Source organism: Mandrillus leucophaeus, unplaced genomic scaffold (assembly GCF_000951045.1).
Source record: "Mandrillus leucophaeus isolate KB7577 unplaced genomic scaffold, Mleu.le_1.0 Scaffold934, whole genome shotgun sequence".
NCBI lineage: Eukaryota > Metazoa > Chordata > Mammalia > Primates > Cercopithecidae > Mandrillus > Mandrillus leucophaeus.
The window spans coordinates 314,211-429,929 of NW_012110186.1; the positions used below are offsets into that span (position 1 = coordinate 314,211).

Here is a 115,719-nt window from a genome sequence, read left to right on the forward strand (position 1 = left end):
ATTATAAATCATGCTACTATAAAGACACATGCACACGTATGTTTATTGTGGCACTATTCACAATAGCAAAGACTTGGAACCAACCCAAATGTCCATCAGTGACAGACTGGATTAAGAACATGTGGCACATATACACCATGGAATACTATGCAGCCGTAAAAAAGGGATGAGATCATATCTTTTGTAGTAACATGGATGAATTGGAAACCATTATTCTGAGCAAACTATCATACGGACAGATAAACAAACACCACATGTTCTCACTCATAGGTGGGAATTGAACAATGAGAACACTTGGACACAGGGCGAGGAACATCACACACTGTCATGGGGTGGAGGTATGGGGGAGGGATAGCATTAGGAGAAATACCTAATGTAAATGATGTGTTAATAAGTGCAGCAAACGAATACGGCACATGTGTACATATGTAACAAACCTGCGCGTTGTGCACATGTACCCTAGAGCTTAAAGTATAATAACAAAGATATATATATTTTTTAAAAGATGATATATTGAGGGATTATAAAATATTAAGAAGGGTAAGTAGCTTTAGAGAAGGTACTACTTCAGTTCTATAAAATCTCTTCCCAGCCAATCCCATACTTGGCTAATATAACCATAACTACACAAACTTTAAAATAATAACAAATTATACCTTGAAACTTGCACCACCCCAATATCTATTAAAGAATAAAAGTGGAGAAACAGAGGCGGTAAGAAAATTATGAAGGAGTATGCCTGTTTATGGTTGAGGATATTTTTCTGGTTTCCTCTTTGAAACACATCTATCACAAAGAAATCTAGAATAGACACAGCGCATCTAGAGGAAAAAAAAGACTGTGAAAAAATATATAAAAAGACAATTTGTTATGACAATGAAACTTATGGATAATGTTTCAACCAAAACCTTAAGGTTATAAAATGTAAGTAATAGTTTAGGAGTGTTACTCACCAAAGTTTTTCTGTGATTTAAGTCCCCGGCATAAACATGTTTGTTGAAAGCTTTTATACTAGGATTATATGTGTTGTATTTAAGTAAAATACACAGAGAAAATGATTTATAATTCATGAAAAGAATTCATAACTGCAATTAAAATTGCCCCTAAAAGAAACTGTATTTTTAGAAGTTAAATTTTAGCTAGATACATTTGGGATTAAACTGAAAGACTATAGCCTGTGAAGTAATACAGAGGCAAGCAATAAGATGAGAAAAATGAATAAATAAAGTTATTCATAGATTATTTATTATGAATCTATGATATTTATAAATGTTGGCCCCCACCCCTCTCCATCTATACAATGGCGCACCATGATCTAGAGTGGTTTGGAGGTGGCCACATTATTCCACTTTCCTCCAACTTCCAAAGGTGGTTGCATTACCTAAGCAAGATAAATCAATTTTCTTTCTAGAATGTTTAATTTTAGTGTCACTAGAGGAGAGAGATTCTCATATGTCTCTCATTTACCAAAGTAGGATATATGTAGGGAGACTTGCACTTTTTTACTCTACAATTGTGTGATGGCTAATTGTCCTGTGGAAAGGATGAAATAATGTGGTAACAAAACGAAAAAGGAGAAAGGGAGAAAGAAGAAGAAAAATATCAGAAGATAAATAATTTTAGCAGTATTGAATCTCTGGTTCCTGATTCTGAGATTCTTAAGGTTTCCCCGGTGTTTTCTTTGATTTGGAGAGCTGCCTCATCATTTCTACTTTATATGAGTAATTATTATTCATTCTTACTTTATTTGGCTTAAACCAGCCTAGTGTAAGTTGAATCTCCATTGCTTAAACTAAAGGAATTCTGGGAAAGGGAAAGCATTAGCTGAGTTGATTCTTTTGTGATGCAATAGCATGAAACTTTCTGCTTTACATTTAGGAATTAGAGTTTAATAGTAAGCTGTGTATGAAATCATACTATGGACCAAGTCAATTCCAAGTGCCTAAATTCTAACCTACTCATTTTATTTTACATATTCCTCTGAAATTTGAACATTGAGTGAAATATAAAATATTTGAAAAATAAAGGGATATGAGATGTAAGAAAAAATGTTTAAAGAAAGAGTAAAAGAAGACTAACTGTATCGACGTTGCAGAGTGTGATGGTTAGGATCAAGGACATACTTTTTGTGAAGATGATGAACTTAATTGTCTTAGTCTCCTACATAAACAGGTCAATTCTACTGCCCACGAGAGGCCCTATCAATCTATTTACATGGTCATAGGATTTAAACATTTTTCAGAATTAAGATATTTCATCCTCATTATAATTAGTTAAAACTACCTGCATTTTCCACTTGTTTCCTTCATCATATCTCCTTTTATGTAGGCTGGTGTCAGAATGGCCACAGGACCATCGACATTTTTGGAATTTGACTAAGGATAAGTTGTGTCCCACTTACACTTGTTTTGTATTTATTGGGTGTAGCGCTGTGACTTACAGCCACTGTTATGTACAGTTACATTATTGCTAGCTCTCTTGCTATGGGAATGCCTTCGCAGGATATTTCTGCCATCCACCTTATCAACACTCTCAGTATCATGACGTGGAACAGGAGAACCCAAGATTGTATTGCAACCTGAATGTGTCCTACAACACTGATCACCAGAGACATATGGGCGGGGGAGAGAAAATAGGGTTGAAATGCCTGGAGCCAAAAGGTGCTCTGTGGAAAACAAATGACAACAATCCTAAAATTTGATACAAAATAACAATAAGTTGTGAAGCTCAAAGTGAATTATAAAATTATTATTAAAAATCAATTCTATCAACCATTCTTAAGGAAAGATCTAGTTATCTTTTAATACTGGTATAGAACATATAAAATATTTTAAAAATTAAATATTTTGTTTCACTGGATTTTGTGGGTTTGTTTCATGGGTCAGGTTTTTGTTTTCTAATTTGTAATCTGTTAGAGATTATTTTCTCATTCCAGCTAATTATCTACTTTCATAACTAATTTTGATTTGTAATTGATATTCTGACCCTTAAAAGACTTGTCCAAATAATATAATCTTCAGGCCCCACAAAACCTTGTTTTTTTGCAGTCTGTATCCAAGCGGTGTCAGGACCTAAGATGGAGGTTGGCTTGTGGGGGTTCATGTGGACACTGAACAAAAGAAAAATGGTCATGCTTAACTGTGGATAAATCTTGTGAGTGAAAAAGAAACAAACAAACAAACAAACAAAAACTATTGTGAAAAGCAACTTTGAGGCCAACCAGGGCCACTTCGTCTAGTAACGGGCAATAGTATTATACGCCAAAATGAGTAATGCCAGCGAGAATGACAAATGCGGAGAGCTGACCAGAGATCCAGAGATGCCTCCCTTCCCCTTGTTTTCTATAATAGCAAAAGCTCCAGACGCTTTTGTGACCTAACTTAAAAGGAACAACTGCTTCCCAAAAAAGAATGCTGTGAGATTTCTCACTGTCTTTGGAGATAGGGTATCAGTAAAGTATTTGATTTAAAAAAATAAAGAATAGTTGGAAAAAAGAAGAAGAAGAAGAAGAAGACATTACTAAAATAGAAAAGAGATTACCAGGTTCTGTTACAAATGCTTTAACAACAACAACAAAAATGAACATAAAGCATCAATAAGAAATACATACACGTTAAAAGAGAATTAAAGAGGCAACCTTGGGAACTTTGAAGTAATGTTACATACGCTTCTCTCTTTTGTCCAACTGGTTATACAATATGAGCTCAATGCTAGTTGCCTTTTTTCCTATAGTACAAAACAGATTACAGGCAATTTCTGTAATTAGAGTTTAATCTCCCAATTTTTATTATTCTTTGACTCTTAAATATAATAAATAGAACTTATATGTAATGTATAAATATATATATGTATTTTAAGTTCAGATGCTCAGAATTTACAAATTTCACTGACACCAATTTTTTATCTTCTAGTATAATACAAACAACTCCTCTTTAAGTAAGCCAGATATTAGAAAATTGGGTTTATAATACAAGTATATAAAATACAGACACAAGCAGAATTTTTTCTACACATTTAACATAAAAAACATTACCACATAGAGTCATACACAGGTGATTTAATCACATCTCAAAAACATTATTTCAAGGTGACTCTTGTATTTTTTAGCTTCATCACAAATGAAATTCCATGTAACATATGAATTATACTTCATAATAATAATTACTTCTTTCTAAAGTGAAGTCAGTTTTATACTAGATAATTATTTTAAAACCTCAGCATGTGCTGTGGGTAGTTTATTCTGAAAATAATATATAATGGTTAAGAGAAGATCAAAGTCATGTGGTCAGTTATTTTATCTCTCTGTGCCTTGCTTTGGTGCTATGTAAAAGGGTGCTCTATAAATATTAGTATGGTAATGTATGTAACACTTGATGCATAATAATATCTCATCAAATGTTATTTTCTCTTACTTATTCTACTACTATATACTAGAGTAGTCCCTATTGGAATATGGTAGTTGGTAGAGAACAAGAAGAGATGGTTGAAATAGAAATAGAAGTGTTATTGCCAAACTTTGTTTCTAAGTTTTTTTATATACTGAAGTTTTTCATAGTAATTTACTAATTAAAAAAATGAGTTCCTCTACTGAAACTGTATTTGAGAGCCTCTCATTCTGGTCTGATGATGCTTCACCTGTGAGATTCTCAGCTCTCACTCAAATCATCTGTCATGACAGAGACAGATTCTCTTAACTTCCCACTCAAGCCACATTCTCATCATCAATTATAGTGCATCATAGGATTTAACCTTAAATGCCCTTTCTTAATCTTTCAACTGGCATATATAATATAACAAAGAAGTAACTCCCAAGAGGCACCCAAATATGTTCCAAGGACAATGGGTCAGTGTTAGAAGAGCGGGGAAATTTTGAATCCTGTATGGGTTTGGGTATTGCTCACTCAGATTGTCCCCTGGCTCTGTTGGCCTCGTGCCTGGCTCCCAGGGAAGTAGGGGGAAGATTGCAAAGACTGACTAAAAGCTGAAAGAGCTCTTTCATTAGAATCTCTAAAAGATTTTGGAAGCCCAAGGCAATAGGACTTTGTAACCTCTGTCCTACTGAGATTAGGGGAACAGGGGTGAGTAGAAGGGTGGGGTCTCTATTCAGGCTTTCTATTGAGCATGAAAATGTCACAGTGTCTGAGAAGTGGATCAGCTGACAACTGGAATCCAGAAAAATTGGAAATAGTATTTCACTGTGGTCAGTCTTGGAGATTTCTTTGCAGCAATGATGATTTGGGATAAAATGGAGAGTATAGTTGGCAGATCAGGATGGGAGACCCTACAATGGTTTTGATATCACTGGAAAGATCCAGACTGGGAGAAAAGGGGAATGACAGTAACTGAGAGGACAACTTCCCGAGCACAGTACTGTGCCGTCTTACTGTGAGCACAGTAAGACAATCCTGGACCAGTTTTGGCAAGGTACTATGTTATAAAAAATCTGAGATTCACTAAAGGCCCCAGCAACTTGAACTAGATAGGCACTGTGAGAAAAAGAATAAGATATCATGAATATTCAAAAGCAAAAGCTTTAGTAGATTTTGGCAGAGACTGGAGGGAGTTACAAGGATACTGGGTCTCTGGTAACTGTAAAGACCTCAGTTCAGTCATCTTCATAGTAGGGCTTCACAGTTTAAATTAGTGTCTACTTTCTGAAGAATTTCTTATTTCTATCACACCACTAAATAGTTTCTCTGATACAGTAGCTTATAGTTTGTTAAAAGCTCAGTCTTCTTATCAGACAACCTGAGGTTTGAGTCTTAGAACTTGGGCTAAGCACTTCACTTCTGTAAGCTTCTATTTCTTCTTTTCTACAGATAAAATAAAAATTTTACCTACCTCATAGGATCTTTGTAAAGATCAAATGAAGGAGAGGACATAGTCAGTACTCAATCAATGTCAGTTAAGAATAATTTTCTATCAGTGCTTTGTACCTATATCTATGTTTAACCTGTGTTTCACTGGATCCTTTCTAATCCATTTGTGTTGCGATCTTTCCATTTGTTACTTATTCATGAGTGCCATGATGATTATTTATGTATATATATGTATACTCATTTATGTGTGTGTATATATGTATATTCATTTTGTAACTTTAAGAGAGATTCTGATTGGTCTGAATAATCTTTTTTGAGACTCAGTCACTTGTTTCTGAATCTGTTGGGTCATTTTCCTAAATTCATGTAATTAGATATAGGAGTGATTAAGCAAATATATTTATATATTATCATAGCTTACCTTTATGGTCAGCAAGACATCCAAATGACATATATATACACTAGGTCCTTACTTTGTAAAAATTTAGCTCTGAGCATTAAATACAGAGTTTCATTCTCTAGACTCCCAGAACCATTTGGAAGACATTTATTTTATTTTTATTTTTTAGTTTTTTTCAATACAAGGTCTTATTCTATGTCACCCAGACTGGAGTGCAGTTGTGTGATCATAGCTCACTGCAGCCTTGAACTCCTGGGCTCAAGTGAATCCCCCGCCTCGGCCTACCAAAGTGCTGGGATTACAGGCGTGAGTTACTGTACCTGGCCTGGAAGAAATGTTTTTATGGACTACAGCTTCCATAGGTCAGGTGGACATACATATATAAAAGTAACCTTTAGTATTGTTATTTTTATCTTATAACCCGCAGGCATCTATGGCCTGGGAAAACATGGTTTTTACTTTTTAAGACTGAGGAAGAGAGAATTTTAAAGAAAGAAAGCCTATGTTTGGAAGATCAACATGGGAACGCAGAAAGACCTGGTTAAAACCTTTGCAGGAATGGGAACTTGTACCAAATGAGGCAGAAGACTTGTGGCTCTAGAGAAATCTTGTGATGAAATTGAAACTCGTGATAGATAAAGCTGCAGACTTGTGCTGCTACTTTGATGCATATAGAAAGTCTTTAAAACAGCTTTAGCATCCAAGAAATAAGAAAAGGAATGTATTTTGTTATTTGCTCCACCCTTCCTTCCCCTCAGGTAACCAGGGCCTTTCTACAACTTTCAGTTTGCCAGAATTAACCAGTGGAATTAACCATCCAGCCCTCCCGGTTACTCAAGCTCTCAACTTTCCCATCCATCCACTCTCCTCTGAAATATGACCACAGCAGACACATTAGTTAACTTTCAGTTTGGAAACGATCTATAGACTTATTCCATTATAATGAGAATGATAAGTAAGATTGTTCTAAACTGGTACTGAATTTAAAGAGAAGAAAATAAATTATTTGAAGGAATGAAACCTTAATGGTATTGTATTCTGAAATGGAGAGTGAGAAGGTTGAGAGATATTTATAGTGTTGCATGGACCTTACATATGGCACTTAAATCACAAGTAAGCCTTGCTCATTCTCCAATGTGTGAGAATGATTCTTAATTCTTTGTTTATTTAAGTACTGCACATTAAGCAGGAGTATTTCCCATTAGTTAGACCATGCATTATGGGTGGCGAAGCTATAGCCATACCACCCTAAAGAAAAAAATTCAAGAACAAAGTTTTCATGCACTCTAAACGTATTTGCCAGATAATTAGAAAATGGTCCACTGCATCAAAGACCTCCTATATAATACACAGTTAAGTGATTATCTTGGAGCTTACTTTGGAGTATTATTACCTTTGAGAAAGCATTGTTATTGGGCACTTTTTTCTAGCAGACATTAATGCGTATAATTAAAAACATACAATTTACAATTCAACCTCTCCGCAGGACATCTATGAAACCATTTATGGGTTGTTTTTTCTTGTCCTTCTAGGTGTTGCTGACTGTGGGTTCATAGTAATGAGAAAAAAGTTATTTTTAGGCTGGCATAAGTGTTTTGGTTGCTCTAAACTAAAAAGCCTTATTTAGAGTTTGTATACACTATTACGGTACATTGTGTTTTATACAAAGCTAATTGCTTTCCTAAGTTTTGCCATTATCCTTTTTTTTTCTTTTTCTAATAAGCCTTTTCCCACTAAAGAAATGAAAATGGAGTAGATTTATATTGCTGGTTGGAAAAAAACAAAATGTTCAAAGAAAAGCAATATATTGAAAACATTTTCCCACTGCTGCCACCCCAGTTTAAAGGGATTTTGCATCTCATCTATTTTGAAAATAAGAGATAAAATATAGGTGTTCTATATATGCTTATATAATCAATGAAATGACCCAAATGATCATTATCCGCTGCATATTTGCAGAGACAGTGGATGAGAGAAATTTTAGTGTAACTCTTCTGCTCATAAGTATTCCAATATCCAAAATAATTGTTAAGTATTCTTATTAAGCACTTACCTATGCCCTCATCTCTGTTGGTTGTTAAACAAAGCAACATTAATACCCCATGAACATTGTACTTAGCAGCTTACTATCTAAAATAGTAAAACGAGAGGCCATTGGTTCAATAGTTGCTTGAAGTCTTGCCATCAAGTTTCAAGCCCAATTTATCCTGACAAATGAATAATAAGTTGATGATAAAACCCAAACCACTGTCCCCAGGCCATTGAACATTTGATAGTATATGGAGATGTAGTTCTAAATAGCCAATTCAGGATATGATTGGACTAGCCATTCAGATCTGAATATTGGTGATTTATTTGAACATGAAGCTTTCTTATGTTTGGCCATAAGAGGATGAGAACTATCTCAGTCATAAGTCAGGAACATAAATTTCTACTAGACTGAGTTCAAGCACTTTCGGGTGAGTTGAGGAGCCAAGTGCAGGCAATCAAGTGTGTGCATATGGGAAGAGGAGAGCAAACAAGATAAAAGGAGGATTAGGAAATGTGTTCCTGCTGCCCGACATTGGCCCTTCATCAATCTCCTGAGTACTAATTCATTTTGAAAGATTATTCATTATGTGTTTTTGGAGTTTCCTCTTAGGTCTGTAACCTCAAAATGATGAACCAGATGTTAGAGTGACTGAGACTGGACCTGGAGAGAGGTAAAGTAGCCAGAGTGGGCCTTTGTAAACATATGCCCCCTCTCACCTCTTCCTCTCCATGGCTGCTACACAACCATGGGCAGGTAACTCTGTGCTGTCATATCCTCCTGTCCCAGGCTCTCACTGGGTACTTTGCCATGGTCTCTGTCTCAGTCTGTACCTCAAGTAGTCCCAGGAGACTCCGGGGTAATGACTAAGCCAGGTCAGTCCACCCACCCATGCTCCAAGACCAGCCATGCATTGCCTGCCAAAGTATCTTTATGCCTCCAGTGAGAAGAAAACAAGATTCTGTTTCCTGTCATCTCATCCCAGCCCTATCTGATATGCAGTAAAGTGCCTGGATTTAAATTATTAAAGAAAGGGAAGGGGGAGAGGCTCAAGGAAATTAGGAGAAAGTGTATTTGAAGACTGTTAAGGAAAGTAAGTCTCCACCTGCTTTACTATCTTTATAAAATATATTTTAAAGAACATAAGAGTATTCCACAAACATAATGATCAAGGACAAATGAGAGAACTAGCTGTGTGAGAGCTCTAGTACTTGAATCTTTTTACTCTTCAACCCACTCTTCTTTCCTAAGTTAATATGTACTATTTGTTCAATTAAAATATATATATTTATTCAAACACCTAAATATGAGCCCAGTACCAGAAAAGCCCATTTACTTGCTCTTTACATATAGTAGTCCCTCCTTATCCAAGGGAATATATTCCAAGACCCCACAGTAGATGCTCGAATTTAATAGCTAGTACAGAACACTGCATTTACTATGTGTTTGTCCTATGCATTCATATCTATGATAAAGATATCTATTTAATTTATAAATTAGGCACAATAAGAGATTAACAACAATAACTTTAATAAAATAGAACAATTATAAAAGTATACTGTAAAAAAAGGCAAAATAAAGGTTAGTGGAACTCAAGCATCAAGATACCATTAAGATCAGCCTGATCACTGAGTTGATGACTAAGTGACTAAGGGGCTAGGAGCATAGACACCTTGAATACATTGGACAGGAGGATGATTCACATCCTGAGCAGGACGGAGCAAGATGATATGAGATGTTATTATACTATTCAGGACAGTGTGCAATTTAAAACTTATGAATTGTTTATTTCTGAGATTTTCTATTTAATATTTTCAGACATTAGTTGGCTGAGGATAACTGGAACCATGGAAAGAGAAACTGCTGATAAGCGTGGAATAATGTATTTAGGGCACTGATCTTATTTCTTAAAATTATCAGTGCAAGAGAGTAGAAGGGAGTCTTGAGGGAAGAAGTTTTCACTTGATATTAGTGAAGGCAGAACTTTTGTCCCCATGATCTTTTCTCTCCTGGTTGTGTCACACTATATGGAAAAATGACTTTTGCAGATGTAATTACAGTTACTAATCTGCTGATGTTAAGATAGGAATATTTTCCAGTGTGGGCCCAATTTAATCACATAAGCCCTTAAAAGCAAATAACTTCCTTTGGCTGGAGACAAGAGATATAGCAGAACAGAAAGTCAGAGACTCAAAACATTTATGACTCACCTTTGCTGTCTTGGGATAGAAAGGACAGCATGACAAGGAACACAGGTGACTTTAAGGAGCTGAGAGATGCTGCTACAGCATAGCCAGCCAGGAAATGGGAACTGCAGCCTCCCAACCACTAGAAATTGTGTTGTACTTATAAGCGGATTCCTCCACCTCCTCCCTAACAGCCTCCAGATAAAAGACCAGGCAGGCTGACACTTTATCTTCGACCTGGTGAGATCTGAAACAAAGGCATCAGTGGAGCCCACTCAGGCTTGTGAGCTACAAGAACTGTGAAAAAGTAAATCTGTTATATTAAGCTTCAAAGTTTGCAGTAGTTTTTTATGTCACTGATAAGAAAGTAATAATACACACGTAATAAATCGTTTCTCCAGAAAACACACACATGTGCATGCACACACACACACACACAATGACTATGAATGCCACACCACTCTGCTGTTTATATTTTACAGTCAAGTGTTCACAATAAGAAAAATTAAGGTTTGGAGTGGTAGCTCACACCTGTAATTCCAGCACTTTGGGAGAAAAAGGCAGGTGAATTGATTGAGCTCAGGAGTTCAAGGACAGACTATGCAATGTAGTGAGACCTTGTCTCTACAAAGAATACAAGAATTTGCCAGGTGTGGTGGCATTCCCCTATAGTCCCAGCTACCCATGAATCTGAGGTGTGAGGATTACTTGAGCCCAGGAGGTGGAGGTTGCAGTGAGCCATGATTGCACCACTGCACTCCAGCCTGGGCAACAGAGTGAGACCCTGTCTCAGAAAAAAACAAAACAAAAAGAAGAAAAAGAAAGAGCAGAAAGAAAGAAAGAGAGAGAAAGAAAGGAAGGAAGGAAGGAAGGAAAGAAGGAAGGAAGGGAAAAAAAAGAGAAAGAAAAAGGAAAATCAGAGGACAGCCTTTAAAAACTCATCTCACTTTTAATCTAAGCAGAGAAAGTAGTGGCAGCAAATTTCTTTTTTCCCCATCATTAAATGGAGTAATAAAGTACACTTCTAAGCATTTTGTGAGAATTAAATGTAATTTTCTTAGCACATTTTCAATGCTCCATATGTGATAGTCTCTCTTCTCCTCCTTCCACTCCCCAACTGAGGCTGTCACTTGATTTTATTGTACCTGTATATTTACAGGACTATAAATCCAAAAAAAAATCTTTAATATAAACCAGGAACTGGAAAACTTGGCAGTGAATCAGTATCCTCTGAGATGCTTGTTAAATATAGACTCTTCCAACCCACACACCACACCTACTGACTGTGAATCTCCAGGGGTGGTCTTCCAGGTATGTGAGTTTCTAACATGTTCTCAAGGTGACTCACATGCAGGGCACACTGAAGAGTCATGCAGCTCGGATATGGCCAGACTTGATCAGAGTGGAGTTATCAATGCTGAGTTATGTGAATCTGCCAGATGGGTAATGTGGCCCCACATCATGGCTGAGGGCAGAATCGTTGCTCCTTCTGGAAACCAGGTAGGCTGCTCCATCTGCTCTTCGTAGATTCTGCCAGCGAGCTAAAGGAAGACAAAGGAACTTTGTTCTTTCTACCTCTTAGTTTAGAAGGTTAGATAGGAGGGCATTACTATAAAAGAAGAAGAAGAAAAGATAGTGCCATGGTGGGACTACTCGAAATCATACCCAGAGATGCTGAGTTGATAGCTGTCCTTGTAATTCAGCCGCGATTGAAGTTGGAAAAACTATCGGGTTTGTGGGAACCAGCCTCTGGTAGCAACTGTGACCGTTATTTTTCTCTTTTATGGTGTTTCCTTTTAAACTATGTTTGAGATCTTTGTTGTAGACGTATACCCTGTGGCACCAGCCTGGTGTGTGGAGACATCAGTGAGACACAGCACATAAAAGGATATAGTGTAAGTGTGACGAATCGTAATGACAAGGCTGAGTTGGAGGTAACTTGTGAATGATAAAGTGAATTGAAAACTCCCTTCCTGTGACAGTGCAAAGGGGAAATGGGGGGCAACCTGAGGATTTGGACTGTGTTCTTTTCCCTGGAAAGTGTGGCCACACACACTATGTGCCACCGCGTCCTGATCAAACGTCCAAGGTCTGCATTCACTCTGTCCAAAATAAATATCATCTGCCATCAAGTGCACACATTATTAGCAACAGGCTACATGAGTTAATCATTCATGAAGGTGGGGAATTTGGCATTGATCCAACTTTGAGCAATGTGTGAGTAAGATGAAAGAGCCTTGCCTAGGTATTCAGAAGAAAGACCAGTGCAAACACAGCCATGCAATCAACAAAGCAATGCAGTTATTAAAGCCCTCCCACGGTGAATAAATACAAAATCACCAATGACAGCTTTGGAAAAAATACTTTCCCCTGTAGTGACCTCTTTGTACCCCTCCTGCGTTTGACTTAAGAAACAAAATTTTAGTTTATAAAAATAAAAGAAAAAAATCAAGTCATATCCCAAACATCAAACAAAACTAATTCAAGTAACACACTGACTTTTACTTCTGGCTTGTGCTTGACATGAAGAAATGGTCATGGCTGCTTTTTGGCATCTTTTCAACTGGCCTTCCTTAACGGGACTTCCAGGATGATGTTAATTCAGAAAAGAGTTACAAAAATAAAGGTGGTTTGAAGAAAAAAAGTAAGACTGTGGTTCAAATACAATGGATTCTTCCACGATGTGCTTTGTTGTCACTGCCAGTTGTATCATCGTCTAGAGCATCGCTTATGAGCCAGGTACCAAGAACATGAACTAACTGACTGTATGACACAGTGAGTTCTTTTGTTTTACAGTTGGAAACATACTGCTGTATCCCTCTCCTTATCTTGTACAAATTTAACTTGATTGGTTCCTTTCTGCTACACAAATAAAAAGAGAAAAAGGTTCAGAATTGTCAAACTTGCTGATAAAATATTTCTGTATAATGAAAAAATAGCATATTGAGCTATATTAGATGTACAGTGGTCATTGAGCTACAGAGGGCACTACAGTGTTCCACAATGATTGGAGAACATGGTGAGCACAGCCCTGGATCCCGCAGTCACCACAGCCAAGGTAGGAATCCTCCAGACTCTGGCACTCAGAAGTTGTATTTCCCTGTTATCCCTGATGCCTAGATGCTCTCTGATGTGATGATGTTCTCAGCTGGGACTCTGATATTTTCTCAATAGCTGGTGGTGACTTTGGTTGTAGTCAAGTATGGCATCCAGAACTACTTCTGAATGCCTGTTCAGGGGAAACTTGTCAATTCAGCACCATGCTACCCACGTTTTATTTTTTTTAAGACCACAGCATTGTTTGAATTTTGAATGAAATATCTCATGGAATGTATTGATCCTTTCGATTACTCTTTCCATTTGTAATGTTGGCCCCTATACCGCCACTCATATCAGTCAAAATTATATATACACACACACACACACACATATGTATACATATATAATATATACATACATAGATGTATGTTTGTATATATGTGTGTACATATATATATATATATGGAGAGACAGATTGATTTTTAAGTAATTGGCTGATATGATTGTGGGGTGGCAAGTCAGGCAAGAGTTCATGTTGCAGTCTTGAGGCAGAATTTCCTTTTCTCTAGGAAACCTTGATTTTTGCTCTTAAGCTTCAACTAACTGGATGAGTCTACCCCATATTGTATAGGGTAATCTCCTTTTTAAGTTGATAGTAGATGTTAACTATACCTACACATTATCTTCACAGCAACACTAGCTTAGTGTTTGATTAAGTCACTGGGTGTTACAGCCTAACCAAGTTGACACATTAATCATCACAGTCTGCATCTATGGAGAAGAAAGCTCCACCACTTTGGTCGAATTCTTAAGAAATCTGCTTTATAATCTTATCCGGCAATATGGATAGAACTATAAACCACTTTCTATCTTTAGCTCTCTTCTTTAGAGAGCATTCCTGATTGAGCGTAATGACTTTTAACTTTGTTCTTTTTCATGACTCCTCCTTTGAGAATTGTTGAAAACTATGGGGACTTCTTTAGGGGAAGAAAAAATTCACATATATAAATGTAATATTTCAAGTGTTTCCTTTAGTAGACCTTGTACCTCAGTTTACAAACCTTTGCTCTAGATTAAGGACTAGAGAAACAAAACAATTTCTACTTTATTTTGAAGTTGATTTTCTTTTCCTCCTCACTATGTACATGGCTCAATCACATATCCTTGCAAGCTGAATTAAAGTTAATTGAAAAATAGATAAGGTCAGTTGAAGCAACAAGAAAAGCTTATACTGTATCATTGTAGATAATTTAAGACATGAGGAAGTCAATTACTTTAAAAGAAAATACTGACTCGAAAAGTTATTTTTACCCCCAAGGCTCGTAGGAAACTTTTCTTAATAATTGTAACCTCAACAAACGAGAATCTTACTTTAATATACTGTAGGGAGTATATAATTTTTAAAAGGTTCCCTTTAAAATCCAGAACAGTAAGTTATATCTGGATTATGGAATCACCAGAAACTTCAGTTGGTCACCATGCTTTGCTTAAGAGTGCAGACATATTGCTATCAGTTGGGTTATTGTGAATTGTTTGCATTATTTGAATTATTATTGTGGAGATAAAATCAGTCTTTGCATGATACCTTTATAAACTCAATTTCTAATGAATAAAAGATATAATCTTAAGTATGTATTAGAGAATCTTCCACCTAAATTCTAGAGCGGTTTTATGTCAATAATAATGGTTTTAATAATTGTAGTGCCATCAATGTAAGGTGCTTTAAGAAGAAAATATTGTTTTTAAAAGTTAACTTTGTGTAGACACTATATAAATACAATATTGTGTCTAATAGCTCTATTCTTCCATCAGAAACATAGGAAATTTAATTAATTGACAGGTGGTAGTCTGTATTTTTGAATTATTTATTTATTAAGAGCTGTGTGTCAGAAAATTTAAAAACATTATGTCGTAAGTTCTTGTAAAGTAGGTACTCCTATTCTCATTTTAAAAAGTTATACTGAGACTTGGCAAACTTAAGAACCTATTTCATGTCACTTCTATGATACAAAATCAAAGTAGAATTTGATTCCAGGTGTGTTTGACTTTTAGCCTCCTGCTTAAATCTCGCATTTGGTGGCAAGTTGTAGCAGATGATCCCTAGAGTCTATTTCAGTCCTATTACCCCGTGACTTTTGAAAGACTAGAACTGAGAAATGAATGGTTTCAAGTCTTTTTAGTTATTGTTATAAAGTCAAAAAACCATCTGGTAAATAAGCAAGTCGCTCTTTGGTTTTGAAAATTGAGTGCTGAAAATGCTAAGGTTAACAAGAGGGAAGCTAGAAATGGGTCTCAATACAGAGGCTGAGAAAACTAGTATACTCATGTAAAGATTTCTTGGCAAATAACCTATATAGGCATTTAGAGTAAAGACAAAAGATTCGAGTTACTTGAAAAGATAGAGGATCAGTGAAGATATTCAGGGAACAGGATGAAGTAATTATAGCTGGGAAATAGAGAAATGAGCTCAGGCTCTTTCTTGTTTTAGATATAAGAAAAGAAGGGAAGCAGAGAATAGCAACAATTTCTGTGGTTCACATGGCCAATCCATTACTCTTACCAACTTCGCTCCTAATTTCATTCACATTCTCATGATTTTTTCCAAACACTTGGCTGATTACAGTAAAAATGACATATATTTCATTGAACTCTGAGCACACTCTTATTAAATATAGTCCCTTAACAATAACTGTTTTAGTTTTTGTTGGAAAAATTATAGCTATACAAGTTAGCCAATTACTATATCTGATAATAGTCAAGATTGACCAGCAGGTAAAAGTGCTAAACTACAGCCGTATTAAATATTTTGCTTCATATTTATTTGTTATACAAATTATAACATGGTTCCCAAAGTTTTGTTTAGACTAAGAGATACTAATTGGAGCTGATTGTTAGAGACCTAAAAAATATTATAAACTTACCTGAACCTCCTGCTAATGCAATGTTTATTGGGCTTATACAATAAAACAAATTAATTTAGATGATAAAAATTTGGAATTTGAGGTAATCCACTCAGAGTCTGGGCTAAGTGGATTTCATATGTATTAGGAAGGAGTGTGCTTTCTGAGTCAACTAATAAAGTGAATATTATATTGGGGAACATTAAAATATTCAATGCAGAATGAAAGCTATTTTCAAGCATCTTCTAGAACAGTATTTCTGTACCAGAAGATGGGGGTAATTTTGCCCCCAGGGGACATTTGAAAATGCTGGAAACATTTTTTTGGTTTTCACAAGTATTATATTTTTGGGGGGTGCTACTGGCATCCACTAGGGAGAAGCCAGAGATGCTGCTAAACATCCTATAATATACAGGATAACCCCTCGACACCAAAGTATTATTCAACCCAAAAAGCCATTAGTGCTGAGGCTGGGAAACCTCTGAAAGCACCCATTTATCTTGTATCAGTATGTTTATTATAAACTATGCTTATCCAATCACTAAAGTAGGCCCCCTAAAACTTCTGCTAGGAGGTTCTTTGTAGGTCTAGATTAGTTATTGCCTTAGAAGTCATTAATGAATCCATCCATTATTCTTTTAGTATATTAAGACTCTAATGGAAGACGTGGGTGTTAGTTTATGGGAGCATACAGAAGTCATTCCCATATCATCAACTCTAACATGGCAACCAAAAATGCGTAAGAATGACTAAGTAAATTATTTTGAAATACGTGTATTGTCACATAATTCACAAATTTAAACTTGTCTTTTCCTGCTCAGACTACATGTAATCTAAATGAAAATTTGATTCCGTTTTTTTTTTTTGATTTACACAAATCTCTGTCTTGAATTTGAAATAGTTGCATGTATTTGAGAAAACAACTTTTAATAAAATTGAATAGTCTTATAGTTGGGTTTAAAATAATTATATGTTATGTAGCATATACTATTAGAAAATGAATGCACCTTAATGATAGAACCACAGTTATTATGATCATTTTTGCTATTTATTATTTAGTAACCTGATTACATTGTCTAAACTCATTGTACACATTTCCAAAATGTACTTTGTGTTAAGTTACAAAATTAAAATTGAGCAAAAAAAACAACATGTTTAGACAAAGGAGAAAAGAAGTCTGTAAGTAATTTTGTTAAGGCCTCCAAAAGCTGTTAGACCCTAGGACAGCTTTGCATTAATTAATATAGCTTTGCTTTAATGATATACATTTGTAATTATGCACTCTTAGGTATCTAAAAAATTTAATGTGTTTCAAATGAAAAAAATCCTGGCCTCACAACACCCTATATAAAATAATATTTACTTCTATTTATTATAAGTAAACATGAAAGCAAGCCAAGGTAAGCATTCTAAAATCTGGAAGGCAAATATAGCCTTTTACCTTTGCCTTTCAAAATTTTTTTCAAATGTCTCCTAGAAAGAAACAATTATTTTGTTACTATTAATGAAAGTCAAAAACAAACAAACAAAAAACAAAACAAAACAACAACAAAGAACCCACCGCCAAGGCAAATTTTCTCCTACAGGGCAGAGCCAGTGATCAGAAGGCAAAACAGCAGCACAACCTAGGTTATCTAATCACTTCTACCACATAATCAGTGGCATTTTAGTCCCTACTAAAAACCCCTTCCTCCCCACGTGTTTGAATATCTAGAATGGATTTTTATTTGTAAACTAAATTTAAGGTAATGAATGGAGATCACGAACTAGAACACCTAGTCGTTGATATGTCTACCTTTGGTCTACAAAGAAACTTAAGACAGAGTAGGAAGACATAAAAGTAAACAAAAAGATAAAAATAATCAAGTTAAGATCAGTACTTAACCCTTCACAGCCTTTCTTCTGCATGCTCTTGCTCAGTATAATAATAAAGCATAGGACTTTTTGACCTGATTCTGCTACTGGCTTTCTGAGTGAACTTAGAAAATCACTTAGCTACTTGCTACCAGTTTCCTGTGCGCAGTGATAGCATCTGTACCATATGTCTTGTTTCTTCAAAGTGGAACATCATTTATCAGCCAGAGAAAGATTAAGCAAACGGCACATTCAATGCTTGCCCAACATGCAGTACTGCATGTGGTTTTTCACAAACACCAAGCTGTGTTCTCTAGAGTTCTAATGAGTATAGCCATGTTCTGCCTTAGTCAAAATGACTGTATGGCATATTTGGTTCTTATCTGAGGAATGTCAGCCAGATTTTGGAGTAGGTGAAATTTGTTGAATTTTGTGCAGCATGCTTTAGAGGTAGATACATGTACAAAATGGATGTCTTACCTGAGAACCTTACAAATAAATGATAGCTTTTCAAGTGAATTCATTAGCTGAACTCCTGAAATTCTTTGAACTTTACTTGTCATTTATAATAACATTTATAAAACCATTATTTTCAGTTCTCCAAGTTTGTGACTTTTCTTTAGAGGTGCCTATCTTCTCACACACAAATGGCTACTAGCTTGCAATGCATCAGCAATATGAACTTAAGGAAAGTAAAAGGTTATCTCACTGGAAGTCGATATCTGCTCAGGAGGATAATTAGAAGGATAGGCAACAATAAAGTCTCACATTGCTCACCAAATTTGTATGAGTAGCATACTTAGCTTCATACCCACATTTGGGGATAATATATGACTTGAGAAGTCTCCTTTTATAACACTAGGGCTAAAACCAAGAAGGAAGTACCTTTAAAAAGAATAAACTTCAGTTTTCAATGTATTATCCTGTTTGTCTAAGTCTCTTCACAAAGTGCCTACCAATGTGGCCATATTTGTCTCCAAATTCTAAGGCTCTGGTTTCCATTTTCTCTGAATCCTAGCAAACACTCCTTCTCACTGAGAATCCCTACCAACTTGTGAGAGATATGTTGTATAATAAAGAGTTTGATCTTGGTCCTGGTTCCTACCACGGAGCTTCTAAAACTCTTGAAATTTTCCAAATGATAGAAACGTCTTTGGTATTCATGAACTTTCTTATTCATGATGACACTTGAGTTTAAGCTAATGAAGTGACTCATGTTGAGCCTTTAGGAAAATCAGATTCAGAGCAGGTCACCAGAAAAATCCATTATGCAATTCCAGAGGTGGGATTTTTTTGTTACCACAACCTCCTCAGAGGGGAGGGAGCCTGGATAGTAAGTTCAATCATGTGGCAATTTATTTAACCAGTCATGTCTCTGTAATAAAAACCCAAGACAAACCTTGGACATGGAAGCTCAGTGGTGCATTTTGATTGGATTTGTGAAGACATTCATATGCCAGGAGAGTGACGCACCTAGATTCTACAAAGAGAAGGCATGGAACCTCTGCATTCAGGCCCCTCCAAGATTTGCCCTATATGTCACTTCACTTGGCTATTCCTAAATTGTATCCTTTGCTGTGTTCTGTGAATCATTCTAGTGAATTGTAAAACTTGAGGGAGTCATGGGAACACCTAACTTGCACTGCCATCTGCAGTCTTGTGAAGGATGAGCCTATGGCTTATGGGGTCTGCGCTAACTCCAGATAGCTAGTGCCAGAATTGAATTGCAGTATACCAGTTGGGGTTACAACAGCATGAGTGCTCTTGGGATTGTCACATGAACATCAAGAATAGATGAATGACCTGGTACATCTCTTGTACTTCTTCAGCCTCTCCCCTCTCCCTACTGCTTCTGGTGCTAGGAACATTCCAAAGATACCTCTCTTCTTGGAGATGCTGAGCTGTGCTGCCTGTTTGGGTTTAAAGGAGGACATACTGCTCTCCCCTTTGCTACTCGGTCCCAAGAACAGAACAGGTTCTCTTTAACAATGTGGACTTTTCCGAATGCTTAAGACTGATGGAGGGGTAGTGCAACCCAGAGGATCTAAGAATATTCTCATCTTCTGGACTGTTACCTAATGGCAAGGCCAATGGAAATGCCCTCAAGCAAGCTTGCTCTTCCATTGATCAAGCTCCAATCCTATGAGGTTCCAGAAAGATAGGAAGATTTCCTGCAAATTGCAGTATGAAGTTTGCCTCTCAAGTACTTATTTCTTACATGCGTAGATCTTTTCTTAAAATGATTGGTAGTGGGACTCTTCACTCATTTCCTGCAGAGTGGTAAGGTGATATAGCCCCAGAAACATACAAAAAATTAGAATAGATATCTGGGTTCATCAGTCTAGATTTCCAAAGCAGAACATTCATTGTTCACTCAGGGCTGAACTGGGCCAACCTTAACCCAGATCTTTCTTTCCTATATCCTTCTTTCAGTTTCTGGTAAATTTCAGACCTTCAAGTTTCAAACAAGAATACAACAGAATAAGCAATATCCTATAGAATAAGCAATATCCTATAGGCTCAGATTAGTCTAAATTCAGAGCAAATAAACATTTTAAACTTACAAAGCCTGCAGAAGCTCTGCTAAACCTATATCCAATTCTCATTATCAAATAGAATGTTTACCTTCTTCAGATGAACATCTGTATTCGGTTCGGTGGTCACTTTAGGGTTTTTTCTCAAGGGCAATGTGCTGGTATTCTCTTCTTAGTTGTGTAAGTAAAAGTTTCACTCAAGTGCTTTTCTCAGAACAAAATAATTCTTTCCCAAAGAATTATTTTGAATTAAATTCTCATTCTGGGAAGTTTAAACTGCTTTCAGTATTGTTTAAATGATATTTGGTCTACTTGTTACATATATATTAATACATACATGGTTCAATAAACTGTAATCTAAGGAACATATTATAAGGAGCAACAACCTAATTACTGAATATGTCATCAAAATACATTGTGGTCATATGTATAAACATGATATATTTTACCCAATACAGCTGGATTATACCTAAATTTAAATGTCCCTTGCCCCTTAGATATTCTGCTTCCTATGCAGAAAAAATTGTTCCCACGCTCCAGGCTGGAAAAAGAAAAAAAAAAAAAAAAACCACCATCTGGATTTAAGGCCATTAATGCAGAAATAAGAGTTTGTTTTAAAATTGATCTTACCTCACAAAAAGAATAAACTTTAAAACTGCTCAATTTCCCTTTATTTATAGGTAAAAATGGACAACAATTTTACCTTTTAAACTCTCATATATTTTTATTAGTTGTTTATTTAACCAAGCACAGCAGCATTTCAATAACGTGCATCTAAAATTTTACTGTTCATTTGCTTGCAACTGCAGACCCTGGAGGTTCTACATACCTGGCCCTGATCTTTTTCCACTTCATTTCTGATAAATAATTCTCGTCTATCTTTTCTGCCATCTCATTTGAAGCAAGGCCAATATTTTCTTATCTACTTTCAGATGTTTATGTACATTTGATACGCATCTGCCTGTCCCTAGCATTAAAGTAATCGTATCTCTGCAGCATATTCTTTGCGTAACAATAATCTCACCAAACAACATTAATATACACATTCTGATGTACAGATATTATTAATAAAAAATAACTGGCTAGTTCCTTTGTTCTTATTTGGTTAGGAACCAGGATATCTCCCGTGCTAGGAATTCCATGTAACTTTAGTGACTATAATTTCAAAAAATTGTTTTATTCTTCAGTGAGAAAATTAGCAACGATGTTCTTTCCTATCTGGGAAGGAAGTAACAAGATAGTATTTAGGCTTTGAGGGAAGAAATTTTTACTTCCTTTCCACCCACTTCTAAGTTCTCTTGTTCTCACGGTCAGACGGTGAGCCTGATTCTCAGTTTGAGAGTGGCAACATGGCTGATAGCAAAAGAATGTTTCTGTGATTCAGCAGTGGCTTACACCAGGCTACGTCTGTGGCAGTGGTGGGGCCCTTGAGGGAAAGGAAGAATGACCGCTCATGGTGGGGCCAGTTCCACCTCAGGACACCTAAGTGGTCCCTGCCTTCAGGGTAAGGCTCTGCCTGGGTGAGTCTCAGGTGTACTGCACTTGGGCAGAGAGGGGAACATTTGCAACAAGCAGGGAGACCAAATATGTGATGCTACCATTGACAAGAGCCTGCTGTCCCTCCAGCCACACTGCCTGATCCTCCTCCCCCATAACAGTCCCCAACACAGGAGTCCACCAGGCTGATGGACCAGTCCTTATAGAAAATACTGACAGAGCCAAATGGAACGTGGGCACCTCTGCTCATTTTTAAAACAAGCTATTTTATGTCACTCACTATCTCTGGCAATAAGTCAGAAAAGAAAAAAAGTATTACAAAAGTACATGGAGTGTTTTTATTGTATTTGTGATTCAAACAAACTCATACAATTCTAAAAGTCCCTCAAGAAAAAAGAGTTCACCCCTTTAAGGGGTTCAACTAAGTTTAGAAAAGAATATGGTCTCATGATTTTTTCTGAAGAAAATATTCATCTCCTTTGAGTTCTATCAACTCTATCTGTGTATATATATACATAAATATGGATGTATATCTCTATCTATCTGTGTGTATATATAAATATGGATGGGTATATATAATATATAAAAAGTATATATACATATATCTATTATATATTTTTATATTTCTCCTCAACTTATCAAAGTTTAGAAACCTGCATCCTTTCGCATCTTTCACTTTGAATAAATACCTGCATACATGTTCCATACTAATGATTCTCCTTTCAATTGTCACACTATGGGATAATCGCTGGCTATTTTTTCTCTAAATTATCAGTGAAATTGCACTTTCTCCTTTCAGAGAACCTGTCAATAATTTCCTAAATGTATGTGGTAGTTGTGTTTCCGTATGATATGATTTGCTGTGAGACAGGAAAGAAGAGCTGCAGCCCATCCCTTTTAGTCTTCGCCAAAATGATGAAAAGAACCGCTTTCAGTTTTGCCTTGGGTCCTTGAATTTTTGCAACTTCTCTAATCATTTCTTATGAGGATTTTCATTACTTCAGTGAGTTTTGGGGCAAAATAACAATCCTGAAAGCTGTGCACAGTATCGGCCTCCCTTTGAAAATCCTAACTGCAAATGTCTCTGTCCAGCTAGTGAGCCCCAGGAAGTATGAGGATATGAGGCAGCTTATCAGAGAAATGAGTGGGAGAGCATTTCCTTCTAGTGGCTGTGACAGCAGTGGTAATTCTGGGCGAAAAGGCCATAATGATAACATCCACAAAATGGCACACTGTTCTCTGAAATGCAAAATGAACATTCCCAAAAATGAAAAGACAACCAGCTGCAAACACCACAAACAAAACATACGAATTCACAAAACCATGGAGTTTTTTTTTTACTTGTCTTTTTTTTTTTTTTCTCCAATGCTTGAAAGAACCGTGTCAGAAAGAAGAAACAGGCAGTTTAAATTATGTTTCTTTTCTTTCTCTTCCTTAACAATTCTGTGAGAGAGCTACAAGAGGAAAGGCAACTTCTATTGCACAAGCCCTGGTTTTGTAAGAGAGGAGAAGTTGATGAATTAGCAGATAAGATTCTAAAAAGCGAAAATCAAGAGGAATAATTGAGATCTAGCTAATCCAGAGGCCATGAACACAAGTACAGGGGTGCAGACATCCAGATGTTTTCCGTGAGTGAGGGGAAGGAAAGACCTACAATAGTTTGAAGAAAACAAGAGAACATATAGGAAGGTTATGAAAGGTATGTCTATCCAGGAAGGAGCTAAGGAAGACACAGGATAGTTCCTTGCAGTTGACTGATTCCAAATAAGCCACTCACACATGAAGCATCGTGTCCAGGTTTGCTTTCTACTTCTAGGTCAGCCATGACCAGCGGTGAACCATCAATCACTCCCACTCAGAAAATGAAGTGTGAGTGATTGATTGTTCAAGGCTGAATTAGCCCTGCCTGATTCACAGGAAATCTTAATGGAATCTGGGAGCCCTGAACTGGAAACTTGGGTTTTGGCCTGGAAACAGACCCTAAACCTTGGGGCTAAGTCCAGGTGTGCCCTAGTCAATCCAAATCCACAACTTTGGTAGGAAAGCATTTGGATACCGTTTCACATATTGTCTGTTTTATTTTATTTTGAACACTTTTAAGATTTTCTTTCTTAAAAATATGATATAAATAATATGGCCTTTTCTTGTTATTTCTGGAGCATATTCTATTAATATTTTCATTAAGAATGTATATACTTCTCTACCCCAATCTTAATAATAATTAGTCTCTATTTTAAGTGTCTATTTTTAGAAAATAGTTCTATTCACAGAAATATGATATAGAAAAATACACTTTTCAACAAATACACATTGAGCTGTGATGAAGTGTTCAGCACTTTGCTAGATGTTTATGCAGTCAATCCTAATTCAAACATGCTGAGGACTTCTTGCTCATTGCCAGACATAAAATTTCTTACCTATTCACAAATAATGAACACATTATTTCTCACCTTGAGAACATTAACATTGCATTGACAAGAATCAATAAAATAAAATAGATGGGTGTATTCCTTTAAGTAGTAGGAAACGGAAACTCATATCTCATTTTCATATAACATTATATAATAGCCAACAGACTATTGAGTATCAAACATTATTTATGTATGTAAGTCACGCAACCACACACACACATGACCTAAAAGAATGAACAATCCCAGGGTAATAATATTATACCATACAGCTGGTATAAACAAGAATATTGTTATTTCTGATATGTTGCTTAAAAACTATTCAGACTTGCTCTGCTGTGAGCAATCACCATCTGTATTTAAAAATGAAACTAGATCCTTTCTTGATTTTAATTATCTTATAATGCATAGGAGTACCTTTAATGTGCTGATATACCACAAGATAATAGACATTTCAACAGACTCCTTTTCCCCTCCTAGATGATTTCCACCTCTCTTTATTATTATTTTTAACTCTGAAGCACATTTATTTTTGCTGAAATAGTAAATAGTTTAAACACAAGTTTGGTTTTTCAGACTTGCTCTCTCCGTTAGGAAGAGGAAATGCTTGACATTTCTTAAACAGGACAATGGTGACAAGCTATATATGGCCTAAGCATGACAATCACTCCTCTCCTCTTGAACCTCTGACCCTTGAGGTTTACAGACCAGCTTGAGCTTGAATCTGAACTCTCTCAAGACCTGGTAAGAACATTTATTTTTAGTGGAGAGCCCCCTCATTCTTGGAATTCCTCCTTTCTCCAAGTCTAACAGAATCTCAGTTTAAGCCTCTGAGGAAATCGTAGGGAAATGTTTGAGAGCAGAATCTTAGTTGCTTGCGGGTTGTACTCTTTTTATTAGCAGTGGAGGTCCCTCCTTTGGTATTCATTCTATTTAGGTATAACATTACATCCATTTTAGCACACACTTTAAACAGAGAAATAATAAAGTAATAGATGTCAAGCAATTTATCTGATTCAGATTACAGTCTGCACAGACAGCAAGCCCAGTACAAACTCTACAGCACTTAGGGCTAGCCCAAATTTGCCATGCCTCTAACTAGGTTGTCCCAGGTTGCTCCTTGAGGAGTCAAATCTGGGACTGAAGAAGTATGAAATGTTTCCCTATCAAGCAGATAGGCTTTGACACAGCCAAAACACAATAATAAGTCTCCCTTATTATTATTATTACTATTATTATTTTTATTATTTTTGAGACGGAGTCTCGCTCTGTCACCCGGGTTGGAGTACAGTGGCGCGATCTCGGCTCACTGCAAGCTCCTCCTCCCGGGTTCACGTCATTCTCCTGCCTCAGCCTCCCGAGTAGCTGGGACTACAGGCGCCCGCCACCTCGCCCGACTAATTATTATTATTATTATTATTATTATTATTATTATTATTTGTATTTTTAGTAGAGACGGGTTTTCACCATGTTGCCAGGATGGTCTCGATTTCCTGACCTCGTGATCCGCCCGCCTCGGTCTCCCAAAGTGCTGGGATTGCAGGCATGAGCTACCGCGCCCAGCCTCCCTTACTTCTAAGTATATTCAGCATTCATTTTGGTGCTTCATGAGGACAGTGTATTTAATAAAAATAAGTTTGGGGACCAAATTACTAAGCATACATTGATGTGACAGGAAGCTCGTTTAGTAGAAATAATGTGCGTACGGAGTACCTGAGCATGTCTTCAGGTCTGATTTAGTTGGAAAGAAAAGAAAGCCCTGTATTCCAGGAGTTGGCAGCTGCATGGGGCGTGATTTAAGGTTCCCTGAGCATCAAATCACTTGCATCTCTGTCTGGCTTTTCCACCTGAAATGCTTGCCATTTGTTTAATTAAAAGTTTCTTTATATATATTACAATACAGAGCTCTGAAGGAAGACAACATACTCACTTTGTTCTTCCATTCACCTTGATAATTTGAATTCATACTAACTAGCCAAGAGACCTGAAAGCGGGGTGCCACAGTGAAGACTCAGATGTCAAGTGCACGTTGTTGGTGGAAGGGTAAGGAAGTTTCACGGCATGTGCTTCTGTCAGAAAACACAGCAGTCATCATACCCAGAAGAAAGGTATTGAAATGTAAATGAAAGCAATAGGCAGAACAACTTTTTCTAGAACCATAAAATATCATATTTTAAAAATTTACACGTTAGATATGAAACTTAGACCAATTTTTTTTTTTTTTGGCTAGGATCTAGTTATTCTCATTTTGTTTCTGTGATTATCACCTGTCCCAATTATCCCTATTTTGTTTCTCATTAAACCCCCAATTGCATGCTGAGACTACAGATGCTGGAATGATCTGTTTACCTATCACACTTCCGCTCAATGAGTCCACCATATTTCTGTCCTAAATCCTATCCTAAAGATGATATTTACCATACGTCTTTCAGTGATATTCTCCTGTTCCACGGGTTGCCTCTGAGATTCACAGTGTAGGAGGTGGTTGGGTGACATTTTTATAAAAAATTAATAGATAAGGCTGAGAAGGTTGTGCAATTGTAGGACAAGCTAGAAGATTTGGGAGCTGGAAAATTGTGATTTTAGAGACATCCCCCCACATTTATTTCTACTTTCACAGATTTTGTCTACCAAATAAGTATATTAATGTAAAGAACTGTGGAATGAGAGCAGAGATACAACTAGAAAGCTAGTACCTTTGAAACAATTTAATTGTAAAGACAAGGAAGCTCACCAAAATAATGTCTATGGTGTCCAGTGAAGTACTGATACAGCATTTGTGATGAAAGACTTTCTGTTTCCAGGCAAAATATGATTATAAAGCATCTCTTTTAATTTTTTTTTTCAATATTTGTGGAAGCTCAAGTCCAGATTTGAGAGTGACTTCATCTTGGGAACAGTTTCATCTGGGTTCGTCAGTGATTAAGGACCAGTTAGTTTAAAAGTAGGGTCAGAAGCCGTGAATCCTAGGGAATATGAGGTGCAAACTTAGTAGAAAAGATGTTCTCTCTGAGCTATGTTTAAAACCATACAGTGGAAGACTGTAGTGCCTGGATTATGAATAAATGTCAGAGAGAAATCCTACCACAAACACCCTCAACCATATTTTGCTATATCAAATGCCAAAGTTAATGTCCCAAGACAGTATGCTAAATGAATTCTATCTGAACACTAGTGGTGTGGGTTCCTGACCCAGTATGAGAGAGAGAGAGAGAGAGAGAGAGAGAGAGAGAGAGAGAGAAAGAAAAAGAAGAAGGAGGAGGAAGAGAAGGAGAAAGAGAGAGAGAGAAAGAAAAAGAAGGAGGAGGAAGAGAAGGAGAAAGAGAAAGAGCAAAATAAGGAGAAAAGAGGAAATAAAATAGAGGCAGTTAGTACCTTTTAATTAAGAGATCAGATTTTCTGTGTCCATGTGTCACCACTTAAGAGCATACGATGACCATTTAAAAGAGTACTCAATTGTGATGAGACAGATGCAACAGGGATATGTGGCATGCACAAGACAGCATGGTGTCATGAAAATGACAAAAATGGTGGCTGGTGTTGTGACTCATTCACATTGTAAAAGGAATAAAACCCTTGGTGTATTAGCACCCTAGAGGCCATTTCCCTTTTTCTTATTATTATGAAACAAGACCTTTATTTGTAGCTGGGCAGCAGCACCTCTTTGTGGTTACAGCACCATGGACTTAATGGCATGCTTACAGAATTCTACTTTCAATCAGTTCTATAAATACAGCCATGGGTTGGAGTATATGTAGCTTTTATAAACACATATGTGATCATCTTTATTGTCAATCTACATCTTATTTTCCCCTTTCTTTAGACTTTAGCTTGATGACAATGATGGATATGAATTCCAAAGTGTTAGTTTCCTAATTTTTTTTCTTAGCCTAAAATAAATATATCTTAAGTACTTTCCTCCTTAGGCAATGTGTTTCTCATTTGCTGTGACACTAAGTGTATAGGTATGGCTGACCGCTAACCTGACATGTGCCTGTCACCAGGGACTGCTGGTTCTTTCATCTTCTTAATGGACATTTCTCCACAGATGTCTGTGGCCTACCTGACTATAATCCTTTAAATTTTAATTCACTTTACATTTAGCCTGGTCATAAATACCATTTAGGTACCAATACTCTGCTTTATGGAATCCCTAAGGTAGTGCTTTTATTTTAATGAGGCCATTTGCAACTTAAGAGCAAAAAAAAAATTCCATCTTTGATTGAATATATTTGTCAGTTTTATTCCCGATTGGCATTTTCATGGGAAAACTTGGATAAAACTAAGGGATGGCTGCTTACCAAGTGGGATAAAAGTTTCAGTATGTTTCTACTTTCAAAATTAACTGAATAAATAGTCTTTGAAATTCATTTTGAAAACATTAAAGTAAATCATGGCTATAATCAAAAGTAAAATTCAGAATTAAGTTAGGTTACAAATGAAATTTCCACTAGCATTTTCTTTTCTACTTGAAAGGAAAAAATAAAGTGAGACCCCAGTTAACAAACTATCCAGGTAACTAATGGGCCAGCATAAAAATACGTGGAAGTGAGTGTAGTAGAATTTGTGCAAATCGTGGCTCATGATAAATTTTGTGATTTTATTGTCCCATTTTTACTTCAGTGCTAGTATTTTTACAAGTAGCACAGTATCCACGCCCCTCCCTCCCAAGATCCACAGCATTTGGGAGCAGGTAAATTGCCACTGATTTTTTAGTTGATTTCCAGTTTGGTATGAAAGACATTTTTTTCAAAAATCTCTAAGGATGATATGCATAGTTTTCTCTGATCACGATTCTGACTCTCTGCTCTAGTCCACATGCTATCCTGAGTGTTATTTACAGATGCCCTCTATATTCATAGAAACTAATTTCTATGCATATGACATCATAAATATTGTATTAGAATTTCGCTCTGCATAAGTTAATGATAATTGTGTAGTTTTATTTGGGGATGGGGACAACAGACAAATGTTTAATTTGAAAAACAACAATATTGAAATATTTTCTCAATATGGAAATAAAACCCTGACCATTTAAAATGCTGTAATAAGTACATTATTTTTTGGTTATGAGTTTAATAACCCTTTTCTCGTTTAGAAAAATAAAAGTGCAGCTCGCTGCCAGTGATTATTTAATTTTACATAAACACATTCTTTGAGGCTGAAGTAAATCTGACTGATTTTCAATGTGAAAATAAAATATAAAAACTGTTTTGGAGTTGTTTCTAAACAGAACATCAGAATTATATGAATCATCACAATTCTCTATTTCGCAAAATTCGGATTTGTCAAATAAATCCTTGCCTAACAACTGTTCGAGAATGATGTTAACATCATGCATAGGAATGTCAAGGTTTCTAGGCTTTGATATTTTCAATGATTAAGAATTAGTATATTTTGTAAATGGAAATACTACCACTAAAAACAGAATACTATAAATAGAATGATGTATTTTGTTTCCAAAGTCGATATGCTAGAGCGATGCAAAAATAATAATAAAAGTGACATATTTCATGGCAAAGTTATCTGAGGGTAAATGCTGCAGCCACAAGCACTGCCAGTGAGTGGCGAGTATTCTTGGTGCAAATGGGGAAAGGGTTTTAATTGTTAGATTTTGTTTTCCATCTATGGTTTACAATATTCCTTAGATAAAATCATGGCAGTTATTTTCTTAAATAAGATGAATGGTAGTTCGCCATTTAAAACAACAGAATAATGTTTTGTACAAAGGGTTTCACTTTCTTCTTTGATTTAATCATTTCATCCAATTTTAAAATGTCATAATTATTTGACAAATATAAAAACTAAGGTGAAGGAAGATTACATAAATTTTAAATATCACATAGTAAGATATGAAGCTGGATTTGAAATCCATATAAATCAGAATTCTAACATTTTAAATTTAGTCTTATATACTGCCTCTGCACTGTCTGCTAAGTATATTTTTTGTTTTGGTTTTTTAAAAAATATTTAAGATAAGCTAGTATCTTAATAGAACTAAGCCAAGACCAAGTGTGCAAGTTGACATTCTAACATATCCCTAGTAATCTTTTTTTCAAAGGCACTGTATCTTTCAGAGGAAACCTATACCAGATGAAGTTGAGAAACAAGAGTGAACATTTTAGCTATTGCCTATGTAATTTATTTCCAGATTTGAATATTTTCGTCCTTAAAAATCATTTGCATAAATGAAACTCAACAAAAAAAATGTGAATTGTTAGTCTAAATCATATTTTATTACCAAAGTGGGCTTTTATAAAAGAAAATGGCATCACTATTGTCTTCTAATATACGGTGACACAAATGTTTCGACATTATGAGAAGAATCTTTAGTATTTTACTGTTTTATCAAGTAAGTAAAGCACTCAAGAGATTTTGCGTGCATTGAGAAATAAGTCAATTTGTCATGGTCATCCAGGATGTCAATTACAAGCTATACATGGTAAATTTATGAGGAGATAAAGAAAGTTCTATAAAAATAAACATATCCATAAGTTATTTTTTAGATTTGGGAATACTGATACTCAAAAACCTATTTCCTATTCACTGTTACCTTCTTGCTTTTCCTTCCTTCTTCCTCTCCCTCGTTTCCTTTCCTCCATCCCTTCCTACCTCCCTCTCTCTCCCTCCCTTCCTCCCTCATCCCTTCCTTTACTTCCTTTCTTTTTTCCTTCTTACCTCCCTCCCTTCCTTCTTTCCTTCTTTCTTCCCTCCCTTCCCTCCTTCTTTCCCTCCCTTCCTTCCTTCTTTCCTCCCTTTCTTCCTCCCTTTCTTCCTTCTTTCTTCCCTTCCTTTTTTCCTCTTTTCCTTCCTTCCTTCCTTCTTTTCTTCCTTCCTTCCTTCTTTCCTACCTCCCTCCACTCTCTCCCTCCCTCCTATCTTCCTTCCTTCCTTTCTCCTTCCCTCCCTTCCCTTCTTCATTCCTTCCTTCCTTCCTCCATCCCCTCCTTCCCTTTCTTCTTTCATCCCTTCCTTCCTTCCTTCCTTCCTTTCTCCCTCTCTTTCCTTCTTTCTTCCTTCCCCCCCTTCCTTTCTGCCTCCCTCCATCCCCTTCCTTCCTGCTTTCCTGCCTTCCTGCCTTCCTTCCTTTCATCATTCCGTCCTCCCTCCCTCCCTTCCCTCCTCCCTTCCTTTCTTTCTCCCTTCCTCCCTTTCTTCCTTGTGCTAGCAGTTAGGATTTAATCTAACTACCTCTATTGTTAGAAAAACAAACAAACAAGAAAGGGTGGTGCCAAGACTCTTTGAAGGGCTTATATTTTTAATGAGTAAAAATACAAGCAAATATTTTTTAAAGATCCAAGAGTCCTTTTCTTCTTAGAGTCTGAATAAAATCTTAGATCATAATTTTGTAGAGTCAAAAGGCTTGGTTAATATATTGAAGACTCAGCATATTCCTAGATACCTTTAAAAATAAGTGTTCCTTTTTCGTAAATTAAAGGCAAAAGGTTTGATGTGTACTTATTTTCCACAAAATGTGTAGTAAGAAGAATATCAAATATTTACTGAGCGTATACTATTTGCCAAGCATTGTGCTAAATGCTTTTTTAAAATTGTCTCATTGATGCCTTGCAACTGTCATGATTGACAATATTATTTCTACATCATGCTTAATGTAGATGCCTATTATTAAGATATAGAGAAATTAAATTACAATAATTACCTGTGTTTCCATTAAATTGCAAAGCCAAGACTATATCTCATGTTTCTATGTCTTATTTCAATAGTCCAAACTCGTGTATAGTCATGACTCCATACAAATTTTCCTAAGTAAAAGGAAGTTCTGGGCTCTACTCTCACCATTGCCATACCTGCCTCTTGATATCTGTTAGTTACTCAGGAGAAACCAGGCATCAATTGATGTATTTCTTATTTCTTAATAGATATCTCAAAAACAACATTTCCAACATTTTATGGATTAAACGCTAAGCTATTGATACGTGTGTGGTTTCAAAAAAAAAAAAATCCTTTACTTCTCATTGTCTTTCCCATTCCAGTTGCTATGCAGAAACTCTTATGCTTGGCTCTTCCTTCTCTTTTACACTATGTATCCAATCCATCAAGAAATACTGTTAACAGTACCTTTGAAACCCATGCATAACCCAGCTACTTTTCATCAACTAGACCACAGCCTGAGATCTAACACACCATCTTCTCTCACTCAAATGACTACAATCACTGCCTAAATCATTCTTGTTGCTCCTTGTCCCCTTCAATCTATTCATACAGCAGCCAGAAAGATTGTTTTGAAACCTGACACACCATGCACTCCTCTTTTCAACATCTTCCCTTGCTTTCTGTATCACATAGGAAAAACTCTCATATCCTTACTCTGTTCTCGAGTCTCCACATCGCAGATGCCTGCTCACTTCTGCTCAATCCACTCTACCAACACTCTGGCCTATTGCTTGGTCTTTGATGACACCAGACAAGCTCCTGCCTCAGGGCCTTTGCACTTTCTGCTTCCCTTGTCTGGAAAGTTCTTCCTCTGGGACCCATATGACTGGCTCTGTTATTTTCTCTGTTGCGTTAGGTAAATGTTGCCATTTCAACGAGTCCTTCTTTACCCTCATCCTTGACTCTTTCTATCCTCTTTCCTTGATTTATTTCAGGAGTTGGCGAACTTTGACTAGCAGGCCAAATCTTGACTGCTGCCTATTTTTATAAATAAAGTTTTGTTGGAACACAGCCACTCTCATTTATTTACATTTAGTCTATGCTTGCTTCTGTGCTACAAAGACAGAGGTGAGTAGTTGTGACATGGACCGTGTAGCCCCCAAAGCCTAAAATATTTACTAGCTATTGCTATTGAAAATTTTGCCAACGTCTGCATTTTTTATCGCTATGTAGCATACGATGCATTTTATTTGTTTATTTCATTATTGTGTCTCTTTTTACTTGAATGTAAACTCCTCCAGTACAGGAGTTTTCAACATTGTTTATTGTGGTACTCCCAGCACCTAGAACAATGTACGGAGAGCATATAGGGTGTTCAATAAATATTTGTGAATGCAAGAAGACTTGCTGACTGACATATTTTGACCTATACACTCATCTCATGTCTCTTAAAGATGTCAATGTTCTCTATAGCAACTCTCTGAGACACCTTAATCTAGAAAAGAAAATTTCATCTTGCTAATGAGAATAATATTTACGGTGATGCAGTGATTGTCGGCTATCAGCTTTGGATTTAGTTTAGTTCATAAAGATAACTTTACTCCACAGGAATTTGGGTTTTAAAAATTATACTCATGAACACATTTGATGAGAAAATGTGTTGTGTGTAACACTGTACAACAGTGAGGATAGAAGGTATGGGATATGTTCTTGCTGTATTCATTATTGAAAAAATATTTTGAAAGAGCTCGTGAGGTCTTTAAAAATTCCTAGTTGAAACATGCACCTGAAGTGTTATGGTTTATTCAGAGGAGTTCAGAATGTAAAATCAGAAGTAGGGTTAGAGCACTAGCTGTATCATGTACCAGCTATACAAACCTGAGGTGGAGATTCCGAAAATATCCATCTTACAGGGTTATTTTGAGCATTAAATGAGATTAATAAAATTTAACCTATTGTACAATAGATATTCAGTAAATGTAAGCTTCTTCATCTGGAAACTCTGAGCTAAGTTTATTTAAAAAACAACAAATGTTATAACTTTATGGGCTACCACTATCCCAGGAAAAAATACCTGACGTGTATAAAATTGACTTTGTGCCTTTCTCACCATTGGTTCAGTGTTTGTTTTTTCCTGCATATTTCTCAACCTAGTTTCAAAGAAATTTGAGGTGAGCTGACTTAAATTGGCTCATATTTTCCACTGACTAGCTGTGTAGCCTTAAGCGAGCTATTTAATATCTTTGAGATTCAATTTCTCCTCATCCTCCTTACCTAAAATGAGGATGATAATAATACGTACCTAACAGTGCTCTTATGAGGATTAAGGGATTACGTATGTAAAGTACTTAGCAGGGCATCTAGCATATTTTAAGTTCTTAAATTCCAATTCATCAAGGTTCTCCTCTGTCTCTCCTTTTAAGCTTTGCTTCCTATGGTCAGTCAATCATGTAGGGTGTGGTTATGCTACATAATTTTCAGGTTTCCTCGAAAATTTATCAAAAAAATCTACTAAAGAATATTGCAGAATTTGTAATACTCTATGTCCAGGACATTTACATTTTTTTGGAGTTTTGAAATCACCTTCCTCCTCCTATACACACACACACACACACACACACGAAAACTTAAAGAAATTTGTCTTTGGTAATAAGCTCAAGACCCCCTTTCCCCCCAAAAAAAACAACAAAAACAAACAAGGGCAGAAAATCTTTTTTTAATCTTTCAAATGATGCCATGTAGATACTATGTAATTATCCTAGTTTTGACATAGTTGTCCCCTTTAAATATAGCTGTACTAACATCCTGTCTTGCCCCTAGTATCAATTCAGTCTATAGATTTTTTGGAGGGGAGGGGAGAAAAAATGTCTAGGTTTCTTTTGTTTTATTCTCTGAACTGGAAAAGTAGTTGTGTTACTGTAAAAATCTGACATGCAGCTCAAGAAGAAAAAGGTGTCTGTTCCCATAACTCTACTCTGAGCTCTTACAATCAGTGTGAGTCTGCCTTTTTTAGCATTGAAATTCACTATGTTGTGTTTTTTTTTTTTTGCTTTTTTTTTTTTCTATTTGTTTTCTTTGCTGCTGCTGTATACAGGCAGAGTGAGTAAAGCTCTTCCCACACTGCATCTGAAAGTTCTTTCCTGCCATACCTAGCCACTTAAACAAGCACCACTTCTCTTTTTATTGGTTTATCACTTGTTCATTATTTTACCTTTATCTACATTCTTCTGCATTTCATCGGTGTCTTTGATCAGGCTGTACTCTGACCTATTTCTGGCTTGAAAAGGTTTTATTCACAGACTTTTCCCACCTTTCCTAACCTTTCTCAGAGTCAGTTATTTTTCCAAAGGGTCAACAGCTATGGAATTCCCTATGCTAACTTCAAATAGTGACCTCTTTAAATAAACATTGCTAAAAGGAGTTGTTAAGCTGGGCTTAGTCAACCTTGTGAAGCAGTTGCAGTTTATCTTTCTCTTCCTTCTCTTCTATAAGAATATGACTATCCTATATTTCATTGTCCTAGGGCTTGGCTTTAGCTGGTTGACATCAATGCTTAAGAGTTGAGTTAATACGGGTCTTCATAGTCTTCATTCCCCACTCTCTCTCTCTCTCTCATTACTAGCATTTTCACTTACTTTATTTTAAGAATTGAAAAATATTTTTAAAAATATATCTTTGAAATTGAGATAAATCTTAGAGTTGATGAAATGCCACAGTTAAATTGGCAATATATTTTTTCTTTAACTGTACATATAATAGTGACAGGTTTTATAGTTGATGACATCTCTTAGATTCAGTGAAGTCAGAAATAAGTAAGTCCTAGAAAGCACAAGACATTGATTGGTGGGAGTCAATCCCTAACAGTGGAATTTCAGGCACAATTGAATCGTAATGGGAGTGTTAATTTTGGCCAGGGAGTAACAACCTTACTTTCTCCAGACTCTATTCTGCAGGTGATGGCTGACTCCAGCTATAAACCAGCTGGCCCTAACTCCAAAAGAAGCAACTCAGAATTTAACTGATGCAAGCAGCTTGCATTGCAGGGATGGAAAGGCTGACATTATTTCCATAGGAAAAGTTTCTGCTATTTAGGAATATGCTAAAATAGTTTAAAGGAATGTAAATGAAGAGGAAGAATGAGTATAGAGTGTGTTCCAGGGGGACTCGCTTTGCTTAGTTTAGCAACAGGTCAGCAGGATTTGTAAAATCTTTTAAATGAAAAGCTATACAGAGCTTTTACACTTATTCCTAGCATTAATTCTTTCTTCCTTATGACTATTGCATGAAGTTTCTCTTCATAAAGCAGAAGTGTGACACTTTGTCAATGTAAATGGGATAAAATAACATGCACAATCTGTTCAGTTTTTTGTCATTAAACTACTTGATTTAATCATCATATAGCCTGTGTCCTCTATTTCTTTTCTAGTTATTCATTCATGACTTGGAAATCTAGGAGAAATATTTCCACTTGTGCAAAAATGACACTGCTGTGTCTTGCATCTGACATGGGTTTAACTGACCATGTACCTTTAGAAATCGTTGGGCTCTAGGGACTACATGCTTGCAATAGGAAGAATTTGCCACTAGAGTGTAATCTTGCAAATTAGCAGCAGAACAGAAGCCCACTTCTCTTCCCAGTGAATTCTGTAGTCGGAAGATAAAAATAAAGTTATTTTTTTCTAAAATTATAACCATATATTTCTACTATAATATAAGTAATTTATATTATCCTATTAGTCAATTATTGTATTGCTATAAAGAAATAACTGAGACTGGGTAATTTATAAAGAAAAGAAGTTTATTTGGCTCACAGTCCTGCTGGCTATACAGGAAGCATAGGACCAGCATCTGCATCTGGTGAGGGCCTCAGGAAGCTTCTAATATGGCAGAAGGTGAAGGGGGTACAGTTATGTCACATGGTAAGAGTAGGAGCAAGGGAGAGAAGAGGAAGTTCCAGGCTCTTATAAATAACCAGATCTCGTGTGAACTCACAGAGTGAGAACACACTCATTACCATGAGGACAGCAGCAAATTATTCATGAGGGATCAACCATCATGACCAAACACGTCCCACCAGGCCCCACCTCCAACATTGACAATCACATTTCAACATGAGATTTGGAGGGGACAAATATCTAAACCATATCAATTATTAAAGTTTAATTACTTAAAATCATGAATCAAAATTAGAATATTGGTTAAACTATAGACTGTTACTTTCCAGACAACGATAAAATATTTATGAATCCTATCTTAGAGAGGAGGTCAACATTCTCTGAATTTTTAAATCTTCTCCAATTATTTCTGCCGAGGTTGATTGATGGACCACATTTGGATATGATTAGACTTGATGACGTTTATGGTTCCTCTGATTTTTTTTCAGATCTGAAAATATCTTTATTTTTTTAGAAAATAGATTCCAGGCAGGTTAAAAAGTAACAATAGAGGGTATCAATGCAGAATTGTAGTCATTCAAAGCATTCGAGAAATATGGGAGTATAAATATCTGGAAACCGTCTCTTAGTTTTGAAAACAAAAGGTGTAAGTCATTCCTAACTAATTTGAGCTTTATAGCATTTTTCCAGATATAAAGGGGAAAAGCAGTTAACATTTGAAAGTCCTGAAAGTTTTTTATTTGGTTCATTACATTAGACTGTTTACCTTTGATCAAATTCCTTCTTTTTTACTATTTTTTTTTTAAACGGAGTCTTGCTCTGTCATCCAGGCTGTAGTTCAGTGGTGCAATCTTGGCTTTCTGCAACCTCTGCCTCCTGGGTTCAAGAGATATTCGTGCCTCAGTCTCCCGAGTAGCTGGGACTACAGGCGTGTGCCACGACGCCCTGCTAATTTTTGTATTTTTAGTGGAGATGCGGTTTCGCCATGTTGACCAGGCTGGTCTCACACTCCTGACCTCAGGTGATCCACCTGATTCGGCCTCCCAAAGTGCTAGGGTTACAGGTGTGAGCCACCGTGCATGGCCTAATTTCTTCTTTTTAAAACACAGATAAAAATATTATACAAGTCCACTGTTAAAATAGACAACATGTTGCAAATTAATTCTGGTACGTATTCCAAAAAAGCTTAGAAAATAAAGGTGTTAAAGTTGCTTTGGAATATGTTTAATAGTCATCTCCTCTGCTGACAGCTTCTTTACATGTTGGATGCAACAGTATGGTATGTTCAAATTGCACTGTGTATGATCCTTTAGTGTCACACAATGGTGGATACAATTTCCAAGTCACAGATTCTTCGGAGCCATCAAGAATTTCCTTTCTCCCAAGCAATCCAGCCATCTGTGGCAGAGGGTGAGGGTGCCAAAATTTTCATTGATGACATTTGACAATTGCTTTGTTCTTGGAAACCTTATTGGTACATGTCCAACATCAAAATTTTTCATGTAATGTGAACATCCCATATCATCGTGAAATCTTTTCCTGTACTATCAAAGGTTTCCATTGCATACACTTCCTTTCCTCCATTCTTGTTGCCTCTCCTCCTTTCGCAATGGACGCTGTTTTCCTGGAATGTATTCTATATTTCCCAATTGAGTGTCCATTTAGATTATGGATTGGTTTCACTTGTTATGTCTTCCCATCTATTTCGACTTCATAGGACTCCATAACTTTTTGGATGGCCTCACCAACATCACACAGATGAACATCTATTCCAGCACACTTCATTCCAGTACTAGTAGCATCTTTTACAGATTTTAATAGTGTATCATAATTGGGATTAAAAGTGACAGTAAGACCACAGTCAATAGTCAATATTCCTACCACTTATACCGATTCCAAAATCTATTTTACAGATGTCATCCTACTGTATTAGTGTTGGGTCACCAGCAATGGGAGTATAATGGGCAGCACAATTATTGAGAGAACATCCAGCAGGAAATGCCAGGCCTGCATGTGATCCATTCTCTTTTATTAGATTGTGTGAACAGTTTTCCAACTTTTCACAGATTTCTATCATCCCAGGCTTGATCCAGCTCATTACATATTTTCTAACTTGTTGATGTGCTTGTGCAGCTTCTCAAAAGTCATTCCAAATATCTTCACTAGCCTAATATAACACTTTCTTTTCTTCACTCATAATTCTCCATCCATCTTGTGTGGGTGGGTATTCACGTTCTTGTCCTTTAGGAAATACACTATTAGGATACAGTCACTTATTGGAACTGAGGGAGGGTCTGTTTGAATTTTGGTTCTGTCTTGTTTTCTCCTTCTCCTTCTCCTTCTCCTTCTCCTTCTCCTTCTCCTCCTTCTTCTTCTTCTTTCTTTCTTTCTTTGTTTCTTTCTTTCTAGTTGCTCCATCTCCATTACCATCTCTATCTTCATCATCATCATCTCTTTCTTTCTCTTCCAACACTTGTCTTTCCAATTGTCTTGTTCCTTCATCCACTGAGGCTCTTAATACTTTATCCGTTTCCTGCTGCCCTGCCGCAACCCCTTTACTCTTTCTTTTCTTCCATCTGTTTTTCTTGGCTGCTTCCTCAGTTGTAGAGGCAGCTTCCTCCTCCCTGTCGTCTGGATCCAGGTTTCCATTCAGGTGACTCCCAGAGGAGGCAGGTGGCTCCCGAAGATTGCTGCCTCCTCCATGCCTGCCATGTTGCCTGAAAGGTTCCTCTGAATTTTAAGGGTAAATGTTTTCTAATCACTTGAATTTAATATTGTCTCTAAGTGTATCCTCTATATTCTAAGATTTGATGCAATGTACAAAGAACCTCTTGCTTGAATCAGAAACATTCCAGTACCTTTCACTTAACTTTGAAAATCAATGTTAGCCTATTACGCAAGTTTTAGTGACAGTATATCTTTCTATGAACAAACTAGAACTTAACACTTCTGTCTATGAATTCGAAGTTATGGTTGTTCATGCTAAAGAAAAGCAAGGTGCTAGAATAACAATTTAAAACTCCCTTTTAGTTAAATTCTCTCTGTTTACTTAATATTTTTCTCTAACAATAGACTCACGGAACTAAATCCCTAAGTTGCTGTTGAAATCTTTTTTTAAAAAAACACATAACACTTTGTATTAATCATAGTTACACAAACAGTATAGTATTTTCTACACATGCAGTCTAAACCTTAGGTTGATTGGACAAGACCTTTGAGAAACGCTTAGCTGAGTCACAATTATTTACAGGAACCTAAACCTAAGAAGAGTTGAACCCATTTTTTAAAAATTTGTGTTAGCATCACCAAATATTTCTTTCTGGGTGGTCCAGGATCACATTTTCTCCTCAGGTTCGTTAGCTGTTCGACATTGGCTAACACCAAACAGCATCTAGGGCCAAGTGGAAGAATTAAGTAATACATAAAAGAAATAAATGGTTTGCAAAATTAGCCATAACCACCATCTATGCCTTGTCTTAACATATATCTGTCTTCTCTGTGTACTTCTGATTTCACCCACGCTTTAGGCTATTTTAATCTCTTGCCTTCTCAGACTACCATGGTCTTCACATTTGTAGCTTGTCCCCTCTCTTTTAGATTCCATTTGATCTTGTTGTGTAGGAAACCTAAGTTAGTAATGTAAACCAGAAGATTCAGGTAAAATCTCACTAGCTAGTCAGCCACTGCATTTAAAAAGTTTATGCTTTCAGTTATGGCATTCTGTTGCTTTCACCTACAAATTCTGCAACAATTCCTAGAGATTTTCAAATTTATCCAAAAAATACCCAATGATTAGTCAACAGTGTGAATCATGAACAGCATTCTTTATTAAGACTAAAATAAGCCAGGTATGGTGGCTTATATCCATAATCCCAACACTTTGAAAGGCTGAGGTGGGCAGATTTCTTGAGGTCAGGAATTCGAGACAAGCCTGGGAAACATGGTGAAAATCCATCTCTACAAAAAATACAAAAATTAGCTGGGCATGATGGCATGTGCCTGTAGTCCCAGCTACTCAGGATGCTGAGGTGGGAGGATCACTTGAGCTCAGGAGTTGGAAATAGCAGTGAGCTGAGATTGTACCACTGCACTCCAGTCTGGGTGATAAGAACCAGAATCTGATTCAAAATTAAAAATTAAAAAAAAAACTAAATTTACAGAAATTACAGTCTAAGTGATATATACAGCACTGTAAAGATAAAAAGAATTCATCTGAATGTCACCTTATGGGACTTATAAACTAATTCAATATATTTTTAAAAGAGTTCGCATATTCATTTGTATTTGATCACTAATTTCACAATATACAAAGAAGACTATTGATTCATCAAGAATCTAAGGCCTTTGGGCACAATTTTTAATTCTTCTCAAAATATTTTCTCCTGAAGTCTTAATGACATCCAGTTTCTGCTCCAGGATATGGCAAGCTAGAAGGAGTATTGCTTCTACACTTATGGAAACAAAAAGGCTAGAAAAATTGTAAACCCACAACTTTTCTTGGACCCGTTCAAAAGTTGAGATTACAAAACAATCAATTAACCAGAAAACCGGGGAGAGACGGGTGAAGAGAGACAGGATATATGCATTTGCTTTGCTAAGGTGGATGTCACCTGGACACCACTAAGAGTTCAGAATAACTGATAAATTGGAGGCAGAGTGCCAACTGCAGACTGGTAGAGAGGGTGAAGCCTCCAAGGTCCACAGATATGGGAGAAGGAGACTCCCACACACCAGCAGCCTTTTTATCTATGAAGCCCAGTAGGTGTTAACAGGAAGGTATGGGAGTAAGGGGATCAGAGAAGTGAATCCAGAGACAACTTTTTTTATGTAGGACTGGTGGACAGAAAGAACAGGCATGATAAATGAGCTGGAGGTATGGGGGTGAGAGGATCAGAAAGGTGAGTCAAGAGACAGCTTCTTTTATTTAGGACTGGTGGACAGGAAAAGCAGGCATGAAAAATGAGCTGGAGGTAATGATCCTGTATGGAACCAAAACTTTAATCTACAGGAAAGACAACAAAACCCATTGGTCATAGGCCACTGATACAAGCCTATGGCACCTGACAAAGAGAACAAGAAAAACAAAAAGGAGCAGAAATATGTTCTTAGCAAGAACTATAGCTGGAAAAAGAGCAGTAACATTTTGAGGGCCAAATCACTGAGACCCAGGGATTTTTCCCAACTTAACTACCCACCACCAAGCTAAAAAGCACCAAGTAAGGTGATAATGGAATACTGCTGGTTAAGTTGCAAGTGACAGATACACTCTGTGGTACAGCATGAAAGGGAAGGCTAATGGGGAAGGTGGAGTAGAGATTGAGAAAAAAGATTTTGGAAAGCCAGCTGCCATTGCAAGCACACAGTATAACATAGCAAGGACAATTTCAACACTGAACAACTCCTGGCTAGTTAACACAATCCTATATATGAAAAAGATATGCTTATTTAAAAGCCTAAACCCTAAGTACTTGAGTCTATGCTCTCCTGTACAAAATACATGGTTTTCTACAAAAAAAATTATGAAGAATACGGAAAATCAACACACGCACACACACACACACCCCCCCCCCATAATGTAATCAACAGAACCACCAGATTCAGATATGGTGCAGATGTTGAAACCATCTGACTGAGAATTTCAAATTACTATGATTAATATATTATACACTCTAAAGGAAAAGATGGACACATTTAACGTTATATAGCCAGTTTTATCAAAAAGAGGGAAAGCAAAAGGAAGAAACAAAATGAAAATTGTAGAAATGCACAGTATAGTAATAAAACATGTATTTGATTGACTTATTAGTAGACTCGACAGAGTGAAAAAAATATTCAGTGAACTTGAACATAGGTCAATAGGAATTGCTTCAACTGAAACACAGAAAAAAAGTGGGAAAAATAAACACAAACAATAAACAGAGAAAAAAGCATCCATGAGCTGTCAGACGAAATCAAGTAATCTAACAATTGCCTAACTGGGATTCTAGAAGGAGAATCAGGAGAGAATGGAGCAGAGAAACGTTTGAAAAAAATAATGGAGCCGGGCGTGGTGGCTCACGCCTGTAATCCCAGCACTTTGGGAGGCTGAGGCAGGCGGATCACAAGGTCAGCAGATTGAGACCATCCTGGCTAACATGGTGACACCCCATTTCTACTACAAAATACAAAAACTTAGCTGGGCATGGTGGCGGGCTCCTGTAGTCCCAGCTATTCAGGAGGCTCAGTCAGCAGAATGGCGTGAACCCGGGAGGCGGAGCTTGCACTGAGCTGAGATCGCCACTGCACTCCAGCCTGGGCAACAGAGCGAGACTCCATCTCAAAAAAAAAAAAAAAAAAAAAAAAAGACCAAGAATTTCTGACATTAATAATAGACACCAAAGCAAAGATCCAGGAAACTCAAAGAACATCAAACAGAGTAAATGACTCCCCTTAAGAAATGAGATCTGGTGGGACAGGGTGGTGAACACACACATGTGTATCGTATTATATTAATGCTGCAAACAAAAGACAAAAAGAAAACCCTTAACACAACCTGAGGGGGAAAAAAGACAAATTACGGGGAAACAAATATATTATAGCTGATTTCTCATCAAACACTGAGAAAAAAAAATACTGTCTTTCCATAATTCTTTACCCAGTAAAAATATATTTTGAAAATGAAGTATAAATATGGGCTTTGTAAGACAAACAAAATCAGATAATTCGAGAAGATCTACACAGCAAGAAATGTTAAAAGAAATTCAACGGGCAGAAGGAATGCGCTATCAGATTGAAATGTGAATCTTCTAAGAAAATGAAGAGCACTGGTAAAGAATAAATGAAAATAAATAAATTTTAAAATTTGCTCTAAAAGATAACTTAATGGCTAAAGAAAAATACAAGCAACATATTGTCTTTATGGAGTGTCTAAAAGAAAATGTACGATCTCAATAGCTCAAAGAATGGGGGAAGAATTGGACATACACAGTTATGAGGTCCTTAAACTACTTGTCAAATAGTATATGATTTTATTTAAAATAAGATTCTGATTAATTGAAAGTATATATCAAAAGCACAGATCACTGGACTGTGAAAAAGTATAAATAATTTAATAATGGAGATAAAAATTGGTTATCATAAAATGTATTATTAACACAAGATAAATCAGAAAAAGAGGGAAAAAATAGCAAAAACAGATAGAACAAATAAAACACCATGTGGCAAAATGGTAGATCTTTATCTCCTAGGATTTTTATTGTATTTTCCTCTAGAGTCACTCTGAAAAGTCTTAATTCATATACATAAATAGAGTGATTTGTGAATAATCCTACTGGGAAGCAAGGGGCATTTATAATATAGGTATAGCTGTGTTTTCTCTGCAGGAAACTTACGGATTTTTTTATACAAAGCTTGTGTCTTTATCTTTACAAAAACAAATGCGTGAATACAATCATTAATTCATCAAGTATTCGTCGAGCATCTTTATTTATTTATTTATTTATTTATTTATTTTCTGAGATGGAGTCTCGCTCTGTTGCCCAGGCTGGAGTGCAGTGGTGCAATCTCGGCTCACTGCAACCTCTGCCTCCCAGGATCAAGTGATTCTCCTGCCTCAGCCTCCTGAGTAGCTGGGATTACAGGTGCCCACCACTATGCCAAACTACGTTTTGTATTTTTTTTTTTTTTTTTTTTTTTAGTAAAGATAGGGTTTCACCAGTTCGGCCAGGCTGGCCTCGAACTCCTGACCTCAGGTGATCCACCCTCCATGGCCTCCCAAAGTGCTGGGATTACAGGCCTGAGCCACCACGCCCAGCCGATCATCTTCTTTATGCTAAGGACTGTGAGTACAATGTTGAACAAAACAGGTACAGATCTAGTACTGTTCTTCCAGTACTGGCAAACTTACAAGTTCTTGATAGGTCAGTAGCTGTTCCCCAAATTGCCTTCAAAGATCTGTCATTTTAAACAGCTTCCTTGTGATATAATAAATACATTCCTCTTAGAATATTTTATTTTCATGCTTTTTGTACTTCTAGAATAAAATCTTTGAAATATATCTGTAGAGAAAAAATATAATGGACAATTTCTATTGTCTACTCAACATTCATTGTCTCCTTACACCTTCCTAAGAGACCTGGAGTATTCTTCAGGAACCCATTCCTCCTTCATACTACCTGTGTGATTCAGGGAAGACTGATTCTGTTTCTAACTCAGATACCACCCTTGATCAAGCTAAATTATTAATAATAATCTAATCCCCATTCCACACTCGATCAAGCCAGTGATCGATTCAGGAACTCAAATTTAATCCAGTCAGCACAGAGTATTCCAGCCTTTGGTTATTTTTATTCTGTGAGTTGACCCAAGACATGATACAGCTCAAACACACTGGAAGAGAGGCGTTTTATTCCACAAATAGAAGAGTGGCTTTTCCTCTCTCCTACTGCATGAAGACTAGGAAATGGACTGTCCTGAACGCTACTGAAAATCATGTTTTTCACAAAAAGAGAGGCCAGCTGGAGAACAAAGTTATACATATACAAGAGTTGACCTGGAAGAAGCACAGGGGAACTGAGTTGGAATCCTCATTTTAATTTTCTCTCTCAGGACTTCCAGTTATGTGAGAGTCACTTAACTCAATAAATATTTATTGAGCACCTACTTTGTGCCAGATATTATTCTACTAGGAATACAGTATGAACAGTAGAGCTGTGTTCACAGAGCTTGTGTTCATGTGAGCACAGAAAATCAGTAAGAAAATAAATAAACATAGAATAGGTCAGATGTTAAGAAATGCTATTATTTGTTATTTTTGATTGATACGCTATAACTTTTAGTGACTCCAAATAAACATATGAGGTCATTTCCTTTAGCCTCTTTTCTCAGGAATCCTGCCCCCAAATTGCCATCCATTTCACTTTAGCAGCCCTGGACTGCTAAATGTTATGGTGATCCTGATATTCAACACATATTTCTTTTCTCTTTAGGATTACCTTTTGTCTGTTGTCCCATATCTAAAACCACCTGCCTCATGCATTTTTGGTTGCAGGAAAAGTCCAGTACAAATCTCATGAGCGTGAGTGCAAAGAGACCTGAGTTTTCATAGTGAATAGGAGTTTAGAAAGATGAATAATTCACATATAAGGAATCATCCATCTGTAGATATCGAAAGATGAAATATATATACACATATGTATTTTTTAAGTTGGCATACAATATATAGTGATCAGATGAGGGTAATTAGCATATCAATAATCTCAAACATGTATCATTTCTTTGTGTTGGGGACATTCAATATCCTCCTTCAAGCTATTTGAGACTATCTAATACCTTGTTAACTGTAGCCATCCTACAATATTACAGAACACTAGAATTTATTCCTCCTAGCTGTAATTTTGTATCCTTTAACAAATATCTTCCTACTCCTCCTTTGCCTGACCCTTGATGTGAGATCAACGTTTATTTTTGCTTCCACATATGAGTGAGAACATGCAGTGTTTAACTTTCTTTTCCTGGTTCATTTCACTTAACATAATGTCCTCCAGTCCCGCAGTCCCATCCGTGTTGCTCCAAATGATAGGATTTTTTTTTTTTTTTTTTTTTTTTGAGAAGGGATCTCACTCTGTTGCTCAGGCTAGCCTCAAACCCTGGGACTCAAGCAGTCCTCCCACCTCAGCCTCCCAGGTAGCTGGGACTTAAAGTGGTATTTTTTTTGGAAAGCAAACTTCCTTTTTCTTTTCTTTTTTTTTTTTTTTTTTTTTTTTTTTTTGAGAAGGGATCTCACTCTGTTGCTCAGGCTGAGTGCAGTGGTGCAATCATAACTCATGGGAGCCTCAAACTCCCGGGCTCAAGTGATCCACTCACCTCAGCCTACTATGTAGCTGGAACCACCAATGTATCACCAAGTCTGGTTAATTTTTTAAATTTCTTGTAGAGATGGTGTCTCGCTTTGTTGCCCAGGCTGTTCTCAAACTCCTGGCCTCAAGTGTTTTGCCTGCTTTGGCCTCTCAAATTTCTGGGATTACAGGTGTGAGCCACCACACTCTGATTTGACCTTATCTTTTTATTTATTTATTTATTTATTTATTTATTTATTTATTTTATGACTGCATAGCATTTTACTGTATATGTGTACCACATTTTCTTTATCCATTCATCTGTTATGGGACACCTAGTTTGATTCCGTATCTTGGCTATTGTGAATAGTGCTGCAATACACATGGGAGTGCAGATGTCTCCCTGATATAATGATTTCCTTTTCTTTGGATAAATTCCTAGTGGTGGGATTGCTGGATCATATGGTAGTTCTGTTTGTGGTTTCTGAGGAACCTCCACACTATTCATAGTGGCTGTTTCAGTTTATATTCCCACCAACGGTGTATAAGCGTTCCCTTTTTTTCTATATCCTCACTAGCATTTGCTAGTTTTTGTCTTTTTGATAATAGCTACCCTAACTAGGGAGTTAAGTGTGATTTGAAAAGGAGGACAGATTGTTTCTGAGGGTTATAACTAAATACAGATGTGTCTAGAGGGGAAGGCAAAAGTTACATCATGAAGGGAGGGATAGCTAAATAAACATGTTCTTCCATATCTTCCCTTTCCTAACTTTTCCCTGATTATACTCACAGTTTCTATGGATTATTTTCCATTGCATATCCCCACTATAATATAAGGTTGCTGAGAATGAGACCATAACTGACTTGCTCATTGTTACATTTCCAGTTTCTGGATCATAGTAGGCACTCAAAAAAATGTGTCGAATAGGCTATGTCTGTGTATGGTTGTGTATATGTTAAATGTATTTATGTGTGTGTGTGTGTGTGTATATGTGTGTGTTTGTGTGTGTGTATATACATATATATATGTGGGGTTGTTTCATGCATTAAACAACGTAAAACATTACTGACAGTATGAAGATAAAACTTAGGAACTCTTATTAAGTGGTTTATTTATGAAAGCATATTTATTCTTTCAGGAAAATAATATATTACTAAGTGTATTTATTTATTTCATTAAAAGTTTCAAATTTTGGCCTCTACATTAAAACTATCTTGGGGCAAAAGTTCAAATGAATTGTAATTAAGTCAAATAAAAAGAAGCATAATTATCCAATATATGTTATATCAGTGGAACACCCATTTTAGAAAATAGCTAGTGTAACCCCCATGGTAAGTTAGCATCCTGGAGACCATCAAAAACTAACCTTGTGAAGAAATCATAGTTTGTGAAAACAAATAGCTATGGTGTGAGAAAGAAGCTTTCATTGAAAAGTAATTTTCATAACTTTTGCCTGCCATTGAAAAATTACTGTTACTTCCCTAGACAAAATATGTGGTTTTGCCATGTGTTTTCAAGCACAATATGAATGTGTGAGAGATGTTTCAAAACAGCCACCTGGAACAAACATAGTAAAATGACCAATCAGGAAACACAGAAGCTTCAATGGAAAAAATAATACATATTTTAATTCTCCCCAAGTTTGCATTTATAAATATTTGTCAGAGGTTTTATTCACCAAAATAAATAACCAAACTTCTAAGATATCCCAGCTCACTTGAATTTAAATATGTTGTGCACACAGTTAAATTTTTACCTAGCTTCTCCAAAGTAACACTTATAGGTTCCCTGCTGTTTTTTATGTAAAAGTATGTAGGATATTGAAATGCAGTCACCTCTCAATCAATTGCATGTGAAATACTCTTCTTGTGAATGCTACATAGCACATTTAAATTGCATAAAACTTTATCTTCCACAAATATTTATGGTGCTTTTTACAGGTTGTAAGCACTAAATACAAATTTATTGAGTAAAGGCCTCTCCCATGTCTTTTGTTAAAATAAACATTATTTTATATTTTGACACAAGAAAAGTCTTGGCAAGCATTTTTTTCCTGAGAATTTGAGGTAAATGTGTCAAAATCACATGGACAAAATAGCTTTCCATAATAAGTTAAACTGATGAGTTTCATTCCTTGTTCCTGTAAAGATATTTTCACACTGTGAGGGGACAGAAAGCAGGTTTCAGGATAAAATAATTTAGGAAGACATATTAGAGTTAGAGGTCAGTGCATGCAAGTAAAATGTAATAACTTTAGCTAAATTAAGTAGATATTTTAATGGGGATGTTTGTGAGGAATTACTTACTGGCACATACGGGAATTTTATAATGCAAAGATAAGAAATACATCAAGTCCCTTTAGAAAGACTAGAGCCCGGTATATAGTAATACATAAAAACACCATCAGAATGTAGGGAATGTTTTGTTGTGCTCTATGTCTTCTCTCTCTCTCTCTCTTATCTTTTTATCTTTCTTTTTCTGCAGATTGGTTGTCTCCACTTCTTACCATGTGTGTTAAAGTACACTATACTATGATCTCAAATTTTTTATCTCCTCTGCGCAAGAGATCCACCCCAACTGAAACTAGAATTTCTTGGTTTGATTTATAAATTCTGGCAAAAAGAATCTAATTGGCTCCTCTTAAGGCAATTTTCCACCTACATTTTGACTCCTAATGTAATTATTAATTTTGAAGTACTCTATTTACTTGCCTTATATTTAGTGATTCTATAAGACTCAGTTATGAATAACTATTTTATTTACAATTATGACATGGTTCACTACGTTGCTTGCATCATCTACAGCATATCACAAATGTCTATCATACAACAATGTTAACTTAAAATGTTTGAGAAACTGGTAATAAATTACGTCAACAGAGCCATGAAAGCATGAACCTTTGAGAAAGGAAGGCCTGAGTTATCCTATCAAGCAAACATCCCAAACATTGAATGAGGACAAAGATAACATTAAGTTGGTAAGTAGAAGGAGAAAGGATAAATATCAACTCTAGCATAGTGACTGAAAAAAAATCGTGCACATTTTCTTCCTTCTTCCTTCAATTAAATTGCTTCTATTTTTTATGTGTTAGTGAATGATAAAATTGCAATTTAATTTTTAGAATATATGACCAAATAAGATTGTGACTGAACTAGAAAAGAAATTGATATTGACCTGTGTAAAATATGACAAACAAGGGGACTTCATATCATCCATTTATGGAAGCGATGAGAACATTCCCATTTAGACAGTAGATAGTTTTAGCATATTAAGCAGAAGCAAAAACACTCTTATTATTTTGTGGTATGATAGTTAATTGTGCATAAAAGTGTGAAGTGGACACTTTGAAGCATATACCTTCTTATAAAAGGTATTGCCTTAAGAATGCGGAAGCAAAATCTCTTTCCATATTTTTGCTCTCATTTAGTGTGGCAGACACTTTAACTGTTTGTGTAGTTTTTTCTTCACTAAAACAAACAAACAAACAAAAACAAACAAACAAACAAAAAACATGGTGTCTAGAGTCAAGGGAGCAGTCAAGCAGATGCTGACTCTAACGAAACAAACCTAAGGCAAATGAAATATAAAGAATGATGGTTCCAAAGAATGGAAAGACCCTGGTCATTTGATGAAAAAGTTGAGCCACTAGGCCAATCCTGGGAGAGTGTATTTCTAGACTTCTTACGGGAGGTAATAAAGCACAAATTATTTCTGTTATTTTGGGTTAAGAATTTTGATTCTTGAGTCCAAACCTATTCTAAGTTATACAAATAATAATTCCCCACTCAAATTGGTTTCCACATTACACTTCTAATTGATAATTACCTTATTACTGCAACCTTCCCTGACAACCCAATGTATTTAGGAAGCCTTACCTGACACTCTCCATAGAAGCTTTATTTATTAACAGTCAAAAACTAGAAAAAAAATTTTTAAAAATCAAGTGTTTTGAATTACCCAAATTTCCCCTGCCAAAATCATTAACGCTCCTTAATTACAAAGGGAAAAGTAGTACTTTCACGGTGTCTAACGGGAGCAACCCCTTAATCAAGTGATCAAATCCTGGGACCAGTGGGCATCACATGCTCCCTGGGAAGAGCATGCTATCATTCCTGTGGAGGTCCTGCCACAAATCATGGTTTGAATGTAACAATATGAAACATCAAAGGAATGTAAATTCAATTACAAATAAACTTTCTGTTCTTCTCAAAAAGATCAAGGTCAAGATAGAGACTGAGGGAAAGAGTCTGAAGAGATGTGGCAACAAACTGCAACAAGTGATCCAGAGTAGACCTTGAGCTATGGAAAAAAACTAATGCAGCACATTTTTAGGATTATTGACGCAATTTGAATACAAATTGTGGATCAGATCATAGAACTGTATGATCCTGTGTGAAGGAATTAATACATTCAATGATGTTAATGTAAACAGGCACCACATCTCCAAGTTATTGTCAAATGTTTCTGAACAAACTTTTTTGAAATTGCATGAAAATAAAAGTTAAAATACCACACACACATACACACAGACATGCTTTAGCTCAAACACCATTTTTCTTCATCTTTCAGTCTAACATAGATGTTTTGTCTCCCACAATACCCTGTACATGCCACTACCTTAGCATCTTTCATGCTATATGATAATCATTGATTTGTCTCTTTTCCTATGGGAAGCAAAACTATTCAAGGGCAGAAACTGTCATATTTGATTTTGAATCTTAGGTTATGGCACACAGCTTGTTATAGTTGTGAACCTAATAAGTGCTTATTGAGTAAGCATAAATAGATATATACATTTGCAGAAATATACATTCCATGTGAAGAAGGAACATTATTATTAATAAAATAATTTGCAAATCTGCAATATTGTGCATTTGTTAAATCATCTGTCTAACTATAATTTAAGGTGAACCTTTGACTAATTTTAGAAGACCCAATGTTCTAAGCTAAAATACTTTTAATATTCAGATTGTTATAAATACAAATTTGCACACCAGTGATTCCTTAGACATATTTGAAAACAGAAAAAATGTTGTAAACAAAACAAAAAGATGGTGTACAAATCTTAGGACAGCCTACCACTCAAATATCATTGCTTCAATATCAGTGCATCATTTAGTAGGAAGAGAAAATAATTGCTTTACCTTTCTGCCTTTTTTAAAGTTTATATCTCGTCCCATCTTGGTCTTGTTTTCTCTTGTCCAGCTTTAGGCACATTATACGTAGTCGTCTTGTCCCATTAACTAATTTCTGCCAGGTTTGTCTTGTAGGAAAAGTATACTGTGCTCAAATCTTCGTGTTTTTTTTTTTTTTAATTGTTTACTTTAGGTTTTATAGCTTGGGTCTCTTACCACAAGAAGCAGTATGTGAGAAGAAAATTATGATTCCCCATTCCTAATTTTATCTTCCATATAGAGGAAGAATGTCTCTCTATGCTTTTCCTCCCTTTACCCCAGATGCAGGCACTTCAGTTGAGGATTAAAGTCAGCCTACTCTAATAGGTTCCAAGCCTATTCCTCTTGGAAACTTTTTTCTCTTCAAAGAGAAACACAGACTATCTCTACCTCCTGTGGCTGACTTTTCTCTACCAACTTTATTCTGCCTGGCCCCAGGTGAGTAATTCAACCTAAATTCAATGGTCAGTAGGTAGGTTCAAATAACTGACTCTAAATAAAGGCCTCCCATCTGGTCTCCTAGTAGATAAGGTGATACTTTGACTTCCTCTCCATTCCTTTATTTCTCTATTAGTTTTAAGAACTCTATTGCATGAGAGGGGTGATACTTATTGGATAAATCCTTAGACTCCAACACATGAGAATGTGACAGATGTTGTACATTTTTAGCTCTAATAAAGTTTGGTGACAGAATCATCCCGACTGATCTTCTATAACTTCTCTAAACAGTATATTGTGGGTTACTTGTTAAGAATGGGCTCCTTTATAGAAAAGGAAGCTAAAGAGAAGGATGTCAGTGTCAAGGCACATCCAAGTACTAGTGTGAAGCAAATCTACCTAGGTTCTACATAAAACTAACTTTATTATGGCATTGTCAGATATTATTCTTCTTGAGATCTATAGCTGAGAAATTCTTATTTTTATCAAGATGCAAATGAGATAAAAATCCCCGAGGAGAAGCTGTACTTCCAGGCCTTCTTCAGGATTCCTAGAACTATAATATCCCACAAATAGAGTTTTCCATGGTATATTCCCAGAAAGTTTAATATGGGTCACATGAAAGTAGTTGGAATACTGAGAAATACTGGGTTATACAGTATAAATCAGGCTTATCTCTTACAAAGTATTATTATATAACTGAATGCTGTAAATCTCTGAGGCATGAAGATGGTATGCACTGTTCCTGTTCACTTTGGAAGTTTCCTCCTAAGAGATTTGCCTCACTTGTAATTACCAGGAGTAAAGAGAGAGGCTGACTGCCTTGCTGTTTCCGGCAGGAGCACATGGCGTATATATAACTTTCACTGGAGGGACTTCAGAGCCAGGGTGCGGACCTTGGCTTTGCCTAGCCAGGAGTACTATTTTATCAGTTTTCCCAGGAATGGTCAGGCTCTAGAGGACTCATTAATGCTAAATAAACTTACAGGAAACAGATTTATAAACCAGAATGTCAATTTATTCACTTACACAGAAGAACACGCTGCACTATGTAACAGAATACTTGCATCAGCTGGCAAGTATATGCTCCTTCCCAGTAAAAAAAAAAAAAAAAAAAAAAAGTCTTCTTGGGAAATCAAAATAAGATCAGATGGTTTTTGGAGATCAGATGGTTTTTGTGGTGAGTCAAAAGGTGAAACAAAGGGAGTTGGAAGATATTAGGGAATATTATGTTCATGTAGTGGTAGATGAGGTGGCCTTCTGCATTTCAGGTTTATACCTGCTGAACAGTGAAAAGCAGTATCACCAAACTGGCAGACTACCCTTTGAGTTATTGCTAAATAAGCACGGACAGATTTTAGTATTTACTTAAAAAAGATACAATGTTTCTTATCGCTTAACATAAGATTCTGTTATTTCAATGTAATGGTTATTTCACACAATTAATTACTTTCTAGCTTATCTATCATTACTTACATTCTTGATTACAGTCTCCCTTATAAAATATTGGAAAGAAAATTTCATGGCTCTCTTACTGATTTTAGAAGACTTATTCATCTTATCAAGACATGTAAAGTCGCTTCTTAGAGAGGGTTGCTTCTACAAATGGCTAATCTCATCTGTGTTGTGTTGAATGAGATCAGCTTCAATATTCAATGTAATGAGTATTGAAGGGTTCTTTCTACTTAAGAAGCATGATATCAAATACACACTACATAACTAAAATAATCTCTTTATTCCTGCTGTTGAGATTTTACAGCAAAAATGTTTTGTTTCTTTTTAAAGGGAATACAGCTGAAGTATACTCAATTGCAAACTCAGACCTGTTTGAAAGATGGTCATATTCAATATAGAACATACTTATAAGGTGTCTTATATGTCCAGGCATTGTGGTTGGCATGGTGACTTAAAGGTGAATACAATTCAGAATGCAATTTCAAGGCTATATTTAAGGTATTAAATATGGATCAGAACTTATTCTAAGGTTGAACAAATGACCATATAGCCTATTATCCACTCATTTCAGAGTGTATGAGAAATAAATTGGTTTACTTTAAAAAAGTTTTCCTCATGACTGGTTGATTCTTCACTTCCTACCATTAATATCTTATCCTTTTATAGTACAATGTACTTTGTCTTGGGTGCAAATTTTCCTAAAACAATTTACCCTGCTATGGGCTATGTGAAAGTTGAAACAAAGATAATAGAAAGTGAGATCCTTGACTCCACAAGACACAGACTAGAGAAACATTGCACTAAAAGTCATGAAACACAGTATTTTCTGAACCTAGCTCTCTGCCGTGTCACCTTGGATGAGTCATTTATCCTGCGTGGATTTCAATTTCCTTATCTTAATAGGATGGTTATAAATTCAAATGACCATTGCTGGAGGGTAGATATCCAAGTGATTGAACTGGGCTGAAGTTAAAAGATTAAAAAGTTATGGGGGATTCTGGCTTATTAAAGAAACAAAGATAAATCTAGAGCCTGACAAATTTGTCAGTTATCGGGGGAAAATCCCACCCCAATATTTAACCATGGGTTCTTTTCTATTTCCCAAAGCATCTCAGCTGGTTTGAGAAATAAAGGGAAAGAGTACAAGAGAAAGAAATTTTAAAACTGGGTGTCTAGGGGAGACATCACACGTCGGCAGGTTCCGTGATGCTCCCCAAACCGTAAAAGCAGCAAGTTTTTATTAGCGATTTTCAAAATGGGAGAGAGTGCACGAATAGGGTGTGGGTCACAGAGATCACATGCTTCACAGGGTAATAGAATATCACAAAGCAAGTGGAGGCAGGGTGAGATCACAGGACCACAGGATGGGGCTAAATTAAAATTGCTAATGAAGTTTCGGGCACACATTGTCATTGACAACATCTTATCAGGAGACAGGGTTTGAGAGCAGACAAACCGTCTGACCAAAATTTATTAGGCGGGAATTTCTTCATCCTAATAAGCCTGGGAGCACTACAGGAGACCAGGGCTTATTTCATCCCTTCAGCTTCAACCATAAAAGGCGGCTGCCTCAAGGGGGGCAGTCTATAGACCTACCCTCAGGGCACATTCTCTTTCTCAGGGATGTTCCTTGCTGAGAAAAAGAATTCAGCAATATTTCTCCTATTTGCCTTTGAAAGAAGAGAACTATGGCTCTGTTCTGTCTGGCTCACCAGTAGTCAGACTCCAAGTCTTATCTCCCTTGTTCCCTGAAGATTGCTGTTATCCTGTTCTTTTTTCAAGGTGCCCAGATTTCATATTGTTCAAACACACATGCTCTACAAACAATTTGTGCAGTTAACACAATCATCACAGGATCCTGAGGAGGCATACATCCTCCTCAACTTACGAAGATGATGGGATTAAGAGATTAAAGTAAAGACAGGCGTAGGAAATCACAAGGGTATTGATTGGGAAAGTGATAAGTGTCCACGAAATCTTCACAATTTATGTTCAGAGACTGCAGTAAAGACAGGCATAAGAAATTATAAAAGTATTAATTTGGGGAGCTAATAAATGCCCATGAAGCCTTCACAATTTATGTTCTTCTGCCATGGCTTCAGCTGGTCCCTCCATTTGGGGTCCCTGACTTCCCGCAACTGTTGGTGGTTGACTGAGTTGTAACACTCATCTGGTATCATATTTAGTAACATTTTCTATACTCCTGGGAGTAGGTTGGTAGGTTAAGCATAATGATGTTGTGATGGTTAATTTTATGTATGAACTTGATTCATCATGGTGTACCCAGATTAAACATTATTTCTGGGTCTGTCTGGGAGAGTGTTTCTGAATAAGATTAACATTTGAATTTGTGGACTTATTACAACAGATTGCCCTCCCCAATGTGGGTGGCCATCATCCGATCAATTCAGGACCTGAATGAATTAAAAAGTGGAAGGAGGAACTTGATTCTTTTTTCCTGACTCACTGGTTGAGCTGGGATATCTCATCTTATCTTCTCCAGCCCTCAAAGTGGAATTTACACCATCAAGTCCCCTGGTTCTCAGACATTCCAATTCCAACTGAATCATACAACTGGCTTTCCTGGTTCTCCACCTTGCAGGGAGCAGATTGTGAGACTTCTAACCTCTATAATCACAAAAACCAATTTCTCATAATAAATCTCTCTCTCTCTCTCTCTCTCCTGTTCTGTTTCTCTGAAGAACCCTGACTAATAAAAATGGGTACTCTATATGCTTTAGGAATTTGTCCAATATTACATGGTAAAATTGTGAGAGAAATGAGAAAGGGTTAGAGAACACAAAACCAGAGAAGTTTAGATCTCAAGATGCTTTAGAGGTCAGAAAGTATTTTGCCTTACGTTGTAGAAGGGAGAACTAAGGCCTAGAGTAAATTACTCACTAATTTAGGTTTCTTAATTCTGGTCTGGGTGGAGACCAACAGCCTAGACTCTTACTGGGTCTCTTTTTCCAACACTCTGCTATCTCCTATTAAGACACGGATGTAGAGCATCGTAGGAAATCTAATGATTGTCTAGTTCAATCTCTTCATTTTTTTTATATTACAGCTGCCAATAACCCAGCAACAGAGCTGTAGCTACAAACAAAGTATACTCAGAAGCAGCAGGTATTTATATTTCACATATTTGATACATTTATTTTTTTACTTTATGTAAGAAATGATACAAATGAAAGCAATAGTCATGAAGTCTAAATATTCTGAACAATTGTAATTTAATTTTAAATATGTTCCACATGTAATATAAACTCCCAATTATGAAATATTGTGTTTAGTATGTCCAAACATTCAAGATGTGGGATGAAGACTTTAATCTTGTTTCTTCTATTCAAATTCTGATTCTATCACTGAGAAGTAATCATTAGAAGAGGGCATGCTTATGTTATTATACAATTTCATCTCTTAATAAACACACATTTATTTCTCTGTTTTTATGTAAAAGCATAATATGTCAGCCATATACTTCTCTTAATTCTGCTGATAGAATATACATCAAGATTCTCATAAGTTTACTGGTTTTGAGAACAACACTAATTCTTGTATGCTGTGCAAGCCATTGCTATTTCAAGCTTTTTCCATTGGTGTTTCTATTTTTTGACAAATGTACAATTTGATCATTGTTAAATGTGCTAAAATTATTTCATGAAATCTTGTATAGCTGCAGGTTGTTCAGAATAGGAGATAATAATCTTTTGTTCATCATGAGGAAAGGTTCTGTGATCATGGAGATAGCTATCAATATTCACATTTGTCATAGAATTATTCACCTTTGAGAGGCTACCCAAATTTTTTTCATAAGGATATAACTGCTAAAAATATAATAGAAAAGGACAGTGATTTGCTACCAGTGAGTACTTCTGAAAGGTAATATGAAGTCCAGATGGTCATCCACCTGTGGACATAAAACAACTAAGCAAACAAGCTCCTGAGTAGTCAATATAGTCATTTTACTGAAGTAAATAAACAAGTCCTATAAAGTCTATCTCAAAATGTAACATTTGCCTTTACTTGCGTATTTTCAGCCTAGATATAGGGGTTAAATTGTTAATGCTTTACTTTCACTTCCTTAAATTTTTTTTTTGATCAAACTTTGCTTTTTCTCTCCCTGGGGAACAACAAATGGACAGCTTTCCTCTCTTGTACTCCTCCTTCCATTACCATCACAGCAGAATGCATCTGAGACTGTAATAATTCAGTGATGAAATACAAAATGTCGCAATGCCATCTCTCTTAAAGTGAACTGAGATTTTGTTATGCCATTTTAGGTGCACTAATAGCAACTCAAGTCCCATGGAGTATCCTAATGTGAATTTAATGAGCTGATAGCATATAAATGACAGTACTGTGAGGGTGAAGGTGACATAACCTTTTTCTTCCTATTTGATGTTTGTCTTTGAAAATCTACAGATCTGTTCAAAATGCACTGCATTCTTACTAAGTGGCACATCACTCACCAAAGAAGCTACTATTGTTTTAGCGTTTAAGAACATTTTTTTCTCTTACTGGAACAAGCACCGAGAGCAATTTTTTAATCATTAGGATAATAAAAATCTGAATAGTCGTTTCTCTGAACAAACACAAATTATGTAGTGTTCTGGTGTCTATTTTGCCATGGGCTGATTGTCTCCAGTGACAAATATTTGAACATCACAGTCAGTGATGTAGCACTACTAAATTGGACTTTAAAATAGTAAAACTATCCTTCATGATATGAGGTATTATTTGAGGATGTTATCAAGATAGTACTTACGAAACCTTTGCCAATTACAATTGATTCCTCAGTTTAGTTCAGACTTCCAGGATGGTCCTTTGGTTGTGAAAATCCAGGTAACCAAGTTAAATTGAAAGTACCATGATCTGTCCCAGGAACATACTGCAAATGGAACAAGGGGAAAGAGTTTCCACATTTTTTAAAATAGAAGAAAATAAAAATAACTGAATATCTCTGACGGTGATCAGTAAGCATGAATATAGAAATACTTTGTAAAAGTTTAGTGGAATTTATATTCTAGAAGTACTTGGTATATATCAGAGCAGGCTGGTGGGTTTTGAGATGGAGTGTGGGTCAAAGATTGACAAGTAATGAGTAAGAATGAAAGACCTGTATACCCATGTGTCTCTAGAATGAACATCGTTGATATTCCTCTCATTTAAAAAGAAAATATACACCTCAAATATTTTTTACAACTCTTTGAAATTTTTAAGTGCATTTCCTTAATTTATCGATGAAGAAAATGGGATCAAAGGTATTGCATTACTTTCTGAAGTCTCAAGACTAGTTTGAACAACAGAGCCAAGCAAGATTAGAACACTCAACTTCTGATTCTCTACTCATTTTTCACGGCTCCTTCAAGACATGATAAAGACATGAAATATATGTGACTTTTAGTATTTGTCATTCATGCAGGTCTAAATAAATAACATGGAATCTGATCTGAATTGAAGTTGACATGTTAAACTATGAGGTTAAACATCTTTTAGCAAAATCTATCACAACTCAAGAAGTCTTATACAATTAGCTCTCCAAACAGAAATATACTATGGATTGTGTTTTATGAATATAAAAATTAAGCAGCTTAAGAGTCTCGAAAGTTTGGATTTTGGCAAAGTTCAAAAATCTTTTGGTTGCCAGGTGACAAAGCAAAACATATCACATATGCCTAACAACGAACATGTACATATTTTGTCTTTCCAAGGTTTCTAGGGCTGGTCAGGCATAGTGATGCATTACTGCTGAAGGAGCTTCCAGCAGGGACAAATGTTTATCTGCTTCAAAAAGCATTTTCTTAATCCTTAACAAAAACAACCCAATATTTCTCATCGTTTAATGATTGAGTAAAGGTTGATGCTACCCAAGAGAGATTGTGTTCCACTTTATATTTGTCCTGTCTCAAGAACAGTGTTTACTAAATGAGAATCACTAATTATAACATGGTGGCACGTAATTAAATATATGCAAGTATTTTTTTTTAATTCCCCCACCATGGACTGTAAAAGCATTGTAATGTTGGGTGTATCTATTGCCATTAAAATATCAAATTATTTCTGTTACTTTTAGAAATAATATTAAAGTCTGAGTATTATGTTGCATTTTACATATATTTTAAATGTATTTTCTAAGCTTAAAAAATCTCTTTGAGGCAAAAGACCAGTCAAAACATATTTTATTATATTTAATGCTTGGCAAAAATAAAAAGGTAGACTGACGTGTTATTCACAGGCAAATTCCAAAGAGGATATTAATTACAAAATAAATCAATGCTTACTGAAGAACAATTATAACCTCTGCTCACTTAAAAGTCAACAGCTGATTTATTGGTTACTCATGGCAATGCAATTTTAGGAAAAGTGAAACAAAAGTTATATTTGACTTTTTAAAAGCACCTAGGTTTAAATTTCTATTTTTTTAATATTTAGACCAAAATGGAATTAAAATGTAGTAACACAAAGAAAAGAGTAACTATTATGAAAGATTTGAAAAAAGAGCAACGCAGGCATTTTCTTGAGTCTTTTTTTTTTCTTACAATTATTTTAAACTGTTTTCTGTAGATATGACATTTTTGTCATGGGCCATAGCACATTTCTAGGTTCATTCTACACTCAGTATGGAAAATTATCTTTAATAATTTTATAGGACAATATTTTAACAACACTATATTGATTTCAAAAAATGAATTATTAAGTGTTAAAATTTGTAAGAGTAAGCATTCTGTTAATCCCTAATAGTAATGCTGAGTATTTTACAATAGATTAATGCCCTGAAAAGTATGAATCAAACTGCTGATATTCCTTAAAATCCATGTTAAGTTGGTTCTCAAGGAGATTTTCCTGATAATTTGGACCAAATGTACTGTCATGGTGCTTTGTTAGATAGATTTTATTTAAATACTTTGAACAAATGCTTATTTTGTTTTCAGAATAAAACAAATAATCCAATGCAGAGAAATATACTCTAAAAGGTAAACATCTTCCATAATTCTACCTCATGAAAAGACCCTTTGTCAACAAGTGTATGCATATTCCTTCAATTTTTATTTTTTCTGTATACATTAACAATTTTCTAATTTTTATGTGAAATGAGATTATACTTTTCATATTGTTCTTCAATACACTTTTCTTCACGTAGCAATGTATTCAATATATCTGACTTATTTCTTAAGATAAGCCTAAGAAATTAATATATCTACATATATTCATATATCATATCTATATGATGAATTACTTTAATCAGCCTCATTGATGGACATAGGTATTTAAAAATTGGTAATATAGCACATAAAAATGCAATACACTTTTATATATGTACACATATTGTGGAGGCATTTTTACAGAATAAATTCCTGGAAGAAGCAATGCTGGGTCAAAGCATATGTAGAGATTCAATTTTAGATTTATTGTCAAGTTTCTCTCCAAAAGAGTTGTAATCACTTGTTCTCCAAGTGACAGTTTATGAAAGCAACTACAATTACATCAGCTCTGGATGTTTTCAAACTTTAAAATATTGTTAATCTGAAGTTTGTTAGAATAACAGTTTTTTAAAATGTTCAATTTATTTGTTTATTACTGAGACGAGTTACTTTTCACCTGTGCCTTGTCTGTTCGTAATATTTTTCAGTGAATTCCTATTGGTATTATGCAAATTAATTTTTTTGTTGGTCTGTAGTAGCTCCTTATATAAAATGGCTATATGAGTCTGGCAATTACATATAAAGCAATTATTTCATCCCAATATATCATTTGGGTTGTAACATTTTTTATGAGTTGAAAATTTCCAAAATTTTTGTTTAGTCAAATGTATCATTTTTTTAATCATATTATATTTTTATTTATTCTCTTTGACATATCCTAACCATTTCTGAGTAACAGGGATTTCAGCAAAAATTCAAGTGAGGACTATCACCGGTCAGGACCAAAATCTCAAGTGGCTGAGATGAGTATGTGTTATAGCTAACATTTCTTATACTTTAATGGGGTGGATCTCTGTTAATGTTGTACTTCTTTAACCTAAATTGTCACAAAAATAAAATAAACCTTTGTTTTCAAGAGTCTGACGGCAACACACTCAGTGAACCTGGCTGACGTTATTGATCACGGAGAAAATTTCTGTGAGGAACAAAGGCAGCCACTGGTGCTTTTAACTGGATATGTATTCTGGGTACTGCAGGGTGGGGTTTTGTTTGTTTGTTTTAGTGTTAACTAAGTGGAAATCCTAGTTATTATTTCACCAATTGGCCCTTGTTGACAGTCGTCTGATACCTGACCTAGTGCTGACGGCTATAGATTTATTTCTTAAAAATACCTGTGCTGTTCTGCAGGAGGATTCTGCTGCCTTTGCAAATCCCATAGAATCTCAGGCAACTTTCAAAGTAGCTCAGGACTCTGAGGAAGACAGGGAATAAAGCTTGGTGGTTCTCAATTCGAAAGGAGATAGATTTTAATTTAATTTTAGAACCTGTGGTTACAGCGCGGTACAAAACCTAAGAAAAAAAATAGTTTTCCTCTTTTAGACTGGAAATAGAATGTCAAGAAGTGCAAGAAAAGTCCTTTCCCACTGCAACACAATATAAAAGTGTTATACCTCTTTTCACATCTTCTAAACTATGTATTAAGTATCTACATTATTCAAGGGATTATGCCAAGCATCGTATAAAATACAAAGAATGCAATGAAGTAAGGATTATTAGTAGTAGCAGTATTTTTTCAAGGAGATTTTTATACAACTAAACATATGGGCAAAAATAAAATCAAAAACCAAAAGCAGCAGGTAATATAAAAAGAAGACAGGTAAAGTTTGCTAGAAGTTTTTAGGAAGAAAGTCTTATTCGTATTAAATGTAAACATCAAACCCTTGTGTGAAAGAAGTGACAATTTCACCAAGTCTTGATGAATAAGAGATTGTTAGGTGTGAAAATATATAAGAAACAGAATCACATGGAGAGGAAAGGGTTCGAGTTAAAATAAAAATAAAAATAAAAAAACAAAAACAAAAATACAAACAAACAAAAAACTGCTCAGTGCCAGACTCCTTTGACCTCAGACAAAACAGCATCAATAGTTAAAAGTTCCTCACCATCAGAGTTGACACAATGTCTTAGTATCATTAGATTGTTCTTATCTCTTCATTCATTCATACACACACACACACAAAAAAATTTATATAAGTTTACATAAATATATATAGATAAATGTAGGGATATATTTTTATAAATAAATTGAAATAGGTACTTATATAAATGTACATGTACTCATATTTTTTCAACTCTTAGCTACAACCATGTGTACGAAAGTATTTGAGTAAATTTCTGAAATATGAATGAGAGCTAAACCAGTTGACTTTTATCTGTGATGCCCAGAGTTTGATTTTTTTCTTGTGTTAATGGCTGTTCTTATCATGCAAATAAGATGTCTGATAAACGACAGGCTGTAAGACTACATTTTTTCATATATGCTTTTATCATATATGCTATTTATTTAGAGGTTTTATGATCCCTTCTGATGCAAGTGTTTGGATAAGGGTTGGATTAGATTATGAGGGAAAAAAGAATCCACCACCTTTGATTTTCTGCTTATAGATCTGGGTGGAAAGTATGTATAAAAATCAGCACTATTTTTGCTTCTGGGTTCTAATAGGCCCAACATAGCAGAATCCACACAAGGATAGCCTGAAACATAGAAAAAAAATCAATCAAATATTTCAGCGTATGTTCTTTAAAGTACTGTGCAGGAAGGATAGTCGTTTTTATCTGATAGCTGCCAGTAGCGGCCCTTCCAAGGACTGTGACCTGAAGCCTAAACAGAGTATATGAAGCTGATTCTTCTGAACAACCAAGTGATGTGTGCACCATCAGCTTTACATTCACAAGGTGCGCAGGTTATCTCTGAGAAAAATGTGTGTATCAGAAAATGGGCATGGTTTGTCCGTATAAACCCCATGTGTACAATAGAAGTCAAGGTGACATACATCAATGGAGAGTGTGTTTTCTGTTTGCCTCCAACCAAGGCCTGTCCTTGTCTGTGGTTCAGTATCTGTGACCACGTCTTAGGTGTCATGAATAAGTAGATAGTAACATCCTATTAAAATGACCCATTCTGATCAATGAAATAAGTGGGAGACAACCTTATGAAGCTCACTTCTGTGTCCCAGAGACCAGGTGTATGTAGTCAGGGATATGGTTTAAATGACCTTTCAATGAGCCTTTAAGCCTGATTATTCTGTCTTTCAAATATGTAGCAATCACTATCCCACAAGAGCTAGATGGAAAGAATCTCATTCCTTAAAATCAGAATATGCCAAATATCATTGGCACTAACTTCCATTAACATTCATTTTACCTTAAAAGGAGAAACGCTAAGAGGAATGCAAATGGCTTAGATAAAAAGAACAAATCTCACGTGGTTTTCTCAAAAAAGAGACAGATTGGGAAACCCTCAAGAAAACAAAACTTGAGCCATAGAAGCAAATGGTCACTGCAGCAAAACTCAATAAATTCAAGCATTGTGTATACAAGCGGATTGAGTGGCTTTGGAAACCACACCTCCGTCAGTTTATACACATGGATCTGGTCCTGCTGTTACTAGTCAGATTTTAAGCTTTGATTTATGCAGCTTGTGGTATTTGAAGTTTTACTTGACTTTGGATCCATCTTTTTTCCTTTTTTCTTTTTATTTGTTTGCAGTGACAGTATTGTGTCCAAAAATACACACCAGAATTTTATTTATATGTACTTGTAATGTCATTTTATAAATCTTACATATTTAGTATAACTTGGGTGTTCTGAATCAGTGTTAGGCTGAAACAATATGTAAGTCTGTGTAACCTGCAATTATAAGAAATATAGTTACAGGAAAGAAGTGTGGTTGTTGTTTTTTTTTTTTTTTTCCTCAGTCTTTTCTGGGAACTCCATATAACTTGTTTATTTACCCCACATTTGATTTATAACAAATTAAATGAATTATCATCATTCCTCAAAATGCAATTATTCCCACAGGTCACAGATCTAAATATGCCATAAGAAGTTCAAGTTATAAGGGACTAAGCTCTTTAGTGCTGTCCAAGTCCTTTAGTTGACAGATGAAAGAATTAACCTCAGAGAGGTTGGTTAAGTGATTTGCACAAAATAGTGTAATTTGTTAATTCTCAAGCTGAATTTACTTACTCTATCTTATGGCCCCTAATCCAGGTTTCTTTTCACCGCAATGTATGTCATGCCAAAAAACCTCGACGTTCTAAATTTAATACTTCCCTTACATTGAGGACAACAAATTTGAACATCAAGGAGCCTGAAGTACCTAACGAGCTGGTTTCTGTGGGACAAGATTGAATCTATTAATTCTACATTTTGTTTTTACCAGCCCCCTCACAATAGTCATTCATCTTAAACACCAAACCAAACAAGAGGGGAAAGAAGAAGAGGAGGGAAAGATAAAATTTTAGTTTTCCAATGGACCAGGTGCTTTAAATATCACAGTAGAAAATGTATCTCCCCTTGTGACATTATGAAATTAGGGCAATGGTTGATCTGGGATTTGGAACTCAAATAACAGTACTGAAAACATTTTTAAATTTATTATTATTTTGATTTTACATTACATTATACTGTATCACCTTAATAGGAGATGCTTTATATTTAGGTACCAGTTGCATAATAGCTACCTTTGTAATGGATGATATTGCAGGACCAATCAAGGTCATGGCTTGCCCAGGAACCAAGGTCAGATGCATATAATCAGTTAAGTTCTTGAATGTTAATGCATTTCTTTTTAGACAACGTGGAAGATCTTTTAACATTTTTGAATTGTGACACTGGAAATACATTTTGATTTTGAAGTAAGATAATGATGTATATGCATACATTCTAGTCTTCAAAGCAAATACACACTTAACTACTTAATATGTCTTTACAGGTATAATTTTCATTAAGTTCCATTTTCTGCATTATGGGATAAAATATTCAAATGCTGAGAGAAACACACCAAGTCTCTCACTGGTGGTTTTCAATACTAGCTGCTTATTAGAATTATTTTGGGAGCTTTAAAAAGTACTGATGCTTGGGGGCTACCCTCAAAGATTTTGAATTAATTAGTCTGGGGTGTTGCTTGAGTACTAGCAAATAATAATAATTTAAAAAATCCCAGGAGATTGTAATTATAGGCAAGGTTAGGAACTACTGTCATAGATGTTTTCATGGCCATGTCTTTAGTGTTATCTGTCCCTGTCTGCTCCTGCCCAATTGACCTGGAGATATGGAAGCCTCTACAATCAGGTTCTGTGGGGATGTCCTCTGTGCCTTAAGAGAAACTGATGGGCCAGGAGCAGTGGCTCACACCTATAATTACAACACTCTGGGAGACTGAGGTGGGAGAATTGCTTGAGCCAAGGAGTTTGACACCAACCTGGGCAGCATAGCAAGACTTTATCCATACAAAAAATAATAAAATAATAAATAATAAATTTAGTTGGGCATGGTGGCATGCACTTGTAGTCCCAGCTACTCCTCAGGAGGCTGAGAAGGGAGGATCACTTGAGCCTGGGAGGTCAAGGCTGCAGTGAGTCATAGTCATGCCACTGACTCCAGCCTGGGTGACAAAGTGAGACCCTGTCTCGAGAAAAATAGAGAGAGAGAGAGAGAAAGAGAGAAACTGAAGGGCAGTTTATTAAAAAGGTAAGTGGGATATTGTAAAGAGAGGGCTGAGATTCTTCCCTTTTCTGAATATTCCCAGAAGTAACAGAAATGTCAGAAGTGTTTGAACCAGAGTAACTCCATCTTGAGTAGGGGGTGGGTAAAATAAGGCTGAGACCAGCTGGGCTGCATTCTCAGTAAGTTAGGCATTCTAAGTCACAGAATGAGATAGGAGGTTGGCAGAAGATACAGGTCATAAAGACCTTGCTGATAAAACAGGTTGCAGTAAAGAAGCTGGTCAAAACTCACCAAAACCAAGATGGCAAGGAGAGTGACCTCTGGTTGTGCTCATTCCTTATTATATGCTTATTATAATGCATTAGCATGCTAAGTGACACTCTTACCAGTGTCATGACAGTTTACAGATGCCATAGCAACATCAGGAAGTTACCATATATTGTCTTAAAAGGGGAGAAACCTTCAGTTCCAGGAATTGCCCACCCATTTCCTGGAAAACTCATGAATAATACACCCCTTGTTTAGCATATAATCAAGAAATAACCATAAAAAATGGACAACCAGCAGCCCTCCTGCTCTACCTATGGAATAGCCATTCTTTTATTCTTTTATTCCTTTACTTTCTTTTATTTATTTATTTTTTTTTTGAGACAAAGTCTTGCTCTGTGGCCCAGGCTGGAGTGCAGTGCTGCAATCTCAGCTCACTGCAACCTCCGCCTCCCAGTCTCAAGCGATTCTCCTGCCTCAGCCTCCCAAGTAGCTGGGACCACAGCGCATGCCACCACGCCCCGTTAATTTTTTGTATTTTTAACAGAAACGGGATTTCACCATATTGACCAGGATAGTCTTGATCTCTTGACCTCGCGATCCGCCTGCCTCAGCCTCTCAAAGTGCTGGGATTACAGGCATGAGACACCGTGCCTGGCCTATTCCTTTACCTTTTAAATAAACTTGCTTTCACTTTATGGATTCACCTCAAATTCTTTATTGTGTGAGATCCAAGAGCCCTCTCTCGGGGTCTAGATCGAGACCCCTTTCCAGTAATAGAAACACAGCAAAAGTATCCTCTCTCCAGAGGTCTAAAAAAATTTAGATAAAAAAATTATTATGCAACCATCCTTGAGGTACGATGGCAAAGGAACAGTCAAGCTTCCCTAGCGTAGGATGCATAGTCTATTCACCACCCTTCCAACCCCTTTAGCTTTATTTATTTACTTGAATGGGCATGATAGCCTCGGAGCTCCATTTGCTTCTATGCTCAGCATCCCAGTACTCTCAGGAACTATGCTAAATACATTAAAAGTCAGCCACACCCAAGGCTAATTGATGTCTCTTTTCCATGAAAGTTTCAGCTCCATTTCTGTGGTTTGATGTCATAGGGATCCTTTCATTTCCCATCTTTTAGGAGTCACTCACACTAGAATGAAGGTAGAAGAATTCAATGTCTTTCACTACTGTTCATCTCCTCACTTTCTTTTCTTTGTCTTTTTCTCTCTTAGTCAAGGAGTTATTTTCATTTGGAAACTTCAATGTCTATTGTGTGTACTCTGACCTTCTAAGGTACATTCCTGTATAGCCCTGTGTCACCATCACAAGATACTCTCATTTGTATTTTTCCATTTGCAATTTCATATTCATGCACTGTCTTGGCCCTGAAAAGTTGAAGCCATATTTCTGACAATTCAGGAAAGTAACTTACTAATTGCATGGTGTGCTGGATGCATTGTCTTCACCACTGGGCTTTTTGTTTGCTTTAAGCATCCTGATTGGTTAGAGGAATCATCTGTAAAGCTTATTAAAAATACAGTCTTACCTTAGACCCACTTGGGACCAGGGACCGGGAGCTCCCATTGTACAAAGCCCCATGTTCAGTGGCCTAGTGAACGAGACTTGGTCTTTAGAGCCATGTAGTTCAAAACTCAGCTGATTACCTTGCTAAGCCTCGGTTTTCTTTTTTTTTACATCTCAAAATAGAAATTAATATGGAGGAATTTGTAAAGATAAAATGAAATTGTCTATATAATGAGCACAGTACAAAGTAAGAACTCAATTATTTTCTTTCTTCTTTCCTTACAGCTTGTAATTAATCACAGTATTTATAGATATGTATAAACAAGAACATCCAGTTTGAAAACCAATTTTTTTTTGTTACTTTTTTATTCTTCCGTCTTCAGAATGTCTCCACTTTCCAAAGCTGCAAGATAAAAAAAGAATCATTGAGTTTCCTGTACTAAGATTATAATTCACATTCAATTTGTAGCCATCTAGTCAAAAAAGTGCAAAATCACCTCTTGGTCTTCTCTGCTTTGCTCTATCTTTCTCCAAATGGAAGGGAATGTGCTGTGCTCACCCATTTTGCTGAAATTGACCCAAGGGAGAGAAATTTCCCTTGCCTTTGTCGTTAGAAACCTGTTGCTTTTTTATTCTCTATAGATGCACTGGTTCCATGACTTCACTTTTACTAGGGTCAATTGAGTTTACATTCAGATTGCATTACAAAGCTGTGAATGGTAACACAGATAAAGGAGAAAGCGACAGTCATTAGGCTCTTTTGAACTCAAATTTGCGTGAAGGAAAAAAATAAGAAACAATATTTCTAGACAGAAGGTATCGTAGAGTGAGATGTGGAGACTATTTATGTCTATTTCACCCAAGAACTCGCCTTCGGATTTGCACAACCGTAACAATTGACCTCTTAGTTGAGTGTTTTTGAAATATTTTACCAGGAGGACTATAACCAGTGTATCTAATAGTTTGGTAGTCATATCTTGAGTAACTAGTTGATTCGTTGCCATGCCTGAAGACTTGGAGTTCTGCTTTAAAACACAGTTACACTCATCACTGACAAGTTCAGCTGAGTAGAATTAATCTGGAAAAAAAAAATATATATATATAATCTTTTCTCTTTCCTTCACAAAGGATAAACCAGAAAGCTCAAGAAATCTATGAGTAATGGGAGGCATTTACAAAATAAAAATTAGAGGCAAAATGTGACTCTGAGAAATAATAGAGTAATTGGAAAGTACTTGTTAAAGTAGGCAGGCTACTGTAGAACGGCAAATAAATATGAACCTCTACAAAACAAATGTTAACCAGAGATAGAATAATTTCTATCCTTCTGAAAAAACAAAGGAGTTATTTTGAGATAACAATTCAGAGAGGGAAAGCAGAAAACCATTCCTGGAAAAGGCAGGTATAGAGCTAAAAATCTGACATAGTAACTAGCTTCCCCACTTTTCTATCCTCTGCCAAGTCCTTTTGACTTTCTTTTTTTTTTTTTTCTTTCTTGACATATTTTTCCTATCAAGTCTGCCTTGGACCTAGTTTTCTTTTTCCTTTCCCAACCAAGTGATCTAACTGCATTTTGAAGTTTGATTATCTGTGTCAAGTTATGTCATAACTAGTAATAATCCACAGTCAGGATGCATGTATAGGTTGTATTATTATATACGGTTAACCATCTCAGGAAGTATATGTAATGACTCCTGGATTATAAAGATTTTGTATTTACCACCACTCCAATGTGTCCATAGTTATCTTTTGGTTACAAAGTTCCTGTCCCTCTCCAAGTCACTGCCAACACCTCTGCTCTCTCAGTGAAGTCAGAGCTTCTGCCATTCATCTTTTCAATCTCCATATAAATTTATTTTTAAATAGCTATGGAATTAAGATATGATACCAGCTTATAGCCTCCAATCTCACTTTGAATAAAGCCCCCAAATCTTTAGCATGTCCTTCCTACCTTGGTTCTTTATAATCTCCCCACTTACCCTCATTCCTCTTCAGCCACACTAGTCTATTTGCTCTTCCAGAAATACGCCAAGTTCACTCCCTCCTCAGGCCCTGGCACTTGTTTTGCTCTATGCTTTGAAACTCTTGCCTAATACGTTGTTCAGATGGCTCCTTAAACATCCTCTCTAAATGGCCCTCTCAGACCACCTTATCTGAAACAGCACCACAGTCACTTTTATCATCTCACTCTGTTCTCTTTTCCTTCTTGATTCCTATCAATCTGACATCCAATTTGTTTTATTTGTTGACATTTTATTTTTACTCCCTCCATGGTGAGCATGTAAGCTCTTTGAAAGTAGGGACCCTGACAGTTTTCTTCATGTCTCTTTCTCTATATTTATAACGGTGCTTGGAATATGGTAGGGTTCAGAATATAGACTGAATGGATAAATGAATGAATAAATGAATGAAACACCTTCTACTGCATTCTGAGATGTTTGGGAGCAGTGAACAAACAGCACATAAAATAAACTACCTTGGCCACTGCTGTGACTCATGCCTGTAATCCCAGCACTTTGGAAGGCAGAGGCGGGTGGATCAGGAGGTCAGGAGTTCGAGACCAGCCTGGCCAACATGGTGAAATCCAATCTCTACTAAAAATACACAAATCAGTTGGGCATGGTGTTGTAATCCCAGTTACTCAAGGAGCTGAGGCAGGAGAATCATTTGAACCCAGGAGGCGGAGGTTGCAGAGCAGAGATCATGCCATTGCACTCCAGTCTGGGAGAGAGGGCAAGACTCTGTCTCAAACAAACAAACAAACAATCTCCCTTATATATGACCAATATTTAACATAATTCTATAAAAGAGAATGAACGAACAAATGAATGAATACAATAGCTATTTGATTAACTAGGAATTGTTTTGTTTTTTTTTTTTAGACAGAGTTTCACTCTTGTTGCCCAGGTTGGAGTGCAGTGGCACCATCTCAGCTCAACACAACATCTGCCTCCTGGGTTTAAGCGTTTTTCCTGCCTCAACCTCCGAAATAGCTGGGATTACAGGCATGTGCCACCGCGCCCGGCTAAGTTTGCATTTTTAGTAGAGATGAAGTTTCTCCATGTTGGTCAGGCTGGTCTCAAACTCCCAATCTCAGGTGATCCACCCGCCTTGGCCTCCCAAAGTGCTGGGATTACAGGCATGAGCCACTGCACTGGCCTAACTAGAAATTCTTATTCTCTATGTGCAATTTAGTGTATTCGAGAGATTTTCTATAAGTGTTAGTAACACAGAGGAACAATGAGGGAGTACCATTGCTGGGGTTTCTGGATTACGAATAAGATTTTTAATTTCTACATTATAATTTTTTTACAGAAACGGCCAACAGATATGCGTGTAGCAGCCTGAAGAATGACTAATACCGTTGCAAGTAAAGGGGAATGACAGCTGTGTTTCATGAGCCCTGGAATTTCTACTAAATTATGTGATATTCTGGGGCTTTTCCATTTCTTTGGGGTGAAGTGAGTCGAATCCTGATCCAATCTTACTTTTGGAAAGTTTGTTATTTTTCAGTCAGACAAGCCATATATTATCATTACATACCAATAAGATATTTGTATGTTCTATTATATTCTAAACATTTTAGAATTATAGGAGTCATTAGGTAATGCAACATTTGCTATATTTCTTTATAATCTCAATCCTGTTTATTGAAATAAAGTATGATTGCATATGTATTGCTAATGGGAGTTTGTCCTTGTTGAAAAATAATGATACATTTAAACTTTTTGCTTGAAATTTTGTACTAAAGAAAAGTTTAAGGATACCTTGTTCATTATTCTACAGAATGACTAATACCTAAAGACAAAAGAAAAAAATAACTTTGAGAGGAAGACATTTGGTATTACAAAAGCCTTTTGATATTTTGATTGTGAAATCACTAGTTGTCTGAGCCAAAAAAAAAAAAGATTGGGGAGTGTGGAAATCCAATCTTGTATACTAAGATTCAGTTCAAAGCTAACAGCTTACTACTCTAAATTGCCTTTAAATTCACTAATATTCTTGAGACTGATTTTATGAGCGTGTTAGTTTGCAGTAATTCATGTGGTGTTTATACTACCAATATGTACCCTACTTGATCTCTGACTCTTCCAGAAACTACCACCAATAGATTATCCATACGTTACATATTCATGGTTATCAGTGCATCATTTGGACTTGATGGATTTCTCTCTCTTAGCCGTTTAAAATTGTAAGGCAGTGTTTATAGGCTCTGGATACTCTGAATGAGAAAACACATTCTATTAACTGTAATCAGAATAATACTTTTTGTCAGGTGTTACTATTTGTCACTGACCTCATCTTTATAGGCCAGTTCATTGCATGGTCTGAATTTCAACTCCAGTGTCATGCTTGCTATTTGCAAAATGCTGTGCAGAACTTCTCTTCTTGCCTGTGGACAGCAAAGTTAAACTGAAATAAGAAACTTGACAAAGATTTCAAGAAGCAAGATGATGTGAGTATGTGTGTGTGCAAGTGTATGTATGTATTTTGAGATCTAAAGATAACCAGAACCCTTCAAACATAAATCAAGGAGTGAATGATTTGCATGGCAAACCAACATTTAGATTACAGGAAAGAAAGAAAGAAACATGTCAGTATTTTCATTTGTCCCATTCAAATCTGATCTCTTAGGAGCTGTATTAGAGCGCAATTTGTTCAAATATATATGTTTTATGATTTGTTGTATTTGCAAATTCTAGTTAAAATATTTAGTTTGTACCCATGTAGACTGGATTATTTCTGTGAATTTGGGCTCCACTTATATGACTTTTCCTTTTTTGTGGGACAGTTAGCTGATTAGATTTCTAACATACCTTTCATTTTCATTTTCTCTTACCTCTTGGGTTTATCTCCACCTCTTACATTTTAATGTATCAGCAAGTATAATTATTTAAGTTTGAAGTTCAAATAAATGTAAAGTTTAAATGTTTATCATTTTTTCCTTTATAAAGCTTCTTTTTTCAATTTTTTTTTTAATATCCCTGAAAGGTTAAAGGATTTGGGTTAGTGTCACATGACTGGTTATTGATAAATATAGAACTCCAGACCTGGAAGGATGCATGAGGTTCAGCATAAGCTGTAACACTCGTTGTTGAACTACTATATTTGATATATACTGTTTTATTTAGCAAAAACAATAATATGATATTGATTTTATAGCTTTTTCATATGTATTTCTAAAAGATCCACCAAGCAAACACTAAGATCTAATTCTCAAACTACATATATGTTATTTTCAGCTGTGGTTAGAGATCCAAATATGAAAATGGGGCAGTAAGACCCACAGTAGATGTCATAAAGAAATCTAATAGAATTAGCCTTAGCTATTCTGTCTTTTGTAATAACTTGAGATGGCAATTATTTTTGCCTTACATCAAGTTGCTACAATCAAGTATTATTGAATTACAATATATGTTTAAATAAAAATGGTAAATCTTCAAGCTTATTACAAGGGCAGTATATTATAGAATTGAACTAGATGCTAATACATAACAGCATTTGCTTTATATGCCATATGATTTATATTTACATCTCAGAAATGAATTCCACAATCATCTTATATTAATCAAGACTCAAAAAAGTGTCCTAAATCTCCCAATAATTTTCCTCTTTTTGAAAATGGATAGGTATATTGAGAAGATTGTAGGGTTCACAGTCGTTTCTTGCTTTTCACAAAAATCTTGCTTTTCAATAAGCAACGAAAGCTTAAAAGAGGGAAATATAACAAAAATAAAAACAAGCCAGAAAAAAAACAAGGCAAGAAAAAAAGAAAAGCATAGTTGTTTGGCATATCTGGCACCTGATGATCAAGGCAAGTGATCCTAAAAAAGTTTTGAGGAAACAATTGTGCAATATTAGAATTTAAAAATCAAAACAATCTTGAATAAGTACACAATCCATCTTGTAGTCTTTATTTTCCCCTGAAGAAACATGGTGAATGGGATTAGCTTTCTTAAATAAACTAATCCTATTTCAGGGAAATGTCGTTTTCCATGTGAAAACACCTGCACACTTCTAACTTCTGCCTGAAAGTTTTCTCATTGTGTGCTGTGTTTACTTGTTCCTCAGTGGGGTTTGCTGATGCTAATGGACTCACAGCAGTGCATCCTACTTCAGTTATTACAGGTCTAATTCAGTCATTAACATTTCATTAATGGAAGGGCCTCCTAGCTGCCTGTGAGGCTGTGCAGATATTGATGAGCCTCTGCTAAAAGAAACAAGTCTTTAAGGTGGACTGATGCTTTAGACACGGAGTGCCTTAGTGAAGTTTTGCTGGGAGAAGCGTGAATTGTTTTCTTAGTGTTTAGCTAAGTCCCAGGTTAAAACACAATGGAGAATGACAAGAGTTTTGTCCCTTACCTTCAGGGATTCCACAGCATTTAACACATTGAGCACACATTTTATTTTAGAATGAGTGGTTAACTAATAATGTCGTCCAAAACAAAGCACTGTGCATGTGCCCCGTGTAAGAAATCAGAAATCATTTTCCCATAGCAATTTAAACGTTGCTGTTTTTTGTTACAGGAAGTGCAAACTTGAAGAAGTGGCTTAATGAAGATGTCATTTAATGTCTAGTTTCCCAGCATCCACTGTCACCGTAGTAAAACATCCTGAGCTTAATGCCTTCAGTCACTTTTTATACTTTCTCTCCTCTATCGACTCCAATCAGGCTTCAAACCTCAATTGCCAGGGAAACTAGTGATTTCTACGTTGCTAAACCAGATGGTCATTTAAGCTGGCATTGGTTACTTGATCTTTCAACAGCATTTAATACAGAACCAACTCTTATTTCTTTCCGTGGGCTCCATCATCCCACACTCTCTTAACATTTTACCTGCTACTTTTTGCAGCCTTCTTTGCTAGTTTTCTCTCTTCTGCTCAACAATTACAGGTTGACACGCACCTCCTGTTTAATTCCTCAGTGACTCAGTCCAACCCAATGGCTTTAATACCATTTCTGTGCATAAGATTTTAAAATCTAAGCTTTTTGCCCCAACTTCATTTTGCAGTCCTAGGAAAGTTGAGAAGTGGTTTCCATTCTAGCTTCTTCTCTAATTTTCTGTTACATTAAGTCAAAGAACTTCCCTTAACTTCTACTTTCTTTTCTATAAAATAAAGTTGTTGAACTATATGATCTCTAAGGTCTCTTCAAGCTCTAAAATTCTGTGACTAGGAATCTGAGCTTTGTATAAACAGGACAATCAGATCTAAGAGTATGAACTGTATCCCCAGCTCTCCTATTAAACAAATTGTTATCTTCCTGTGCAACTGAGAATTGAAATATATTGTATCATACCAATTTCTAATGCAAGTACTTTGTGAAAATTACTAATTTGATACCACAATTATGCTTGCAATGTAAGATTATTAAGCACAGCCATATTGCTTATAACTGTACATAGAACTTATATTGTTGCAATAAAATGTGTTTAAATTCCATTACATAACCTTATTGTATTCTTTGATAGCATCCACAATTTTAATAGGAAAAAAATAAGCAGGCAATCAAATGATTGTGAGTAACTGTAAATTCTATTCTGATGCTTAAAAGGAGTAACTAGTGAGTTTCCTATAAGCACCTTTAGACCGTGTTTATGGTCAGTATATTCTAAGCATAGCAACAACCATAAATATGATTAGGGTTGGGTCTGGGTCACTTCAAAACACTTTGAATAAGATTATTCATAAAAATATACTCTATGAGAATGTAGATTCTGCTTCATAAATAGGACTTTCATATTTTTGTTTGTTTTGCATGATATTTTAAGACACTTTAAATTTCAGTTTTCTAGGATTATGCTGTTGAGTTATAAGAAAAATATAAAAGCATGAACTTAATTTATTTGATAAAGCTAAATATGAGGAAAGTAAAGACTTTACAAAATTATACAAAGAGGCAATCCAGAGTAAATTGGTTAATGTGTTTCCCACAGAAAATTTTAACAGTGTTAAGGATGTAAATGATGCTCATTTAACACAGGAGAAAATATGTATATAATTTCTAGGCTAAATGGCCAAAGTTTTATTTAAACTTTTTAAAGATTTTTTTAAACTTTTTTAAAAATTTAATAATAACAAAGATATAAATCACAAATTGAAAAATGATGAGCAGAATAAACAGAGCTAAAGAGTGTGATGAAATGTTATAACTCTCTTCTTTGTAGCTGTCCCTCTGACCTCATTTTGATGTTCTCATCCTTTAAAAGCTTTTATTCCTTTAAAATAATAGAATTCCAAATTCCCAGTCTCCAAAGGAATAAATGTACCCCATTTCAAAAATGGGAATACCTCAGTGCCACTCAGCTTTTAGTTTTATGCTGTATATAGATAAACCCATGTAAAAGAAAATTAATTAGAAATTATGTTAAATGTGTTTATAATTAAAATCATAGTCATCTCAGCAAAGAAAAAAATTATAGATTATTTCCTCAATAAAATAATAATAAATAGTCATATGAATCAATGCACAACACAAATCTGTAATATTTGATTTTTTCTGTCGACTCATAATTTTTATTAATTTTTACTTATTTACTTGAAATATAATACCTTCCCACAGTTTTCTTTCCTCTGACAGGATCTTGTAATGAACCTTCAAAGCAGTCAAGAATGCTCTGTCATGCATGTGTTTTGACAAGTATCTAAATCCAGTATGTGTCCAAGGCCTATTTTACTAGTACTATGAAGAGAATATGAAAGTGAATCACAAGGAAATTTCAGTTTCCTAAATCAGTTCAATCTGATGCGATATGGTCAACTCTCTCCTATGATAATTTATTTACAACTCTCTTAATTTTCAATAATTATATGAAGAACCATAATCCATCTCTCAGTTTCTTTTGCTCAAGAGCTGGTAGCTATGTCTCCATCATACATTTAGCTTTTTTGTGTAGATGCCCTAAATTTGTCTAGCTGCCTCAGATTCTCCTATTGGCAATGCCATTCTAAAATTCTAGAGAAGGAAACATTACTGTGCTGTCACTTTGTAAGGCATTTCTTGCTATTTGTAGAACATATTAGAAAAATTGTTGAATACATTTTCTCTTTTACTAACCTTTCTACTACTGATCCTCTACTTTAGAAATGCAGGTTTTTATGATCTACAGAAGCAATTGGTCTTACATTTGATCTCCACATACCTTTTCAGATAAATAGCATCAGTTCCCTGTCATTCATAATATGATTCAGCCAGATTGTACTACTGGCTATGTCTGTCAAGAATGTGACATGTTCTCTCCCTCTGCCTGGTCATGTAATGGCAGTTAACTCTGCAACTCTTCTTGAATACTCGTGTCTAGTTGACAAGCTCTTACTTGTTACCTTTCCCTCTACCACCTTTTCTCTCTGTGATTTCAAAGCATTAGTTATACCCTCTCTTTATATTATGTAAAACATTGCATTAAGATTATTTATTTGTATGTGTACTATGTACTTCCCTGAACAAACTAAAAACACAATTTAAGATGAAGGATGAAGGAAGGACTTTTTTTCCCTTTGATGCCTCTACTGCCAAGAGTATTACTTGGTTTGTATTTGGAGTTTGGATATACAAGTTGCTTGTCATGAGAATTTCCTTATTTATTGATTAGATTGTGGACTTAGTGACTATTTAGTGCTAAAGATGGAATTGTGTCCCCCAGCCCCAACCTGAAAATCTCATGTGTTTAAGACATGATCACCAATGGGATGGCATTGGAGATGGGGGCTAATTAGGTTGAGATGAGGTTCATGAGGGTGGGAACCTGATGTTGGGATTAGTGACCTTTAAGAAGAGACATCAGAGAGGTGACTCTTTTCCTCTCCTTTTGCACACTGTGGGAGGACACAAGGAAAAGGTGGCTATCTGCAAGTCAGGAAGAAGGCTGTCACCAGAGCCCAAATATGCTGCCACCCTGATCTTAAACTTCAACAGTTCAGAAATAAGAGAAAATACCTATCTGTGGTTTAAGGCACCTAGTGTGTAGCACTTTATTACGGCAGTCTACCCCCACATTTTCCTATTAAAATCTAGTATTTCACTAACTAAAGCTGACTGTCAGGAAACATACCAAATTTTGGGTAGCCAATGAAACACTACTGTTTTTTTCAATTGTATAATTGAAACTATTCATATCTTTAATTTCTCTAATTTATTTCCCCCACTTTTATAGATTTTCCTGCTATAAACCTTTACTTGTATATAAAATATAATAGAGATGCCAAGATAGATTCAACCACTAATGGTTTTGGCATCAATATTGTAAGGGGGGGGTGGTTCACAATTGGAGAAATGATTAGTCTAAATTTCTCTCCTGTTACCTATAAGGAAGTCAGTGGGGGTTTACTGGGTGGTCCAGTGTTATTTCCACTTGGAAAGAAAATTATTCTTATCTTCTATGGACAATTAACTTACGCCTGAAAAATGTGAGTTGATTTACCTTCACCATATTCACTTTGTAGCACTGAAGATGTTATTAGTGGTCATAAAATTACTTAATTCTGTCTGTGCAGATTATTTAATTAAATGATCCTTGGAGCCAGAAATGCTGCAGGTTAACTATATGCTGTGTGAGAAAATATTTCTTTTTATTTGGTCTACATTTATTGCCCTTTAAATTCAATAAGGGTCCCTCTGCTCTCATATTTCACACTTGGGTGAGTAGGAGGGAGTGGTCAACCGTCATTTGACTCTGAAGGTCGAACTCAGCTCTTCACATACAACTGGTCTCTTCCCAAAATACAAATCTCATTCATTTTGTATTTTAAAATACAGACTTTCTCTTCTCCCTTATCCCAGTTATTTTTAATATTTTCCTCACATTTCCCTAGCGATATACAGGTTTAAGTAAATGTCTTCCTAAAAACATTGGGAAATAATCATCCAGGAAGAGCGGCAATCCCTGGAGCTATGAAATAGATTCCACACAGGAAGTAGACATGATACCTTGTTAATCACCTCAGCTGTGCCTGGAGTGAGTCAGAGGGAACAGGTGGAGTCATCAGGTGTTAGGATTTCCTGTTTGATTCCCACATGGGTGTTTCTCCAGATTCACTCTGCGTGGCCTGTGAGTTCTGTCCAGTTAAAAATTCTTGCCTAGCATATATTACAATACTTGCCTTACGTTTGTTCTCAAAACTGATTAAACAAACAACAAAAAAATGAAGAGCAGAGGGAAAGAATGTTCATTACATAGCCTTCCTATTTAAGAAATAATTGAACATTTATATTTGACATAGAAGAAGTCATGTTCATAGGATACTAGAGCAGAAATGTGGGCTGTGTTCATTTAAAATTCTGACTAGTCTTTTGAAATTATATTTATTCATTTGTTAGGCTTTTTGAGATCTGAAGAAACAATCCATGAACTTATCTCAATGGATTATACGAAAAGACTAGACTGGAAAAGTGATCACCTGGAAGAAAATTCCAGTGAATAAAAGAAACAACAGCCTGAATCTATCCCTGCAAAAGGCAGTGCTCTACCAGAAGAGTGGTAGTCTTATTTAATATGGCTCAGTAGCTAAAAATCCCATATTATGGAGCTAAGCAGTGTTGGTTGAAAAGTCTAGCCCTACCTAATATATTGGGCAAATCACTTATCGTTTCTGTGTCTCAGTTTACAATTTAAATGTGTTGATTTTACTATTACTTACTGTGTAGGATTGTGAGGATGATAATGTTGATATTAATAATGTTCTTAATATGGCATCTGGCACAAACCAAAACCTATTCCCCCTTGATGTTCCAAATGATGTTGCTTTTAAAGATGAAGAGTATAAATCTTTTGAGATGTTATGTTAGTTATCTATTGCTGCTTAACAAATATCTCACATTTTTATATAAATGTTAAGTGTTTTATATAACAATGACTTGTTTATTCCTACATATGTATTAGTGGGTTGGGGATTCTGCTTATCACTGCTGGGCTTCATTGGGACCTTCTGGACTCCCACATATATCTGTGATTAGCTGTTTTGTAGTATAGGGGCTGGGTGATCTAGGGGGTTGTTGGATTGGATAAGTTGACACTGTGCCACCTGGTCTCTCATCCTCCATATGCTACTTCAGGCTTGATCTGATAGGGCAGGCTTCCAAGGGAGTAAGTAAAAATGTACAATACAAACAATTTTTTTAGGCCTTTGCTTGTGTGAAGGCTGCTAACAACCTTTTGACTAAAGCAAATCACATGTCTATGTGCCGTTGATGCGATAGGCAAATAGACACTAACCCTTTTAATAGGAATAGCAAAGATACAGAGCAAAGTGTATGGATAAAGGAATAGGTAATGTATTCGGGTCATCAAGCCTATCCATTTGCCACAACTATATGCTCAATATCTAGGATTATGTTAAAAAATGCAATTCATTGAACTAGTTCAATACTGTCCTTCAACAACTCTCAGATTTCATTTTACTTCCCAGCCATGAACATGCATTTATAAACTCTGTTAGGTTTGGAATCTTGAGAAGAAAGAGAAGTAGAGAACAAAGGAAAAATGTATGAGGGATTGGTATGAGTTGTAAAACAAAACAGTTTTTAAATCTTGTTCAGAAGTAAAGTGGTGGAATTATCTAGGAAAAAGGAATTTCTGTCATATCACTTTTACACACCACCCTAATAATATATATACCAGAAGCAGTAAACCTCATAAAAACATAACAGTCACTTAATCATTTACCAAGACTGCCTCTTTGCATTATCCCATCTCATTAAAATTTTCAATATTGCTTTTCATAGTACCTTTGTGATTTAAAAATGAGTCTAACTTCTGGTATCTCACATGGTCAGAAGGCCACAATACTGTACTTGGTTTACCAATTACAGTAATAACTGAATAAATGGAAGTATGGATGAATGGTTTTGTGGGATTCTGGAATGGTTATTTAAGTCATTTATATTTGGGTTTATTCCGCTATAATATTTCTGATTTAAAACTCCAGGAGGCTGTGGGATTATTAGGAAGGTTTACATTTAGTTTTGATCTTTTACACGAATTTTTACTCACAGTTTCTTGCTTTATTTTACTTTTATTTTTTAAGTTTTATATTTATTCTATTATTATGGTTTCATTCTCTAATTACACCTTTTCCAGTTGTGCTCAAACTAACATTCTACCCTCCCCTCTCTGTAGAGTGTGTCAGACTTTACCATATTGACTGTGAGGCATCATGTACTTGCACAGAAACAAGGAGGAATCTGTTGGATTCTCTTTGAGCTGCACCTACAAACATATTGAGCAAGGTCGTTTAGCAGCAGGTTTCAATCTTTAACTCTCACATTCAGAAGCAATAACACCACATTTTGAAGATAAAGGGTTTAATTTCCAAAGACTTTCATGATTCCCAGTCTTCTTGGCTACAGATTTACATGAAACTCCCTTCTTATGACTTAGAACATAACTTTCAGCAAAATCGAAGTGTAGAAGAATAAAACGTTTAAAGATAAAAATAGGCAAAGAAATATGTATGTGAAGGTACATATACCTTCACATATATGGTTTTAGGAGAAGAGAGGAGATGTTAGGATAACATTGAAGTTTATTAAAATCCTCATTTTGAATTAGTGCCAAACTCCTTGGTTGAAATTACAGTCACTGTTGTTACCTATTTTAAGGGAAGAACAATCTGGAAAAAGTGAGGGTTCAGTAACTAAATTGGAATTTTGTCCCCTTGGCTTCCCAGTACTTAAACTTAGAGAAGTAAGAGTCTGTTTTTAAAGCTATTGTTCCAAATAAAATCTTTTCTGTCCTCCTAAGAGTGTCTATTTTTACTATACTACTGTTTTTATTGTAATGCACTCACATTTTGTACTCTATAACATAGTATTTTTGCCCATTGAAAAATAAAAGAAAATATTCTCATTCTAGGCTCAGCTAGAATGTGTTTAGAGATTATATCCAAACCTGGCACACACTTAGCACTAACAGTTTCCTTTTTTCATCTGAATTCTCCTGGGAGAAACGTAAATGGCAATGGCTACAGTAGCAGTTGGAGCTAATGTACTGATGGCTACGGGAACCGTTACAACAGGGAGCCCCTCAGCTAGAACATTCTATTCAAAGGCCATTTCTGGAGAAAAATGGGCATTTCAGGGAAGACAATTATTAGACAGAAACTGGATTAGAGCCACTGTAAAAACAAAGAAGAAAATATGCTAGTTAAATGATGTTGTGTCTTTCCTTCAGAAAACTTGATACAGCTATATTAATTTGTGTGCCTGTATTTGTGTATGCATGTACATTTACAAAGAGCACACATAGATATATGTTGAAAACGAATGCATTTCTATACATAGATAGTCCCTGTAAGTCTTTTTCCTCATCTATTAAAAAAAAGGAAATTTAAAGTATCTATCCAAAGTAATTGTGTAGATTAAATGCATTAATACTTGAATCTGATAAACTAACTCTAGAAGAGTACCTATCAGTGTCTGACATATAGTAAATGCTCAATAAATATTCGTTGTTATATTTTTATTGTTAATATCATTATATTTAAATATGTTTGGAATTAACAAAATTAACATCTGATTTATGATTTTATAATTAATTCAAATTTGCAATCTCTTGAGGACTACTTTCACTTTATTTAAAACAGGATTTGGTAAAGTAAAACATACTGGAAAATAGGTCCACATCTTGAAAAATGTATAAACGAAGTTTTATTTCTACTGCGTAGCAATAATAGTAATAATATCTAGATCATTATGCTGTTTTTGTTATGTTTTTTTTAATTCATAATTGTATTTAAGAGACACAGGAAAAAAATCTTTTGACTCATTTTGAATGCTTTCACACCTGATACTATAAAGCCATAATAATTCTCATAAGTTCATCCAGAAGTTATAAAATTGACAACTTTATGACTGTTGCATTCATCCATTTTATTTTATTTTATTTTATTTTATTTTTATTTTTTTATTTTTAGACGGAATCTCGCTGTCTCGCTGTTTTGCCCAGGCTGGAGTGCAGTGGCTGGATCTCAGCTCACTGCAAGCTCCACATCCCGGGTTCACGCCATTCTCCTGCCTCAGCCTCCCGAGTAGCTGGGACTACCGGAGCCCACCACCACAACCGGCTAATTTTGTTTTTGTATTTTTAGTAGAGACGGGGTTTCACCGTGATAGCCAGGATGGTCTCGATTTCCTGACCTCGTAATCCACCCGCCTCGGCCTCCCAAAGTGCTGGGATTACAGGCGTGAGCCATCACGCCCGGCCGCATTCATCCATTTTAAAAGCATTTCAATAATAACTCAATAAAGAATACCAAAAGTTTTGACAGATGTCAGTTGAATACTAGTGACATTAACAGTAAAAGAGAAGAGAGCTCACTAATTACTGGGAATGAGAAGAGAGCTAAGGGGACTGTTATGCAGAAGAAATCAAACAGGAAATAATTGTGATTTATCATTTCATAGACTCGTAATAAAAAGGGAGCTGATCAGAAAGTAGGCTAGAAGAATTTTGTGGCAGATCTTTAAAAGATCAACATTTCCTCAAAGTAAACATCTTCTAGAGATCTGTATGAAAGATAATGCCATAAAAAAAAAAAAGACTAACCTTCAAATTGTACAGTAACTTTTTATTTACTCAAACAACAAATTTGTAATAATCAGGTAATAATTTAATAAAGTAAAATAAAACAAACTTGTATTTACCTGAAAATCTTTCCCTTGAAATGTATGCCTATAAGTAGCCATGCATTTGTTAGTCTGAATTTCCAAAATATCTTTAATTTACCTGAACATTCTCCCAGAGGTTGACAAAGTTTAAATTTTTCTATCATACACAAACATAGTATTATCATACTCAAAATAATAGATGAGTTTAAAAAAAAAAAAAAACTGTGGCTATAATATGCGTATGTTCTTCCCTGTACTTAGAGCTCCCTTCAGTGTGTCAAGGTTATCTTGCCCCTTTCCCTTACCACAACATTGTAGAAAATATTTCTTTATGAGAGAAAAGGCTCATCTCTTACATATGAGTAGAAAATAAACAAAAATATTATTTCATTTTCTGCTGGATTTACTTGGAAGTATGTTCCAGCCACTATGGCTGCTTAGTAAATTATCCTAAAACATGTGGTCTAAGACAACCACTTATACTCTCGGTCAGAAATTATACAGAGCAGAGCACGAATGGCTGTTTTTCTCTACTGCATGATGATGTCTGAAGCCTTAGCAGGAAAACTGGGAGACTCAGTGCTGAAAGAATCATCTGGAGGTTCACTCCCTCAGTCACATTGCTGATGGGCGGTCCATGCTGGCTGTCAGTTATGGGGCTCATTTCCTCCCTGTACGGGAGTCTCCCGGTATGTGCGAAGTTGAGTTCCAAGGATGAGGATCCTGAAGAGAGTAAGAAAGGGAAAAGCCAGATTGCCCTTGAGGACCAGTCCTTGGAAGTCACGTGGCATCACTTGCGCAGCATTCTGTTGTTGTGTCAACCGCAAAGCCCTGACCATTTTCAAAGGGAGAGGAAATAGACTCGACTTTTTGAAGAGGAGTGGCAAGGTACTAGAAAAGTATGTTGGACTGAAAATATTGCTGTGGCTACTTTTGAGAAATACTGTCTGCCACTGAGAACTTAGGTATTTAGGAAGAATGTGACAGTGGGTAATTCTTTACATGCAATGTCAGATTCTTACTGTTTGTGAAGCTAGGGCCCAAACAAGCCCCATCTTCTGATATAGATATAACTCAACAAACACTAAGTACCTTTCAAGAACAAGACATTATGCTGCATAATTTAGGAAATACAAATAACTTATTATTTAAGAATGCAAAAAGCACATATGTGAATAGGTACAATACAAAATGTTGAATTTTGGTGAGGTTGGGAGACAGAAAGATTACTGCCAGGGAATCTGGAAGTTTTACCTTGATATGAATCTTGACATGTAAGTAGGATTGATCGAGTAGAGAGAAGAAAGAACATTTCTGCTAAAGAAAAGAGCTGGAGGAATGGTTGCACGGTGAGGTAAAAAGGTATATTGAGATGATTCATTGGTCTAATATTAGAAGTGGAGAGGAAATGGTTACAAGGTGGCATGGTAAGGGGAGTCAAAAAAACAACTAGAATATTTGGATTGGATCATGGAGGCTGTCACTGTCTAGAGGCAATGGAGCAATTTAAAATTAGTTTTGAGCAGGAAAATTATAATCAGAATTATACTTTAGGAAGGATCCTCTTCTAGAACTACAAAGCTAGGGAAGATAAAGGAAGTGACAGGGAGGCAATAGGGAAAATATCTTCAAACATAAGACAGGGAGCAGTAAGAGCCTAGGTTAGAATAGATCCAGAGGTTACCAAAGAACATTTTGACATAAGGGCTTTCCTAAGGTAGAAATGACTGGACAGAATGTATAATAGGCAAATGATTGTGTATTAAATATAGTGAAGAGACAACACCCTATTTTAAAACCAGGAACACCTGGAGGCTGATGAAGGCAATAATAGAACAGAAAACATGAATGGATATGGAGGTGGTTTTTAGGTATGTGGCGGTTATAAGGAGTTTACAGTATCGGTGCATAGTTTCCAGAAGATAGGCGGAAATCTAGAGCTTAGAAAAGCCTGAACTATAGGTGAAATAATATTAAGCAATCAATCATGAACTAAACTACCTGATAAAAGAGAAAGGAGACAGAGAAAGTGTTCACAGCTGAATCTTACCGGACTCATTGAGTGGTACGAAGGAAGAGAAAGAGAAGTCAGTAAATAGGCAGCCAAGAGGGGATCCAGGAACAACACAGACAAAAAGAAAGAAGAGCACCTTTTCAACATTGAAGGAATCCATGATGTCAAGTGTCAGAGATTACTGTCTGCAAGAATGGAGAAGGGCTGAAAAGATTTTATGCAACACTTCAACAGCAGTGGTCCTTTCCCAGGAATGATTTTGCATCTCCCCCTGGGATATTTGGAAATCTCTGGAGACATTTTTAATTTTTATGACTGGTGGTACCACTGACAGTAAGTGAATAGAGGTAAGCATCCACAAAGTACAGGATACATCCACAACAAAACATCATCTGCCCCAAGATTTTAATAGTGCCGTGGTAGAGAAATTCTGCTCCAGCTCCTAATGAGCACAGTTGACTGTAAAAGTAAGATTTCCATCTTTTTTCAAATTCTGTATCACTTTTCAAAATTAGAAAGGGCGGGTCCTCAGAATGCCACAATTTTTATGGTACCTCATAATTTCAAAAATGGGCCCAAGACTCATTTTTCCTTTTAAGGCTAAGTAATAGCAACAGATCCTATATGTTTCCAACAGTAAATGTCAGGTCTACTTAAGAATCATGAACTGGCTCTATTTACCTTGTCTAATTCAATATGGATTTTTCAATGTGCAGCTTGAAAGCTGGCCTACTGTAGGCTTGTATGTTACAGGTTAATGTTCATTTTAAATGCATTAAAAATTACTTAAATACATCTTAAAGCCTTTTGCTAAGGTCTATGAATGAAATATAAAGAATTCAGCAAAATGTGTATTTGTTTTCAACTTTGCTCTCTAAGGCAGTTATATTTTTAGAGTGACAAGAAAATAAAAGATGTTTGTGGGAAAAAATTCCTTGTGGGAGAACCTGACATTCTGATAACAGTGATATTTTTACCCAAATGCACACCTTAAAAATAATTTCAGAGAGGTGTGGTTCTTCTCTCAACAGTGACCAATTTTTAAAGGACCAAATATCACTTGTTTCATCTTCACATGAAGCAAACTTCTTAAATTTACTACCTACATAATCAAATATATTTCAGAGGATGTTGATTTATTTATGTAAAAAGTAAGATAGTACAAAGTGGCATTGGGGAATTATTTCCCTTCTGCCCTGGGCCTTTGAATCATAGGCTACATCATGCTGCTCAGCTGTTGACTCTGGACAGAGTCCAGAACAGCACAGTCCTGTGGAAGATGCCAGAAAGATGCACCTCCCTATAGCAAGTGAAGTAAGAATTATCTTCTCTACAAACTCCAGAGGATAGCAGAATGATTTGTATTGCAGTTGTTATGCAGAACATTCATCTTTAATTTTCGTTGTTGGTCAGGGGCCCTTTTAGTTCACAAGATGGCATATTGCTCTTCTAGGAAGTAAAAGGAAGAAAAGCTCTTAGAGAATGCTTGTGCCCATCTTTGCTGACTGGCTCCTAACATATTTAAGCACACAATGATTACTTCTTCAATCAGCATTGCTTAGTTGTCCTTGTGGAGAGAGAGGGACAAGGATGATAGCAAAAGAAAGACAAAATTAATTTCTTCTGCCAAGGCATTTGGCATGCCAGAAATAAACCACTATTCTGCCTGTCCTTTTAGGAGCATCTTGTTAGTTGAGACTACCCAGGTAATAAAATCAGTGTGTGCCTCGTTTTCTGTGGTGAGAGCAGCAGCGTGCTTCCATTTCCAGAACTTGCTCACGGTTTTGACAGCCAGTGGAGTTGTTGTTTGCTGTATTCACGTCCTAGGGCTAGGGAAGTTGCCAGGTATTGCAGCTGTGCAGAAGTACGGAGGCTCATTTTACAGAAGAGACTTCTCATGGAATTCTGTAGAAATTTCATAATGGAGAAATGGTTGGCACTTTGGGAAGAAGAATTTGTTTTAAATTTTCTTGGCAAAGCTCCTCCATGACAATAAAGTTCTCAGAAAGCGGTGCCTACTAGGGCTCAAGTCATTCCAGAGCCCAATCCTTTGAAAGGTAATCATAGCCATTTTATTAAGATGTGCACTTCTCCCCAGTTTGGGTGATCTGACCAGGAATGGGTGAATTTATTGTTTAGCTCACTTTAATGAAGTCCATTGAAGAGTAAAATATCCAATTACTGGTTTGCAAGAAAATTCAAGTAGTTACTGGTTTACAGGTAAATTTAGGAGTCTATCAACCATGGTTGAACCATGCTGGATTCATTTATCAAGGATGAATTATGCATTACGTTTAGACCATCAAAAGAAATAATGTAAAGTCAAGTACAATATAAGGAGAGATATTTTGGGAGGTATTTATAAAAATGAGTTATGTAAACACTAAGTGAGAATAGAATAATATTCCGATAAGCCAATTTTATTGCTGGTGATTATGGAGTCATATGAAGATTGAAATTGAAGACAGTTTTGTGATAAGAAATGCAACAATGTAGAATCAATCTCTCCTGGAGTTTTGGGATCTGGTTTACTTTTTGGGATTTACCACTCTTTATGATCTTTTTTAGCTATAACATGAGAAAAAATATCCTTGCGTATGTGAAACATTTTTACACCTTGACTAAGATCTCAAGCTCACATCATACAAGGGAGTGAGTCTATACAGTCATGTGGCATATGTGTTCAATAAATGGTAGTGATTCAAGCCCTTATTAATTTCTTTTCATAGAGCAAGAACAACATGAACAAGCTTGTGTTCAATAAAGCTTTCACTATTAATGTTTATTACTAAATTAATTTCTACTGTAACTCCCATTCACATACTCCTCCTCATTCCCTAATCTCAAGCAAATTTTAAAAAGGAATTTCTTTATTTGAGATGAAATTGATTATTCATACATGTATAAATTATACATCAGATAACATATATAGCCATAGTCTTACTTTCCTAATCTTTAAGACACCTGTAAACTGAAGGACATTTGTAACATTTGCTTTTTGTTTAAATAATTTATAATATAAGATATTGATGTGATTACTGAATTGTATTCTAGAAACTCCGAGTACCCACAATAAAGCTAGAAATGGAAAAGTTAGAGAAAGATTATGGGCAGAAATTTGAAGCAAACCATTGACTATGAAAAGACAGTCTTTACCTCTTTCATTTTCCCTTAATCAAAATTCTTTCATAACTACAGTTAATTTCAAGATTCTCATTAAAGAGATATCTAATGGGAAGAAACCTGGGAAAGATATTATCAATGATCGATTCCCAAAGTCCACTTTAAACCCAGCAGCCTTCCTCTCTTCTACTGTAAAGTGCAGCATTCCCTAATGGCCAAGGAGGTTAAGATCCAAAAATCCAAGTGGTGGTTTGGGATTTAAAAATCATTTTCTCCTTTATAACACTGACGGATTATTAGGCTCTACTATCTTCTATGTACTGTGCCCCAACACTGGGGATATAAGGGTAAGTCAGATACAATTCTTGCCCTCAAGGAATTCATGATCATCTCAGAGAGACAGAAACATCAGCAGATGGATAATATTTTATTTACCAGAATTCCTGGAGTGATAGGGAAGGCAGGCCAGCATGGCAGGACAACTTCCAGAAGAGAAGTCAGAGTGGTGAAATAAACTGTCCTGGTCCTCCAGTATCTATATGTTCATAAATTGGGTGGGGCACATAGAAGGAAGGTGGGCTACAGAAGGAATTGAGGTAGAACAGCTCAGTACGATGCTGAAGACTGAGGAAGTCATACAATGTGTTTCTCTTTGGAGCTCCTTATACCTTCAGAAAAAGTCCTAAACTTACGGGAAGCTGAGTATGCTTGAATTTCTATGGGAAGACATGGATCCCTGAGGCTACATTTGGAAGCTAGGTGTGATGCACATGGAATGATGCAGCCTGCAGGGGGCTGTGGAATGGAGCAGAACCTCTGGTAGGGGAACAGGATCCATTAGGGTATCATGTGCTCAGAACCCTGATAAAGAAAATACAAAATGCCATTGGACTGTTATAAAAAACACTGTAAGTGGGGAGAGGATCAATCTCAGAGAAGCTTTGTGGAATGAAAAAGGGATGAGATGAATCTTAAAGACAAGGAGCTTTTAAGAATAGATTAGGCATTCTAAGCAGAAAAGTAGAAAGAGGGAAATCAACAGCATGGGATGATTGGATAATTACCATTTGTTTTCAGCAGGGAGAATTTTGGAGATAGGATCTAGATTATAGGAGGCCTTGTGTACATTGTCAGGGAGCTTGAACTCTATCTCTCAGGCTGTATAAGACAGGCTGGATACTTTTAAACAAGGGATTGATTTGTTTTTATAGTGGACTTGGGCTTGCAGTTCAGTCCACAAAACTTGTGTACGCCTCAATATGCCTGAAGCCTAGGACTGGTGATGGTACATCAATCAAGTGCAGCAAACAAACATCATGATTTCAACAAATCTCATCATCCCCCAAAGGCCTCAATAAGTTCCTGTCATCAAAGTCATTCCAGCAGCTGTGTTGTGTAAACAATGTGTCTATGGCAAAATAATTTGGAGTTCAACAGTAATCCTTCCCACTCTGCAGTAGGATGGGAGCATTCAATGCACTGTTCTCCTCTACTCCAGCACATTTTTGGTAGTAGAAATAGGAGTAGTTCCAACAGTTTAAGACATGGCTACAGTCAGTCAGAGGCTGGTGGATTTGGATGGTTCTAAATAAGGATATCAGAAGTGAGTTGCAAGATGCAGGCTTTTCTGCCAGTGGTTCCCCTGTGCATTCAAAAAAAAAAAGTTGTGTGAAAATCAAAAGAGTTGGAGTATATTCTCTTCTATATACTAGTACTGCTTGAAGCATAACCATTGGTTTATTCCTGGGGTTACATATGTTCCTGTGAATATTCTTGTGCATTTATATTTTTCTTATTAGTATTAAGAAAACTGATAACTAAAAGTCACATTATTTTGTGATATCTTTCCTCGCCCATCCTAAGGGTCATGACAGTACTCATATAGCAAAACACAGATTAACAAGAGAAAAGCACAACACATTTATTTAATCAAAGTTTTATGTGACACAAGGGGCTTCAGAAAAGTGTTTATTTTTGTGTTTACATTCCATAAAGAATGAACAGCTGTGTAGAAACGTGATTGGACCAAAGAATATGACCTAATGGTAATAGATTAAGGGAGGGTTCTTAGCTAACACCTGACTTCAGACGCTTCTTGGACTCTCTGTGTAGCATTCCTTCCCCTTAGATGTGGGGCAGGACCCCTTTGAAAAAAAGTGCCTTATAAACTACTTTCAGAAAAGGTAGGTCAGAGAAGTTCTTTACAGCCAGCTCTGACACAGAAAAGCAAGGGAAGGTCAGAGTAATTATCTTGCTTCTGATGATTCAGTTCTTCAGTTCAAAGTACTTTGAGGCAGCATTTTCTGAGCCCCCACACTCACATTTTACTTATGTTTGGCTTCCTTAACATTAGTGTTATATTCTGAGAGCTTTAAAAAAAAAAAAAAAAAGTGTGTGTGTGTTTGTGTGTGTGTGTGTGTGTATGTGTGTAGTTTCACTTTTCTAGAGAATAGCAAGGCAGGGCCCATGGAAAGAAAGGGATCTTGCACAGAGAAAGCTGCTAAGAAGATGACTGGCTACAGAGTGGACTGATAGGGAGGAGTCAAGATGAAGGAGGAGGAGTCAAGACGAAGGAGGGGTAGTGTCTGTCTTGGTGTGACTTCCATTCAAACTCCCTTTTCACGCTCATTGTCATGAGCTTTATGCCAGCATTCAAGGATTTCATCTAATATGTATTCTCAGTTCTACTATAGAGCTTTCTGTATAGCTGCACTCAATACATTTTAAAACGAAAATAAATAGATTGAACTTGCTTTGAGATGAAAGCCAAAGGAGGAGGGGAGGGCAGATGGAGGGAATTTAGAGGCAAGAGTTATTTAAGACCAATAAGAGGGCAGATGAGCTGGTTATTTTCCATTTGCTCCCCCAGATTCATTCTTGGCCTTCCTTTGCTCTGCTCTGTGACTGGAAGTTGCTTTTATGGACTGCCCACAGGTTTTTGTTGTTTTAGTTGTTGTTATTGTTGTTCTGTGCTTTCAGTGATTTGAGATGAATGGCAGATACACAGGCATGAGGGACTGGAAGAGAAACTAGGTTATTTATTTTTTGCTGGTGTCAGGGAGAGTGCTCTTCCATGGCCCCTTCTGTCTTTAGACTCCAGTAACACCATGCCCTCCCTTTTCTTCTCCAGGCTTAGAAGTAGTGATGGCATCCTATAGTTCAAATATATCAAGTGCCTCAAACATCTCTAGCTGGTTGCCTTCATTCTGGACTTTCTATTAAACTGCTCTGAATGTACTATATTGTCTTACTCTGTTTATGTGCTGCAATAACAAAATACTTCAGACCGGGTAATTTATTAAGAATAGAAATTCATTTTTTCATGGTTCTGGAGCCTGGGAAATCTGCTATCAAGGTGGTGGCAATTTCAGTTGTCAGACGAGGGCTGCTCTCTGCTTCCAAGATGGTGCCTTATGGCTGCATCTTCTGGAGGGAAAAACACAGTATCCTCACAGGGCAGAAGCTGGAAAAGCAGCTTGCCTTATCCTGTGCGAAGCTTGTTTTATAATGGCCTTAATTCTATTTACAAAAGGAGGAGCTCTTGTGACCCAATAACCTTGGAAAGTACCCACCACTCAATACTATCACATTGGCAACACCTGAAATTGTGGAGCGGGGTTGGGGGTGGGGGTGGGGTTGGAGGGGGTGGATCACACTCAAATTGTAGCACATCTGTTTCTTGCTAGGAGCCTCATTGATAGAGCAGAGAATTCTGAACCACAAGGAAATGGAGGAGAAACATGTGACAGAGCTTCAGAAAAGAACTTCACACTTGTGTAGAAAACACTTCAATATGTCTACAGTAAAAAGAAAAAAATTATATACATATATATTTTTTAATATATGAACCGTTCTCCTAATGGATACAAGCAGCACATATCCCCAAGTCTGTCCATTAATATAAAATGAACAGGAGTATTTTTCCAGCTGTCTGAAATTATCCGTTTATTTTTAATTCCATAAGCCTAAGGAAGGGCAAAGAGAGCACACTGGGGGAAGATGGAGTCACTGCAGCCACCTCCAAAACTAATCTTGAAAGCTTGGTATGCAGCACAGGACCAAGAGAAATACAATCAATACATGGACCAGTGCTTTCTGTTGATTCACAGACTTGAAAAGAAAAAAAGAGAAAATAAAAAGCTTTAATAGCTCAAAAGTGACTTAATGCAAAATATTAACATACCACGAAATACATGCTCTGATAGAATTAAGGCAATCTTTTTAGGCTTTCTGTACTTGGCTGTCAGAGTCAGCATCCCGACCTTCCTGAAATATGTGGAGAAATCATTAACATCAGAAGCACATTTAAGGCTTGATGTTCCCTTTATTTTTGAAGCGCAGGTCCTAAGCTCAGAACGTGGGAATCAGAAATGTTTTCCATTCACTTTGGCTATAAACAAAGCAGATTAACTTGGTGAATAATGTATACTCTTAATTCAGTATTTATTTCATAGATATTTAGACTCTCGAAAACATTGCTATTTTTATTTTGAAATAGTTACTTGGAGTTTGCCATTCCTAATATCTGTCAGAAAACAAACTAAAGAACTCTCTAGTCTCACATATTAAAGATCTGTAACTTTGTCATTCTTCATAGACACAAAGTGGGGGATCACATTTTACGTAAAGCTGTATTATGGTAATTTGTAATGGTGTAATATAAAATATTAATGAATTCTCAGTTTTCATAAAAAAGTTGAAATCTTGTAATTTTATATTTATTCCTATGGGAAAATTAGTTTTAAATGACGTGAATTTCAAATGATGTGCCATCTTCAAGGAAGCACTCTTTGCATAAAATATGACTGTACTTAAGTGTCTTGCTTTGCAGGACTAACTTATCTTTTATTAGGCATATTGATAGGCAAGTTGTGTAAGTTCAGAAACTATTCACCAACAGATTCCAAAGTAGAAGGCATCACAAGAAATGTAGAAGCTGTCCACATTCCAAGTAATCAATCACCAGGATTCAAGCTCACTAAGCAAGCTTACCTAAGTCATATTAAATGGCTGGAAGAAATTAGACTGATAATTTGGAGTAAACATCTTCAAAAACTATTGGGAAAGATCTTGTTCTGGATGAATGGGACTTATTTGCTTAATTGTTTGAAGTGCAGGGCTACTCCGATGAGACAGTTAAAATGCTTTGCAGCAGGATAGGGCTGTCAGCTTTCGCAAGGTCAGCAGTTTCTCTCCAGGCAGACATCTCCAAACTCCGTGCCACTGGGAGTCAAAAGTAACTATTTGAGGGCTTGGGTAGCAAAACAACCACCAATCCAAGCAAGTTCTCAACATACAAATCAGTTGCATTCCAAAATCACATTCGTCAATTTTTGTCTATAGATCTTAATTCTCATTTTCCCCAAAAAAATTGCTATATATTTTGAGAATCTTTCACAGTGGTTCAGTTATTCGACCTACAACAGGTCCAATATTAATTATACTGTAACTCACATTCCCAATGCCTCATTATGGAAAACAAGTAAGTGCTGTTAAAGTCCAATGAAGAAAAGCACCTTAATATTCTGCACTTTGTGTCTCCGCCTACATAATGCATGAAATAGGATGTTAAAATGGGAATTTCTGCCATGGCACCAAGCCTCCATACTGTATTACAAAGGAGATGTTAGACCATATGCAGAATTTCAAAATAGAAAGCCTTTTGCTGTCTCAGAGCTCTTTCCCATCCAATGAGAGATGAAAGGGTCAAGTAAGTGGATATTAGGGAAAGGTGTGTGTAGAGCTTTTTTTTAAGGGAACAGCTGATGGGGTGTGAGCTCTGTTCCATACTCATATAGCTTGGATATTGTCCCCACTCAAATCTCATGTTGAACTGCAGTCCCCAATGCTGGAGACAAGGCCTGGTGGGAGGTGTTTGGGTCATGGGGACAGACCACGCATAGCTTGGTGCTGTTTTCCTGATAGTGAGTTCTTGCGAGATCTAGTTGTCTAAAAGTGCATGGCACCTCCCGGCCACCCCACCGCCTCTCTCTTGCTCCTGCTTTTGCCATGTGACATGCCTGTTCCCCCGTCACTTTCTGCCATAAGTAAAAGCTTCCTGACGTCTTCCCAGAAGCGGGTGCTGGCACTATGCTTCCTGTACAGCCTGCAGAACCATGAGCCAATTAAATCTCTTTCCTTACACTTACTCAATCTCAGGTATTTCTTTGTAGCAATGCAAGGGCAGCCTAACACACAGACCTTCTCTCTGGTGTTTTCAGGGGACAGTTCCGGCATCTCTCTGAATGCTCATTGAAAGGGCAGCAGTAACACCACCCAGACAGCAAAGACTGTGGTCCCTCAGTTAGGGACCTAGCAGATAAGTTCCTGAGTCATAGCTAGAAAAGTAAAGTATCCTGTGGCATAGAGGAGAGTGATGCTTCAGTGAGGAACTGTACCCTCATCCTAAAAGCAGGCAAAGTACATGAAGCTTGATTAAAATTAAATAAAATGGAAAATGTAGTTCCTCAGTCACAGTAGCACATCTGAAATGCTCAACAGCCACATGTGTGTTAGACAGCGTGGACACTGAACATAACCATCATCATAGAAATTTCTATTGAATATCCCTGCTCTAGACCCTGAGAAGCAATATTGTCAGGAACAGAAAGCAAAGATTCCCTGTGAGAAATTCTGGGGATGATGCTGGGTTGGGCCAGCCTCCAATTTCCATTCCTTGTTTTCTGAATTCATGGAAATTTTCTACTTGAAACAACTTAGAGCATACAACATTCTGGAAGATTACGTCCCATCCTAAACATGCAACAGCTTCAAGTAGACTCCTCAATTGTACCTTCAAAAGATTGATTAGCAGATTCTGGGTGGTGTGGGGTATGTTAGGGCCATAGTCATATGCCCATTGCTATAAAGTGGATCTGTTTTACAACACAGTGTTCTGTACGTTTCTGTGTTAGTGGGATCAGTCACTGTCTAAACTCTTGGTTAGTGGTGCCAGCTGAGGCAGGTAATGAAAACCTGTAATATGTGCAGTCCGTGTCAAGATTATGTATTGGCCTTCTTGCAGCAGAAAGAGTTAAAAATAACTCATTTACCACTAAATAGCAAGTTAGACTCCTGAAAGGCTGATGCTATAATGGGAGCTGAGAGTCTGTCTCTGGTGCTGGAGTCTACTCATTGTCCAGAGATCAGCCTCGGTGAGTTGGAGCACAAGTTTTGAGCCCATGCACATCCTCCATTGCTACCACCATGGTTACTCTGTTTATGCTCTCATTTTGCCAGCTAGAGATAGAGGCCGGCTGAGTTATTCTGTCTAGGTGGTTATTTTTAAATATTTCTCTTTGGAATCCCTTCTACTGAGCATTAACATGTAATACAATAATTTTTACCTTCGTGTTTATTTCACAGGTCCATCTCTCTGCCACTTCCTCAGATCTTGCACAAATCTTCCAATATTTTTCTTTCTAAGTGTCTTACCAACTAAATAAAACATTGTTACTCACTACTGATTTTATATGTAGTCTTATCACGAACCACTTCCCCTTCTACACAAAACAAATGATTAGGTATGCCAGCCAAAGCTCTGTAGTTTGGGAAGAATTTTTCTCACCAATTTGTTCCAGGGCTGCTCCTGTGCAGGGAAGTAATGCCCCAGCAATCCATTTTCAGTTTATATTAACATATGAAGCTGATCCATCCTGGGATTACTTTGTCCTGTCAGCCAGTCAAAAGGGTGGCTCGTCATACAGTCATAGGCATGAGCTGAAGGAGAGAACAATTGGCACAGGGGAGCTTGATGTGGGGGATTCCAGGCCACTGCTCATGCCGCTGTTTTGTGCCTCTGGCCCTTCTTATGCTTGATCCTCCCTATTACACTGACATCTTATGATGGATTGTTGTTGAGCCCACCCAGTCTTATCACTCTTTGGTTGGACAAAACCCAGCTCATGATGCATAGCTCTGACCACATGGCCATGTGATCCCTCAGGAACAGCCTCTCAATCCCGGCCAAGACTCAGTATAGGCTGGGACCTGTTTTTTGAATGATGTGTAGTACTTCTTACAGACGACACGTTTCTTCTCAAGAAACCCGGGTCTTAAAGTTGAGGGCCTCTTATTGGGACTTGCTATAAACACTATACTGTAATTTTCATAGTTCCTCCAGGACCATGAGGTTTGCCAGATTATATGGCCCAAGGAGCAAGATGGCTTGCACTTTGGCATACACTTGTTCAAGGGCTCTTTCCTGTTCTGGACCCAGTTCAAATTTGGCTGCCCTCCAAGTCACCAGGTAAAAGGGTAAAATGAGTATTTCCAGCTGTCAATTATGCTGCTGTCAAAACCCAAAAAAAGCCTACTAACCCTTGTGCTTACTTCTTAGTGAAGGTGTAAAATACAGTCTTTTGTCCTTCACTTTAGAGAGTAGGTCTAGGCATACTACACTCAATGAAATTCCTGCAGCTTTAATCTCACCCCATGGAATGTGTGTGCCACACCAAAGTCTCCACTGTATTCTCTGCTTCTTGGTTATCCAGTCTAATTAATCTGATACCACTGATACAGTGGACTAGGCATAGAGTTAAATTAGGCCTGAAGAAAAGCTGAAATGCATACTGCTGCCATCCCACATAAATATGAACTGCTTTTGATCCTCCTTTCTCATAGTGATGGAAACAAATGCATATGCCAGATAAGTGGTCACCCATCTTGTAGTGTAGTCAATTGGCTCTAGCAAAGATGTTATAGTCAGTGAAGCAGTTCTAGTTGGGGCTACAACTTGGTTATATTTATAGTAGTTGACTTTCCTCTCCTAGTTTTTGCTTGTTTGTATAAAACAGAATTTTAAGTTACATAGTGATATGATTGGAACTACAAGGCATGCATCCCTTAAGTAATTAGAGGTGGTTTTAATCTTGGCATTCTACCCAAGATTCAATATTCCTTGTGTTTTACTATATTGATTAAAGTTGGGTGGCAGTTTCAGAGGCTTCCACTGTGCCTTGCCCACTGTGATGGCTCTTATCTTATAGGTCAGGAAGCAATATGGAGGTTTTCCTGACTATCTGGTATGTATATTCCAATTGTACATTTGGACCACAGTAGGAAGCACTTAGTAGGTGTATGGACAGAGTAGGCCCATTGTGATCTGAGCTTGGGTTTATTACCTGAAAGTTGTATGCTCCTACAACACATAGAAACTATGGCAATGCTTCAGGTCCCTATGTATTATTGTCAACTTAGACCCTGTGTCCAATAGTGCTTGAAATGTCTGGATATTTAGATCATGTACTTGAGACTAGGTGGCAATCTCTTCTTGCTTTGTTGGCCAAAGAGCAGGCAGGTGGATGAAAGTGACTGTTCCCTCCTCTTCAGCCTCCTGCCCACCCACTGGTCAAGGTGTTAACTAGCAGGGACATGACATATGATGGGAGCTAGGTGCCAGGTGCTTGGGCCATGTTCTTTATCCCTCAGCCCTCCAAAGTACAGTTGGCCTCTTGTGTGTTCCTGCTCTCCCCATTTTCCTCCTCTCCACCACAATGAGGCAGGGGTCTAAGGTGGGTTCTGGCCCTGCTCTTATAAACAGGCACGCTGAGGAGGTGAGTCTGTGGAGAGAGAGCTCCTGTCCACACCCCTACCCTCCCACCTGCCTGACCCCTGTACCCCATGGCAGCAGAGGAAGCACGCTTGTTGGTTTCAAATACACTGTTCTATTTGCAATGCCTTGTCTGTGTATTTCCTTCATCCTGGTCTTGGCTTTATTGAACATCAGGTTTTTAGCATGTTAAATTGATAACATGTCAAAAGTAACAAATAAAGAAAAAAGAATTATTACTATACAGACTTGCTATGGGATAGCAAGATCTTTCCTCATGTGGCACCTGACCTCTTCTTTAGTCAGTCAGTTAGCTTGTGAGCTTCTGGCCGTACATGATATATCCACTTTAGCATTCACACTTCTCTGAATTTTTTTATTTCCAATCCCCACCACCTTGTTTCTATGGTAGTCAGCATTTGTGTTTCACTGTGTATGGACCATTGATTTTTCCAAGTGTCCAAGAAACATTCTAGTAACGTATTAGTATCATCTCTCTGAGTCCTTGCCAGGATGTTAAATGCTATATCATGGAAGAGTGCTCTTATATGGATAAACTCTCTCTTATCCAACTTTGTATTTCATCCCTTTTAATCCAGCATCCTCAATATCTTGTCTCACACATACTCTCTAGGCTGTTGTTAATATATGTTGGCTAAGACCCCCAGCTGCAGGTCCCAGCATTTCTCAGCATTTCCCTGGATAGTATATTATTTGTGGTCTGTTGTTCAGGAGAAAAAATGGTGGTAGATGCTTTAAAAAAAAAAGAGAATACATTATAATGCAAAGCACAGGTCTCTACATTGTCTTCATCAAGAGAGGTGGGCTAGCTTTTAATAGGGATACAGAGCTACTTCCGCAGAATGTACAGGAAGAGCAAAGGTTTCAAAATGCTGGAGTGCATTAACCCAGATGTAACAATCCCAAATCTCAGAATCCCACTCCTTTAAACTACTACTTGAATCATGGTGTAGCAGGCGTTCTGTGATTGAAAATTTCACCTTCTCTGGAGATCTGCTACCTATATTAGTAAGTGTTGGGCCTGATGCTTGGCTTATTCTACCACCTGGCTATCAGGAATAACTCTATTTTTATATGATGCCAAAGTGTTTTGACATTCACATTTTGTTTTACATTGTCAATAATCATTCTCAGACTATTCGTTGACTTATAGTAGAAGGAAACCCAATGGAAAAATAATATAATTTATTCAAAAATGCTTATGTGTAATTTGCACGTGTATTTAAATAGACTTCTTAATCTCAGCACTAAAGACACATTTATTCCTTGTGGTGGGGCTGTCCTGAATTTTCTGGGATATTTAGCAGCATTGCTGGCATCTATTCATTAGATGCCAGTGGCACTCCCCTCCTCCTTGTAAGAACCAAAAATGTCCCTAGATATGTCTCTGATTGAATATCACTGATTTAAAGTCATGTTCAGGTGTCGGTTTGGTTTAAGATGATTATACAGAGAAGAAATTATTTCTAAAGTAGGCCAATCCTGGGTGCATGACATTTGGGGATGTAATTTATTTTATTTAATTGAAAATTAAATACTGAAAGAATGAGGAGTTAAGAGAGATCACATTAAAAAGGGAAAGCCTAGATGATTTATCTAATGGGGAAAATTAATCACAGTGTTAAGTATGTGTAGGTAACATAAAATCATATTTTTTTCTTGTTTCCTGACTTGTCCATGAGAGAAGAAAAAATAGAAAATTGTATGATTAATAAAAAATTAGAATGAAATATTTTAGTCTTCGGAAAGAAGATTAAGACTTCTGAGGAAAAAAGCCCTAAAGTCTTTGAGAATTACAGAAACTTGGTTCTCTCAAACTTTGGAATACCTTTCTGAGTATAACTGAATGACTGGGTCTTTGCTGTTGGATAACATCTAGTAACATGTGTTTGAAAATTTCATACAGGCAGGCACAGTGTTTAGCAAACATAGGGGTAAATAAGCCATGCCCCCTACCTTCAATAATAGTACAGTCTAGAGCAGTGATTCTCAACTTGGCCATCCATTAGAATAAAGTGGAAAGGTTCCCAAAGTACTGTTGCTCAGATGGTACCTCAGACCAATTAAATCATAATTTCAGCTTAAACGAGAGTGTAGGCATCGGTATTCTTAAAGCTTCTCAAGTGGTTTTAATTTGTAGCCAAGATTGAAAGAGAAATTTATAAACACACAAGTAAGATGAAACATGATAACTAATATAAAATAGAAGTAAATATCTGATGATATTGAGGCACTGAGAAATCAATTCCAAGAAGTCAATTTATAGAAGTTTCATAAATTTAAATATCATCCCTATTGCAAAAGAGATAGAAATAGAAGATATAATTTTTACTAAGGTATACAAAAACGCTGGATAAGTAAATTTTAAGACTGTGTTGAAGTACCACCCTTGACAGATGAGAAAAAATGAATAAAATAGTCTTTGGTACCAATCTGCTGTGAGTCCATAGAGCCATTTATACTATCTAAGAAGATTTTAACTTTATATTGAAAATTCCAGATGAGTTGTTCTAAATAAGAAAAGAGAAAATAAAAGTTCAACAGAATGATGTTTGATTATAATTACTGTATACTGTAGGTCATTCAAATTATTAGCCTGGGAGTACATATTCATTAAATCCTTATAAAACTATGCAAATACCAGGTATTCCAAAATACGGTAGTAATTAATTTTATGGCCAAAGTGGGTAATCATACCTGCTCTCGATTTTTCCTGATCAAAATAATCTTGTATGCACTTTGTGGTGTGGAAATCCAGCTTCCCAAATAATAATTTATTCGTATAATTCAGTGATCCAGTTTAGGAACTATTTGGATCAGTTTCTAATGAATTTTGCAATTTAATCCCATACATTATGCAAAAAAATTCCTACTCTTTTGAATAAAATATAATTGTTTCCTGAATTGTCATGTACAGAGTAAATACTATGACTATCACACACAGTATGCAGAGAGTTGGGATATTGTTAGTCCACAACACATTTGTCTTCAGACATTTACTATAGCTCAGTCTTGAACTACGTCAATGCTCCTGTTGAAAGTATAGCTTAGAGAATCTATATTTAAGACAGGATGGCCGAGACACTCACTATTTACTTCACTTTTTATTTCTAAGCTGTTTAAAAAACCATTTTAGAAGCAGAAATCCATATGCCTGGACATATTAGCCTACTTCCCAAGAATAAAACATTCAAATAAAATGGTCACATAAAGTACATTCTTGTCTATTCTGAAAAAACACTATCAAAGAAATTTTCCATTATGTTGTTCAATGTTGCTCACGTAAAGATCATTTATAAGTAACTTTCAGAATTAAGTTTTTGAGAAGTTAAATTTCTATTATCACAGACAACTGTATATTTTACTATCAGACAAGGACAAGATTATAAATGTCAAATTACTCATCTCCTTTCATTCCAATACCGTAACCATTTATAACATTCCATGTTTGTGGTATTTTGGGCTTTCTTTTACATTTTTTAAAAATATTTTTATTTCTAGAAAATGTTAAGCAGAATTTGTGGCTCAATTACAATAACTATATAATGCTAAGTTTTTGAAATATTTGATTTTTCCAACTTCTTGTAGTTTTCAATTTTCTTTTTCTATTTGTACACTGATATTTTATGTACTTTTTCTTTAAGTTGCATTAAATAATTTGTCACAGTAAGCAGGATAAAGATCCTGTTAAAAGAAAGCATTTATAAGAATTAGGTATTAATGAGAAACTAAATATATATATAGTTACAGTTATAGTTATATATGCATATATAAAATTTGGATTTACTCTTGTTATACTTTGTTTTGTCTTTTAAAATATGATATTTAAAAATAATTCCAATTTCAGGGTGGGCATCGTGGCTCACGCCTGTAATCCCAGCACTTTGGGGGGCCAAGGTAGGCAGATTACGAGGTCAAGAGATCAAGACCATCCTTGCCAACATTGTGAAACCCTGCCTCTACTAAAAATACAAAAATTAGCTGGGCATGGTGGCGCACACCTGTAGTCCCAGCTACTCAAGAGGCTGAGGCAGGAGAATCGCTTGAATCTGGGAAGCGGTGGTTGCAGTGAGCCAAGATTGCACCACTGCACTCCTGCCCGGTGACAGGAACTCCATCTCAAAATAACAATAATCATCATCATCATCATCATCATCCCACTTTCATTCAAGAGTACATTGTTAAGTGGTAAAGTATGCCATTTGTTTTGTTTAAAGTATATACATTCATGAAGAGTATGTCTGTTTGGGACAAAAATTAAAATCTAGAATCTTAGAGATTATCTATCCTATCAAAAGACAAAACACCTAGAAGTAAGTGTCCAGACTCCTGGTGGTAGACTTACTTATTTGAATATCTAAGGGGATAACAGATGTCATAGGCATAAATTATAAAATGATAGTAAAATAACTGCTCTTCCACTTCATCAATATTAATACGTTTTTATTGTAACATTTGAAATTACTTTTCCAAATTATAATCACCTAACGGTACCTATATTAACAGGGTAATAAAATAACTTGTATATATTTTCAAATCTTAAATATTAGTTAGGTCAGTTTCAATGACAAATAGTACATTATAAAATAGCTAGTTTTTTCTCAACTGTAAAAATGTTACTTCTAACAATATCGGAGTTGTAGTTTGTGAATAAAAAAAAAAAATCCTACACCATACTTTCCTTTCCTGACACATTTTTTATTTTCATCATTATTGTGTCCTATGAAATTATATAAAGTTACACCTGTGCAGTAATAGAATGGATGGCAACAGACTGTTACAGTAATTATTTTAATCTGCATTTCTAAAATAGCTGTTTCTCTTAGATAAACATGGTAAACTGATGACATAATTATAAGCATATACACACACCCAATGGTGTAGGTTTACATCATGTCACACTTTGCATACCAAAATAATGAAGAACTATAATTCAAATAGCCTAATTTTCACAGTTCTGGAGTAAATTTCATAATTTTCTTTCCAGAGAAATTCAGATTTATAAAAATGACACTTTGAAAAGAGTTTCACTCTTGCACCATGATTGACCAGTGAGCAACCTACAAGTCTATTGATATATACCCAGATGCAATATAAGTTTGAAAATGTCCCTTAATCTATGTCCCGATTCAGAATATATATTCTATAACATATATCTAATATAGAACCTCTAGAACTGTACTGTTCAATATGCCAACCACTAGCACCCTACAGTTATTTCAATTAAGTTAAAATTAAATAAAATTGAAGAATTCAGCTCCTCAGTTGCACTAGTCATATTTCAAGTGCTCAATAGCCTCTATGACTGGTGGCTGCTCTATTTGACCATAAAGAATATTTCCTTCACAGTATACATTTTTGCATTGTACATTGACAACCTAGAACTTCTTGTCACCAATTCCATTCCAATTAAACAGCACTAGTTTACATAGCTAATGGAAACTTTGAACAAATGAAGACTATTTTCATCGCCCTACTGAAATGTACTTTTTCTAGTATCACAAAAAATTCTGTTTTACGTAACATAAAACTTTGTCATTAAGAAATAGGACAAATCTCATACTTGGATTTTAAAAGTTACTCAAACACAGTTGTATAAAATTAAGAAATCTCCTGGAAGATATTGTTGGAAATTGATAGATTGCAACTTGATGACGTCTTTAAATCAAACTATAATTGTGGCTATTTATACATTAAGGAAAATACTATGCTATTGGAAAACTTCAAGCAGAAGAAGATATGGTCGCTATTTTTAGAAGTCAGTTCTGATTATAGTGTTAAAGAAAAAAATTATTCAAGAAACTTGTTAAAGAGGGTGAGGCAAATTTTATTCCAAAGGCAAAGCATTGTAATAGGTATAGGGAACACTGGAACGGGGTCTTGCAGTGGGAGATCAAGATTGGACTCAACTCTGACTCTAACAAGGATACACGGGGGTTAATAGCCAAGCAGTGGGGTCGGGGAGAGTGGGTGGAGAATTACTGAGAGCAAACTCAGGTATAAGGAAGAGTCTTGCCAGACTGACTCCACGAAATTCTTGCTAAAGGGAGACCAGGCTGGTAAGATAGAGTGGTCAGATACCAAGGGTAGAGGATTTTTGCTAAATTGACCTAGCAGGATTTTTGCTTAAAGTGGGTTCTACAAGGACAGAGAGGAAAGGCTAAACTCCAGCCTAGTCAAACAGAGGACTAAGAAGAGCCTGCTTAAGGTTTTGGTCAAAGGATTTTCTTTGTCAGTAGAAAATGGATGTATAGAGGTTAAGACTGTAGAGCAGAAGAAGAATTAGGCAGCTGTTCAGTTTAGTAAACTAAACTAAAAATGTTGTTATCTGAATTAGGGTAGCTGAAGGTGGGAAAGAGAACAGGAGATATTAGAGAAGTTGAAGAGGCTGTATTGATTAAAAAAAAAAACCACAGATATTTATTTAGCACCTAAAATATGATAATGTGGTAGGCACTGCTCTAGGTATTTGAGATTCATTGACGAATGAAATTGTCAGCCATCTCTCCTTAGCAAGAAGAAGAAACACTAGCATCAATCAACAAATAAGCAAAGTATGCAGTGTTTTAGAGGTATAGATCTCAAGTGAAAAATGAAAAGAAAAGTCTGGCATCATAGGGGTGAAAGTGGTGAGAAGAGTTGTATCTCCAAGCAGTTAGGGGTATCTACTAAATATCCAAAAGAGAGAGAGATATGTATTTGATGTATTTGCAGTTTAGAAAGATACCTGGGTAAGAGACATAAATGTAATGGTCGTCAGCATAGAGACAATCTCTAAAGCTAGGTATGGATGAGATAACCAATAATTGGATATAAGTAAAGATAACAAGAGGGCTGAGGAGTGAACTGTGGTAACTCCAGCATTAGGCATTCAAGAGAAGCAGAGGGAAAAACAAAGGAGATTGAGAAGGAGTGCTTAGTAAATGTAAAGAAAAAGAAAGAGAGTGTAATGTTCTAAAAGGTATTGAGGCTGTGGAAGGCCAAGGCAGGCGGATCACCTGAGGTCAGGAGTACGAGACCAGCCTGACCAACATGGAGAAACCCCATCTCTACTAAAAATACAAAGTTAGCCGGACATGGTAGCACATGCCTGTAATCCCAGCTACTTGGGAGGCTGAGTCAGGAGAATCACTTGATCCCGGGAGGCGGAGGTTGTGGTGAGCCAAGATTGTGCCATTGCACTCCACCCTTGAAAAAAAAAAAGGGTATTGAGGAAGGGTATTTATACATTAGATATGCTCAATGTCAAATGCTTCTGACCATTTGAGTAATATGGAAACTAAGAAGATTTAGATATTGATAGACAAGATGCACAAGAGAGAAGAGTGAAAGAAATGCCTGGATTTCAGGTTTGGGCAACTGAATACATGGTGTTTCAGCTGAATTAGACAAAGAGCTGAGGAGAAAAGGACTGTGGGAGAAGCTAATATTTTAAGTCCATGACTGCCCCAAGCCGTTGGCCAGATGGAGACCATGATCCAAACTGGCAGTGGCAAGAGTGTGAACAGCAGCCACCATAATCACAGAAGTCTGCCAGGGGTTGCCGTTCCTTGAAAGAGGAGGGCTTGGATTGAGGAGTGCCATGACCTGGAGCCTGGATCGGAAGCATCTGCACAAATACTCCTCACCCTGAGCAGCAGTACAGGAGCTGTTAGTGCCCATGCACTATACCTTGCCAGTGAATTCATACAAAATAAAAGTGTATGTGTAGACATTAAAATACAGAACATCACAGAAATATTGAAATTCTTCAAAGAGTTTATAATCTCTGGTTTTAAAAACTGCCACAGTTTCAAAGCACATATCCGCAGACTTAACAGAAGTTAAATTTAAGATGGTCATAATCTACAGGAAAGGACGCTATTTTCATATGAAGCTTTGAGTCAATTAATTATTAATCACGAAGGCAATTTTAAAATTATTTTTCCTGTAACTGAAGCTACAGCTATAAAAACATTCATGTGTGTTTTGAACTTTTGAATTATATACAATGCTTAAATCCACTTTTGGTTTCCTGTACAATCTCCACAAGTTATAGGAAATATTGGTGGAAAAATTAAAATGCTGTTGTATAAATTTACATTTAAATGCATATATTTATATATTAATTACATTACATTTATACATTAAAGTTGTAACAGACTTACACAGAACAGATTTGTATCAAGTTAAATACCTCAAGAAAAACTATTCCTTAAGAATCACTAGCTATAGATGTACCAAAATTTATATTTCAAAATAATTTGTAAGAAATTCATTACAATGTCATCACAGCCTATAAAATACACTGAACTGTTCTAGTAACAGTTGTATCAGCAGAAATATCCTTCTCAAAATTAAAAATCATCAAAAAATTTTGCAACCTTTATTTGCCAAGAGTGAATGACATCATTTTCAGTTTTATCAATTGAAAATAAGTTGTTAAACATATAAACTTTGATGACTTAATGTATAAATTTTCAGAAAAGCAAGCCAGGAAAATCTTATGATCAATCAAGATATCATATTGATAAAATATTATTTATTGCGTGTTATAAAATTATACTAAAATATTAGTTTTTGCAATTTGTAAGTTTGTTTTTACTCATGTATCCTATTACCTTTATCGTGATATATAAGATTGTACCACTGTATTCCATCCTGGGACTGTCTCTTAAACATATATATATGTGATATATATGATATGTGAGATATATATATGACAATATATATTTATTTATTTAAGAGACAAGTCCAGGATGGAGTACAGTGGTGCAATCATAGCTCAAGCTTGCTGTAACCTCAAACCTCTGGGCTCAAGTGATCCTCCAGACTCAGCCTCCTGAGTAGCTAGGCACACGCCACTGCACTGCCTAATTTTTTTAAATTTTTAAAAAATTTGTGTTGATATGCAGGTCTCCTTATGTTGCCCGGGCTGATCTTGAACTCCTAGCTTCAAGCAATTCTCCTGCCTTGGCCTCCCTCAAGTGCTGGGATATGAGCTCTCATACCTGGCCTCCCCACTGTGTTTTATTGGTAATAAAATATTTTAAAATGAAAAGGCTTTATATTCTGGTGCCTTTAGCTTTACATTTTTCTGCTTTCTAAGCTAGTGCCCTCATTTTTGTTTGACACAGGCCTTCCTTCCCCAGATTATGTAGCCAGCTCTGCTAAGAAGTTGATTTGCTCGAGTGTGGTATTTTAGAGTCTAGAAAGGTTTTGAAAAAAGAAACAGGGAAAAAACTACCAAAGGAGAGAAATCACAAGGAAAATACGGAAGAAGTTAGATGAGCAGGTGTGAGAGTATGCATCTTTGGCAGTGACCAGAAATGCTCAGGATGTGGGTAAGGTTGGAGTTGACTAGTTGAAAAGTAGCCAAGGGGGTGAATCCAACAGATCCCTAGTTGATGAAGTGAGGCAAAGAGAGAGAAAGGAGGAATGAGAAGTCAGACTTCTCTCATTTCTGTTTTCTGAATAATAAATGACGGTTAAATAACTGGCTAGTTGCCCTCTTGCCCTAAGTTTCTCAACCAACTGACATCTAAGTTTTTCAGAGGAATCATTAACTTTATTTTTTACATTAATAAAAATTTACTCCTTCTGAAGTATCAATGTAATATTGTCTGTATAAGAAGCAGCTCTACGGTAAATCAGCAGCTTCATTCCTTGTGACTGTTGTTTTGGGGCTCATATTTGAAATCAGTCTTTCAGTTGTCTGTCATTGGTTTACTAGTAAATAAAGCATATCTGTTCTTTGCCTGCACTTCAGACCCTTTGAAAGGGCAATGGTCCAAACTTTATTTTTCTTTTTGGGTCTTTAAGAAACTCAAAGGTGCTTGTAAAGCATATCATATCCTAAATGTTAAATTATGCTATCCCATTAGGTGAAGAACAAAATCCTAATTCTCCGTATTTGTGAAAAGCTATTCAATTCTTTCAGTGTGATGCTGAATGTATTAGTTTGCTACAGCTGACATAACAAAATACTACAGACAGGCTTCAACAATACAAATTTTATTTTCTCACAGTTCTGGAGGCTGGAAGTCCAAGGTCAAAGTGTCAGTGGGTTTCGTTGCGCTGAGACCACATTCCTTGGCTTCCAGATGACTGCCTATTTGCTGCTCTTCATGTGCTCATCCCTCTGCACACCCACCCTTGGTATCGCTCTGTGTATCCAAAATTACCTGTCTCAGAGGAACATCTGTCAGGTCAAATTAGAACCCTCCCTACAGCCTCATTTACCTTTATCATCTATTTAAAGGCCCATCTTCAAATGCAGTCATGATCTGAAGTACTGGGATTTAAGGCTTCAATATTTGAATTTCGTGGGGACACAATTCCAGCTCTAGCACCGCCAAACAAGTAATTGATTTACATAGAACAGGGTGACAAACTGAAATGCTTCTAGAAGTCAGAAAGAAACACTCATGAGTAAAGAAAGCGAGGTGAACAAAACCGCAAAGCACAAACCCTAGCTGAAGGCTGTAGTTGCCACATGAGGCAGGAAAATTTTCTCAAAGAACTGTGGGCCTTCTGACTATGATCAAGAGAAAACAATAATTTGGGAGGTTCTGTTACATCTCTTCGTTTATAAATTTTGATAGATAAATATGTTTAGTATTTATATGTTCAGAATACACACACACACACACACACACACACACACACTCTTCAGCCCAAAAAACCCAGGGTGCAAACTCTGATAGAGAGAGTGAGTAGGGAGTTCTGGGCTCACGCATTTCTGAAAAGTAGCAAGTCACTCCGGAACTGGTAAATAAGCAACATTTCCTGTACATAACCCAGAAATTTAAATTATTTTCAGGTAGAAACTATGCCAACAGCAACAGTTTCTAAGGACATTTAGAGAAGATGGGTTGAAGAAAGAAGAGGTGTGCTGGAGACCAATTAAATCAGGTAAAACAAACAAAAATTAAAGAAGTATTTAGTAGAACTAACATGACTATCAAATATAAATCTGTACTTTCTTCTTTTCTCTGTAAAGATGTCCTTAATATGGTAATGGATGTCAAAGGGTGGGGAGACAGCAATCATATTCAATATGAGAATAAGAGGATTCCATCTTTTCTGCATATAAAGCTTTAGACCTGCATTTTATTTCAAGTTTGGTGAACAGCAATCAGTTCCCATTTGTGATTAGTCTCTGTCTTTTTACTAAAGAGGGGGTTGAGACAGTTTTAAAGGTTATTCTACACCAGACAAAAGGAGTACATGAAAAATAGAAAGCTTTTCAAATGATCTAAAGTGCACTTGAATCTGCCGCTTTGATATCATTAGCAAATTGTGATTGATTAAGTATCACAGCTAAATCTCTTATAAACTTTTTGGTAGAAAAGGGGTATAGAAAGTGGATATTCCCAGTATGTGGCATTATTTTCTAAATGTGGAAGTGATTTTTTTAAGATTGAATAATCCTATCTCTTACTCTTGAAATGATAAAGTTAGACAGAATCCTGAGAGCAGTTGTTTTTGAATCAGTGTTTAGGCAGGTGATTGTCTTGCCATTTCCAGCTGGGGATTTGTAATGACAGGCATAGCATGACGCTTAAGTTTCACTCCATAGACAATGCAGAGTATGAGTCAAACATCATTTATTTTATTGTTTTTATAGATTACACTTTTAGTTAAAAGTCTTTGTCATAAAGTTGATCCATCTCAATTAAACAGGTTGAGCAAACTGCTTTCTTTCTAGGGGCAGGAAGACATTTTCTTTTTTCTCTTTCGTTCTTTCTCTCTTCCTTTCCCTTCTTCCCTTCCTCCCTCCCTTCTTCCCTTCCTTCCTTCTTCCCTTCCTTCCTTCCTTCCTTCTTCCCTTCCTTCCTTCCTTCCTTCTTTCCTTCCTTCCTTCCAAATAGGGTCCCTCCCTCTGTTGCCCAGGCTACAGCGCCATGGTGTGATCATAGCTTACTGCAGCCTCTAACTCCTGGCCTCACGTGATCCTTCCACCTCAGCCTTGTGAGTTGCTGGGACTATACGTATGTGTCACCTCACCTGGCTAATTTTTTTTATTTTTTGTAGAGATGGGGTCTCATTATAGTGTCTAGGCTGGTCTCAATCTCCTGGCCTCAAGGGATCATCCTGCCTTGGCCTTCCAAAGTGCTTGGATTACAAGCATGAGCCACCATGCCTAGCCCTTTTTTTCTTTAATATTGAAAAAAATATATACCCCAAAGAACACTAAAGTTCTCTTAAATATAGTGATAACAATATACCTATAAAACCAAGATGGCTTGATGTACAAGATACCCTTTAATATATCCCTTTATTTTGGCAACTTTCTCGAAGAGGAGAGAATTAAAAGAGACAAAGCAAAGGTTAGCATGTTACAGAAATATGAATGTACAGGTCTTTTTATAAAGTCTGTGAAAGAGGAGGAAGTAGGTTATACACTTAAAAATGATATATACTACACAAGGAAGATTCAGACATTGAAACTCAGTTGTAGCTCTGCCAATTACTAGTTATTTCACATTGGTATCTCATTCCACTTCTCAGTGACTAAGTTTTCTTCCTTGCCCTATCTTCTTAGTGCCATTTTATTAAATAGAAGGCTCAGAATAAGATTTTTCACTATCCTACTTGTTGTTACCCATTCAAACTTATCATTATGGCCATTCAAATATTCTAGTTGTTTCTTTATGCAGGCATTTAGTAGAATGCCACTTCTCCTTGCCTTTTGGAATTGGGCATGAGTACACAATTTGTTCTAGCCCATGAAATTCAGGTGGCAGTGGCATCGGTTATTTCTAGGGAAAGCTTTTGAGAATGAGTGTGTGATGACCATCCCTGTCATCATGATCATGAAAGATCTGTCAAGATAGAGTTTTTGTAGTATGGGTACCTGAGGATGTACGATGAATTTGCATTCTCTACTGATAATGGAAATGTAACATAAATCAATGAATATACAGGTCACTGAGATTTGGGGCTATTTGTAAATGCAATATAACATAACCTATCCTGATTTGCGTAACATGTTTTATCCCCAAAATAATATGTTTCAGAAAATAATACACCCATGTTTCTAGCTTATGATACCCTAACTAGAACTTTTAAGGGATATTCAAATAGTAAAATTTCTATTAAAATTATTAACAAAAAAGAATATTTAATCTTAATACAGTAATTGGCATATGAAACTAGGTAATCATTCCTTGGCTAATTTTTTACGTCTATGTTGCTAAATTTCTGAGTTTATGAATTTCTTTTACCTCTTTTTTCCTGACTACAGAGGAGGCAATTCTTTCCACTTGAGTTCAATATGGTTGTGATGTACCTTCCCAATAGTTATTCAATAATCTCTATATCTCCCACTCTCCACAGGCCACTCTTTATTCTTGGAAAACTCCATTAATCCCATCTTTATGAAATTCTACTCAGCTTGTTTTCAAAAGCATTCACACCAACTCTGTGCAGTCCAATAAGGGAAGATGATCTTGTTTTGCTTTTCTCATCAGCACTACTTTTTCTGTCTTTCCCCCAACTCCACCCCTTCCTCAGATGCCTTCCTTTGTTACTTCAGAGCATAACTTGGATTGCCTGGCAAGGTTGTTTGCCATCCAAGAATTCACTGATATGCCCTCTCCCACCTTTCCAATGATTTCTCTGACACTACTACTTTCCTCTGTTGACTTCTCAGTTTTTTTTTTCTTCACATTTACAACTTCATCCTGCTGAAAGCCCACTATAACTATCTGGAGTAAAGAGTTACAGAATTTCAAAGAGGGTGATATGCTTTAGCTGTGTCCCCACCCAAATCTTACCTTGAATTGTAATAATCCCCAAATATCAAGGGTAGGACCAAATGGAGATAATTGAATCATGGGAGCAGTTTCCCCCATACTGTTCCCATGGTAGTGAGCAAGTCTCACAAAATCTGATGGTTTTGTAAGTGGGAGTTCCACAGAATAAGTTCTCTCTTGCTTGCCACCATGTAAGACATGACTTTCTTCTCCTTTGCCTTCCACCATGATTGTAAAGCCTCCCCAGCCATGTGGAACTGTGGGTCAATTAAAACTCTTTCCTTTATAAATTACTCAGTTTTGAGTATGTCTTTATTAACAGCATGAAAACAGACTAATACAGTAAATTGGTACCAAGGTAGTGGGGTGCTATGGTAAAGATAACCAAAAATGTGACAGTGTCTTTGGAACTGGGAAACAGGCAGAGGCTGGAACAGTTAAGAGGGCTCAGAAGAAGACAGGAAAATGTGAGAAAGTTTGGAACTTCCTAGAGACTTGTAGGGCTCAGAAGACAGAAAGATGTGGGAAAGTTTGAAACTTCCTAGACTTGTTGAAAGCCTTTGACCAAAATGCTGATAGTGGTATAGATAATAAAGTCCAGGCAGAGGTGGTGTCAGATGAAGATGAGGAAGTTTTTGTAAACTGGAGTACAGTTTACCATTGCTATATGAAGAGACTGGTGGCATTTTGCCCCTGCCCTAGAGATCTGTGGAACTTTGACTTGAGAGAGATGATTTAGTATACCAGCCAAAGAAATTTCTAAGCAGCAAAGCATTCAAGAGGAATCAGAGCAGAAAGCTTTGGAAAATTTGCAGCCTGATGATGCAATAATACCCATTTTCTGACAAGAAATTCAAGCCTGCTGAAGAAATGTGCATAAGTAACAAGGAGTTGAATGTTAATCATCAAGACAATGGGGAAGATGTCTCCAGGCCATGTCAAAGACCTTTGTGGCAGCCCCTCCCATCACAGGACCAGATGCCTCGCAAGAAAAAATGGTTTCGTGGGCTGGGCCCAGGGCTCCTCTGCTGTGTGCAACCGAGGGAGTTGGTGCTCTAAATCCCAGCCACTCTAGCCATGGCTAAAAGGGTCCAAGGTACAGCTCACTTGTGGTTTCAGAGGGTGCAAGCCCCAAACCTTGGCAGCTTTCTTGTGGTGTTGGGCTTGTGGGTGTACAGAAGTCAATAATTAAGTTTAGGAAACCTCCACCTAGATTTCAGAGGATGTATGGAAATGTCTAGATGTCCAGGCAGAAGTTTGCTGCAGGGGCAGTGCTCTCATGGAGATCCTCTGTTAGGGCAGTGCAGAAGGGAAATGTAGGGTTGAAACTGCCACACAGAATCCCCCTGGGGCATTACTTAGTGGAGCTGAGAGAAGAGGGCCACTGTCCTCCAGACCCCAAAATGGTAGATCCAATGACAGCTTGCACTGTGTACCTAGAAAAGCCACAGACACTCAATGCCAGCCCATGAAAGCAGCTAGGAGAGGGGCTGTACCCTGCAAAGCCACAGGGGTAGAGCTGCCCAATACCATGGAAACCCACCTCTTGAGTCAGTGTGACCTGGATGTGAGATATGGAGTCAAAGGAGGTCATTTTGGAACTTTAAGATTTAACTACCCCATTGGATTTTTGACTTGCATGGAGACTGTAGCCCCTTTGTTTTGGACAATTGCTTCCATTTTGAATGAATGTATTTATGATGCCTGTACCCCCATTGTGTTTAGGAAGTAACTAACTTGTTTTTGATTTTATGATATCAATTTTGATGAGACATGAGAGTGGTCTTAATTAGGTCGTGACAGGACAGAGAAAAAAAGTAGATGATGTAAAAGATTAGGAGGTAAGATGAAAATGATTTGTGGTTGTTGTGAAAAGAGGTAATGAAACTGCCTTTCCAAAATTATAGTAGTGAAAGAAATTTGACATAATTGACTCCATCTTGCACCTACCAGGCTAAATTGCTTTTGCTCATTATGGTGTGGAGGCCATCATAGTCCTTTGCCTGAGCTGATTTCCTTCTTGTTCAATGATAAAAACTGTAATTTGTAAAAAGGAGTAAAGGCCACAGGTTTAGAATCATGGTAGGGCCCTGAAGTTTGCTAAGGAATAGGTATTGTTAAACAATAGCCATCCATTGCTTGCTTAGTTTGTTTAGTGTCCCAGAGTCATGTAACTGAGGTTACAAGATGTATAACTCCCCCAACTGCTCCTACAGATAATATCACTATTATGAGACCCAAAGGACTAATCTTTAAGATATTTTTCAGATGTAGCATTCTGATAGACCGAGAGATGCCACCTGAACCTGTGTTCTACACTAAGGACTGACTCAATCTGTCCTGCACCCTCAGCTGGGTACTGACTCACCAGCAGCTTTGTCACCCTTGTGATTTCATTTCCAGGCAACCCATTGTTTCAGTTCCCCAGCCCCCTCCCCACCAAAGTACCCTTTAAAACCCCAGCATCTGAATTCTCAGAGAGGAAGATTCGAGAAATATCTCCTGTCTCCTTGCTTGGCTGGCCCTGTGACTATTAAACTCTTTTCTCTGCTGCACCTCCGGCTGTTCTCAATGTATTCACTTTTCTGAGCAGCAAGTGAGAAGAACTTGTTGGGCTGCAGTGGTAAAGGATGAGGGAAGAGACAAGAATGATACTGAGGTTAGAAGGTGGAACATCTGGGGAAACAGAAATTCACTGGAATACATATAAGAGGAACCAGAAGCAGGCAGCCCATATTGTGTACAAAGAGATCAGTTTTAGATCAAATGGGTTTAGCAGGACGATGGAGTCATCCTTTAAGTAGAAATGTCCTATACTCAATTGTATAAACTGAATTGAAATCTCTCAAAAGACTGGTCAATTACACCTTCTCCATTTTGCCTTCTAAGTATCTTCCCCAACATACCTGAAATTCTTCTTACCATTTTATTTATTCCCAAGCACATCATGATATTGCTTCAATAACATGAATTAACTACCTTAAATTGTATCTGTTTTAAATGTTGTAACACTTTCCATGTCAACTTCAAATACTACCACTGATATGATTTTGATTGAAGCTGGTATTTTAATTTACATTTTACAGATGATAAATTGATGCCAAATTGTTAAGTGATGCACTACATTTTATAGTCAGTATAAAGAAGACTCTTGACAAATTTC

The 115,719-nt window shown here is 36.4% G+C and overlaps 1 pseudogene; it reads right to left on the bottom strand.

Annotated features, from left to right (window-relative positions):
* Nucleotides 1-38,399: 38,399 nt before the first annotated feature.
* On the bottom strand, nucleotides 38,400-86,283 carry LOC105532136 (annotated as a pseudogene).
* Between the last annotated feature and the right edge of the window lie 29,436 nt (nucleotides 86,284-115,719).